General features: G+C 42.5%; 4 protein-coding genes across 6 annotated transcripts in view; all 4 read left to right on the forward strand.

Moving 5' to 3' along the window:
• sema4c (semaphorin 4C) overlaps positions 1-20,757 on the forward strand; it is a 64,905-nt gene extending 44,148 nt beyond the window's left edge. The window contains exons 7-16 of the mRNA XM_022758484.1: positions 67-186; positions 2,615-2,766; positions 5,672-5,847; positions 8,110-8,254; positions 8,830-9,043; positions 12,086-12,201; positions 14,219-14,376; positions 14,897-14,988; positions 15,237-17,784; positions 19,558-20,757. Coding sequence (XP_022614205.1) covers positions 67-186; positions 2,615-2,766; positions 5,672-5,847; positions 8,110-8,254; positions 8,830-9,043; positions 12,086-12,201; positions 14,219-14,376; positions 14,897-14,988; positions 15,237-16,132 — 2,069 coding nt within the window. The 3' untranslated portion in view covers positions 16,133-17,784; positions 19,558-20,757. The remainder of the gene's footprint in view (positions 1-66; positions 187-2,614; positions 2,767-5,671; positions 5,848-8,109; positions 8,255-8,829; positions 9,044-12,085; positions 12,202-14,218; positions 14,377-14,896; positions 14,989-15,236; positions 17,785-19,557) is intronic.
• A 5,971-nt stretch (positions 20,758-26,728) lies between these two features.
• cdca2 (cell division cycle associated 2) lies at positions 26,729-42,675 on the forward strand. Of its 3 annotated transcripts, none has more exons than XM_022755027.1 (15): positions 26,729-26,794; positions 27,338-27,530; positions 27,873-28,009; positions 30,342-30,507; positions 30,891-31,045; positions 31,498-31,638; positions 34,296-34,425; positions 35,555-35,883; positions 36,844-36,895; positions 37,000-37,074; positions 37,646-37,776; positions 38,013-38,078; positions 38,335-38,406; positions 40,658-40,832; positions 40,974-42,675. In XM_022755027.1, exons 2-15 carry the CDS (start codon positions 27,338-27,340, stop codon positions 41,903-41,905), a joined length of 2,754 nt encoding a protein of 917 aa, XP_022610748.1. In that variant the 5' UTR covers positions 26,729-26,794; the 3' UTR covers positions 41,906-42,675. The 3 variants fall into 3 exon arrangements, with proteins under 3 accessions (XP_022610748.1, XP_022610755.1, XP_022610762.1); XM_022755034.1 differs by having other exon boundaries at positions 38,016-38,078; XM_022755041.1 differs by lacking the exons at positions 26,729-26,794; positions 27,338-27,530; positions 27,873-28,009 and adding an exon at positions 29,936-30,036.
• A 15,550-nt stretch (positions 42,676-58,225) lies between these two features.
• Positions 58,226-87,514, forward strand: kat6a (lysine acetyltransferase 6A). The gene is made up of 17 exons (XM_022752377.1): positions 58,226-58,346; positions 59,796-61,284; positions 71,417-71,525; positions 72,631-72,746; positions 73,328-73,409; positions 73,618-73,732; positions 73,973-74,289; positions 75,343-75,455; positions 77,203-77,318; positions 78,110-78,251; positions 79,050-79,211; positions 79,681-79,774; positions 79,916-80,147; positions 81,888-82,086; positions 82,180-82,884; positions 83,031-83,292; positions 83,389-87,514. Exons 2-17 carry the CDS (start codon positions 60,589-60,591, stop codon positions 86,778-86,780), a joined length of 6,852 nt encoding a protein of 2,283 aa, XP_022608098.1. The 5' UTR covers positions 58,226-58,346; positions 59,796-60,588; the 3' UTR covers positions 86,781-87,514.
• A 4,635-nt stretch (positions 87,515-92,149) lies between these two features.
• LOC111231303 (AP-3 complex subunit mu-2) lies at positions 92,150-98,475 on the forward strand. Its single transcript, XM_022758359.1, has 9 exons — positions 92,150-92,243; positions 93,867-94,159; positions 94,264-94,435; positions 94,844-94,981; positions 95,109-95,194; positions 95,686-95,819; positions 96,061-96,268; positions 96,479-96,623; positions 97,590-98,475. Exons 2-9 carry the CDS (start codon positions 93,887-93,889, stop codon positions 97,688-97,690), a joined length of 1,257 nt encoding a protein of 418 aa, XP_022614080.1. The 5' UTR covers positions 92,150-92,243; positions 93,867-93,886; the 3' UTR covers positions 97,691-98,475.
• The last annotated feature ends 28,403 nt before the right edge of the window (positions 98,476-126,878 follow it).

Below are 126,878 nucleotides of genomic sequence, written 5' to 3' on the forward strand. Positions count from 1 at the left end.
CTGTAATTCTGCTTGCAAAAAAAAAAAAAAAAGTATGAAACTAAAGCTTGTGTTTTGTTGGTGCAGATAAGGAGCTATACTCAGCGACACTTAACAACTTCCTGGGTACAGAGCCAGTCATTCTGAGGAACCTAGGCCAACAGCAATACAGCATGAAGAGCGAATACCTGCCTGCCTGGCTCAATGGTGAGTGAAAGAAGAGGACAGACAGAAAGAAGTGGTGCAGGGAGAGAAGAAGAGGGGGAGGAATGGTGGGAGGTCCGAGGAGATATCAGTGTAGCTTACTAGCTTATAAGTTTATGAGCGTTGGCAGTCGTCAGCGAGTTGCTTGGCATGCTAATGCTTGTCTTGTACGTTAGCGCAGATAAATACACTGTTTATGCATTTCTTACATATTTTGCACTCTGGGTGTGTTTTTGGTTTTGGAAAAACTACCATACTACAGTCCAAAGATGCCCAGTATTGTGGTGGTCACTGTAGTGTGCTGGGATGGGGTTTAGCAACCTGTTAAAGTTTAACTAATAAAGTGCTGCAGGAATGAGTCCAAAACCTGAAAATTAATTAGCACTTTAGCACTTCCGGTTCCCTCACCCGAAGTCTATGGGTTTTTTGAATGGGATTTTGGTTTGATGACCGAAATGAGGTCTGTGGTTAACACAAGCTCAGGACATTTTCATGTTTTACTCCACAACATAAAATACGTCAGTAAATACCCCAGTCATGATTTATTTAAGCTTTTAGGTCTCTTAAAAAGGTTTGTTGCTTACAATTGTATAAATGAAACTACGGAAGGTTGTCGGGGATGTTAAACGTCATCACACCGAATACAAAAACCAAACTACTTACCAGTCCACCTTTACAGCCTTGTTTAGGCCTCGTTGTGTTTATACTCTGCACCAGCACTTTTGGAAACTATTAGGCTACTAACTTTGTAAGAGGAAAGGCTTTTGTAGAAGAGGTCAGAGCTAAATCAAACCACAAGATGGAAGTTTTGTGGCGGTGACATTGAAGTCATGCGACTGTGATGTAGTTTGTTTATCTATGCTAATGTTATTTACTTTGGGCAATTGTATCTAGGCTTTAAAATCATAAACGTGGTGTTCATTATTGAAGATTATCCTGCAGAACAAAAACTTGTAAGTATCTTAAACTTTTGTTTGTCACAGGGTTTATTTTCTGCAGTAAACCAAAAGTCAATGTAAAAATCCTATTGGCTTTTTGTCGAGGGAACCGGGGAGACGCTAGCTCCCTACGTCATACCTGCAGCACTCCATTCAGAAGAAAATTAAAATTGATGGTAAAATATCTATTCATTGATACTCGTATGGAATTTAGTTCAGGTTTAATTTTTTTCTTCTGCCAAGACACTGCAAAACTGACAAATGACATATGTATTCAAATAAAAGAAATCCCATTAGGCTTGATAACAGCCGCTTCTTTTTAACCGAATTTCATTAAGAAAAAATACGATCCAGAAACATGCAAAAGAACAAGAGAAAGAGAAATGAGTTGCAGGAAATGAAGCGCAGGACTCTGCTACAGTGAAGGATCGTTATCTTTTTGGGAGATGTAGGAGGGGAGGGGGAGTGAGCCCCTTCGAGAGAAATGAAGGGTAGAGAAGAGGATGAAGTTGCAGCAGGAAAAATGGGTGATGAAAGAACAGGCATTAGGATTGGTGATGAAAAGATAGAGAGAAAGGTGAGGAGAATGGAGGGGGAGGAAGGAGGAACATACAGATGAGGCTGGGGTTTGGGGGTTTGATGTGTAAGTTTTGTATTCATGCTGATACAGAGGTTTTATTAAAAACTAGACATGCAATGAAGCTAGCCTCACTTTAATTCAAGGTGCTTCTGACCAGTCTAAAAGCATTTAATTGGCCTGGGTTTGAGTGGAGAACTGTAGCATCCCGTGATGGTTTAAAATGCTGCTTCAGAGGCTTTTATATCGAAACGAACAGACCTTCTGAGGAAATAGTGTATCCTTGCAATTTAAAAAAAAAAAAAAAAAAAACTTTTGCATAAATATGGTGGAATTTAAAGCCCCTAGCCGCCTCAGTCCAAAAATGTCTGTATCTGCCGTTTAAAAAAAATATCGCTCACAATCTAATGAGGACTGGATATAGAGAAAATCAGAGACAGACGGGAGGGAGGACGTGAGAGGAAGTGAGAAACACAAAATGGACCGCTAATAGGGAGCACTGGAGAGACAGAGAGCGAGAACTGACTGGAGGAGAGATGAGGCGAAAGAGAGAGTGATGATAGAAAATAGACAGAGAGGTGAGAAGAGGTGGCAGGGAATGAGATGGAGGTGTCAAGCTTGTGTGTCTAGATTTGTGTGTGCGTGTGTGCGCGTGTGTGTGTGTGTGCGTGTGTGTGTGTGTGTGTGTGTGCGCGTGTGTGTGTGTGTGTGTGGGGTCCGGAATGCACCTTCAGGCTGCAGCTATCTATTTGTTCATTATTCACATACTGTATGTCTTCACTATTGTTTGTAAATACGCTTTCTGAAACCATACTCTTCTGTGTGTGTGTGTGTGTGTGTGTGTGTGTGTGTGTGTGTGTGTGTGTGTGTGTGTGTGTGTGTGTGTGTGTGTGTGTGTGTGCGTGTGTGTGCGCAGAGCCGGACTTTGTGGGTTCAGCCCTGGTGAGGGAGAGCAGCGGCAGCAAGGAGGGGGACGACGACAAGATTTACTTCTTCTTCAGTGAGCGAGCGTTGGAGCTGGACTGTGACACAGAGCTCACTGTGGCCAGAGTGGCCCGCGTCTGCAAGGTACCACTTCAGTTTATTATCAGAGCTGATCTCTGAGCAGATTCAATTAGGAACCTCCTAAAACTGCTTTATCCTCTCTCTCTGTGAGGAGTGTCGCTGGGAGTTTATTAATGACAAAAACTAGAGAAAAGCACAAGTAACTCAAACAGTAATCAATCTGCAGGTGACTATTTAAAAGAGTGCAGGGACAGATTTGTGAGCACAAAGTTTTGACTGCAGAATCATAGTTTCATGCACACTTGGCTTGGAATCAGCTGTTTTCTGTTTCCTCCAGCTGTTTTGGCAGCTGTTTCTGAGCACTTAATAATGTGAGACAGCACTCGCTAACAGTTTTGGGCTTACAGACTTCAACAGGAGTTTCCCAGATAGATAAGCAACTGATAGAGTTGTTTTACGGCTATATATGAAGAGTAAATATATGTATATCCGTAAATCTGATGAGGCACACTGGGAATAGCCTGATGTCACTTACTTATGAAGCAAAGTTAACAGGATGTTGCTTTATTTTCAGGTCAGATCCAGTGTCACTCGCTCTATTTTTAGTGACTTTCATGCAAACTGCCAAAACAGAGAGAACAGAGCTTTCTTCAGAGCTAAATGGAAGCACTGTTGTTCACATGAACTTGAGCACAGGATTTCTCTAGAGGGCTGAAATTTCTTAGGAACCTCCAGTTTTCACTTGCAGACTGAAAACCACTCACATTTTGTCATCACTGAACTTCCAGGCTGAACGCATCCATCTGATCCTCAAGCAAATTTGAAGTAACCTGCATTTTCTTTTCATCTGCCACAGCAGCGCGAGGTGATGGTGGTGGTGGAATCAGCTATTTTTGTTCTGGATATATCTATATCTATCTCTCTCTCTCTCTATATATATAGATATATATATATATATATATATATATATATATATATATCAGATTTCATCTGATGCCTATCTCACGCCCTGGTGGCTCACCTGTTAGAGCACATACCATTTAGGCTTAGTCCTTATTCCAGTGGTCTGGGTGTGAGACTGACCTGTGGCTCTTTGATTCATGCCATGCCCAACTTTCCTGTCTCTCACACTGTGACTATAATAAAAAGGCAAAAAAGTCTGAAATATAACTTTAAAAAAAGGGATTTTCAAATAAACTACTCAAACAAAAAACAGCATGCTTCAAAATACTGAGTTTATATTGATACCAGGCTGCAGAGAGAAAATCACTGCGCTGTACTTTAATTAAACCCACAACAACAACATGCCAGTTTGCTCACAATGTGTTATGCGAAGACAATTGCATTGACATGGATCTATTTGGTAATTAATGCATTAATTTGCTTAATGAATGGCCTCGTTAGGATAGCTGATTAGGATTGGTTACCACAGCGATTATGGCCAGACATCAGAGGTGTTTTTGTTGTTTGTGAGACTTTAGGGGCTTTCTTTTTAATTTTGTATGATTTCAGTGACCTTTTAGCAAACACAACAAAGGTTTAGTGTCATGTTGCAGTTACGCATGCAGCCGTGTAATCTCAATAACCTTTAAACCGAGCAAAATAGATACAGATTGTTAACGATCTGAGGAGATGTGTGGAATTAAAGTGCACAATATATGCACTGTTTTATAGGAAGTGCCCTTTAATGTCTGCACTGTGATGAACAATAAAGCTCTTTGAATCAAATTAGAAACAGATGCTCACACATGATGTGTACTGGAGCAATGAATAATAGAGGGCATCCTGCTGATATTGCAGCACATTGTCTATAACTCAAGAATTTAATATGAGCATTTCCATTTTTTAATTCCACTTTTACAGCTTCTGCAATCACTGGGGATAATAAGAATGAGACATATCTGCCAAATGGGCCACTTTTCAGTCAATCATTTTTCTTTTTCTCTTGTACAGTTGAATATTATTATTATTATTATCCTGAATTTCAGTGGTACCCTTAAACTTCTCAGGGTCCCAACAGCAGGGGGCGGATGGTCCCGATGCTGGGCTCAACATTGTGACGACTGTCAGCCATTGGCCTAACCCTAATTTATGTAGAATACAGTGTATACAATGGATGTAAATGGTTGTTTATGAGGTGACAGTGAAGCTAATGAAAGGCGGACATTCAGCATAAAGAGACGCAGAATAAAAGGTTTAAAAGTAGTGTGTCTCTGTCCTCTTCAAGCCTGTTGCACGCTAATAAGCACACCCAGTAGTGATGTCACAGCGTACCAACCAAACCCAAGAGTACGCATCTACATCACTGCGGCACAGTGAGAAGTTAAAGCGCCACAGGCCGAGGACGAGCAAGATTCTCATCTGCTGTGAAGCTGCTCTTTAAATACGCCACATTATTGCAAAGGACATGTTGGACAAATGGTGCAGAGAGCAGAGCAGAGTGATGCAGCACAGGTTAACTGCAGACCCCTTCCAGGCATGTTTTAAAATATTAACAATAATAAAAAAAATTATAAGCTTTAATTAATAATGTGTCTGATATTCCTCCGCAAAAACGTGTCATTACCCCTACAAAAAAAAATTCTTCAACTTACATCAGGTCTTCTGTCTCTTTGAAAAAGCTAGAATCTATGAATATGCAAACTTTTTTTTTATTTCACAAGTTTAAGTGATGGACAAAAGATGTGTCCTGCTTCACTGAAGGTCCATTCTCAGTGAATGCAAACAACAGGTTTCAAGTTTCCACATCACACTTGTGTAAGTTGCACATTGGGCCATGACAGGCTTCTAAACTAGTTAGGAGATTTAAGATTTCCCTCCCTCTAGAGTGAATGAATATATGAAAACAGCCTCAACAGCTTTAAAATCCAAGTACAGTAACAATGAACTAAACATATTTTGGAGTGGAACTTTTATGAATCTAAAATCCATTTCAGCCACTGATAAGACCTCATATGTCCTGTCTCAGGGGGATCTGGGTGGTACCAGGACCCTGCAGAAGAAGTGGACCACCTTCCAGAAGGCTCGGCTGGAGTGCTCCCTCCCCGAGCGTTACGTCTCCTTCAACAACCTGAGGGCCATCTTCACGCTGCCCGGGCAGGACTGGCGGAGCACCACCTTCTACGGCATCTTCCATGCCCAGTGGTGAGTCAGAGCAGACACTGTAACGGAGATTGTAGATGAAACTCAATTTCAGCAAATGCGATTTAATTACTACATGTGCCATCTGCTGTCAGGGCGAGACTCTACACCACTGTGCCAACATGTCAGATACTGGACTTTTTATTAAAATCATGGTATCTGATATTATGGCTCTAATTATGCACTTTGTGTGATTAGGTATTTACTGTGTAATTGGGCCTTTAATAAAATAGCCCTTTAACTGACACTAATGTGAGTTATTTGGAGTGGGTACAACTCAAGTGTGCTTGAACATGTTTTATTGGTGTTATTACTGATTTCTTGTCTCATGTTGTTGTTTGAGATGACAGTGAAACCATTTTCTGAACAGATTCATTCATAATCCATGAAGAGGAAAACACTTCATTGGATGCTTTTTAAAAAACTTTCCATAGAAAATAGTTGGTTAAATTAGTCCTTTTGACTCACGATGTTTGACTTGTTGTTCTGAGCACAATTTATGTTACTTTCACTTGTTATGCCTTTCAGTTTGAGTCTTACTGTTACTCAAATTGACTACTTTATTTCTTCCTGGGAGCACAAATTCATCCGAACAATGGCTATTTCAGGACCCGTCTACGGTGAATTACTTCTCTTCAGCACTTGTGAGGCTGATCAGGGAAAACAAACTCTGCTGTGTCCACTGGCCGTTTTTATCTTGATAAAATCAGTGTAGAGGGATAAAATAAACTTTTCATTTAAAGTTATAATGGAGAGAACAAATCTGAAGGGGAAGCATGATAATGAAACTACTAATTAGAAGCGCTGACTGCAGTAACTTAGTTTTAATAAGGGGCTGTGGCATTATTAGTGGAGTAAAGATTGGCATTTGTTGGACCACTACAGAACATGTGTTAATGAGTTACTTATCAACAAAGAAGAAGGAGCGAGGGCAGGAGGTTTTCTTTGGGAGGAAAGTTGGAGGCAGACTCTGTCTCCGGGCAGTGCCCTTTGATGTGCGTCTTTTGTGCTCTTCAATAAGATATCATATCGCAAAGTGAACCCGCTTTGAACTTCAGGCTTTGTTTCTTCATTCAGAGCTCCTACAGCTGCTGGAAAAAAAAGAGCCTAAGCCTGTGTGACTCGCTGGGGATTCCTTAAAGCCCCCTGGCTTTGATAGAGATAACATTAAGATAATTGGACATTATGTAAATGATGACTCAGAGTTCAAGCCATAATCTGACTGAGCAGGGCTGGCTTTTTAACTTGCTAAGACTTCAATGCTGTCCTTTGGTTCTGACGTTCACCTTATAAAACCCATGGCACTGCTACACATTAACAGTGCTGATCCCAGACTGGAAAAGCTCTCCCCTCACAGGACAAATCAGATTATATGAATTAATGGACACAGCCTCCTTTTTCCTGTTTATAGCCTTCAAAGAAACTGACATTTCATAGCAGCAGCACAGTCCGCCTTTAAAGCTGAATTGGAGCAGTGTACCTCAGTGAAAAACCGCATTAACACTGTAATTGTGGGAGTTTGTTTGCTACTTCCTGTCTACTAGGCATCCTGCTGAAGAGCCAGCCCATCTTATTCATAACTTTATGTCTTTGTATCAGTATGTGAGTGATTTAGTTTGAGAGATACATTTTAAAAAAACATGTTTTCATTCCAGTGAATCAGCACGGAAATCAAATCTGTTTGTGAGATGAGGAGTAAAAGTATGATTTGATGTGTCTCGGTTATGTGTCCTGTATACACAATTTTATTTCCACTTGGAGTCTGAAATTGGGATGTAAAAAAAAATAAAAATTTGAAAAAAAAAAAGTTAAGGTCCCATACCCCTGACCTTACCTTTAAATGAAATGTGTTTGCTCAATCACAGCACCAACTGATTGATTTCACTGGCCTATGAAATCCAGTGCATTAAATTTGTACATCACTTTGCTTCGCTGCAGAAAGAGTGGAGACGTGTCAACACATCTAATCACTGCATTTCACTAGATAAAGGACAATTTAGGCTTTAGGGTTAATATTTATTTATTGCCCCGTGATTACTACAAATATTGTTTCGAAGCACACAGACCTGACAGACAGTGGGAGGCTATTGTAAACAGTTTTAGTTCATATTCCCTGCTTTTAACATGCAACAGATCATTTCATTCTTCCGTACTGTTTATCTTACATTTTTCCATCTTAGTGTGGCTGCTGTTGAATGTGGCAGGTAATCTGTCTCAGTTTTTATTTCCACATCACTAATTCCCCACTTTGCCGCCACGTTTCAGGGGTGACGTGGATGTGTCGGCTGTGTGCCAGTACCTGATTGGTGATGTGAAGGAGGTGTTTGAAAGATCCTACAAGGAGTACAGGGAGGCGTCTCAGAGGTGGGGACGCTACAGCGGTCCTGTCCCCGTCCCACGGCCTGGATCGGTAAGAAACTGGGAACCCTGCGCTGGCACGTGAGATGTGAAATTTGATAATGCAGATATTTCCAAACACCTTCAGGGAGCAAGAAATTGGCTAATGGTTACTTTTTCATAATGTAATGCCCTGATTTTTTTATGCACCTGCTTATTTTATTTATTTTAACTGCTTTATAAAAGGAGGGATGGGTGGGTGGATAGATAAGAGCGAGAGGGAGAGAAGTATCGTGGCATAGGGTAGGGTTGGAAGTGAAAAGCAGCAAAAGCTGGCACGACACAAAAAAGCTAAGGATGTAATGAACCAGGACGAAAGGAAAGGAAGCGGAGGAAGGGATGTAATGGCAGGCGGAGGTGAGCGCAAGATCGAGAGAAAGATGGAGAAGAAGAGAGGAGGAGGGCAGTCATCTCCAAGCCAACTAACCATGCCAGCCTGTGCCAGCTGCAGCTAAAAAGTTTCCTCCTCTTCCTCTTTCTCCCTCCTGACCTCTCTCTCCCTTCCTTTCGTCCTTCCCTCGGTTCCTTCCCTCGCTCCATTTCCCCCCCCCCCCCCCGTCTCTCCATCCTCCTCTGTCTGTGCTGCAGTGTATAACTAACTCAGACAGGGAGAACGGCTACAACAGCTCTCTGCAGCTGCCTGACGCCACGCTCAACTTTGCCAAGAAGCACCCGCTGATGGAGGACAAAGCTCTGGCTCGCCCCCTGCTGCTCACCAAGGGCGTCAACTTCACCAGGCTGGCAGTGGATCGGGTCAGCGCCCTGGACCAGCGGGCGTACAACATGCTCTTCATCGGCACAGGTACAAATTACACGAGGGCCCCTGTTCCTGGCATTAACAACTGGTGATTGAAAAATGGTGATTGAAAAATATCAGCTTTCCATCAGCCAGGAAAAATCAAGCAGTGAATGTTCATCAACAGTCTGACTCCAACCTCTTCATACTAATTCACACGTTCACCGAGAGACTTCATACCACCACTGTCTGCCCTCTGATCGTATTAGTTCAGCTTTTTCAGGCCTTTCGTAGTTTTTCAGTCATCGAAGTTCAAGTTTCTTGCTCTTTTCAGACCTCCTCAAACTTTTACATTGGCGTGTTCTGCGTGCAGTCATGTCACATACTCTTCCTCTTCAGCTCTTGAGCTTACTGACACTTCAACCATTTACAGTGCACAGTTTAAGATACTGCGTTCACAGTGTTTGCACGTGCAAATGTTATCCAAAAAAAAGGTTGCCTTTTCTAGTTACATATCAAGTTGTTTGAGACAAAGCCTTTATGTCACAGTCTCTAGCATGCTTTGCAGGGGTTGTGGTGTTGGATTGCATTACACAGTATAAGGTGTTCCTGTTCCACCTCCTGTAGTATGGTGCTCCCTCAATGTGGCAGTGAAAAACACATTCTAGGTGCACAGTGGCCTTTCTTCTTATTTGGCTGTTCCCCAACTGTGGCTGAGTGTGTGTTTGTGTGTGTGTGTGTGTGGGTTGCGGGGAGCTGCATGTGTTGAAGAGATGAGAGCTTACAGGCCATGGCAGCAGGCAGGTACAGGTACTAGGTACTGGCATTAGGTATGGTGGCACAGAACAACATGCCATCTGGCCGCGCTTCAGCTGGGTTTCAATTAAGGGCTTGATTTGCATGCTGAGATCCATCTTCATGCATCAAATGAAACACTACGTATGTGCGACTTAATTAATATCTCCAGTCAGGAGCCATTGGGCCCGCATGCAGGTGTCCTGTTCTGGCGCGGACCTGGAATCGGCTGGCCCTCCCAGAACCTTAATCCTGAATGACACAGAACTGACAGTGGATTTCAGGGAATGTGAATTTGAATGCAGCCAATCTCATGAATGGAGAGAGACTCAGCTACTTACCATTCAGACCACTGCAGCAGCAGAGTGACTGTGGCAACTGACAGTGTGACAACAGCGGACTCGGGGCTTCACTGCTGGCAAGCAGGGAGGCCAAGCAAGACACACACACACACACACACACACACAGACACACAGAGGGGTAACACACTCACAAATTGATACACACACACAGATACACGCACTCACACTCCCTGAGCCAAGTGCAGTCATCCCCGCTTGTCGTGCTTCACAGCACAAACTCAACAGGGCCCCTGGCAGACGCGCGCTCATCGTGCCAATTGGGCTGCGGGCTTGATTAGCTATTAGCTGCAGCATAGCGACAGCTGATGTGAAAAGAGAGAGAAGGGGAGCGCTTGCCGAGACTGTTTTTCTGAAAAACCAGGCTACAGGATTGAGGGATTAGCTGACACTGGTCCCTGAAGCCGCAAGAGGCGAGTGTGATGATATGCCTACTGCTCGCTATGCCGTATTTGTGTCTGTGTGTTTGTGTGTGTTTTTTCTCTTCTCCTTCTCTCAAGCCTCCTGTTGGCGAAAGGGTTGCTTTTCATTTTATCCGTGACAGTCTCTTAATCGAGAGGACCACACGAGGAAGCACATGTCAGCACATAACACTATACATAGATACACGCGTCATGGTCTCCCCACCAGCTGTGCCTGGAACACCTTTCATCACAGGAGTTCTAGACTTGTTCACAATGTCGTACATGAAAGGAACACAGGATCTCCTCAGTCTCTGATAGTTTTACTTTTAAACAAGGTCTTAAAAGGCCACTAACAGAATCTCGACTCATTTTAAATTCACCTTTAAGTAGTTTCTGTCTGCAGCTGTAAGTTCTGTCAGAGGAGGTTGTTTTCTTTTTCATTTTCTGTCTTTCTCAGGTGCACAGTAGCATGAAATTTTAGTGCAGCCTGTGTTAAAGTTTCACAAATTGAAGTTGATGAAAGTTGCAGACGACTTGATGGCACTGTAGCTGTGTGCATTTGTTATGATGTATGTGACCGCACACTTAACATTTTCTGCAGAGAGCGCTTTCCTCTTGTCTTTAATAGACCTTCTTGCCGTTTCAATGCCGGCTGTCTGTCACGACTTACTGGAGCACCAAAATACCATTAATGTTATTAGTTTCGCCTGCGTTTTTTCCCTGTTGTGACAAGTCAAAAATAAGCATTAAACCTTAAAAAAGCCATCGCCTCGGGTTAGTTATAGACTGGCTAATAGGCATCGCAAGGTACAACATGAACCAGCAGCAGCTGCGGAGCACAGTCAGTATTTTTTGGCAATCACCACAGTGAGGAAAGTGTTTGTGAGCATACACGATGAGTTTATGCTTTAATATTTAAATAAATTGTTATGGCATCAAAGGAGTGTGTTTGTATATCATAATAACTCATCATTAATATTTAAATGAGCTCCTCTGCAGTCACAGGTGTGAGTTGGTGAATATTTTCATCAATATTTAAGTAAAATCCTGTGCAGTCACAGGTGTTTGTTTACAGGTCATTAATATTCATATTGACTGGTGTGCTGTCATACGTGTATGGGTAAATTTATCATAGCATATCATTGTTATTCAAATGAGCTAGAGTGCAGTCACAGGTGTGTATGTGTGTGTATGTGTGTGTGTGTGTGTGTGTGTGTGTGTGTGTGTGTGTGTGTGTGTGTGTGTGTGTGTGTGTTTGTAGATAGTTTCTCATCTATATATGGTATATAAATGAACTGCTCGGCTGTCAAAGGTGTGTGTGTTTTCTGGGTAGTTTGTACTGGGACTCGGCCGAGTGTTGAAGCTATTTGTTTGAAAATATATGTTTTTATGCATGCCATGAAAAATTGCCCTGAAGGGATGAGGGAAGTGAAGTGGAATTGAAAGTTTGACTGAACACAACAGATGTGAAGTGAACTGAATCCTCTTTCCTCTTTCCTCTTTCCTCTTTCCTCTTTCCTCTTTCCTCTTTCCTCTTCTCTGTGCTGCAGCGGAGGGCTGGCTGCAGAGAGTGGTGATCCTCAACTCTGAGGCCCATGTGATAGAGGAGATCCAGCTGTTTGAGACGGCCCAGCCAGTGGACAGCCTGACCATCTCCCACTCCAAGGTAAGGAAACAAGGATAAGAGGTCTCTCAGTTGTTTCCAGGAATTTGTCCCCAAAGATTTACACACTGAAATCAACATACCAGTCTTGGGTTGCACTATGTGTTAAAGCAGGTGTATAATGTCTTGTGTGGCCCTGGAGGGGCTCTGTCAAGTCAAGAAAATTATCTCTGTCACACAGGTTATCTACACTACAAATCCTCAATGGAAAGACTGCATTACATTGACTGACTGGGAGCATGTGGTTTTAAAGATGTTACCACACAGATTCACAGTTTAAATAAAGGACACATTCCAGCATCGTAGGAGCTGAACTAGTAGAGAAAAAACATCAGGATGTCTCAACCTCTGCTGCATCAGTTTTGATAAGGAAGAACCCATTAAATTGTTGGTACAGATCCAGTTAAAGGGGCAAATCCAGATACATTGTATCACTTTCCTTAACATCAACAATTTCATCGGTTTCTCAGGAAATACTGTTTGGATCTTGATGTAGAAAATCAGACATATTAATGGTGTTGAGATCTATTAAATTGTACAGTTTGGTGCAGATCCAGAAAATATCAGGATCTGGTGGAAGGTAATGCTGACTACTTCCTTTTTCGTTTTCTTTTTCTATTATACACAGACGTGAAGGATTGTTTGGTGGATCTTGCAAGTCCCTCAACTTTATGGAAATGTTAAATGAAAGGAAAATGAAAGGATATGCTTGAAAAGAACTAGTCTGTGTCATCAAACCACATCAGAAGGAAAAAGTGTTTATAGGCGTTCCACAGCAGGACAGGAGTGAAAAGCTGGGTATCATAGAGAGGGGAGAGATGTGATTATTGTTCTGTATGGGGACAAACTTTCAGTAGTCTTTCCTAGAAGGGATTCAATTTTGTTGAACACAGAAAATTGACAGAAAATTGTTTAAAAGCATGAAAAAGAGAGTTTTTGAGAGCAATTCAAACCCTGAAAAACTAGTCACAGGGTAAAGTGGGCGTGGTTGTTGAATTGTTACTTTTATAAAGTAACAGAAGTTGTTGGATGTCACAGCATAGTCAGAAAAGTTTGTGTATGTGTGTGCGTGTGCGTGTGCGTGTGCGTGTGTGTGTGTGTGTGTGTGTGTGTGTGTGTGTGTGTGTGTGTGTGTGTGTGTGTGAGGGGTGTTCAGATATTGAGGGATGGCAAAACTTAATGCTTTTCTCGGGGGAAAACGTTGCACAAACTTCCTTTGTTGTGTTGCAAACCTCCTGTCTGACCAGCACATCTGGCAACGTCTGTTCTTCATTTGATCGTATTCCTCAGAGGACGTCTTGGACGTCCATTAGCCGACCTTTCTCTTGTCTCACCTGTTCATTGGTATTCAGGGATAACAGTGATACTTTGTCTCTGTTGATCTGTTAATGCCCTTTTTTTGCCGGACTGCTAACACAGATCCATTGACAGGCAGAACGCACAGTGCCACTGACCTGACGCCACTCAGCAGATGTTTTTATCAACACCGCCCCTTTTTCAGATCAAATGTCACCTCGTGGATCCAAAGCCATCTTCACAATAACAGTAATTACAATCCTTCAGTGCGGTGGGGAATTGAACCTCTGCCCCTGTTGTTTTCTCAATCTCCCGGCCCTGTCGTCAGCTGAGCCTGCGTGCTGACACCGGCCGTGTCCCCGTGGCTCTACGATGGCATGTCCACCGATCGATGCAGTTTTGACTGGGTGTTCCCAGCCCGAAAGCCCACTGCTTATCTCATTAATGCTGGCTTAGCTGCGACCAGACATTTTATAACAGCTTTTGCAAAAAGAGCGCAACCCAGATTGGATTGGAAGAGGGTCAAGGGAGTGAATGTTATTGTAATTGAGAGTGATTATCCCATTATCTCCTCTAACCCCAAACTGAGTCCCTCACTCCCTCTCTCTGTTTATCTTTCTTCTTGTTTTTCATCTCTCTGGTTTCTGTCTCTGGATGGATGGCTGGATCTGCTCTTTGTCTTCTCCCTCTCACTTCTTCTTCGTCTCTCTCTCTTTCTCCGTAGAAGTACTTGTACATTGGCTCTCGTTCAGAAGTTCTCCAGCTGCCCTTGGCTAACTGCAGCCGCTATCAGTCTCAGCCAGACTGCCTGCTTGCCCGGGACCCCTACTGCGCTTGGGACAGCGAGGGTCGGGCCTGCGTCCGCATCGACCTCCACCGCGGGTGAGACGAGAACCCATGTGCACCCATGCATTCATACTATAGACTATACTATACGAGACTCACACCAGGCTTGGTATTGATATTTTAAAGGAAGATGCTGATTGCAAATATTTATCAGGCCTTTGGAACAGTATTTAAATATTATGTGTCCTTTAAATAGACACCCATGCTAATGCTTTGATTGGATACATATAAGCAGCTCCATACAATAAGCTCCTCCTTACTCCTTGCTCCTCGCATGCTATGATTTCTCCGGTCAGCCTTGAGAAACAAATGTAACCATACTGACACATTGTGCTGAGGGAGAAAGCATCTGCATATGAGGGGAGGATGATATTTACCAGATCTTTTATACTAAAAGGCTGAAATATCTGTCTAATTGAGTGCATTTCAGGGTTATCTGTAGCTAAAATGTTTACATTTAAAAAACTGTCTAGATGTGTTTTTGATGTGTTTTCTATAGATTCGGGTTAGAAACATTATTAATCTTCTGCTCTGCTTTCTGGCCTCTCCTCTCCAGGTCCACCTCCTCCCTGTCACAGGACCTCATGCTGGAAAGGTTCAGCCGAGGAAAAGCCAAGTTCGATAAGCCTGTCTCCATCCCGAGCCCTGGTGAGTACGGGGCCACACCTCAGTAGTGGCCCCATGTGGGAATTGGCTGTCAGTGCAAAAGCAAGTCATTGGGACATAAAGAGAGAGGACTTGAGCTGGACTCAGTGAATATATTTGGATTGAGCTGAATAAATTGAATTAAGCAGAAGAGAATTGGCTGCTGTGGAATATGAATTGGGATTAATGTGGCTGATATTTAACCCCTGGTCCTGTCCACTCTTCCCTCCACCTCTCCTCTCTCTCTGCAGAGCACTCCCGTCTGAGGAACGTAACGGTGGTCGTGGGGTCTGACATGGTGCTGCCTTGCCAGCTGGTCTCCAACCTGGCTCAGCCCTGCTGGGTTCTCAATGACCGTGAGCTCCAGCTGGGAGACCCCGAGGCCGGAGGGCCACGCTTTGATCGGACCCTCAAAGCCCTCGTCATCCCCGAAGCAGGCCAGATGCAAGCCGGCCGCTACATCTGCTACTCTGAGGAGCAGGGGGTCAAGTTTCAGACGGAGCGCTACCAGGTGGCCGTGGTAGCCAGCGCTCCGGTCTTCATGGAGGCCCGGGCTCCAGACAGCAGCATGGGGCTGTTCTGGGTGCTGGTCATCACCCTCGGGGCGGCGTGCCTGCTGCTCCTTGTAGCAGCTCTCTACCTGCGCAGGAGGCTGAAGCTGGCGCTCGGAAAGGGAGCCGACATGAAGCCTCTTGAGAGCACCCTGGTGTACCCCATCACTCTGCCCAAGGAGCCACCCACCTTCGTGCCCAGCAAGATGCCCAGCGACGAGGACCGCTTCTGGGAAACAGGCGCCAACTACTACTACTCAGACGGATCACTTAAGATCGTTCCCGGCCATGCCCTGGGGCCCACTAGCGTCAGCAGCACGGCGTCGCCCAGCGCCATTCCCGGCCAGCCCATCCACTCCCCCAGCCGTCTCAGCCTTACCAACATCCGAGGCTCCGGTAGCAACGGCTACATCCGCCTCAACCTGAGCACAGCAGGGGAGGAGAGGGCTAGCGGTGCTGGCGCTGGGGGCGGCGGGCTGGGTGGCCTAGGCATGAGCGGGAACGACTACTCCAGTCCCTTCAAGGAAGAGCTGAGACGCACTCTGCAGCAGAGAAGCGTGCTGCCCGACGCCAACCCCGAGGAGTCGTCCGTCTAGGCCTGTCCTCCTCCGTCTCCATTCCCTGAGTTGGAAAAACAAAAACAACCAACCTACCTCCCTCCTCGTGAGGATGCCTGCTCTCTCTCTCTCTTTCAGTGACAAGCTGTCATTCCCCATGTTGTCTCTCTCTCGCTCTGCCAATGCCTGTTTGGCTCACTGTAGACATTTATAGCACACAGCATGTTAAATATACACACTCATACACCGCGTTCGCCAACATGCGCTCCTGTAATTATTGTGTTCTGGGCAACGTCGCCACTTGTGTAAATTGTGTATTTAATAAGGCTGAACGCAGAGAACACCTCAAGTATGGAAATCAAACACAGAGCGTTTACTGAAGGGCACGTTTCTTTTTACGTTGAGTGGAACAAGCGGGGCTTTTAGCCCCTGTGCTGAAACCATTTGATGAACAGCAAGTGCAACGTACCGGACATATTGAACTGATTCTCTGTCCCTCTTTTCCTTTGAGACTTTTTTCAGCTTACTGCACTTAAAAAAACTGGAAGCGCGTCTTCCGTTTTTGTATTTGTGAGCCATGAGTGTGAGAGCGGTATAAAAAAGACTAATTAATCTCAAAGCAAGACGACAATCACGTCCCTTTAGCAGGAGCTCTCTGGGACAGAGAGGGGAGGAGAGAGAGCGAGAGACAAAGAGAGAGGAAATTAAATGGAAAATGAAGTGAATTGAAGTGAAAGGCGCAATGGGGTTTTCGAATGAAGGACAATCTCTCAAGACTTTCTCTGCTCAATTTGTATTTTTTTCCCCCCACATTGTATTTACCCACGGAGAAAGTCCTCAATCCCTTCCACTTTAATTTGTTGTGATGGTTGGTTTGTTAAGACTTTTCCCGTTGTTCTTTTCTTGACGTTGTTTTTCTATGTCTTACGGACTACAGCAGTGTTCAAGCGGTTGTCAAGTGACTCACGGCTCACCTCTGTGAATGACAATGTGAGGGCGAGCAAGCCTACACGGCTCGTTCAGCCCTGCACGGTGACCTTCAAACGCACGTTCGAGTCCAGTATACTACAAGTGCACTCCACATTACATTAACACGGTGTAGAACAGATATGTGTTTCGGTTGGGCTCTGTTGGACGTTTGCTCATCTCCTTAGAAAACAAAAGGCTGTTTGCATTCAGCTCTTTGCAGCAGAACAATAATTGCACACTTAATTCCAAATTGAAGTTGACATGAAGACATTAGGCATGGAGAATGTAGTTGAACCCTCACTGTTGCGACCGCTTTGGATGTCTCAATAAGTGCTTTATATCTTATGTGTTTGGTGAGGGCGGTAACTTGCACTGCCAAGACAGAAACTACCCCTCCCACGCACACACACACACACACACACACACACACACACACACACATTCACACACGCTCGCAGTCCTTTGAATGCCGACCATCCTGGACTAGAGTGTGTTTGTGACGCACCCTTAAACCCCCATGAAACCCCTCCCTCTTACCGATGCCCAGAGACTGACCCAGGGCTACTGTGGACTCATACAGAGGAAGAGCACTGTAAAACACACCAACACAAAAAGAACATACCCACAATGTTGATGGATGAATGGACAGACAGACAGACTGATTGCTGCTGTGCTGAAAAACTACTGGCTGCAGGCGGGAAGCAGCCATGAACCAGTGACAGGTATTGTTCCACTTTATTGAGTTCATGCAGATTTAAGCAAAATCCTAACCTCTGGTGATTTCCTATTTAGCTTTTTGCCTCAGTATAGTGTTAAGAATTATTTTGTTTATTTATCTGGCTGTCCCTTTGCTGACCTTATCTTTAAAAGGAATAATTCAGCATTTTGGGAAATACAATTATTTGCTTTCTTGCTGAGATTTAGATGAATATAAAGCTGCAGCAGTGGTTCAGTTAGCTTTACTTGGCATAAAAACTGAAAGCAGGGAAAAACAAGCTCATTAAATAACACTTCATATTTTGATTGTTTAATCCAAACAAGAACCAAAGTGTGAAAAAGACGGTCAAGTTACGGACTCCAGGAAGTCACTGTTCCCAGCCAAGAAATTGTCCAACACATATCAAACTGCATTTTATTGTTTTTGTACGGGTTAAAGAAACGAGACATAACGTGTACATTTACACATTTGGGCAGAGGCTTTTATCCAAAGCAACTTGCAAGTGAAGGGCAGCACTAAAGCTTCAGTACAGTAGGAGACATTGAAGAAAGTACCGAGTACTAAATCTGTTCAATAAAACAAAGTGCAAGGAGATCAGGTAAAGAAGTGCAGCACAAGTGCGCGGTAAGTGCTGATTAGGGTGTTAGAGGTGTTAGGAGAGAAGGTGCTCTCAAAAGAGATGAGTCTTCAAGAGATTCTTAAAGATGGAGAGGGACGCCTCTGCTGCAGAGTGAGCCGGGATCGCTGTTTCCAGCTTTTATGCTAACCTAAGCTAACCTGGCTCCAGCTCTATATTTAGCAAACAGACATGAAAGTGTTATCAGTCTTCTCATCTAACGCTCAGCAAGAAAGCGAATCAGCGTGTGAGACAAAACAAATCATCATTGATCTGTTGGTAATACCTTCTGCTGAGTGATGTGAAGAGAATAGCCATATAATAAGATAACTAATCATGTAATAAAAATATAAAGCGATGCAATTACAGTGTAGTGCCTTTAAACTCAATATGACTAATTTAGCCTGGTTAATTCTGGAAATTTCAAATCAGTATGTATTAAGCTGAATGCAGCATCCTATCATCTACTGCTTGCACCTCATATGAGAGGAGGGAAGGTTGTCCCTGGTGGTAACAGGCCGATGCTACTGGTGTGGCTCTCGGTCTGTCTTAAATATGTAAACAAATATTTGATGGACATGAAATTTGGTTCAGATATACATGTTCCTCTCAGCATGAATTATAGCAGTTTTGGTGATCCTCCTGACTTTTTATGTAGCGCCACCAACAGGTCAAAATGTCTCATCAAACGTTGTCCTTGTGCACTATTGTGTCTTGAAGGGCAGGTGCATCACAAAATCTGCCTTCATGGCAAAAGATAAGAAAAGTGCCGGCACACTGCCTGAACATTTTTAAAAATGAAAATGATTCAATCTTTCACAGATTTCATTCCAATTTCATTCCAGTCTCCTACTCAAAACTGGCAGATATACTGTAGCTTACTACATAGCATTAGTTTCATAATTGCAAAAGTCTCATATACCCTTATATATCTTTATATTATGTTTTTATTATTCACCTACAATGATATAGCACAAACAGACGAAAGTGCCCCATGGTGATTATGTCCTACAAAGTACAGCCTAGTTTCTGATCTAATTTCAAGAAAATGTTAAATCCAGGTAAAACTACATATGGAAGTCATATTGTGCCTAACTTTGTGGCTGTTTGCTGTTACTAACTTTACACTGTTTTGTCCTCTTTCTATGCTTCGTCCATCAGTGGTGGCTTTTGTTTTTTGGGACGTGTCTGTTGGGACCAGAGGAGCACAGCAAGAAGGAAGGAGAGGACAGAATGCTTTGTTTTGCCTCACTGTGTACAGATCGCTGAGAGAGATGTAGAATATCAAATATGATCCCAACGTTGAAGAGGTACTCAGCCATCAGCACTCCATCCTAGTGTTGCATGATCCTCTGCAAGTGGACTGTACATCTTTGATATGATCATCCCTGTACAAGTGCATCATTTTGATCGATTGTTTTTGGACTTTTACAGACACTAATATTGTGGAAAACTAATGCTCTCTTTGGAAAAAAAAAAACACAACTAAATATGTCTGATTTTATGGTTCAAGGATTGTACAGGAATTCATGGCTGCATTTCAACATGTTTACTTTTTCTGTGCCTCTTCACCTTTTGAATAAGCCAAAGTAGACTGCAGTTGCTTTTGTTCTTTTTGAAAATACTTAAATTAATTTCATTTGATTCCAGATCGATATTTAAATCTCAGCAGTCCGTCCTCTTTCCGACACTGAGCTGATGTCTGCAGCGTTTCTGCATATTTAATCTGCAGCTAAATTTTTCCCTCAAGCAAAACGCAGAAAAGGCTCGATGCTGATGGACTTCCTGTTTGCTTCCTGTTTACATGTCAGTCGTGATCTGCTGGATCCAATTCTTTATGCCCTCACTTTATCAAAGGCTGAACGATGTACCAAAACATTACCCATTATTTAATTTGTCAGCTCCTGAAAAACCAAATAAGTAGCTGCTGATCGGGACTAAAATCTGCCCTCTTTGTAGTATTAATTTCCCTGAAGCAGAATGCTAAAAACACATTAGCTCTTTACACTGGTACTTGGTTATGTCTTAATATATTTCCCTTTTACAATCAGGCTTTAACTTTAATATAACATGTTGCAAAAACTAAAAAGATAAAGAAAAACACATCTCAAACTTGAAAAAAAATGCATGTGTGATGCACTTTATGTGCATTTTCCTCGTACACATTTGTTTGCTTGTAATATTTTCTCTCACACGAGGCTTAAAGTTCTGCTGTTTTTCTCACATTAATATTTGTATTATTCTATTATCACCCCAATTTTATTTTGGCCCCATTTTTGCTCGTCTGTAATTGATCTTTTATGTTTGTTTTTAAAATATGTTAAGTAACTTATTTCACTTGTACAAACATGTTGATATTTATTATCATTGTACATATGTCCTTATTTTTTATAAGTGTATATATACACAAATAAAAATAGAGATATACTCCAGGTGTGTGAGTTCGTTTGTTAAAGAAGTCTAGGTCACAGGAAGTGCTCAGACTATGATAACAGTTATAATAATGTTTTCTGTGGCTCTGAGAAAATAACCCAGATTGTGTTATAGCTATCAGATGTATCTCTGCCAGAGCTGTCAGAGCGAGTCTTTACCAAGACACAGAGGCTCTAACTAAAAGAAGATGGAAATTGGGAAATGTAGGATTTGTGTTTTTGGAGCTTGCCTCATATACAGGACCTAAAGTCAGCACATCTCTGTTGATTCAATTTTGATTTCTTTTCTCAGTCTCCAAACTTTATGGGCGTTCAGCACACAGCTCCTCTCGCACATATTTACAAAGTAGCATTCAGGTAAACATTACAAAGTGTTTAAGACGTATTATAATTTTAGTCAATTATTCCTAAACATGTTGTGTTTGGGACAAAATTATGTACAGTATATCCACATATTTGTGTTTGAAGTAAATAAGCACACACATACAGTTTACAGATTAGTGTGAGGCTTATCGTATTAGTGTGTGAGAATAAACTACCAGCTACAACACGCTGACACATCTCTGACATAACCTCCATCAGCTGTAACAATTATCACCAACTGCTGAAAGGGACATTTGCAGAAAAACTAGTTAGCAGGTGACCAGAGATGTGCTGCTGGATAAAGGACTGAATAAAATGGCCCAGCTTCTGCCAGTCAGAGAGGTGCTGGTACAAATACAAAGTTGAAAGAATATACTGAAAAAAGAGAAGACAGAGCAGAAAACTGGGGATTTCACACAATCCCCATGTATGGTTTAAAACATACATAACAATATTCAGTATCACTTCACAATAAGAGCACCCTTCTAAAGGATTTATGAATGGTGTATAACTAGTTTATTAATTAGCTTGTTAACACTTATTAATCATTTATAAGCTGTTATAACACATTAGACGAAAATGGCAACAGCGACCTGTTGCTTGACCAAACAGTGAGCCACATTTCTCTGTACTGCGAAGCCTCATATCTCTTTAGTTACTGGGCTTTCTTTGTTTTCTCCATCATCAGCATTTGTATCTGCTGCCTCATCACGTTTGTTAAGTTACTAACAATTAACCACCATCACCATATTAATGGTCAAAAAGTTTCATTTGGCAGATCAAATTATAGCAGATCAAATGATCATATGAAATGACCAGATTCATCTTCTGAGGCCTTGACAGTATTTTTTACATGCTACCAGCAGCCGTCCTCATTATAATCACAGCTGTTGATCAGCTTGTTCTGCACAGTGGAGATTAACATGGAGATGCTTTTTGCTGGTGGGTCTCTTCTTTAGGACTTTAGCATTCCAGGTAGAACACAGGTGGTAACCTTCCTTTACTTGGTGAACTGCTCACCCAGTCTTTGTCCCAATGTTCACGTATCTGTGATCCCCTCCATCCATCTTCACATTCTTCTTCTCATTTTTACAAACATTTATTTATCAGTTATAAACATTTACAACTGGTAAAAGGAGCCTTATTGTAAAGTGTATAACATTTCAGCATTTATTAACGAATTAATATTGTTATTACTGGCAACATTAATAAATGATTATGTGTTTTACACTTTAGAGTAAGACTCCTTTTACCAGTTATGAATGGTAGTAAATCATTAGTAAGATTAATGAGGAGTAAGCATTAACTTGATCTTTCCAAATAGTGAGCCTGCATCAATGTATGAAAACTGTGTTATAACTTGTTTATAATTGTTTATTTATGATTTATAAAGGGTTAACAACTGAATGAATAGCCTAATTATAAACCATTTATAAATCCTGTAGGGTAGTCTCATTGTAAAGTGGTATCCAATATTCACTCTTATGATAATAGATACTGTTGAATGACATTTAAAATATCTTGCTCCATTTATTGCTGGTCATTACCCTTTAAATGATGAATAGGAGAGTTATCTGATATATCTGCCTGGTAACAGTGACAAATTGAGGGAATTGAACCATAATGGAAAACATACAAGTTGAAAGGGCAGAAATCATAGCATTTTAGGAATGCTAGTAGATGATTAACTAGTGTGTACGGGTGTATTCTAACAAAAACATGTAGATAAGTCTTATGGTTCATTATTTGCACACATATAACATTACAAATATATTATTTTTTTATCCACTTCATAAAAAAGAAAAACGATATGCAATGTATTTGTAATCTTTTATGTGAGTGAATAAAATCAAAATGGTTTGCAAAACTCCATGTATCATGGTGTTGCTGATTTAGTGTTTTTGTCAAAATAAGACGTCCTGTTTTTTAAATAGCATCTCGTCTCATTTTGGGTAGGAGCTCTGACACATACACTGTTACTTCACCTGTGAATGTCTGGAGCTGTTTCATTTCCCCAGCCTGTGCTGCACAACAATAACAATAACAACAACAGTCAAGCTTCTTGCACAGCCTTGCCTGGTGTCAGCAGAAGAAGCCACATGCCTCATGTGGTCGACAGTCCCAGCTGTGGCGGGAGGCTCATGGTTGCATCTGATCTCAGTGTACTCGGCTGTGCCGCAGACTCCCAAACCTCACAAAAGGAGGAGACGTGTGTTTGTTTGAGATTGTGTGTGTGTGTGTGTGTGTGTAAGTAGGGTTTACAGAGCTTTTCAAGAGTATAACACAGTTCATCCACCGGTTGGGGCTTGTTGATTTTTAGTCCCAAAGAGCGGGCTGAAAGTGATGTGAAACCATTTTAAACCATATGATAATATTGGAATTTATGGTTGAAAACATTTTTAGTTGCTTTTCTTAAAGTGCCATTCATTCACTCTGCTTCACATTGGTGGCTGTTTGGCTTTTAACCAACTGAACAAAGCCTCCCCTCTCCTTTTTTATTTACCACATCTTCACCATTAAAAATCAAATAGAATAGCAACTGAATGGACACAAACTTCTAAGGCTCCCAGCTGTTGTGGCCCAAAATCCATATCTCTGTTATGTGTGTTGAAAGCAGTTTGTCACACTCTACAACCTCCAACAAGAAAATGCTGATAGCTACCTGTCTGGCTGACAGATTGGGGGAGTGTTCCCTTTGAGCATCAGGTCAGCTATGAACCAACAGACTGAGAGACGGTTGCAGTCAAGCTCCAGCTGTTTGGTTTCAAGACAGCCGACGGCAGATGGGGCCCTACAGTCGAGGGAGCAAGTTCCAGTCCAGCTGGACCACTGGCAGAAAATAAATAAATAAAAAGTTGTTTTTAGATTTTACCCCAAAACATCAAAAGGATTGATGTTGCTTTCTTTTTTCTAACATGCATCTGGACTATGGATCAGTGTTTGCAATTTAATTCAATTTGATTGCCAGTGTTTGGTCACTGAGCCTGGACCTGGTCAGGATCGGCCTCTGCTTTCTGTTTCTGACAGTTAGGAGGTATTCTGCTAATTCATAATCTCTGTTTAGGGACACATAACAGTCCAATCCATTTTGCAGTGTTTCAATAGGTTCCTCTACATTGTGTTATAACGTGGTTTACTCTGATGGCTGTTTGGAAAGCGGTGTTGGCATAAGGGACTCTTTTCTGGGCTCAGCTCTTGGGTTTGGAGGGCTTTGGAATGGAGAGTGTCTGGAGGGCTGGATTTAAGGTGCTTAAAAAATGTGAGTGCTTCCTTTGAATGTTAATCGTCAGTGGGTATCTGCCTGGTTCTGCTCGACAGGCGTTTGTTGGTGTTTTTCTTTGTAAGTGTAAAATGTAGCTGCAGAATATTGCATGTAGAGACTCTGTTGTGTGTTTATCCCAGCGGGTGTAGCTGTGATGACTGAGTGGACCTCATACATCACTACCATACAGAGCAATGAGCAGGAAAACACTCTCAAATATTTAAGCCAGATATTAATTGGAATGTGGAAGTTATAACATTTTTTTAATTGCCATGCTTAAATTTCCTGATTCTGTTATGGTTAAACCAAGGTAGGTGAAACTCATACTGTGTTCAATGATTTGATTATTTATGATAAACTTGTATTTGTTTTCCTGTGTTTTTGAGAAATCCTGATATTAGTTTTCTTCATATTTACTGCAGGGCCCAGTTATGACAGCGTTTTTCTACTAAGTCCAGCTGTTGCTGTCGTCATGGTTCAGTAGGAGACCGTAGAACAAGGTCATCAGCATAAAGCAGAGACTTCACCTCTCTGTGTAGGAGTGAGAGCAGCACACTGCTCCAGCTGAGCAGCAAGTTCATTACACGTTAGATATTGTTGGACTTTAATTGCAACCATGACGAACACAGCTCCTCTGGGTCAAGAATTCATATATTTTGCCCCTATTCCACATTGCAGTCTGTAATAGAGTCCTCCATGTCCTTCATTTTTCTGTTTGAAAAACATGTTTGTTTATTAAAGTGTGAAGGTTATAGACATGGTCGGTAGTGCAGGACTTTGGGAGGAATCCAATTTGATTTTACTCAGGATGGAGTGTTGGTCAAGGAAATCTAATGTTCTTTTATTTAGTATACTACAGAATAATTTACCAAGACAGCTGCTGACAGAGATGCCACAGAAGTTACTCAGGTCTGATTTGCCCCCACTCTTATAAATCTAGAAAATGAGCCCTTTACACCAGTTGTCAGGAAAACATCCAAGCAATACTGAGCAACTTTGTCTCTGCAGCCCCCCAGAGACCCTCTGCGTCTCTGGGGTGGTGCATTTGAGCATTTAATTTTTAATGCTGTCTGGACTGCGGGCTTTTTCTTGGGCAGACAGATTTAATCTGTTTGGTTAACTCTTCCCAAGTAACTGGAAAATCAAGGGAGGGTTTAGTATTTAATGTCTGTCTTTGATTGTTTCTTTTAATGTTTGGAATTTTTCTTTTAAAATATATTGATCTGAATCAATTTGACATATTTTTTAAGTTATTTTTTTGACTCTGAAATATCATATTGATATCATCAGTGGCTTTGTTTGTCATGTATTGATATGTCATTCATCAGATCAGGTGAGTTTTAGGCCATGATTAATTTGTCTCCACTGTGCGGGCCCATCTGTAAGCAGACTTTGATTTATACAGTTTACTTGGCTCCTTTTTGTGTCACTCATTTGACCTGGCAGTTTAAAGAACACATTTATTTGGTCTGAAAAGGGGGATTGTCTGACAGTGAATCATATGTATACTATATAATATTGAAGGATCCATGTCAGCAATTGCATAGTCCGCTACACTAGATCCAAGAGCTGAGGAGTATGTGAATCTCCATAAAAAGAGTCCCCTCTGAACTTAATATTAACTATGTATAGGCCTAAGGCCCCAGAGATGTATTACCTCATTGACACTTTGTTTTATTTCTGAGTAAAGGTTGTTTCGATGGATGATAGTTGGAGTGGTAAACAGGGGAGACTGACCAAACACATTGTTGTCTTGTGGGTCAATGGAAACGGGTGTGTAGCTTGGTTGAACAAGTGCACAGGTTGTGGGGATAAATTCCCGGTGTCTTTCAGCTCAGAGACAGCAGGGGGAGGGGCTAACTATCTGTCTGTCCTGCTTTGACTGTGGGAGGCCACGCGGATTCTTATCTGGTATTTCTATTGGCCAATTCATATTAATCGAGTTCCGGCCCCTTTCAAGCCCTTAAAATACGGAAGTTAGTTCCCTCTAACGATACAGTTTCTCACTTATTATCGATTTTTTTTACAACGGGCGTTGATGTTTTTTAATATTTTTCACCTATAACCAAGGCTACATTGTATATAGCATGGTTTGAAGTTGTACGAGTGTTTACGAATGTGGCAGAGTTTTTTCGCGGAGGGATCCATACGCCGCTGGCTCTGGCGTGGAGCGTGATTTGAATCGTCCTCTGCTGCTCCTTTCTTATCGTTTTTATTTTGTAAGAACATGTATTGCGGCATGGATGACCTTTTTATGACATTATAGTCTGTATATGTTTTTACATATATATATATATTTTTTAACAGTAGAAGCCCCCGTCATTTTCCTTAAATTTACAAGGTAAGTGTTTAACTTGCTGTCACTCGTCAACAGTACTGTTGCTGCTGTGTGCTAACGTCCCGTATGAAGGAACAAGCGTTAAACAATTAGCTTTAGTTTTCCTATTCCTAGCTAGTCAGCGATAGTAACGCCTGTGACAGTCTCTGTGTCTGTAGCTGTGCTCGACCCATTCAGTTCGTTATGCATATTCAACAAATGCATTTGTTATAAACCACATGCGGGACGTTTTGAGTTAACTCACCGTGTTTTCATATGTAAACGAAGGTGTTAAGCTAATTATATTAGCATCCAACTAAAGTCAATACAACATCAACACTCTGGCATGAAGTTTTGTTCATACAAAATGTTCATTCATATTGTTATTCGCTGAACTAGCCTACAAGCTTGACTCGTGTTAGAACAGTAGGCCATATTATGGGAATACAAGTGTCTGACCGGTCCTCTGTTGTCATCCATCTTAAGTTTCACCTAGTAACTGTTGTTTACAATGGAAATGTTCTTGTGGTGCAGCTGCTCTTGAATTATATGATCTACTCTATGCAGATGGCTACCGTAGAGTTGAACACCACTGGCACTGAGCGAGACCAAAAGGAGAAAATGTTGTCCCCCTCTGAAGAGGACTCCCCTGCTGTTTTAAATGGCAACTCAGCCCCCCTGAATTTCTCAGAGCTCACACCTTGTCAGTTTGGCATCTCTGTCCAGAGTTTTACCGCAGTAGGATCATCAAACCGCAGAGGTGAGGGAATTGGCTCTTATTTGGTGCTAAACAGCATATACTATCAGACAGAGTTGTTTGCTTTGTATTGATTCTGCTGTGCGCAGTCACCACTGGAAGAGACAATTAGAAAAGCTATAGAAATACTTGATGGGTTTGTTATAATCTGTAATATAAGGATTCAAACCATTCAAGAAGAAATATGAGCGTATTAAACCACACTACAGCCACAACTACAACTAAAACAGAAACAGATGTACTCTTCAGCATGACTGATTCATAAAATGAGAGTATGTTTATATTCCCTGTATATTGCAACAGTTAAGTGTTAGTGAAGTCATATTCTTCTCCCTCTTGCTCTAGATAAGTCTCGTCTAGCACAAATAAAGGCGAGGCGGCGGTCGAGCATCGGTGTCCGGGGCTCCCCAGAGACAAACTCTCTCATCCGCTTCATGGCACAACAGAGAATGAAGACTCCACCAACTAACCTAACTCCAGAGGTGAGATGTTACTCAGGATACAGTTGAGCAAATCTTGCACCCATGTCGCATCATTTCAGAGTATGAGGCCATGTTCAGGTTAGTGTGGCTTTTGGTCAGCCCTGTGTGATCAATATTAAAGCTGAGTTATATTTCTGATACTGTCTGTGACTGCGCAGCATACTTTGTCAGACACACACAAGGACTGTCACTGCCTCAACTACATACAATTCTTAATGCATACTGATCTTGCTTTCAACAAAACTTTTTCTTGATTCAGCCCCTTGAATCCAGCACCAAATACACGCACTTTATTTATGCATAGGTACACTGTAAGATATTGATATTTTTAAAGTCTATTTAACCTAACAATTATTAAATAAATATTTACTGTGAAACATGCACTGGTGTCCTCTCTGTTTGCAATTATATCATGTATAAAAATAGTAATTGGTTTTTGTAAACAAAACCCTGTTAAAACATGTACTACATCATGTCAGCTTCAGTAAATTTATTATCATAGCCTGACCTGAGGGGAGTGAGGCTATAATATCTGACTTGTCTCACACACAGTTGCTTATGTAAGATTACTGGTATTGTGTCCAGATATAGCACTGAGCTGTGTGCAGCCATGATCAGAGTCTGTGAAGCACACTCAAGAAGTGTATATATCGAGACTTGCTGTCTGCATCAACATTAGCCTAATACAGTAAAAGAACAGACAAGAAGAGAAGTGATGGGCCTCTTGCTGTGACTGTTAACTAAAGCAATATTATGTACAGGGGATTGCTGTGACACTGAAAATCCAAGTTTGGCAGCCCACAATACACATTCTCACTGAATAATGTAATGTGAAAAAAAAATATTTCTACTTCAAGGATATGAAATTAAAAAAAAAAAATTAACTGAAGATTTCTCCACCAACACACAGGCTGTTCTGAAGTGGTCAGAACTTGTACAATTATATCTTCTCAAATGAATATTTTTATATTTCCACATGTCAATGAGTGTCGCAGAATGTTTAGCTTAATTAACCTATGTTATACACTATATGTTGTTATAAAGAAATAACTTGAATCTATACGCAGGGCATTACTCAGCCTCACTCATGTACAGCAGTATGTACGCACACATTTAAAACTATGTAATGAAATCCAGAGAAAACAACAGACCCCTCGCTTAGTAATATCAAACAATACAAAGTAGAGCTAGACCAGTTAATTTTTAAATTATATAATTAGAGGACAATGGGTTTACCTGAGAAATTATAATTGTACATGTCACTTTTCAAGTTCACTTTTCTCTTGGAGAATTCTTCAGTTAAATAAAATTTTTGTCAAATGATCCTTGTTGAAGTAGAAATATCATAGTTTAATACAATACACTAGTCAGTATTACTCAATGAAAAGACTGTGCATTACTTTAAAGCAAGCGGAGCCTCCCTGGTGGCGTCTCTGTCATTAAAACTCAGTGTGAGGGAATAAACAGGATGAAACAAATATTTTGCCCACCCCAAAACAAGCCTTGACCAGATCAATGTGAAGAGAAAGGTCAAACTACGTGACATTGTAATAATGCTTGTTTCTTCTTTTTGGTAGGCCAGTATACAGAGTGCTACATTAGTCAAAATGACTAGAAACAAAAGCATGAACAAGCTTTTCAGCATCTTGTTGGCTCAGTAGAGGTTTTATCTTTGCAATGTTGCACAAATGATAAAATATGTTTTGGCCGAATAATTAAAATGGGCCGTAAAATCGAGATCAGAATGTAAAATGACACCAAGGTTTCTTACTTGTGTTAATGTCTGTGAGGCCAGATGTCCCAGTTTAGCAAGAACAAGGTCTCTTATTTTTTGGGCCAACTAGGAGGATCTCAGTCTTATCTTCATTTAGCCATATGATGATGACAGAGCTGTGCATATTTGGAACATAGTGAGTCTATCGTGGACAGCACAGAAGGGTATTATGCTGCAGAAGTGGTTTAAGAAGTTTCTGTGGACTTTTTGTCCTTTCTTCCACCGTGAAAACCAATTCTCCAGTCTGCAGGTGGTGAGTCTGATACTAAAGAGATACATTTTCAGTCATATTTCACTTGAAGGAAAGATTTCTTTTATTCTTGTGTGAATGGTAATGACAGAATATTCTCAAGGTGCTTTACTAACCATAATATTCCTGGATTTTGTGTGTGTGTGTGTGTGTGTGTGTGTGTGTGTGTGTGTGTGTGTGAGATATATGTGCTGCCTCTCAGTAATACTACTGTAATTTCATAAGTGTATGACTTGTCAAGCTGTATCACTGAGCATATATGTTGTTTTTTTTTTGTTTTGTTTTTTTTTTGCTGTCTCAACTCTCAGTGTGTCAGAAGTAGCCCCTTCCCTCCCCGGGTCACTTCCACACTGAGGCAGAAGATGGCCTCCTTCCAGAGCCTGATGGATATGGAGGAGAGTGAGGTCTGTGATCCGATGCCAAGGCAGGACAGAAACATTGGAGGATGCATCAAGACAAGAGATTATCTGTCTGGTGAGGCTGCCTCATTGCCACAGGATTAATAGTTTCATCTCTTGAAGAGGATCTATGCCAGTAGGATTTCTTTATGATGTCTGGAGGCACCGTTCAAAGCAGTGGATTAATGCGTAGCACAGTTTAGGCCCGACTCTGACAACAGTCATTTCTTTTAAGCTTGGTCAGCCTCCTAAATGAGCCAGTTTCTGAGCTGTTTGTTGCTGGAATGAGACTGTATCTCCATTCCTTTGATCAAGTTTGTTTTAAGCTTTTTCCAGCTATTTATGTTTATTTGATGTGTGATATTTTATTTCTATTTGGCTTAGGTGTCCCCAAGTCCCTTTTGTTTTTGAATGTTTATCTAACGTTCCTTTTTAATAGGTATTCTTTTTTCCTCTTAGATGAGAGCAGCATTGATGGAGGCAAGGAAAACCACCCTCCAATGATGATGCCCACACCCAAAAAGAGGAGGTGTCTGGGCCCCCTGGAAGCCTGCGAGGTGCAGATTAGAGAGGCCAGCACTCCTATCCTCCACTTCAGTTTGAAGGAGCAGGAGGTACACTAACTCTGACCATGTACTGACTTGACTGCTGTAAATAATTTAACTAAAAGGTTTTACTTCTCTGTACTTGGCTACCGTTGAATCCACCGATTATTTTTAACTCTTCTATTAATGGTAGATGTCAGTGCTAGACAGGTCTTTTCGACTACAAGCATCAAAGAAGAGAAAAACAGCACTCTCAAACCAAGTTTGATTTTAAGTCCTGGGTATTGAGATTTATTTATTTACAAATGCATGTTTTTTGTCTTTGGTTTTATGAACTTGGAGCTTTTGCGTGCATTTTGTGAAGAGCAATATCAGGTTTTAAATATTCTGTATCACTGAAAACACTAAAGCAGCAATTTAACAAATTCATTATATTCTGTGCCCATGAGAGAAGTGTTCTTGCTGTTGTGGTGCAGTGCATCAGAATGAAAGCAGCGGGAATTCCTTTATCATGTCCACAGGAGGCTGACGAACCAGTGACACAGGTTTTGACACAAGAACCACTGCCATCCAAAGAGACTGTGGAAGAGGCCCAAGCTGTGCTTATTTCCCCAGCCCTACATGATGACTTTGAGGGCTGTTCCCCCACTAAGAAACAACAGGTTTGGTCTTAATACAGACACACACGCACACACACAAATGGGGTGTAGAGAAAATGGGAGAAAGAGAAAATGGGAAAAAAAAACACACAGCTAAAACCAGTTAAGAGTTGTTGTGTAATTGACAGCACAACCAGACTCAGTAAGAATTCAAGCAGAAAACTGCCAAAGTGTAGTGATATTTGCAACGTTAACTAATGAAGCTCACAGTTTTCTGAATGAATTGTGTGCCGCCAAGCGGAGCCAAACTATGACCATCTCCTCCTTTAACCAAGAGCTGTCTTGCCTGAAAGTACTCAACATGTGTGGTCATGCTAGCAACAGGGAGTGTCATTTCTAAAAATGTTACTAGATTTAGTTCAGGGCACTCTGTGATTGTTGTGGTTTTTTTGCCCTGCTACATTAATGCTCTTGCTTTCATCTAAGATATAACAGCCTGAGCCATCTGATCTGCTTTTGTTTGACCATATTGGAGCTGTATTTGTGCATTAAGAGAACATTTCCTGTGATTGGTATATTTTGAAAACACATTTTCCACCAGAGGACCACTGGTAAGCATTTATTTTGAAGCAGCTGTAGGACAAGTGGTTTATTTGTCAGAGGTCAGCACTGATTGCTGTGTGGGAAAAACTGGTCGGCAAAGCAAAATGTTTCACTTTAAAACAGGTGCACCTCCACTGAGTGAACTGGGAATCTGATAAAGTGACACGAATGTATGAACTGAGAAAGCAGCACTCTAGGCTAGGCCATAGTACTGAGGATGTGTGTTTTTGCACTATCTCGCTTGATAAGAGTAACATTTTCAGCTCCTCTTTTGTCAGCAGATCTGTTTTAAAGGAACAGCTCGACATTTTGGGAAACACACTTCTTCAAAACGGGGACATGACTCGCCTGGCTCTGTCTAAAGTTATAAAATTCAGCCTACCTGCACCTCTGAAGCTGATTAATCAACACATTTTATCTTTTTTGTTTAATCCATACACAAACAGAGCTATGGAACTTGCGGTTTTACAAGGAGTTATGTCTTAGAACTTTTTCTTGACTCATCACAGTAATTTCCTTGAGTCTCTGCAGATTGCTTGGTAACCTCAAGGTGATGCCAAAACATGAAGGAGTCACTGCACCTGGCAAAGATATAGTTCATGGGTGTGGGATTGCTGCTCTCATCTAACTCTCAACAAGAAAGTGAATAAGTGTATTTTCCAAAATGTTGAATCTTACCTTTTAAATAAACCTTAGCAAGGAAGAAATGCAACGAAAACATCTATAGTGAGCTTCATTAGATGAATGGACTAAATCATTTCACAGACAGTATACTTTCTCCAATACTGCCTAAACTACTGGAGCACAAGGGGTTATGCACTAATCCGATACCAAATAATATATTGATAAACTTGATAGTTTCACACCCAAATAAAACAGCAATTTTCCCAGAAATCAAGCGTAACAGTAGCTGTTGGACGAGGTCACTAATAGGTGGACCGTCCAGACCCAGTTTGGTGTCCTATCCGGATCCAGAACTATAACCTATAAATTGAGAATTTATTACATTTTGAGTGCATGCGCGCGCGCACACACACACGCACGCACGCACGCGCGCGCGCACACACACACACACACACAGTGAGACAAGATGAGAGACAGTTGGTTGTTTATTATAAAAATGGCAGAGAGTGTTAACATGGAGTTAATGGAGTTAACAAAAAATAAGAAAAAGGGAAACTCAAGATAGACTTTTTTCACTACTATTTTTTTTTTTTTAATTAAGCACTTTATTTTTCAAAAGCTCTCTGTTATGTACTTATCACTAATTACAGTGCTTGTTTTCCTTGTAATGAGAAAAGAACATTTAATTATTATTAGAGTACAGTGTTAAGACAACTAGTGTAAGAATTGTTGTTTTATTAATGTTCCTACACACACACACACACACACACACACACACACACACACACAAACACAAATACTCACACACAGTGAAGTAATGTTGAGTATGGAGGGACGGTCACTAATGGTGGTTACATACTGTGGCTCCAAAAACTTTGTACAAGTTTGAAGAGATCCTCGGTGTATGACATCTTGCAGTAGTAGGCTGTGAAATTTTTAAAATTCTTTTTGCATATGTTGTCAAGTAAGAAAAGACCCACGATGAACACTGTAAGTGAACGATTTGATTACTGCAAGCAAATGATTTAAACAGTATTTTTACAGGAATGACTCTGTCTCAAGCTTTTTGATTCATGTAAGCAGTTGGTCAGTGTGTTGATCACTATGTGCGACACCGCTCATAGTGATCACAGTTACAGTGCATTCATACATTCATGGGCATTCATGTTTTTGTTCATGTTTTACAAAGGGTTTAACCTGAGCCATATAACAATGACAGCAGTGTTATCACATCCATACAGGGTTAGATGTATACAGCTGTTTAAATGTTTTTTTACACATTGGTATCAGGCCGACACTCGGTATCGGCCAGTACGCAAGTTCAGGTATCGGAATCGGTATCGCTAACGGAAAAAAATGGTATCGGAACAAAAAATAGATGCTGGTATCAGATATATTTCAGTGACACTTCCTCTGCGTAACAACCTGTTTTTTGAAGCTCCTCAACCTACAGTCCAACAGAATGTGGGAGCTAATGAATTCTCTGTCAACAGGATGGTGCCTTTGAACTACAAAGCCCCAGCCAACCGCCACCTGATGATCCTGCAGTAGCTTCTCCAGCTCACCCTGCCTCCCCCGTCTACATCCCCTCTGTCCCTTCTCTGCTGGAGACGAAGCCTACAGGTAAACACACACTGTTCTCTGTGGCCGTGTTAGAGTAACTGGACTTTTATCTGCTTTAGCTTTTGAGGCTAGGCTAGATGCTGTGTATCCAGGCTCCGTACCGGGAGAGTGTCCAAGTTGTATTTGTAGAGAGGAAATTCACCAACAACCTTTTGAGTTTTCCATGTTGGAGAACACCTTATGTCTTTTTAGGTAGTGTCAATGCAATGTTTTTGTGATCTTTCAATATCTTTCTGCTAATACAGCATAGAAATATGGTTTAGAACTGTAGGCTCTTCACTTTCCAATCCTCTTTCTTGTGAGATCGTATGCAACTCAGCCCATCAGTCCATCAACTCTCTGTGGAACTCAGGAAATCCTTAGGACCTCCCTGTTACCTTAGAAACACTGCAGTTTTTATTCAGTCGACTGGAGAGGCTTGAAAAATGGAGCAAACGTTTATAGCTACTGAAGTTGTTGCAGCAGTTTTACAAAGCAGCGATGGGAATGTGTTGTAATGCTCATTTTTCGTTTGCACGCATCACATCATGTTTGATATGGAATAGGAAGTAATTATTCAGTCCAATTTTATCTCAGTCCCTCTAACATATGGTGAAAGTAAAGTGACAATAAAAGAGTTATATGACCAAGATTAATTTTATGCATTTATCGTACATTTCATCTTTTAGGAAGACTTTGGTAAACCCATTTCAAACACCAAAACAGTTCATCCACCAGAGATTTGAAGAATTTCAAAAATCTGTCTTTGACTTTTCAGCCTTTGGGCCAAATTATGTCTTTACACAGTGCTCTAGGAAATTTGAATGAAACCCTCAGGTATTAAGTTATATGCCGGTGCCTTTTAAAAGGTGAATTTAAGAAATTATGTAAAAAATAAACCAAGAAATGACTTGTGTCTTTTACTATTTTCTTGTCTAATTGGCATGAAAATACCTTAAAACCTTAGATCTATGTTGATTTAACTTTCATAACTTTTGTGAGATGTTTGGGAGTTTTACTAATTATTAATGAAACACCAAGCACCATGTCTACAGTCTTAAGAGTTTATAGTATAGAAACTCTACTTTGTGCCTCTACATAAATGAATAAATGGCTTAGTTGTGCAATCAAGGTTTTCTTTTCTGTGCAGGGGAGGATGACTCCACTGGAATGTCCTCAGTTAAGAAGAAAAAGAGGGTGCGCTTTGGAGGTCCGCTCTCTCCTGAGTTCTTTGATAAGAACCTGCCCCCCAGCACCCCACTACAGAAGGGGGGCACACCGGCTCGAGCACCCACACCAGGTCAGGGCTTACAGCTGCGCTCATTGCTCAAGACGCCACAGAGGAGTGAATCCCAGACCCCGCAAGCTCAGCCAGACCTCAGCAGCCCCACCATGTTTGGTGCCTCCCCAACACTTGCAATGCCTCGCCGCTGCAGAATGCAGCTTGTGGGAGAGGACAGTGAGGAGACGGTTGGAAAGGTAGACAAGACGCCGGGATTGTTTTGATTGAACATTAAAAAAAATAATGGATACTAGGGCTGTCCCAAACGATTATTCTTTAAACGATTAATCTAGCGATTATTTTTTCGATTATTCGACTAATCTAACGATTATTTTTTTATTAACCTAACAGTAATTTTATTGCAATTATTTTCCATTTATTCATTTAATATAACAATTTGCCCTGTCCAACACACACAATTGAAGATGCACTTTGCAGAGTCTGCAGACTACCGCACTGTAGGTGTCAAGATTAAAGTATTCCCAAACTTTGGAGGACCGTGTGCGAGCCTTTTTTGCCGCGTGTTGCTCCACACGCTCCGTCGTACTGCTGGTAGACGCCGCCATGTTGTTCAAATAGATTACACAGACGCAAATCATTCACGTAGTCAATGACTTCAATTACGTCACCGCGTTGTCCCAGCCCTTGCGCTGCGCTTGTATCCGGGTAAACCAAAGACGATGGATATAAACGGTCCCATTAGAAAGTTCCGGGTTTGTTCTATGAACATTTACCCTGTGTGGTTTTACACGACGCGTCGACACTAAAATTCCACGTCAAATAATTTTTATAATCGACAACGTCGATTACATCGGATAATCGTCCCAGCCCTAATGGATACAACATTGAACGTTTACACAGAGATAACCTGGACAGTCAGGCAGCACACAGCCACAAACATCCAGGAAACTACAGCAAATTAGATGTTTGTTAGTAGTCCTGACACATGTATCTATGTTTTGTGGTTTTTGTTTAGCCAATGCAGTTTTTTCTCTTAGTATACTTGTAAGTTATTGAATATACAGTATCTATAAGTTGTATTGTTGATAATTATACGTGACTGAGAAGAACCAGGATATGAGCCACTATCTTTAGATTTCACATGTTGAATTCATCATCACTAAGCAACATTGTTTTTCTTTATTTTCTGGTCCTAGATTGTTTTCCCCTCAATGGAGGAGATTGACTCTGCAGTGACAAGTGGTGCAGGTTGGTTATTACAGTTTCACCATGAGAGTTACAGTTTATTGTCTCCCATAAAATGTAATTAAACTCTGTATGATAACAGCTCTTCCTGCATGTTCAAATTTCAGAATATATGTGGGACTCCCAGCCGTTGAACTTAAACACTGCTTTCCATGAGGAGGCTATTTCTCTGAGAGAAACAGGTGAAATGCCTTCTTGATGTTTTTTTCTTTTCATTGTCACTTAACTTCATCCCTTCGCCCCTTCTCTGTCTCGTCCTGTCTCCTGACAAATCCAGGAGTGTTGAGTTATAAGGCTTATCAGTAATGACATTCAAATTTGTAGCATTGTTACAGCCAAGCTCTTAGACTGCAACAAAAAATGGGAGACACAGGTATACAAAGTAACAAACTAATTTATTTACAACAAAATGATCAAAACAAACACAAAATGGAACTGGGAGTATCTGTAAAGTCAGTCATGTAGAGAGTGGCTTAACTTGCAACTAAGCAGAGGGGACATCACACCGTGTAGCTCAAACAGCTCAGGTTTCTCATCTAGAGGTCAGCGTAAGGAAAAAAGCCCGTTGCCAGTCAGCAAGTGTAGAAACGGGGATAGTGGTGGTTAAAATGATAAATACGGTAAACCACATTTTGCAAGAATCAAGGGAGTACCATACTTTTATCATTTTGATTCAGTTACACTTAGTTTAATAGTTTAATAATGTTACCTACAGGTTAAGTCACAAACTGTTAATCCTGTATTTTTCCTCAGAGTCTGAGATTAAACCCAGCACAACCTCCATCATGGACGTCCTGGATGAGCCTGCCTCCTTGCCTGAAAATGAAAAGCAACCTGAAGCTCCAGCCCCAGTTCCAGCCAGATCCAGCAACCGAAGGAAAAAGGTCTGCCCTCATTTTTTTTTTTTTAAACTATTTTCATGGATAGGTCAATGGTCAATGTGGTCATTTAAGATATACTGTATATATTAAGATATATTTTTAGCGACACGCAGCTTACCATTTCTGCTGTTACCGTACTGCTGTTAATATTTCCAAAGTAATTATTTCTATTCTCTATAGAACCTCATACTGTGAAATTTCCATTTTATGCACCAAAAACTTCTAAACTTCTGTCTTAGCAGCAAGAACCAGAGCATGAATCTACCGGTGAGGCTCCAGCTCGCTCCAGCAGTCGAAAGAGAAAGGTCTGCTCTTACCACAAACTGCTCTCAGCTTGATCTCACTTGCAGAAATATCATTTTACCAGACAAGGATTGTCTTTCTCAATAATTTAAGGGTCATAACATGCTCCTATCTAATCTACTGTTTAATTCCACTGGATCTGAACTTAATCAAATCTGAGGATATCCACTTTGTGTGTGTGTGTGCGTGAGTGTGTGAGAGTGTGGCACAGACATCCTCTATGTAACATATCCTTATGCCAACTCTTTGCTCCCCCAGCAACCAGAGGAGAATGAACCTGCGAAGAGGTCGACACGCTCTGCTGCCAAGTCGGCCGCCGGGAAGATGAAGGTGAGTTGGCGGAGTCTGCTCGTTTGATTTCTCTTTACACCACTTCACCCGGGGATCTGTAGACCTGTCTTTCTGGGAGGCAGTCGGGGGCTGATGGCTGCACATTCTGACTACAACTTACTTTGTCTGAGTTAAGGAAAGGATCTATGTGTATGTACGTTTACATGTTCCTACACCACTGCAGATTTATCTTATTTTTCACATGGTCATAATGAAATATTAAAGTAAATCATAACAATGTGCCACGTGGTGCATGGGTCGGGAGCCTGCTGTTTTATTATGACCCATGTAGTCATGTTAAAGGACAAGGCTGCTGATATGTTCTATTTAGTGTTTTTGTTATTGTCATGAAATCCTGTGAAAAGGCCCAAACCAAAGTGTGTGTCCATCTGAGTGGCTCTCAGGCCTGAGCCATTCATTCCTACTGAAGATGTAAACATCATTAAAAAAAAAAAAAAAAATTTAAAAAGCCATGAAACAGTTGGGACTAATTAGACTTGGAGAGGACATCAGTAGTGTGTCAATGTGGCCAGGACACATTTGTGTTCACACTGCTAAAAGAATGTGGCCTGAGTGATCAGATCTCAAATATGTCCTCAATGTGTGTGTTCACACCTCTACTTAGAGCTGACAACTTGTGATCAGATCACCTGAGACAGATGTTAATACCAGGTCAGAACAGGGCCAGTAACTCTGACAGAGGTAAATGGTGAATTCCTAGATTTTTATTTTTTTTATTTTTTTATTTTCAGTGGCTGATTTGATGCACTAGTGAGTGTTTACAGCTCCACAATGGAGCATGTAGGATTAACTCTACGATTCATGGACATCATGTTCATCATCATAATGAACATGGGTACTTTAGTTGCGTCATAATGAAGGAACATGTCTCTCAGTACGATGGTGTGGCTCACCAATGTGTTTGTAGTAGTTTTTCAACACTGAAGCTCCATGGCACAGAGGAATAAGATGAATCAGGTTTTGGATGCACACACAGTACATTCACTCCTGGTTTTACTGTTTTTATGAAATTTGTTGACAATAATAACACTAGAGAATATCACCAGACTTGGGTTTTGAAGCCCATTTGGACAAGATTAATATGAGGTAGTTCGTGGTTGACAGTACATTCCCCAATGCATCAAACCAGTTATTTGAAGGCAGTCTGCAGTCTTGATAGCTGTTGCTATCTTGACTGTGGCTCACATTACAACAGTCAATTTACTGGGCTTGTAGTGTCTGCCTCTTCTAACAGCTTTTGTGGTTTTTCTTTTTTTCTTCGTACATTCAGGTGCTCCATCAGGGCTGTGTATCAGTCTAAATGGATACCTATCCATCAGATTAACCAAACACATTTGGTTTGGTTGCAGAGCTGATGAAATTTAATTAAAGCAAAGGTGTCATTCAGATGAGACTTAAATTATTAGAGGACAAACCAAAAAGGAGAAATTTCCCAATAGCCTGTGCAGTATAAAGTCACCTTGGCTCCCATAGAGAAGTAAATCCCTTAAATGAAATAGTTTTATTTACTGTTGTGTTGTTTATGTGATATCATAAATATATTGTTATTAATAATTTATTCAGCAATCCCTGACCTCTGACAACAGCACTTCTCCAATTACCCACCAAAACTCTCACTATAAATAATAGAGCCCAATATATTAGGGAGTAAATATATATATATATATATATATATATATAAACGGTTGTGAAAAAGATATGTAATGAAAGCAGGATATTTTACAATTTAACAATAAATTTTATTGTCCAAAATGACATCAGAGCACTAAAATGGTAAACTTCACTGGGAATTAAATAAAATGACTATAAATAAAAAACATAACAACAAATATGTATATTTTATATATATATATATATATATATATATATATTTAACTTAAATGAAAACAAAGGATCAAATATACATAAAATGCCGCCTATATAACTTGACTTGACCCGAGTATTTCCACTGCATTATTGCTTCTTAATAAAGTTTTTCATATCGGCGCATGTCGGAGAATACATACACCGATACCGATATATCTGTGATAGGCCAATAAATTGGTCGGGCTCTAAGAACTAACATTGTTTACTCATTTGTTGACGATGATAAGAATCAGTTCAGTATAATCTCATTCACTGATAACCAGTGTACTGTTGATTAGCTGTACACTCCATCATATCACCAGCTAATAAAACATTTTCAGTAGAAAGAGTAGAGACGTGCTCATGATGCAGATTGTTTCCACAGGTGACCTCCACAGCTGCACGTCGGTGGAACAGGGACGTGGACCGCTCCCTGTATGGCTCTAGGGAATACGCCTCCAAGAACCCCACCCTGAGTCCCATCACCGAGAAACTGTCCTTCATCAGTCAGTCTCCAGCAGCACAGCAGACTCCCTCCATGAGCTGCACAGAACATGAAGGCAATAACAAACTTTGTTTCTTTGCTGTTGGGAGGGAAACATGTTGTAATCCCTGTATTTCTTCTCCTATATACAGTTTTCCATAATTTGCAACACTTCAAAAACTATGGTCATCAGTGTGTCTCTCATTTCTTCCAACAGCCACAAATCCAGAGACCCAGATGAACCCTGAAATGGATAACGACACTCAAATGACAGGTGACCTCACTGTGACACACGCCTTGGAAAATCCTTTAGAAAATTCAGTCACATGTCCCAACTCCAGTACAGAAAGCACCACAGGGAGAGGCAGGAGGCTGTCAGGGCAGAGGGTCAGAGGGAGAAGACTGAAAAGGAAGGTCAGTGTTGGCGACTGTGACCTGCTCAGAGAGGAGCCTCAGGACCAGACTGAAGGAAAGACAGAGGAGCACTGTGAAGACCAAACCACTACAAAGCTTGAGGCATCAAGAGAAACCCAGCTGAACCACACTGTACCTGAACAGGGAGGTGTTGCCATTGAACTTAATGCCAGTACACCAAGCACAGACTCAGACAGGAAATCAGAATGTCATGCTGGTCTGAATGTCTGCCCATCTCCAGGAGAAGAACTCGACTACACTTTGAATCTGCCAGCAGAGGTAACAAAAAGGAAAGCCAAACAGAGCAGGAGGAGCTCTGTAAACAGCCCAGCCCTACAGGAGCAGGGGGACCAGGTGGAGGAGCATCAAAAGAGCCATGAGGTGGAGCAAAACGGACAGGGAGACCAAGCAATGAGCGATCATGAAAACAAGAGCAGGTCGAGCTCAGACAGCCAGGGAGAGGAGGGAGTAGCTCATTTGGACCTGGCCCCCTGGCAAGCTGACTTTAATTTTGAAGATGTGTTCAAACCTGTCGCCACTAGAGGGCAGCGCTCTGTACGCCGCAGTCTGAGGAACCAGAGCAACAGCAACAGCAGTGCAGGTCTTGCCTGGCTGCCTCGGACCTCTCCTGACTCTGTCAAAGAGGCCCGCAGGAGGACCCGGGGCCGGCGGCTCAGTGCTGCTCCACCCGTCCAACCTTCAGTCTCTGAGGAGACACAAGACGATGCTTCATGAGACTGTAAATTGATCAGATGGGAGACTGTGTTTATTTGAATGAACTGAGATTAAAGGGAGATAAGTGATGCGTTCATCACTCTGTCATACATGCCTAACCAGCCTGTTTTCTTAAAATTAAATGGAATGATTTTTCAACGAAGGAGCTGATTGCTTAACATTATCTAAAACCTTAATGCTTTTGTTCTGCCTGAATTATTAGAGCTGACCGATAATTTCTTGCCAGATTCCACGAGGTAACCAAGTTAGTCAATACACACTGAGAGCCCAGTCGTGTCTGTTGACCACCTCCTAATCAATATCCAACCACTCAGCTGGTAATCACAGTGCATCTTCAGTCTCCCTCTCCAAAGTCACTGGATCGAGCATCTCCAAATCAATATCTACTCTTTGTGGATGGATGGGGATGGCTGGGGGAGGGGAGAGTGAATCTGCCTCACACACAGAAATCAACTTAATAGGCTCAAATAATTCTCTTTATTTGTGGCAGCTGGAGTTTGTTTTGTTTTTTTCTTCTTCCAGTGACCATTGATACTGTTGACATACAGAAAGATGTCAGAAGACGTCCCTGTCTCATTGTGGTATCTGAACTTTTAATGGATGGTCTTAATACCCTGCTGATAATTAATAGTGATAGCCATACATTGCATCAAGTTAAATATGAGTTGATGTTCTCAATGGGTTTCCAGAAATGTGTACCTTGCTAGACTGATAAAATAAATACTTTGGTTGCGTTCCATCACACCAAGCTGTGTTCATTTAAACAGATGATTAAGACTCATTGGATAAGAATTCATCCAGATAATAAAACAGCCGCTATCTCCACAAATGTGATGTTCCAGCTGTGTGGTCGCTTCAGTTCCAGTTACAGCAGCTTTCCTTTCACATTAACCAGAACCTTTGGCCATAACTGAGTGAATCGCTGCATAAATTACTATCCTGATCTACATTTTGAACACAGCCAAATGTCTGGAAGTAAATTGACCTCTAACCTCAGATTCCACCAGTTACAGATTCAAATCAGCCCCTCTTTACTGGCTCCATCCATCTGTCGGGAAGGAACGAAGAGAGCAGTAACAAATTGAGTTTCAGATTCAGTTCACATAGGAAAATTGGCTTCCAGAATGATGCATGGCCGTAATCTATCCATCACTGGGTAATTGACTCCCTCCTTTTACATCAAGTCAGAGTTAACTTGGCTGAAGGACACCAGAGGTTTGTGACTCCTAGTGTGTGTGTGCGCCAAGGTCTCTTCTTTATTCCCATGGAAGAGGGATGGACAGAATCACAAAGCCAGTAATGCAGTGCTGTGCAGACGCAGTGGGGCCACGCTGCCATCTGGTGGCGGCTGTCGGGAGTTGCACATAGCTAGTTATTCAGCTGTCAACTTAATCAATTATGAGGAGATAAAAGAAGTCACAAGAACTGATGTTATCTCACGCGGAAGAGGGAATAATTTAGAAGCACATTCATTTGTGTGAAAAGCATTTCTTGTGTGCTACTGCTGAGCCCTTAAGGCTTGTGTGTTTCTTCCCACTGCATCATGTTATGCTGCTCGTCCTATGACTGTGCTCTTCCCTTGTCTGATTTTAAAACTTAATTGGGAACATCTTAAGTGCGCAGCCAAACTACTGCACCTCTATAGAAGTGGGTGTGGGGTGTTTTTTCTGAGTGTGAGTGGGCGGGAGAGTGTGTGTGTGTGTGTGTGTGTGTGTGTGTGTGTGTGTGTGTGTGTGTGTGTGTGACGAGAGAGGGGTGTGAAGCCGAGTCCCCTGTCCCTGGCAGACGGGCATACTGAAGACGGCTTAACACAAGAACAATGGGGTCCTTTGACCAAAACGACGCCCCCAAGACATGTGGCCTCCTATCACCGTGGCAACCCCCCATGGGATAGGGAGCGGGCTGACAGCTGGAGAGGAGGACTTACAAAAATGGAGTCCATTTCTTTCCACTGAAGCTCCCTGACTCTATATCTTTTCCCTCTTCTCCCTGTCTTCCTCTACTCCAGGCCCTTATGAATGTGGGTAACATCTCATTTTACAGCTTCGTGTGATTGACTTTATGGACTCGACTCACGACCTACAATTCCTCCACACACAAAAAAAACAGTCAAAGAGACAACAACAAATCAGGTCTTTATGGGTTGTGGTGGCTGTCAGTAATAAGAGAGCATTGATCTCATTGACAAATATAGGGCTGAGCCACAAGATTTCACACTCACTGTACACTTGATTTTACGCCTCATTTTAAAACAGATGAGCACTTTCTGTACAGACACAAAGAGGCATAATGAGTTATTTGTACTTCCAGATTTAGAGACTTTCGTCTTTCAATTAGTTAATTAGTAGCTGAATGGTATTAAGTTGTCCCGCTGCCTCAGTCCTTTCTGTGCTCTGTGCTGTGAGCCCTCTATTATTGATGCTGAGAGGCGCACTCTGTAAGCCCTGCACAGCTCTCCTATGGAGCTGAAGACAGCAGGAGGAGGGCAACAAAACAAAGGCAGGACAACAACAAGAGACCCTCTAGCTTCTCTGTTTGGTTTGCTGTGCCACCGTGTCTGCATGCTACAGCTACAGCTTTTCTGTGGGTGTCTCATCACTGCAACTAACAATTATTTTCTTCACAGATTAATCTGCAGATTATTTTGTCACTTAATTGATTCAATTCCAAGGTGATGTCTTCAAACCAACAGTTCAATATAGCTGCTGACTAATTTTCTGTAGATCGATTAATTGATTACTGGACAGGTTGTTGCAGCTCTCATTATCACAGAGTCATTTGTAACGGTTGTTGTTTTTCTTTCTTTAATCTTTTCTTGCTTATACCAAAAAAATAAATCCATGATTTCAATGATCAAGATTGCCAGTGCAGGTGAGTTTTCAGACGGTAAACATCTTCATTGAGAGTTATTCAACCTTGTAGCAGCAATATTTATTAAATTTTTGTTTTTCTGTACATTGTATTTTGGATATAGTCATTCTATACACAAAACTCAAGCTTTTTGGATTTGGCTTAATAGATATTTTCATTTAGCCTTCAATGCTGCAGACCTCCAATACAATACCTCCAACACTGCTGTAAAGAGCTTTGAATAAATGTATAGTGAACTGCTTTTTACAAGACGTGCTACAGTATGTGTGGTATTTAACATTAATACATTTATAAACCATGGTGTAGTGGTTAACACTGTTAACACCTCGCAGCAAGAAGGTTCTGGGTTTGAACCCTGCTTCGGTGTGGAGTTAGTATGTTCTCCAAATACAGGAACTTTCTCCTGTGATAAACTGGCGACCTGTCCAGGGTTTAACCCCACCCTCACCCTGTGTCAGCTGGGATTAACTCCTGTGACCCTCACAGGATGGATGGACATTTATATACTATCAATAAGCAAGATTATTGTCAGTCTTTATCCCTGTTACCTTGCCTTAGTTGAACCTGCATTTAGGGAATTATAAAGTCTGCCTCACATGTGTTTGGGAGTATAAAGTTGTATAAAGCCTTTTGTGGCTCCAGAGGGAGCTGTGTCTGATAAATTGCCTCAGCACTGGTTCGGGCTGAAGACTTCCAAGTTTGCAAATGAAAAGAATCTGGAGGTGTGGAGTTAGTAAGAAGTGAGTTCACCAGACCTCTGCAGCCCACTCCTCGTCTCTAGATAGAAAACACCTCTGACCAAATGACAGTCATCAGACAGACAGGCATTGTAGGTAACACTGGAGGCAGGTTTTGACAAAGAAGAATGTGTTAGATAAAAAAAAGTCAAGATGTTTGGCTCTGCTGCATTAATTTTGATCCTTCTCCCCTCTGTTAAGGCACAGTCATGCAGGTGAATGAAATCGCTCTGATAAAATCATATTGCTCAGATTAAAGGAAGAACCAACAAGTTTTAGTAAAGTGCTCTTCCACTTTGAGCCTGCAGAACAGCTTCAGTGCTGCTTGGCATATGTTCTACAAAACATCTGGAAATCTACTGAAGGGATTAACACAATTTTCTTCCGAAATATATTCTTAGTCTTGGAGGAATTATTTAATTGAGCTATAAATAAAGAGAATAAGAGAACTCTTACTGTGAAGCCACTTTGTGTTTTTACAAAGCGCTGTCACTGTCTCCATGTTTCTGCTTTATCTGTAAACACATGAAGAGGCCAGAGGAGGAAAAGGAGACAACTAGCAACATCCTGTTTGTGTCAGGAAGCAACAGGATTTATGGTAAATTGGATTTTTTTTTTTTACACTAAGACTAACAACACTGCAGCTATGTGGAGGATCCTAATTATCTTGACCACAGTCTTAATTGTATACGAAAATGATGTGCGTACTGTATGAATGTAATATGATTAATTGGACAATGATATATTAAATCTTTAAAAGGGTTGTATTTCATTTGAAAAGGGAAATTTCAACAGACATTCACTAATAGGTACATTATAAAAAAACAAGGATTATATTCAAATGTAAGAATAATCACATCCCATACTTAAAGATACAGTCAGAGTGAAACTAGAGGCCAAAGGGCAAACGCCTGTCAGTGGAACAGAGGACACAGACATCTGCCCAGTAACATACCTGAGCAAATCTCCACCACTCCTGGGCATGTCCGAACCTGAGTTACTCCTCACGGATACAATGTGGAAAACTTGGTCTTCACATGAGGAAAAGCTTGGATGTTAACTCTTCCAACATATTTACTCATCCTGAAACAAACGATTAGATTAATGTCTCTGTTTGAGCAACATCTCATATTTGTAGGAAACTTGGACTTTATTAAAATAGTCTGATGGTGAGCTAAAGTAGGAGGACAGCAGATGTTTCACTCAAGAAATCAACTTTACAGAAAATAACCATGAATCTAATGATCTATTATCTAATTTTCTACAATAAAAAAGAAAAACATGAAAAGAATCAATCTTCTGAGCTATTGAAAAGGAGGCTCTATCTAGGATTAAATGCATCATGTTCCCAACTGATTTTTTTTCTCTTAATAACAATTAAATTGTAGGCTATGTGATCAGAATTGATTTTGTGTTTTTCATCACCAGTTTTATTATTAAAGCTCAATATAATTATTATCCTTTTTATATCCACAGAGAGAGACTGAAAGTGTATAAAACATAATGAGAAAGTGGTGCATCAGAGACGTCCTGTGGGGTTTGAATTCATGTTCATATGAGTTTCCTCCACATTCCTGAATCATGTATTCCCTCTGGGCGTGGATATGAGCTATCCGTTTATCTGTGTGTTGTGTAACTGTGTTGTGGACCAGTGACCAGCTGTCCAGGGTGTTCTCTCCCCGCTGCCTGTTGCATGCTGGGAAATGTTCCAGGCCCACTCCCTTTAGAAGTAGGTATGAGGAAAAAGAAACATAAAAAAGAACAAACTTGTGCACTGCAGACTTCCACCATAAATGCTCAGATGTATCAACATCTTGTCTACTTGAGACACACTAGACCTTGGCGGCAGAGTCAGCTGAGCCAACATCATCAACACTGTGTGTCCAGGGAAAACAGGCCGTGTGGAAGACAAGAACAGTTTCTTGAAGAAGTCCCTGAGGAAGCTCTATCTTCAACTCTGTGTTCTACTCTGTGAGCATCGAGCTGAAGGCCACTGAAGGAAGCTACTACTTGTTCTGCAAAGGGCCCTCAGAGATTTGGTTTAAGAACTGCAACAAACTCGGTCCTGGTGAAGAAAAAAAAAAAAAAAAAGTTACACCCATAAACAAGGAATCTTTACATTTAAAAAAAAAACATTTATTTTGTAATTTACAGGAACAGAATAAATAGATAAACATGCTGAATATCTTTTAGACACTCTAACAGCTAAAAAAGGGATTTCGTCAGTCTGTCAGTTTTCCTGCAGCTTGTTCACATTCCTGGCTGAATATCTCAACTGTTGGATGGATTGCCATGAAATTTTTAGTATTCAGAGTCCCCAGAGGATGAAAACTACTGACTTTGGTCCCCTGACGTTTCCTGTAGCACCACCATGAGTGAAATGTCTTGACAGTTACTGGATTGATTATCATGAAATTACAGACAATCTCGTTTCCCTCAGGATGATTTGTAATAGCATAAGTGATCCCCTGACTTTTCATCTGGTCCAACCTGTGGGTCAAACGTTTTTGTCCACTGCTTTGGTTTATGATCAAATACTTGCAAAATGACTTCCCCATGAGCCTCAGCTCTTAGTCACTTATTAGTATATATTAGCATGTGAAAACATGTCATGTCATACCATCTAAAAATCTATCATATAGACATTTTTGATATGTCTATATACAAATTTTACCATTATTTCATATATGTTATAAACTTATATATTTATATATCTAGAGGATGTACAGTATATATGTGATAATAATAATATATCCTCTTATAGGTGATATATATGGCAACATCTTGATAAAGGCACATATATGTCATATGTTGCATTTCTGTATGGGATATAAATGATACATTTTTAATGTAACATTACAAGTACAGGAAAAGCCAACATCAAGAGTCTCAATTCATTCTTTAAATTTATTAATATTTAAAGCATTTTTGTTGATGAAAATGCCGTAGTAAATTTTAGTTCCAGGAACTCGTCCTGAAAGCAGAGAACAGAATTAGTAACACTATATCGTCCCGACCGCAGTGGAAACAGATGCAGAACGTGCGACTATGGTCACATATTGGGTCATGTTTTGCTAAGTTTCTGTAGTGGAAAGGCTTTAGTTACAGTATGTGGAGGTCCACCACAAGCTCTCCTATAGGTGCTCAGTTGAGTTGCAGGTGGCTCCACAGACCAAAGCATATGATTCACACCATTTTCATTCTCATCAAACCATGAGTGCCTGTGTCCTTGTGTAGAAGTATCTGCATTCATGATGTTCCTTCTCTCATTTTTTTCCTTTCCTTTTTCCTCCAGTTTCCTTCTTTACTTGATCTCCTTGCACTTATTAAGTAGATGCAGTACTTACACCAAGGTCTCCTACTGCACCTAAGCTTTAGTGATGTCTCTCACTTGTTAAGTTGCTTTGGATAAAAGTATCCGCCGAATGACTAAATGTAAATGATAATGTATATGGTACAGTGTAACAGTTCAGTGTCTTTCTCCTGAGATGTTTTAGCACAAGAACAGACAAACTTTTACACGTACTAATGTTTAAATGGGACAGAATCCTATGATAAAATAATTAGTGAACAAATGCAAAATGCAACGAACATCAGAAACACTTAACTTACCAAGTATAATCAAAGTATTCTGAATTCCTAAAATCCATGCACAATTTCTTGGCAGAGTCTCGGATGTTGCAATGAAAAGCCAGTTATGCTACAAGCATGACTGTTTAACTATTTGCACTTAACTCTGTATGTCTTTTGTGTATTAATCTACTCACTAGAGCCCTCTCAGAGCCAAAGTGACCTGATCAAGATCTGCAGTGGCTGGCCGGCTCCTCAGTGAGAAATGGGCCAGGCTGACATGTGTCAGCCATGATAAATGAGCAGGTGTTTGGGTTGGTGTTAAGTAAATGGAGTCATTATTGATGACCTCAGTGCTCCCTGTGTGTTGCCAGTATCAATGATGACTTCCAGGCCCCCGCTTTAGTAAAAGGGGATGTTGTGATTCTGTGGGTCAGGGAAGGACTCACTGCCTCAGGGCCAGACTGGAGTGTCTGCTATTGCAGGGTTAAGTTGAATTACTTGGACTGATGACCTCAAAGAGGGAAGTTCACTGGCACTGGAGCTCTGTGGCAGCCTCTGTGTGGACTGCCTGTGACTTGCTGTTGTCATGAAGATTAGAGCTTAAAGTTACATTCATATTTTTTTTACATAACTGTAGGGACAGCAGTGTCAGTGAGTTGTTCCTCAAGTTTGGTCAAGTTTGGGTTGCTGTTAAATATGATAGAGATATATATGGTTCGGTGATTCCCTGACTTTATTTAGATTATACAGTTATGTGGTATGTGCCTTAACCACTAGACTACATGAGCATCCTGACATTTGTGGTTTGAGTGAAATGATGATCATGATAAACATTATACTTTCTGCGTTGTCATTGTTAGCATGGTGACATTCGCACAGGGTTCAAAGCCCTGCTGTGTCTGAAGGGGCTGTGTCTAACCTGGTTGAAAGCACAGCCTCACTGAGCCAGTAGCATGAAGACTCTTTGTCTTGCTAAACTCTAACCCTAAAATCGTGGCTCTAGGAATGGATCGGTCGGTTGGTCCACCACTTTGGTCCAGACTGAAATATCTTAACAACTATTTAATGGATTGCTGCAGAACTTGAACTTGATGAATTGTAATAGCTTTGGTGATTCCTCGACTTTTCACATAGCACCACCATTAGCATTGGCGCTGATGATTGCTTATAGCTGAAATGCATTTGTGTATTCACTTGTCCCATGTTAAATAATAAGACTATTTAACTGTGGGTGCTGTTATTTTATTCATCTTGTCGAGTCAGCTACGACCGTGCACCCGATCGCTCAGGATTTAGAGCTGTGCACACTGCCACTGTTTTCGAGACTCTTGGTCTTGTTGACCCGGTGGTGCTGCTAGAGCTAACGGAAAAGTCAGGAGATTCCCAAGATACTATTCAAGACGTTTCACCTAAGAACATCATGATGAAGCTGGAGGAAAGCAGAGATCACCAAAGGCAGTACGATGTATCTGCTGGGGACCATAAATGTCTTCACAACATTTCTTGAAAAAGTCGTGGACAGACAACTGACTGACAATATCACCAAATGTCATGATAAAAAAATATGTATAAATATTTGTAATTAGTTCAAAAATACTGACATGTAGTGTATATTGGTCCGGTGTGCAGGTAGACTGTGTAATTTTCCTGTGTATGAAAATTCAAAATGTGCATATGCCAGAGTTTGAAGACAAACTACACAAGGCAAAGAACCATCAGTATAATTAAAAATCTATTAAAATGTTCCCCCTTTGAGATTTACGTCAGACTATAAAGTGGTTAATATGTAACCCATACATAAATAGGCAGAAAATCTGATTTGACAAGTGTTTACCCAATACTCCGCCCCTGTAGATGCTTGTTTCCAGGCAGGAAATGTGTATGAGGGAAGCCTGGATGGATGAGACATGATATAATCATCACTCTCAGTAGCAGTTTCTGTTGTCTTTCTCCATATGAAAAACACAGCAAGCCCTCTGTCACTGTCACCTGGGCTAGATACTGTTATCCAAATGGACTGAGGGTATTCATCACCTTCAGTATGATATATATATAAGCATGTCACATTGTTACATGTCTCTCAGGATAATCTGTGATTTTAATTTACATCAATATCATTACATAACATGCTCCATCTGTTGCCTCTTGCTAGCACAGGGGAAGACAAACATGCATATCTTTACACAGACAAGAATCTAATTATTCAATTAAGAACCATATTGAATGAATAACTGATTCACCACAGTTTACATAATAACAACACTGATCATTACTGCCTCTGTAATGCAATTTAGGACGACCGTGGAGGGCTCATCACTCATGGGAATGTACACTTTTTTGCCCCCATTACCCTGCAGTAATCTGAAAGTGGTATCATTAATATAAATGACTGTGACCTGAATGGCTTTTAATATATATTGCATGGCTCATATTGATGAAATCAAGGAATCACACATCATTTGTGATCACTCGCCCATTAACCAACATATCCTTTTCGACATAAATCTTACTCCTGACTCTTAATGGAATTGATTAAGGAGGTCTTCATGTTCTGATGTGAGAAAATCTTGTTGTGTAAGTAAGTGAGCACTTGGTAAAAAAAAAAAAAAAGAAAAAAAAAAAGGTGGGGGTAACATGGAGGTGGGGAGGGTGGGGGAGAATTAGACAAAGCCTGCTGAGCTCCAGAGGTTAAGCCACCCCCCACCCCACCCCAACACCATGCCCACAGGAATGTGTGCGTGTGTGTGAGAGTCCTGCAGGCTGCATTGTTGTCTGTGGTGCATCCTGCTCTGCAAACACTGCAGATCGCTATACTCCAAAGCCTGGACTTGGGAAGGAGCCTGTAATGTGGGAGGTCTGGATACCAAACAGCCAAACAAGGCATCATGTGATATAGTTGCTGTTTGTTGTGTGAAAGCAAAAAATCCTCTGTAGTGCAGTTGTTTAGTCACAGATGAACTTTTTCACTCTTCGGAAAAAATGCTTTGATGCTACTTAACCAGGGTGAACACAAGAAACAACCGGAACAAATAGTGACTAAAAGGCATGGCCATGGCTATCACTGTCTTTTAATTATCCTCCTTCCCATCTTATCGCCTCCACTTTCATTGTATCGAGCACAGTATTTTGAGCGTGTGTACACTGCCTGCTTTCTTCTTCACTGTCTGAACTTGTCTGGTTTCTTGGTGGTTTTCTACCTATAGTTACTGCCGTTAGTACCTTGGAGTATAACCAGAAGAATAAAGCTGCTATACACAGTATTGGTGAATAATAAAGCAAAGAAACAGGTCATGTTACAAGAGATGTGATCAGGACTAAAAAAAGTAGGGATGTATTGGAGGCAAAAATAAAGAGAGTGAACCTGAAACCCTACAATCCAAAATAAAAAAGATTGCTTACTCAGCTTTTTACTACTTAAAGGTAAAGTTTAACATCTGGGAAATACATTTATTCACTTTCTTGCCAGGAATAAGACGAGAAAATCAATATTTGTCTCATGTTTGTCTTGCATTAAATACGAAAGATGCAGTTAAGTTAATTTGGGATCAAAACTGGAAACAGTCTAAGGGAAACAAAATCACCTTCCAGCGTCTCTAAAGATCACTGATTAACATGTTGTATCTGTTTGTTTAATCTGTTCAAAAAAACAATCTATAATTAATTCAGGTCCTCTTGTCATCAGTAACAGGGTGCTGCAGGGGTCTAGTTTTGGTCCATTTCTATGAGAATCATTTAAAATCATTTAGAAGATTTCAATAATTTCAATTTTTGAAAATCAAAGAAATTTTTACATAATTTATGTTTTGCACAGAAATTAATTTGCAGAAAAGCTGTTTCAGTGGGAAATGGTTATTCAATGACATTGGACAAAAAGGATGAAAACTAGAAAAGAAGAAAAAGTGGGCGTTCCTGTACCCCACAGCCAATCATAACAGACTCTACTGAAGGGGTCACGGCTTGAGATGCTATAGACCTTATTGATTTCTATACATATTACATATGAATAACATTCATTGTCAGTTTTTATGCAGATGATACGATTTTATATACCCCGGCGCTGACTCCTCAGTCTGTCTTGATGCTGTTATCTCTAACTGACTATCAGACTTGTTTTAGTGACACCTCCACATCCACCTGTGTCTCTCACTATTCTGCCATTACAGCTTTTAATGGTGACCTTCCCACTTTTGCCGAGCCAGTCAAACACATGGGGATTTGGCTGGACAGCAGAAAGTCATTCAACTTCCTCTTCAACATTTGAAGCAAAACTTAAAATCAAAAGTGCTTTCTGTTAGAGGAATAGTTCAACATTTTTGGAAATACGTTTAAATGCTCTCCTGCTAAGAGTTACATACACAAGATAGACACCACTCTCATATCTGTACAGTAAATATGAAGCTGGAAACAGCAGTTAGCTTAGTTTAGCATAAAGACTGGAAACAGCTGGTCTGGCTCTGTCCAAAGGTACAAAAATCTACTATTTGATGTTTTTCATTACTCCTGTCATAATTTTGATATATTGCATTTTGTTGCTTGATTCTTGTTGATGTGTTCTTGCATCCCTCACTGACTATGAGTATTTCTTGTTTTCAGGTCTCTTAAATCTTGATATCAGTGAAACCACCTGATTAAATAGTAACCATATGACTCCTGCCTCTAAAGTAAGTAAATTAGGAAATAGATGTGTCAGGGGGGTTTTCCTGCTTCAGCACTATCTATTACAGTGACTTTCCCTCCTCTGCTGTGCTTAATGCTGTTAAAGTCAGAGCTATTTGTGCATGTTAATGGCTTTGTCAGAGGGCCCTGCTTGAAATGTACGTACACTTGCAACGAATGTTAACCACAACAGGACAATTGATTTGTCAAACAGAGTAGTTCTTCACTTTTCCCTCCCTGTCTCTCCACCGCTTATATCTGGCATACAAGTGTACTCTGCGGCCCTCTTAAGCACTTCTGGGTTCAAGTGAAGGAGATGGTGTTTTCAGGGAGATTCCAGACGGCAGGAGTTGGAGGGAGCACGAGAGGTGTCTGGCTTGACTTTCAGCTCAGCGCCCACAAGCTGCACTTCACCTTCCAGCTGCTCTCTGTCCCTTTGGATTCAAGGCAGGGGAGGGAGCAGGGGCCACGGGGAGGGAGGGTGGGAGGAGGGTGGGAGGAGGGGTTTGGGTGGTGGTGGTGGTGGTGGTGAGGGTTATTGGACGGGTGGGGGCACGCTCTTGGGTGGACAGGCCCTGGAAATTTCCGTTGTATGTTTCAGCTTTTTTCAGGATGGGAGGGGTTTGGAGTTTGAGTTTTGGTTGGGGGGGCGGTGGTTGGGTTGGGGTTTGGGGACTTGGCAACAAGCCAGCCACAGCAGGAAGCTTGCTAGTTTCACACGGACAAAAAAAGCAGCCTTGGACAGTGCCTGGCTATCTGAGCGCAGCACTCCAGTTATCACCCGGAAAAACAGGAACTCAGAAATGTGGTCTGCACGGGTGGTGGCACAGATTGACTGCAGCACACTCACAGCTGCACTCAATATTCATATCTATTTATTTTATGTTGACAAAGTAAAAGGCACCAGCTAGAGAGGATGCATTTTTCTTTTCAGCTGAGTCACTTCCAGACTTCCTTCTGATCATGTCTGATTCTTCAGGTCTCCTCAATTCACCCTAAGTACACCTGACTTCTCCTCTATACAGAAGTAGTCAAAGCTACCACGGTTTCAATATGAGTTTATATCAAATTAGTCATGAGTCAAGTGCTCATGTTTACTTGGAAACATCGCCTTTGCTGGACTCAATATGTAAACATCCTCACTTACTGAACCTAAACAGGCAATCAATCAGATCCTATTTTAAGCACATTTCACAATAGGGGATCTGACATGTAACCACAGAAGGATTTTGAATAAAAACAACAGCAAAACCCTTTTAAAGGATGTGTGGAAACCAGCCAACTCACAATTAAAAATCTGGTAACAAAAAGCAACAACAACAAAAGAAAGCATGGTAATTGTAGCATGAAAAGTTTTTCTAGACTGAGAGGGATGCAGTAAGTTTATTTGGCTTGGCATCGGTCCAGCTTATAAACCGGAGGCAGGAAAAAGTGGAGCAGAGCAAGAGCCAGCAGGCCCGACAGCAGGCCTGGAGAGCAGGAGGAGCTGCTGCGCATCAGGTGGACGGGATGTGTGTATTTATGTCTGTGTGTCAGGGAGGGGAGGGTAGCAGGGGGCAGGTGGACACTGGTGCAGCTTGTTGGGGGCTCAGGGCCCCTAGCAGGTGGATGCACAGAGAACAGAAATTAGAAAAGAGGGATTAAGGGGATGAAAGGAAGCTAAGGATTACTTGTCTCCTTTTCTCCATTCAAGATAGAATACAAGCCAAGGGGTCTCATACCAAAACATCCATGTGTGGGTTAGGGGTAATTTATTACATGATGCTAATTGTTCACTTTTTCACTCATCCTGAGGATCAGAAACTAGAGAAACTATGTTTTAAAATAGGAGTTGATATGTTTTCTTTGTGGAGTGTGGCAGTGGGAATTGAAAAGGTCCACAAACCAAAAAGGTTGGATTTTAAACATAAATGCATGTTTTATAGATGCAAATACCTACAATTGTCATTATCAATTAATCTATCATTTATTTCTTAGATGAGTCAATCAATTGTTTTGTATGTCAATAAATAGTGAAAAATCACTATTTTTTGGGGTCAAAGGTGACTTCTTCAAAATTGCTTGCTTATCTGAGCAAGAGTTTAAAGACATTTAATTTCAAAAGAGAAAAGCAAGAAATTGTCACATTTGAAAAGCTGCACCCAGAGAAGTGTTAACATTTTTCGCTTAATAAATTTTCTTATAAAGTTGACATTTTGGGAAATATGCTTATTCACTTTCTTGCCAAGAGTTAGATAAGAAGATTGATACCACTCACATATCTATCCATTTATTATTGAGCTGGAGCCAGCAGCTGCATAAAGACTGGAAAAGGGGGAAATAGCTTATTGGCTCTGTTTGAATTTAACAAAGTCTACTGGCACCTCTAAAGCTGACTAATAAACATGTAATTTCCTTTTGTATAGAAAATAAGGGTATTTGGATAATGGTTTCCCATTTCTATTGATCAATTTATCAGTTAATCACTGCTCGAGTAAGTTTTTCTTATTTGATATACTTTTAGACAGAGTAAATTACTTTTATATTGCGCACAACTGAGTGTGCTTGTTAGCCCATAATCATTTGTTACTTTTTAAAGTGGAGTTAACTCCACTAAAGATTTATGTAAATTAAATTAGGTGAATTTTATGTCCTCATTCCTCCAGTTACTATAGATTACTGTAGAAGTTGAAAGCACTCATTTGGAATAAGTAAAACTCTTCAAATTGACCCTCTTCCTCCATTTATCTGACTGAAAATCAATATGATCTTATCAAAATTACAGCAGAACGACTCCCCAAGGCTCCACCCACACGCCCCACCTCGATTAGTTTGTTTCTGTTGTTGTGTATTGGTGAACACGGACTCTGCTGTGGATCATAGCACACGACATTATTTATTCATGGCCGGGAAGGATAGATGTGGTGCAAGCTTCTCCTGAGTATTGTCCATCTGTTAGCTGGCCTACTGTACTCACTAATGTAATATGTGAGTCCTCAGGAGGCGTACTAATAGCCGTTCATGTGTTAACGCTTCACACTATTTATCTGTGTAATAACACTACCATTAATTAAAATTAGTGCCTTGTCGTTGGGATGTGATTTATCTGTCCCTGAAGAAGTGCAAGATAAACAGCAAGTAAAGTGTGACCTTACCAGTTTTATTTGATCACCACTGTGCAGTTCAACATCTCATAAGACACCTCTAACATGGGAAAACCTCAGGTCTAATTGCTCCCTATAAGACACTCTATAATCTGTCTCTGAGGACTGCTGTTCACGTCATTTTACACAAAGCTGCAGATAATTTAATTTCCACCCAGGGAGCTTTCAGCATTAGCCTGTAATAGAAAAGGAAGATTGCTGCCAGATTTCCAACACAAGCGCCTCTGTATCACTATGATCATGAAATTGTAGCAACAGAATCAGTTTTCCTATATTGATTGTTTGTCTTATGAATAATAAAAAGACTGTATTTAACTTGTTCAAACTTCCCAAAGGCAGATTCATAAATATGTGATACTTAATCCCTGTACAGAAGTCTGTGTTTTTTGAGCCATGATTAATAGTCTCTCACTTTTAATGTTGTAGTTTTTAATCTATAATACATTGGGACTTAAAGTATCCATTACTTGCGTATATTCAGTGCAAATTATTTTTAAATTGAGAACACTGCAGTTTAAAATGCACTGAGAGTGACACCTTTACATTATGTTGCTTCCATCTGTCACCAGATGTTGTAATTTATGATGCTCCAAGAGCTGTAAAAACCCCTCCTTCCTACAAACATAAATTATAAGGAAAAGGTGTTAGACTCCGCTGTCATTTAATGAAATGTAACAAAGTGGGTCTGCTGCAGATAGTTTACATAATCATTTTCTATGGTGGAAAGATAATACTCTGTTTCACAGTTGGACGAGCAGAGCATCAGTGGACTACTCTGCATAGACAGATAATAACATGCTTTATCATGTACTGTAATACTCCGGATAGCTACACACTGCAACATCTGATCATCTCTGGGGACTGGATCTGTGTGGCTTGCTTCCCATCTTCAGCTTAAAAAAACACACAGCTGCTACAATAGACTGCAGTGTGGAGGGGTGTCTCACTTTGATCTTTAAATACCCTCTAACGTTAAGGCATGCTCATTGGCTTTGATTTTTTTTTTCTTTTTTTTTTTTTTTTACAACTGTTGGGCAAAATGCAGACGCTCCCTTGAATCTCCCTCTATTTAGCTGTAGTGCAGCAGAGAATGCGAGAGCACATATCCTCCCTTTTTATTTTTTTTCCTCCAACACCACCACCATCTGTCCCTTTCTTCCATTTCATGTCCTCAAGCAATATCCACACCCCTCTCATAGCAACAGCACGCCACCGCCGCCCCCCGCGCCTTGCAGTGAATTTTTCTTCCCCTGGATCTTCGCCTCGCACCATGCAGACGGTCCCTTGGCCCTGCCTGACGGTTCAGTGTTCCCCCCTCCCCCACCAGCCGTGCTCCTGTTTCACTCAAAGATGGCGTCGGCTCTAGAGCCCCTGGTCTCTGGCTGCATTTTTAGGCTTGTTGTTGTCTCCGTTTCGCACGGTTTTGGCACCTTCTCCTCGGTGGCTCGACACGAAATTCCGGTGAGTAGCAGCGGAAGCCGGATGGGGGGATATGAGATTTTTTACACGGTCCGCTTTACTCGAGCTTCCCTCGGAAACCAGAACCGGACCAGCTCGGGCTTTCTGGGGAACCGCGAGAGGTAGAGGAAGAGAGGGGTACGGAGGGATGATGATCGCGGAGGTGGGTGGGGGGCACGGAGGGGGGAGCCGAGGCCTAGCTACTCCGCTCTAGCGGCCTTGTCTTCCCCGTACCGCAGGCTGTAGCGTTACGTGGGAGGGCGGTTGGTCGAGGGAGGAAGTCAGCGAGGTGGGGACCGCTGGTAGAGGCGCCTCTGAGCGGACAGAGACTCCTCACCCATACCAAAGCCTGAGAGGGACGCCGCAGAACATGTAATACTGCGGAATCTGCGGCTATCATATCTTCATTTTTGCACTTGCCCGCTAGCCGAGATGGCCGTCTGCAAGTTGCATTGTGCCTTTTGCAAGGCCGCGATCTCACGTTAATATCTGAATGTCATTCAGATTGATATTATTCGCTGTGTTTGCTGCGGTGTGGTGGGTTGTATTGTCTGAAATATTGGGCTAAGGGGAAAATGTTGTCTATTTGTGCAGGAGCGCTGGCTAACCACTCGTTTCATGCTGTTTACGTTTCGGGTTAGCGAGTAACGTTAGTAACATAATCGTAACGTTAGCGCGTTGGCTAGCTTCTAACGTTAGCTTGCTAAACAACAGCAGTTAGCGGGAAGGCTTGTTGTCAGACACTTAGCTGCTTCATATCATATCATTGAGGGTAAACAGCATCGCAGGAACCAGTTTGTCAATGCGGCAATTAACTTGGCTTTGATTTTTAGCTAGCGTCTCGGCTAATGTTTGCTAACAGTCTGTGTTTTGACTGCATCATGTTTACGTTAGCAACCAAACTAGCCCAATAGTTAACTTCCTAGTGCAGTTTTTTAGGATTGTGTTGTTTACCCCCTCTTACACATCATCATTGATATCATTCAATGTTATATCTGTGCGTTTTCTAGTAGTTAGCAACGGTTGTAGTCATGCTTGTTTGTTGACAGTATTTGTGTGATACTGGCTGTGGTTAGGCAGTGATATGGATGTAATAAGAGAAACGCATGGTTTTATACAAAACTGATGAGCAAGCTGTTAAGAGGTAAAATGTACTGGTAGAGTGTTTGCTCATAATGTCTAATTTTGTTAGTGTGTGGCTAAACCACATGGTGCTTTCTGAAAGCAAGCATGGCTTTATTTATGTATCTATGTGAGGGCACTGTAACTGTGTTGTTTAAAAGTCTGTACTCTCTTTAAGGATTTCTGAATCTCACTGTAACTCAACATCCTTTAAAGACTTAACTTTGTTGCTGTCATTTTTCCTATTCATTCAAAAAAAAGTGATTCACTTTTTTTCTGCAGGGTTTTGCTAACCTCTTTCTCTGTGTTTTGTTTTCTTTTTCTCTGCAGGGTTTGTCAGCTACTGAAGTGCAGTAGGCATGAAGGTGATCAGCCCTAGCTGCTCCCTGGGGTGAGATATCTGTTCCGTCCCAGAGCTGAGAATCCCGAGCTGAGAATCCCAGACTGAGAGAACAAGTGAAGACAAGGGAGCGTGGATGCAGAGAAAATCCTCATCTTGTGGAATGTCATTATCCACATAAAACATATTTACTGTATTGCCCTCACCTTTATGATTGAAACACCAATTTCATGTGTTGAAGACCATGATCATCTTTCACAACTCGCATTGAGAACTGGCTAGTTTGCCAGCAACAGGAAACTGACTGAACAGGCTGTCTTATCCATGTATTGGTACTTTGTGATAGGCAAGGTGGAAAACACTTTATATTTCTGAAAGCCCCTCTTCAAGATCTACTCTGCCCTACCTTGTGTGCTGTGGGAGTTTAAGTAGCTAGTAGACTTGTTACTTCCTCCACTCCCCCTGCTTCTTGCCAGGGACCGTCACCTGGCTGGGAGTGGGTGGTGGGTGGGTGGACCTGATTTTACTGGGTGGAGGTTTGGCTCAAGGGGTTTGTGCTATGGTTAGCTGCTACCTTCCGTGCTGCTCATACTCAGCTTCTGAGGGACTCTCTGTGCGACCCCAGGATAAGGGATAGTCGGCAGGCAGAGGGCAAAGAGGAAGTGGAGGAGGAGGCGGCGCTACGGCGCAGGCCAGGTATTTCCTTGGCTTACAGTCCCTATTTTTTGTGTGCGGTCATTGCGGTAAGGCCTCAGGGCCCCCGCACCCACCCAGACCGCAGCCATGGTGAAACTGGCGAACCCAATGTACACCCAATGGATCCTAGAGGCCATCAAGAAGGTGAAGAAGCAGAAGCAGCGACCATCAGAGGAGCGCATTTGCAATGCAGTTTCCATGTCTCATGGTCTGGACCGCAAAACGGTTCTGGAGCAGTTAGAACTCAGTGTCAAGGATGGTACAATCCTTAAGGTCACCAACAAAGGTCTAAACTCCTACAAGGACCCTGATAACCCTGGGCGCTTGGCTCTGCCCAAACCCAAAGGTGGTGGCAGCTCTGGAGGAGGCGGGGGAGGAGGAGGAGGAGGAGGAGGTGGTGGTGGAGGCAGCAGTAGCAGTGGTGGCGGTAGCTCTCACTCCCATTCGGGGAAGAAACCGGGACTTGACTGGAACAAGCTGATCAAGCGGGCACTGGAGGGGCTCCATGAGCCTGGCGGCTCCAGCTTAAAGAACATTGAGCGCTTTCTCAAGTGCCAGGCTGATGTGGCGGCCTACTTGTCGGGCAGCGGCTCCATGGGGCCTGGCCTCTTCCACCAGCAGCTGAGGGTGGCCCTAAAGAGGGCAGTCGCCCATGGACGTGTGGTTAAGCAGGGTCCACTGTTCCAGCTGATCAGCCGCAGCAGCTCCCAGGATGATGGGACCGGGACGGTGTCTCTGGAGTCGCTGCCACCTGTTCGGTTGCTGCCCCATGAGAAGGACAAGGTAATGTCTCTGCATACGTGCACCAAACACAAATGTGAAATTATGTGCATACACCTGATATGATATGTTGAATTGTAAACATCTGATCACATTTATTATGGGCATTATTGGTGTTTCACATGGATGTGATACTTGCCATTTGGATGTTGCTGATCACTGTTGATGGAAAAACTTTAGTATAAAAGCAGTACACATGTAAAAAGACAAAAGGGATGTAACGTACTTTGGTCTTTTGGCATCAGATGTGTCTGATAAGATCACGGATATCCTGTTGAAATAACAGCTGTGGTTGAGTTGTAATTGTGACAACAAATCTGAGGTGCTCTCAAGTTAAAACATTCTGGCATAACAGAGAGAACGTGAGTGTGATTTGTGAAAAATAGAAAACTCTTCTACTGACACAATAGTTGCTGCACATCAAGAATTGTCATTTCCTATAGTACAGTAAGGTCTTTGAATGTATGACTGTCAGTTGTAAGTTTTCATCCACCATATGGTGTAGCAATTTACAGTTATTTTGAGGTGGCTCAGAAGGACTTGGCAACAGTTGTTAGATCAGGCACATACCAGTGTGAGCATCTTTCCACAAACTGGAGTTTGTATCTTTGTGTTTGAAATGTTGTCAATGTGTGTTTGCAAGATGAGGGTTATCAGGTCAGAATACATGTTAGACAGACATCACTGAACCCAGCCGGTCAGCATTACATTGCTTCAGTGGGTGCCCTGTGAGTGACAGAATCCCAGGTGTGTGTTTGTGTCTGCTGTGGTCCAGGCTAGCAATACCAGAGTGATGCTGGGTGGGCGGCTGGTGGGCCAGTTTTCAGCAGCGGAGGAGGAGTAGGAGGTCAAGGGAGAGAGTCACATGGCTCCCAGCCTCCTGCAGGGAGTGTGGACCAGCTGCAGGGCTGCTCCCTGTCAGGAGCTGTCAGGAGATGGGAGGAAGAAAGAAAGAAAGGAAGAAAGAGAGGGAAGGGGAGGAGCACAGACAGGCGAGGGAGAGGTGGTCTGTAGTGCTGCCAGAGGAAGAGGCCTGGATGACGCAAGCCTCAGGCCTCTGTAACCAGAAAGACTGAGAGAGGCAGAAACATAGAGGGAGAAGAGAGTGAGCGAGACAGAAAGAGTTAGAGAGAGAGAGAGGGAGAGGCAGACATGCAGGCGACAGAGGAGAGCGGGAACACACCCACTTTTGTAACCTGATCAGAGAGAGCAGCCGCCTGCTAACCTCTGCTTGTAAGGGCCAGGGACATGTACACACACACACACACACACACACACACACACACACACTCTACTACTGCATACAAAGAAAGACAGACATAAACACAAACTCAATGCATTCTGACTCGATCGCAAACACAATGGTTCACATGTCATGTCTTCATATTCCTTCAGGCATGTAAACATGCATTTTAACAACCATCATGTAAATAAACCTGTAACAACTACGCACAACTATCTGCCATGTTGTGGCCCATCATCCGGTCATGTGTCAGCCACGTTATCACACAGCCAGTCGGACGCTACACTGCTCCTAAACACTGTTTTGACTGGCCCCCGTGTGGGTGTGTAAGTGTCTGTGCAGCCACAGAAGCCTCTGGTAAGGATGACCATACACGTACACACACACACACACACACACACACACACACACACACACACACACACACACACACATCCACACACAGTAGGATTAGCCTAGAGAGCAGGCTCTAGTCACATGGGGTCTGCCTAGCACAGTGACCTGCTTGGCTGCAGATGGTCCACCTCTTAAGACAAACAGAGATCAACCACTTCCTCCTCTGTGACTCAGCTACTGATCAGCTTGCTTCTCCAACTGAACCACATAAAAAAATACTGAGAAATAATGCATACCTCAGTGTGAAAGCGTTGCTTCTACTTGGGTCAATTACTGTGTTATATTATTTTATAACACACCAGGGAGCTCTTATCACATCTGTACATTCAAAGTAATTATTGGTGGAAGTGAATTTTAGCACCAGCGTTTCTCCTGTAAATGCCTCCCTGTTGGATCAGTGAAATCTCTCATCAGTCTGAGATCATGTATGAAATGTTTGGACATGAAGAGGGGAGTTTTGTTGTTTGTTTGTGTGGCTCCTCTTCGGGCTAGTTAGGTCATGAAGACTCTGCTGCAGCAATGAAAAGTTGACATTTGTATCTGGCATTCACACAAGCCCGTTGTTGCCTTGATATATCTCTCCAGAGGAATTGGCCTTATTGCTGCTCAGTCATGTGTTCCACGTTTGACTCTTGGTGTGTTCTTGATGTATTTATTAGTTTGTGCAAGTGGCACGTGTCGAGAGAAACTGTGTGAGACAAGTGTTGCATGATCACTCTCCACGACTCTTCCACTGGTGCATCATTGCCATATTGCTCTGCTTGATTGCTAACGGTTTCAATTTCCCAAGGAAAGGGGGAGGTGTATGAGTGAAGGCTGACGGGGGAGGAAAATCAAAACAAACGGATAAGCACTGGCTTTGACCCCATTTGCAGGGAGATTTGTGTACTCAACACGCTGATGTTTGTGTCAGGGCACTCCATTCAAACAAGATCCCAGACCCTATTTCTGTCTCTGTGTCCCCCCTCTCACCCTAATAGGGTGCCATTGCCAGGTCATGAAGGGGGAGGTGAATGGGGGGGCGAAGTCAACCAGGGGTCATGGATATAGATGGCAAACCTCATTGCCTCCCTGAGCACCCGTTAGCAGTATGAGGCTACAGCCATTAGGTGGGATGGGCTTGACGCTGAGCCTTTGTGTGTATATCCGTCTCGGTGTATAGTTGTGTGTGTGTGTGTGTTTTTGTGTGTGTGTGTGTGTGTGTGTGTGTGTGATGATCATCCTGTCATAATAGGCAAGAGCAATCTCCCTGCCCCGCGGTTGCCCTCTCCTCAACAGCTGGAGCGGGGTGAACCAGAGTTCCCGATGTCGACGTGCAGTGTCATGGCGAGGACGTGTGAAAAGTGACTCGTGGTCAAAATACACACACACACACAGCCTCATTCCCACTCTCACATACACTGTGCTGTTGTGATTTCCCTCCAAAATGTCCCACTGACCCCTTAACAGGTTTGGCTAATGTTAGCATCCTGCACCTAATGGTTCCTTTGCTGGTAGTGGTTGTAGAGCCGCTACATTAGGCATCGCTTATTATGAACCATAATGGAGAAATTTATCCAGTGTAATTCATTCATCCTTGCTCGTATTCCATCGACCCCCACCTGTCTCTCCAACATCACACACATTACGTGTCTGCTTGTGTTTTCTCAAGGTGAAGACATCATGTATCGTCACTCAGAGGACCGTGAATACAAAATGCCCCCAGACATCGATTATATGCCTTGGGTGCAACCTGCCTCTTCATCTGTTTTTCTATCCACCTCTCCCTCTTCTCCCCCATCCCCCGTTGCTCCTACATCATGTTATGTAGCCACAGGAGAGGATTTTGTGTCTTTGCTAGATGGATGGAAATATTGCCAGGGTTATAGCGCTACACCACAGGAATGCTGGGAAAATGACCGAGTTGGGTGCCATGAAATGGTCTCCCTTGACTCGTATTGTCAACTTTTCTTGAATTTCAGTTTTCGGACTGATCTATTTTTCAACGAGGAGTTGAAACTTGTAGAAATCGTTAATTTCTGCCAGCCATTTCTGTGACAGGCGTCTATTGTTTGCATTTTGCCAGAGCCCTGGCCTCAGTTGACCCATTATTAGTGCCTAAAGTTAAAAAAGGCTGGCTCCACTCTCTGACACCAGCTTTAACCTCAAGCTGTGCTGCTACCACAGACTCGGTTCTTATTTGACATTTAGCAGTACACACCAGCGGAGAAATGGAAAAACTGATGAACAATTATTTATTTAAAGGGTAAATTCAAACCAATCATAATAGACCTGCAACAGTTAGTTGATGGACTGAAAATTATCTATTTTGATAATCAATCACTTATCAATTAATCTGCAGATTATTTGAAAATAGTCAGTAGTTCAACTCTTAACAAAACAGTTTCTCACTCGCCGTTCTTTCCATGCAGATACATTTGTTTAATGTGCCAATGCTTTGTGTTATTGCTTCTAATATTTCTGCTGCCACTCAAACGAATGGATCAGAATAAAAAAATGGCAAAGTGTTTTTCCAGAAAGTGTCCCAGTTACTCAAGATAATCCACAGACCTCACTGTCAACATTTGATTTAGACTACTTCTTTTGTATAAAAAAATGTCAGTGTCAACGAAACTGTCTGCAGTAATGCATGTGTCTGTCTTGTTAGATGTTAAACACATATTGGATAGTGTTTTATAAACTACCAGTGTGAAGCCTTAGCATTGGTCCTCATGTGTCCATCAGTGACTTTGACCTATCAGGAGCACAAGAACAACCAGGAACAGGCCGAGCTGCCCACGAGTCTATAGAAACAGCATTAGCAGTGGCGTCAGCGCCCAGGGGGAGCAGTTACCTCGAGCTCACCAGTGACTGTGATGTGAATGGCATTTGGCACGGGAAGCGTAGCGGTGTGAGGCCTTGCGTATGGCTAACCTCACCACCCCACAAATAGAGCCAATGTGTTGAGCAGCTGTGGAAGTGACGGCTGGAGCCCGGCCAGCCCTGCTCCGTTTGATGCAGTGATTTAGCTTTGTGCTCCCTGGCTAACCTCGATTTTAATGGAGGGTGATGCTTGGCTGAAGGGAGGACATGCTGGCACAAGACAGGGTCCTCCTCAGCTCTGTAGATATCACATGAAAATTTAGATAAGTTTATTTCAGTGTCACATATACTCATCTGTCTGTTAACTGTTGTCGATTGAATGTCCACGCATGAATGTTTGTGTTCTCTTCCATGAAAGTGGAACAATGGTGTGTCAAGGTGGGACTCGTGACTGCTAGCTCTTAGTGCGTGTAATGACTTTTGGAACGAGTGCGTGTGTGTTTGCGTGTTGTCTCTGCTTGCACGGCGTGTCCTGTAACAGTGATCAATGAGTTTGTGTTCGAGGTGGGGGTGGCCATAAGGGAAGTGCGGTGGGGGGGTGCTGAGATCGGGCTCCCATGTTAATGAGATCCTTGACTTGAGACAAGACAAGGACAACAGTAACGCTTTTCCCTCTTTCTCTTTTCTCCCATTGCCTTTTATCCTTTCTCCCCTCCTCCTCCTCCATTTCTGCTTCTCCTTTTGTCCTTCCTCCTTTGTTCTCTCCTTCCTGTCTCACTCTCCTGTCTTCTGTCTTTGGATAACAGAAGTCAGTATGTAAAGGGGAAACCAGGCTACCATTAGTTGTTTTCTATAACCTATTATCTTGCTGTACGAGGTCTGAGACAAAGCTACATGTTGCCTCGAGTATTAATTTCAACTCTTTTAAAACAAAATGAAGAACTGGGCAAACAAGGCTACAGGACATGTGTGACAATGTTGTGTTTAAGTGATCCATAAAGCGTGGGTGTGTCAGCTAGGTCATACAAGAGTACCCTCACCTGTCCAATTGTGTGTAGGCGTGTATTCATAAAGGAGCCTGTAACTTGTAAGACATGTTTTAATCGGCTTCAGGTGGCACGCCAAGTCCAACCAGTTAACGCATCCAGTTCTCACGCGGTGTGTCTCTGTGGCTCGGAAACGCATTTTGTTCCTGAATCCTCCTTATGTTGTATAAAAAAAAAAAAAAAGAGGAGCTCATGCCAAAACATGAAGACACAGGCTTAAAATAGACACGCACACATCCACACACACACATTTCAAGTCCAATGTCGGCCATGATGCTTAACTCAAACAGTCCGTCGATGTGAGAAATTTCTAGAGTGCTGCTGTAGTGTAAGTGCAGCCCTGGCAGCCAGCTCTGGCTGAGGTAGAAAAGGCTGAAACAAGGAGGAAAACCAGCTCTCAGGAGGAATCTGAGGATTGTGTTTCACTGTTCCAATATCCCTGTCATGGAGGAGGATTAGCTTTTTCATTTTTTAGTATCTGTTGGGGATTAATTTACAGTGGCAGTCAGTAACTGAAGCTCTATACAAGGTGTCTGCGTGTGTGAAATGCAACGCTCACTTGCTTCGTCGCTCGCTCACTCTGGGCTCGTGTTTACTCGAGCGCTCTCAGGGCGAGCGGGAGCAGTTGACCTCCTCCAGCGAAGAAGGGGTTAAGCGTCAGGAATGATTGAGGTGTTGGTCGCACGCAGGCTGCTCAGAGGACTGCTGCTGCAGATTTTCTCTCTTTCTTTACGCTTTCCATTTCCTTCGCTCTCTTGCCCTCTGGATTCTTATTTTTGTCCGTGCTCTGCCTTTTTCATACTCCTCTCCTCCTCTTTTCTTTCTGTCTTGTTGCTGACTTACATTTCTCTTTACTGCCTTGGTTTGTTTTGTAGTCCAATATAGCTATTTTTATCGTGCATTCACCATTATTAATTATTTTGACCTGTGAAAATGTGAAATGGCTTCAGAAATAGAAAGCGAGCTGGTAGAGTTCTGTCTTCCTCTCGGGAGGCTGCATGTCTCCTTATCTTCCTCTCTCTTCACCACTCATTCTCTGCAACCTTCCTCTCTCTGTTTACCTCTTTTTTCCCTCACTCCATACCTTTTGTTTCTCTTTCTCTGTCTTTCCCTGTGCTGTGTTATGTGGGTGGGTGAGGTGTAGCAGGGGGCTGCTGGAATCAGCCTGAGTCAGAAGGAAATGAACCCAATAAATCAAGCTCTTGTCCCTGTCTCCTCCCTGCCAGGACCTGGTGCCTACCCAGCTATCTGCAGCTATGTGCATTTACACTGCTGTCCTGCAGGAAACCTCGTAACCCCCAACTTCAGTGAATGTCATGATGTTGTTTTCCAGCTAAATAAAGGATTAGATGGTCTGTTGTTGGTTGGGAGAGATGTTTTGACCTTGGTTGTTAAAATTTTTTCATTTTTTTCATGGTTTCCAGGTTCCATCACTATCTACAACGTACAGATTATATATTGTATCTCAGTGATTCCATCGCCGTTACCAGGGATGTGCTATATAGTATAAACTCTTCCTCTTTAGAGTCCTCTTCATTTTAATTTTTCAGTCTGTTAATTCAGAGTAAGTTGTCATAGAAGTTATTTAAGTCTCTGCTAAAAATAACATCAAGTTTTACATTAGTGGTATCTGCCTTTCAAATATGTAATTTTCTGCTGAGTTACTTTGCTCACCGACGGTTTGCTAACTCAAGCTTCAGTCTCATAAACAAGTTTGAACGTTCGCATCAACATCTGCCTGACTGTGGCAGTCTCAGCACACATGAATTCATGATTTGTGAAAATAGCACATGCTGCTGCTCTGTTATGTCACTTCATAATAACTGTAAGCACATCCTTTAAGTGTGAATAATGAATGAATAATGTTTACACACAAATACCTGATCCTATGTGGTAAAGGGATACATAATACAAAAGATGCTTTATTATGAAGTTTCACAGTATGAAAAGATTTGGCTTATCTGCCCCAGGCTTTTAAACCTTTTGTCATGTTGAATAAATAGTGGAATAATTAGGCTTCTTTGACACTAATTAGCAATAATTACTCATTATTTATTTATCCATTTATTATTTATTATTCATCCACTTATGGTAAGTTTTAAGTAGAGCTGTGACACTGCTCAAGTTCTGATAAGTTTCAGGAGGACTGTAAATGAACAGCAATTTTCAAGTCCTGCCACAAGTTCTGATTTGGGCTGAGGTCTGGATTCGGACTCGTCCTCTTCAGGACATTGTTGTTTTAAAATTTTGTTCATGTTTGGACTCCTCTCCCACTCATACTTTGTCCACACTGCTACGTTTTCATTTTAAAACGCATCTCTTTTGCTACATTTTCGCTTCGCTTCTTACGTTTCCACACTACTCTGGTGTTTGAAAACTGACACTTGAAATTGCTGCTGGCCCCGTTTTAGTTTGAAAATGTGGGGTTGCGTTGTCATCTGGGCGGGCGAAAACAGAGACCTTTGGTAACGACACATACACCCACGGCCGCTCCCTGATTTGGTCTTAGCAGCCTCCACTACTAGTGGAGAAATTAACATGGATAATGAAATACATATGTTACTGACCTTGTTATTTTTGCTAGCAGCTGTTGAGGAGTTAAATTCTGCATTTCAGCGCTGCAGCTGTCTTTGTTCCTTGTTCGTAGTGTTTTTTGCAACTAATCAATTGCAGAGTAGACAATCTGCACTGGCTCGCGCATGCTCAGTGTACGTGATTGCCCAGGTATGGGTTTCTGTTTCAGGTGTGTTCTGGACGGAGATCGTTTTCATTTGAAATCAGCATTTTGTGTGGACGTAGTATCAGTCTCGCTTGCAAATATTGTTGCAGTCCTGTTAGCTCCTGCCGTCAGTGGCATGCTGCAGAGAAGCATCCTTACAGCACAGTGCTAATATGCAGTGTTTGTGTCGACATGCAGTGTGTGGTTCATACAAAACAGAGTTTAATAAGACAGCCAAAAATCTCCTCTTTGGTGTCATCGGATCATAGAAGCTTCTTTGTCCCGGTTCTCCCACATGCGTGCTGGTAAACACCAGTCCAGGTGTCATGTGAGTTGTTTTCAATAGTGCCTTTCTCTTTGCCACTCTGCCATAAAGCTCAGATGTGGAAGCAGCCGAGACGCTGTCGTACGCACAGTGTCTCCCATCTCAGCCGTGGAGACCTGTAGCTCCTCCAGTGTCCATCACTTGTGTTCTTCTCACACAGACACACATGTATGCAATGCCACATTTATACACAGTTTCATTTTCCAGATGAACATACTGTATTGAGGAGACATTCAGTGCATTAGAAATCGTCTAGTAGTCTTCTCTTGAGCTGTACTTTTCATTAAAGTGTTCTCCATCCTCATGACATTTGCTTTCAATGATGATTGACATTGGCTGAACCTTCCAGATACAGTGTATTTAACCTAGAAGTATTTGGCATCACCTTGATTGCACACAGATGTTCTTCATTCAACACAGCATGTGGCCTCTAAAAACAACTGGCTGCACAAGTGGTAAACATATAAGCAGCTGGTTACCTAGAGTATTTTGCATTTTTAAATGTGTTTGCATTCATTTGTAAAGATTTTGTTTTGTTTTTTTATTCGATCACTGTCAGAAATCCCTAATTACACCCACTGATTTTCACTATTGTTAAAGGATAAAAATTTGAAAAGGGCAAAATAAAGGTTTTACAGGCACTTTAAATCACTGTGCAGCTCTATTATAGAGCAAGTTCTCCTGGCATTTGTTGCCGCAAAATTCATTAGTATACAGGACATTTATGTGAGTTGTAAATATACCAACCAAAGAATAAAGATTTTTATGGCTAGAGTGACAGCAAAACAAATTTGACTTACTTATATCTGCTGGATGGTGCTCAGCAGTAAACAAAATGTGTTTGCTGAAAATTACTTGTGGTTTACTCTGTGGTAGCAGCAAGGCACCGCTCCCCTCAGGGCTTCCAGGCTCCAGAAACTTTCAAGGAGAGTCACCCTGTGGCCCCTCCTCTCCCGTGTTTGTGTCTGTGTGAAGTGCACCTGCAGTGCTTCAGGGATGTGATTTTTCAGCTTTATTGTTCGCACAAGTCCTATTGGATGTGTAACAACATGTAAAGTGTTATCCAGCCTTTTGTTTTCCTGGACACAAATCTGTCTGAGGTTTGTGCATTTCAGATAATGTGTTTGTTTCGTGTCCGAGCACACACCTGCTGACACGGTTTGTGTTTTTTGGGGACGCACTAAAAGATTTATGCAGCCCCAGAACTATATGTCTGATGGCACGTTTCAGAGTTGGTGTCAGATCAGGACATGTTGCAGTGAGTTACAGCTTTTGATCAAACAGCTCAGGAGTCATCAAGAGACACTGGCACACGATGGCAGCCTCTAGCCTGACATGTCACATAAATTATACAAGCTCACTCATTAAAGTAAATCTCACGCTCTTCATTACCCTAAACTCAGTGTTCACAGATCCACATGCTCCATGGTGTCATTGTAGTGTTCAGCCCGCTTTTAGCTTGTTAATACACACAGCAACAGTCCACCACTGTGGCAGGACACACAAGGCCACTTTGTTGTCTTCATTTGTACAATGAAGCTGTTAAGTTGACTGACAGTCTCAATTTGCATCCCCCTTTCCCTTCTGCTCTGTCCCTCTGCCAGCCGGTGGCAGAGCCCATCCCCATCTGCAGCTTCTGTTTGGGCACCAAGGAGCAGAATCGCGACAAGAAGCCGGAGGAGCTCATCTCCTGCGCTGACTGTGGCAACAGTGGTGAGTGTTCATTTGTGACCCATAACACCTGGACGTCTTCAAAAACATCCTGGCACCAGTTCAGTCTTTGACTTGGTTACACATTTCTAGAAGAAGATCCACAATCAGCTGCCTGCAAAACATACAGTAATTGGATGAAATAAATGCAGTTATGTATTTTTATTTTTTAATAAATAAAAGCACAGTACTAAGCAAGCATTTAGACTGTGGCTATAATGACCAAGTGTAGTATTCGGAAGCTGCACATTTGAACTATTTACAGTGCACACACTTAACACACTGAACTTAAACCCTTTTAATTGCTTTTATCTCCGTTCTTGAAGGACATTTCAAATAAATTAATTTCTTACTCTTCAAGTGACATTTGAACTGCTTTTATCCCTCACTCTAAAAATCTAGCTAATTTCAGTGGTTACATGACAACTTACATTTCCACTGCCTTCATTACAGCTGACATTTTACAACAGCTTTTACTTCAACTTCACTTACACTTAAATCTACACTTCAACCTTTCAATGCTAACAACTTCAGCTTCTTGTAGAACTTGACATGTACTTTAATTTCAGGTATCGTTTTAACTCTTTTAGCCATTTACTTTTTAATGCCACTTTAACTTTCCTTTCCTGATTTCATTCACAGCTGCATAAACTGATACCTGAGAAATATGAGCACAGTGACTGAACACACGCATACTGCTTTTCAATAAAATTGAGATATGATGGATTCCGTATAAAATCTTGTTTTCTCAACCAGGAGTTATAGTGTTCTTGCTAACACGGGCTAACGCTGACATTGCTTAGTGAAAGCAGAGGACAGATTGTGTTCGCTTCTTTCCTCAGCGGGGTTCTGTCCCAGACAAGGCCGTCTTGTTTGCTGCTCTTCAAACAGAGCAAACGCACAGCTCTGACAGATTGTCATTTATGTTTGAACACTCTCTTTGCAGCCAGGTTTGATTCAGTGAGGGCTTTAATTCCAAAAGGAGCTTTCTTTTTTTTCCTCTTACAATGATGCAAGTGGGTCACAGCTGTCAGTCAGCAGCGACGAAAAAAAAAAGGTCTGTGACGTTGACGCACTTGTTTGTGTATGCCTGTCTATCTACCTGCAGGCCACCCGTCCTGTCTCAAGTTCTCCCCAGAGCTCACAGCGCGTGTCAAGGCTCTGTGGTGGCAGTGCATTGAATGCAAGACTTGCAGCAGCTGTCAGGATCAAGGGAAGAATGCGGTGAGTGGATGAGCGAATATGGCGGACTGGCAGCCGAACAGTGTCTGTGAACACTCTCTTTTCTGCTTAAGTGCCAGATAGAGATGCTAATAGACATATCTGTGGTCCTGGGATTGAGCTATTTTAGTCAGGCTCTCTTACTTGTTAAGTTACAAGTCATTGTTATTCAAATGTTTGTAGGAAGTGAAGTTTAACTGTGAGACAAAATGCACAGTATATTATCAAGATGCACAATGATAAAATACATCTTTTGAAACGAAGCAGTTGCTTGAATCAGTGTGATTCATTTAATTGGCTAATTCCTAGTAGTAAAATATAAAGTGTTTTAATGTGTTTTTGTGTATCAATATGTGGGAATCATCAAAGTGTGTAAAGAGAATAAGCTCTGGAGCTTTGATCAGTGGCACTAATTTGTGTTTTTGGCCATTGATCACACTGACCGACCTGTAGTTGATTTAATACAGGTACAATTTCGCTCCAGTATTTAGTTCTAGATCTTGTTCTAACACATCACTATTGAATCAGGTCCCTGATAATCATCTTTGATAATCATCAGCACTGTGTGTGTCTGTTCCGTGCAGGACAACATGTTGTTCTGTGACTCCTGTGACCGGGGCTTCCACATGGAGTGCTGCGACCCTCCCCTCACGCGGATGCCGAAAGGTAAATGAACGGGACTGCTCCTTAAACTCATAACCCACCACTTAATGCCCTCTAAACAGGACCCTATAAATTCAGCTGAAAGGGAACACACAACTCATACATTACTACTCTATGACCATTAGATTCAGAGTAGCACCTGCACTGAAGCCTATCTTGTCTAATTCACCTCAGTGTATGTGAACCTGTGCTTTTTCTCTTCCTCTCACAGGCATGTGGATTTGTCAAATCTGCCAACCCAGGAAAAAGGGAAAGACGCTTTTACACGAAAAGGCAGCACAAATCAAACGGCGCTACAATGCACCACTGGGACGGCCCAAGAACAGGTAAAGAACTGCCTTCAACTAATGCCGTTTTCATCAATGTCAGCCCAGTAGAGAGCCGCAGAAAGACACCATGTATCTAAGCTATGACTCTCCAGAATGACTTTTCTTTGATCGTTATTTCTCCTTTCTGCCCAGTTTATCAGTCTATATCTATAAAAACCTGATGATGGGTTCAGTTCTTGTGCAGTGTGCACATATCCTGACACACAGTCATAACCAGACTCCTCACTTCCTCTGCAGGCCGGGGCGGCCCTTCAAGAAGCTTGGCAGGCGTGGTCGGCGGAAGCGCTCGGCATCAGCCAACTCCTCCTCCAGCTCCTCCTGCGAGGGTTATCCCGGTGACGACCGGCTGCTTTTTTCGATGCAGGAGGACGACGACCTGTCGCAGAGCAGCCTGCGCTTCAACAACAAGACCAAGGGGCTCATCGACGCCCTCACAAAGTTCTTCACGCCGTCACCCGAGGGCCGCAAGGCACGACAAGAAGTGGTGGACTACTCACAGCAGTGCCGCATCCGTAAGAAAGCCAGTCGCAAGGGAGAAGGAGATGACAGGGGGGGTAAGGGTTAGCTACATTCTGCTTATACATAGCACCTCATTACTGCTTGAGGATCAATTTCAGTTTGCAGATAAACAGCTCTGTTCAATGCCAGATTGGATTTAGATTTTCACTGGTCCAGCAGATTAAGCACCATGAGTTTTTCCTTAAAAATTAGTATTTTATCACCACACAAACTATAAGATCTTAGAGAAGAGAGCTTAGGATATGTTAAAGTAAACTGACTCAAATTCATGTTTTTGATTCATGGATATCACCTCACATAACATGAAAATTTGACCTAAAGTCTCAGTCAATTTCACCACTTAATTTGGCAATAGTTGAACTTTAATGAGACATCAGCATCATATCATTAAAAAAGAATTCTGTACCTTCATGCAGCTTTTTAGAATAAATTTATCAGACTCAGTTTAGGTGTTGTTAGATGGTTTGATAACAAACAGGCTCAGCACTACCAGCTATCATTGTGATGCATAGACTGCAGTGCTTCAGGGCTCTTTGTCCTATTTTAAAAATGATCCAGCCCTGATGTAACTTATTGAGAAACTGTAGCTGAAGGGTAAAAACGGTGCAGAATTGATTTGTCATTTTCTGCCTGAGGAAATTGTTGCTTATGCAGTAAAAGAAATCGCTGTGTAATTTGAAGTGGCCACCTGCAGTTTTATTTCCACTGAAGTTTCTGGGGCCAAAAACACTGAAGTCACAAGCGTCACACCAAATCAGAGAATTAATGTGACAGAGCAGACACATCAGGAGCATTCACTTCAACTTCCACCAGCACCCAGATCTATGTATGACACAGTTTGAAACCACTTTATCATTAAGAATACATGACTGTGGATATATGGCTCACCCACATGCCGGTCTTTTGAAAGAAAATGGGGGGTATACATATATATGCATATCAGGTTTTATTTTAAGGGTTTCATTGCTGTCTGCACTCTGTGGCAGTAGCACCACTGTAAAATTCAATCAGCAGACATCTTTGCGTCCTGTCTTCCAAGCCTCTCACTAGATTTGCATTCATTTGGACACCTGTTTTTCAACCCCCAGACAATCAGGAAGGCAGCGACTGGCGCGACGACGATGACAAACTCCCTGGCCACGAGAACCTGACGGAAAAAGACATTGAACTGTTCAGACACATCCAGGAGCTGGCACTGCAGGTACACACACAGATAGAAAAAATATTAAATGTCTTTAAAATTTGGTAAATAGACAGATATGGGACAATGGGAGGGAAGGAGGTGAAGAGGAGCCAAGTTGTAGAGAGAGCCAGCATCAGCAGGGGAACTTGGGAGAGGCCTGTGAGTCTACGACTGAGGCTGGAGTCATCGGACGTGATATTATGGAGACGTAGAGTGTGAAAAGGAGGAGCTGAATTTCTTTGATGTTGAAAATGTGGTCAGAAAGAGCAGAGTCAACAGCAGCCGAGTTGTAAAAGCTGGTCACTGGCTCAGATGAGGGCTGTGGGATGTAGGCACGTTTGTGGGTGGAAAAGTCAATGAGCTGTGAGAGACTGATTGTATCTCAGCACTGAAAGAAATTAATTTGCCATGGAGCAGCTGCCAGATTCAGCATGTATATTAAAATCATCCATTACCGTAGATACAGGGCGTATGGGGCAGACCTGGGTGATGAGTGTAGGATTCATTGAGGATCTAAGGTTTGGCTTTAAAGGACCAGTAACTGCAAATAATAAGTGGTGATTGAACAACATTGTAGTAGGGATGGCATTTTCAGTAATTTCAAAAATTTCGAGTACTCTCATTACCTTATGAACAAGTACTCGATTACTTACAGGGTAGGTATGTCACTAGACCCCATAGTTTGATAGCAAGTCAGTGCCGAAATTCTGCCAGGACTTGTTTTTCTACATGACCCTACTGTAAATGTGATTTTTCCAGGTCTGATGAGGGCAGTGTAATAACCCCACATGCGTCCTGGTCTGACACCAAACTGGAAGAGAAGAAGGCACAATAAACAATAACATTAACATGTAGAATGGCAGCGGCAGGTGCAGCAACGCGTTGAGACAGGTTTATGGAGATATTTTGCATTTGATACAGATCAGCAGGGACAAGTTATAGACAAACAAAAGCCAGTATGCAAAGAGTGTCACAGCATTTCAAATGAAAGGAGGAAACACCAAAAAGTTATCTATCCTTGTTTGGAAGGGCAGGGCTGGTCGGTGTAACCGTAGATTAGAGCGTATTAGGCCTCTGCCAAGTCTCAGTTCGACACATAAAGTTAGTGTTGGTGTTTGATAGAGTGAACTCTGAACAGGGCCGCTGTAATGACAGTGTCCTGCACAGACAGGTTAGCCAGTAGTTACAGAGAGGAAGCATAAATTAGCCACATTAATGCCCCGTTTGATGGCGTAACTGCAGCAGATTGACCAGAGAGTGGGTGTTTGGCCAGTGTCACGGGAGTCGTAATAAAACACCATCCCGACTGTAACATCCACACCAGTGTTTAAGTGTTTGATGCATGCAGAGTAGTAAGAGTTAATGATGTGTGAAAAGGGCTGATGTGATTATTGAGGCTGAGTAGCAGTGGTGTGGAGTACATGATCATCATAAACGGCAGGCAGGGATGTCCAAACCAGTCTGATAAAATTCTCCAGCAATGTGTTATGACAGCTTCACTTATAACTCTATAGTCCTGTTAGCAGGTAGCCTGGTCTCTCTGAGTGATGGGACTTTGTTGCTTCTGCACATTTCCCTGTGATGCTGATATGTTTATGTGCCTGTCTTCTCCCTACCTGTCACCCTGCAGTCTTAAGATCCTCAGCCGGTAAAGGCTCATCTGCCTGCTCAATGATCTGCTAATCCCTCCTGTAGTAAACCTGGATTTGACCTTCCATGTCTCTCCCTCCCTCTCTCCCTTCATCTTTGTTGTTGACCCAAACAGAAAGTGGGGGTGACGGGTCCACCGGACCCTCAGATGCGCTGTCCGTCAGTTATCGAGTTCGGCAAGTTTGAAATCCAGACGTGGTATTCATCTCCCTACCCCCAGGAGTACAGCAGGTAAGCTAATGCACCATAATGAAGCACAGCAGCATAATGTACTTAGCTCACAGTCCTGCTCTGTAGGCGCAGAAATTACCACCACTGTAATGGAGCTCAATTATAAGGTTGTTTACAGTACCACTTACTTTGGTTGGTACTCAGCCAGAGCCAGGGAGGCAGTTAGGTTCAGCTTCTCTGAGGGTGGAGTGATTTTTTTTTTTTTTTTTTCACGTATGTAACTGTTGAATAAAATCTGCCAAACTATTCTTACAAATATGCTCTTTCTAAGCCCTGCAGAACAGAAATATCAATCTTAACCCTTAAAATGTTCAAATCCTGTTAGTTTCACATATGTCTCAGACATTGCAGCCTGCTGTGATATTTGCAGCTTTCAAAACAAGCTGTGAAAATAGTTTTAATTAATTTATCTTCCAAGTATTTTCTCAATGAATTATTCAATCATTCAGTCCATAAAATATTAGAAATTAGTAAAAACGGCAGTTACAATTTCCCAAAGCCCAAGTTCACTTGTTCCTTTTGTTGGTTTTGTCTGGGCAACAGGCCAAAGTCAAACATATTCACTACAACTTATCACAGACCTCTAAGAAAACAAGCAAATATTCATGTCGGAGAGGCTGGAAACAGAGAATTAGAATTAACAAAGAATTAATCATTTGACACAAATAATTGCTGATACAATCAACTAATGAATTAATCAGCTGTTCATTTCATCTCAAGTTGTGACTTTTTTACAACCATCCCTCATTTTTCCTTGTGTCATTGTTCCCCCCTTCCTTGTCCCTGTGCAGACTACCCAAGCTCTACCTGTGTGAGTTCTGCCTGCGCTACATGAAGAGTCGCAGCATCCTCTACCAGCACATGAAGAAGTGTAACTGGTTCCACCCCCCTGCCAACGAGATCTACAGGAAGGATGAAGTCTCTGTATTTGAGGTGAGGAAAGATGGACCAAATGATGACAGATAATTTAATCTGAGTGAGGGATGGTGGATGACACTGTAACAGAGAGAGATAGGCCTCCATTAAATTGAACCACGGTGCTGCTGCAGCCAAACCTTTTACTAAATGCTCTCACCTCCTCTCACCACCTGACTCTAGGTGCAATAACTCTTTTACTAAGACCCACTAATTGCTATTTAAGACTAGGAGCATCAGTGTGATCACAGGTTAATCATATGCGTGTCACACCGGTGCGTTGCCACCATTTTTATGAATAAACAGAATGGTTATCAGTCATGTTCCTTATAGTGTTTAATTGACATCTCTGCTTACTACAGTGAGATATTCTTTCATCAGTGTTATTAATAGAATAATTCATAATTACAGATCTACAGTTGAGCTATTCTTCTGGGTCTCGTAGCGCAGCAGCAGATTTAGTGGATTCGCTGCCTGCAGGCCACTGCCACTGCAGCTCCTTCCTTCCCCGCTCTGCAGTCCATCCCCGCTCGGAGGAGAGCAGAGATAACTGGCGAGCTGCCAATGTGAACCTCCCTCCTCTCTCTCTCTCTACAGCTCTTTGTTTCTCTCCTCTGCCCTCTCTATCTGCCAGGGTCTCAAGAGACTCAGCTGAGATCATTGCTTGACACTAACTTCTAGTCCATTCACTTTTACTTTGCTCCCCAGCTCTCTAACAGCAGCTTAAAGATGTACTTGTGGACTGTTCCTGGGAGTGAACATTACTGATACGGATGATGCTGACACTGATGTATTTCTTCACTTTTCCCACAATAGGTCGATGGGAATGTGAGCACAATCTACTGTCAGAACCTGTGTCTGCTGGCCAAACTGTTCCTGGACCACAAGACCCTCTACTATGATGTGGAGCCCTTTCTTTTCTATGTCCTGACCCAGAACGACAGCAAAGGTTGCCACCTCGTCGGCTACTTCTCCAAGGTATGGCCACGATGTTCCCAACATCATCCCTGTGCTGGATCCGCCTTCTCACAGCCTCTGAGCCAGTTTTGTATTTTCAGTCTCCACTCCACTGTGGTTCCTTCATTTTCAAGGCATACATAGCTCTGTAAAATATAATCACCCTGCACAAACTTAACTGAAACAACTAATTGAACAAAAATGCATTGGCGTCACCCACAGTGACACATTCCTCCAAACATACAAATGCTCACGTTGTCTCTCAGATAAACACTGGGTGCTGTGAGCTCTGTTTCCCCTCTGTGGAGTTTGCATTTGTATGTGCTCCCATTAACATGGTGCCAAAATACTGCCGTTAGTGAGCGGACGCAGTACCATCATCACACAGCTGTACATGTTACACGACTCTGTAACGTGGTTCCATGTGTGATTTTTTTTTTTTTTGTTTTTTTCTAATGGTGGGATGTCTGTGTGTTTCTCTTCTCTCCAGGAGAAGCACTGTCAACAGAAATACAACGTATCGTGCATCATGATTCTTCCACAGTACCAGCGCAAGGGCTACGGACGCTTTCTCATCGACTTCAGTAAGGGCTGCAGCCAATAACTGGAGCTAACTTCCTCTTTTTGACAGACAAGATTAATAAATACAAAAGTAGAAATAATATTGTGTTGTATATCTGTGATGTCTAATATGGTGTTGTTGGTTTATTCTTGCCTCCCTGCAGGCTACTTATTGTCAAAGCGTGAGGGCCAGCCAGGATCTCCAGAGAAGCCTCTGTCGGACCTAGGTCGGCTGTCCTACATGGCCTACTGGCGCAGTGTGGTTCTGGAGTGTCTCCATGAGGTCCGCGACCGGCAGATCACCATACGGCAGCTTAGCAAACTGACAGGGATCTGCCCGCAGGACATCACCACCACACTGCACAGCCTCAACATGCTGGAGCAGCGAGGAGACAGGTCAGAGACAGGACCCGGCACACAATCCGAAACACTCCAAATTATTCAATCATATAAATCAGTCAAAGGCGCACTCCAGTGGTTGACACTATATTCCCATGTAAATGGAAGTTCCTCTCATTCTCAGTGAGTTGTACCTGTTGTATTATTTCCATCATTAGCACACTATATAACTTACTACACTGCAGTGAGAGGAGGAAGGAGGATCTGGTTGCCAGACAGCACTCCATCACATCATGTTGCAGACTCTTGTAGTGTAACCCAAACGAAACAGAATATGCCACGTTACACACTTGATGTAAACAAAGCTACTCTTTAAAGTGGACTTTAGAGGGATCATTGTTCACACTGTCCCTATGATAATATGTGGGTGCAATCTGATTGCTGCTTGAATTCATTAATTCACCTGAAACCCTGGAAACTTAATAAAATTATTAATTACAATGAAATTAATGAATGAATGAAATTGCTGTATCTCAGCAACCAAAACATCTTTACATCCTGAAGTGGCCCCCCACTGTAACACACTGCAGGCAACGCTGACACACAACTGAGCCATTTGACACTTCTCATTTTCCACCCAAATTTCAGCAAGGATAGTTGGATTGAAAGGGAAGAATGATGGGCAGCTGGCTAATTAGTCTAATAAGTGTAATTACCACAGTTTCAGTTAATGTCAGTGACTGATGTTCTGTCATTGCCTGTATTGACTTATGAGACTGGGTTTTGGGTCACAATGTGAACAAAGATGAGATCAGTTTAGTTTGTTTGTTTATTTATTTGATAGGGACAATGCAATTTAACATAGTTTCAATACAGGGTATGAAATTTAGTGAAAGTTTATAGCTATTGCTAATTCTCTACTCCTGTCCCTAGTTGGGTTTTTACATGTGTAATAGAATTAAAACAGTCACAAAAACAACACAAAACAGACAACACAATAGATAGACCCTGCAATTTGTGAAAAATATATAGATGTACAGTCTAAAAAGAGACAACAACAGCAAAACTAGCTACAAGTAGTTAAACAAAAACAATTAAAAATTGGTAGAATTGCCTAGAAAATGGTACAGCCATGGTTAGTTTTCAGCCAACACCTTTGTACTAGCACCTTTGTTGTGAAGGAATCTGTCTGGAGTGAATTTGATTTTAGTCGGTAATGTGTTCCAGAGTTGACGACCCTTTATGGCGAGAGCTGATTGTCCAAATTTAGATCTTTGATGTGATATTTTACAGTTGTCATTCACCACACTCCTAGTTACTCTGTTACTGTCCTGTCTTTGGATATATCTGGAGAGAGACTCTGGGGCTAAACTCTTGATACATTTATAAACTAATGTGAGGAAGCAAAGATGAATAAAGCTCTCAAAACTAAGCAGATTGTATCTTTTCAGTATGTGACAGTGCAGCCATCGGACAGGCTTTTTGTCCATTATTTTCAATGCCTGATTGTATGAGGATGTGAGGGGTCTGACTGTAGATGGCGACGCTTGAGCCCATACTGTGATACAAAATGAAAAATGTGAAAAAAATCGTAGAGCGCATAAATTATAGTATCTCCATGCACACAATCATACGCACAATACCTCACATGGATGTTACAAGCTAATGTAAACACATGGATGCACACACACATACACTGACAAACACAATCATATCTAATGTATCTACACTTGCCTGTAGAGAATCATTCATACAGAGTTGTAATGCTCTTGTTTCTGTCTGCTGGGTTTTTCTCAGACTCGTTCTGGTGCGACGGGAGAAGCTGGTGACGACGCACATGGCTCGTCTGAAGGCCCGCCCACGGCAGCTGGAGGTCGACCCAGAGTGTCTCCGCTGGACTCCCGTCATTGTAACCAACACCGTGGTCTCTGACGCTGACGGAGATGATGATGATGACGAGGAGGATGAAGAACCAGAGAAAGACAACCACAAGGAGGTAAATGCAATGACTATATGTTTTAAGTGGAGATAACGGATTGATCTTTACTGTAGATTCTTATTGATTTTGATTTATTTTATCTGTGAATAGATTAAACCAAGTCACAAGGTCCCGCCCTTGTCCTGGCACATGCACCAAGGGAAGAAGAGGGATGAAGAGGAGGACGACGATGAGGAGGACGAGGAAGAGGAAAGGAAGGGCTTCTTGGGGTTTCCCATCAGCCAAAGCTCTCCAACTTCCCCTCCCATCCGCTGTCCACTCCCTGTCCAGGAACCACCACGGCCCCCACCCCCGACAAATGGAGAACGCAGGCCACGGGGGCGCCCACCCAAAAACTGGCCTTGGGGCAAGGTGAAGGACAGCACGCGGGTGGTACGGCCACCTAAGATCCGCCCTGTGGAGGATGAGGACGATGAAGATGAGGAGAGAGTAGATGGAGGAAAAACCACAGGCGCTCCCAGCAGCCTCCCCTCTCTTTTCTCTTTGGACAGACAAGCAGAGTCCACACCCTTTCACTCGCTGGACATGGCCCGGCACCCCTCCATAACCCCCACACGGAGAGGGCGGCCCCCGAGGAAAAAGAGAGGCCCCAAGCCCAGAATGACTGAAGGGCCTGGAGAGGGGCTGGCACAGCTTCCTCTGGCTCCCAGGTTAAATGAGCCTCCGCCTGTTAGGAAGGGCTGCTTCAGTGAAAGCAGTGAAGAAGAGGAAGATGACGACGACGAGGATGATGAAGACAGGAGGGCGTGCTCTCCGCCCATCCTCACCAAGCCTGCCATGGGGCTCAAATGCAAGGTAAGAATCAGTGTTCAGATTGATCGATACTGAATGATTTTAAAATCTCAGAATTAAAATTCATTTAAGATCCTGTAGGTCTGTAGTTGTCATTTTTAGACTAAATTCAAAGGCACACCTAATTCTCCACCCACGTTTTTACCCAGAAGCCCCTGAGGAAACGCCGCTTTCGCCAGCGTAGCCACCCTCACAGCAGCGTGGTGACGGAGACGATTTCTGAGACCACAGAGGTGTTGGATGAGCCCTTTGTAGACTCAGACTCAGAGAGGCCTATGCCCAGGTTGGAGGAGGAGACGCCCCTGGGCCACCTGCTGCGCCGTTACCCTCCAGCCCGCTCTGCTCTGAGGTTGTCAGACCCAGCACCCAAAAGGGGGCGGCACTCCAACCTCTCAGATTCAGAGGAAGATGGTGAGCAGAGCTCAGATGCAGGATTTAGTGATTATTGGTTATTTATGCTCATGTGTGTGTGTGTTTATCTAACACTTATCTTTTACCTCCTCTCAGAGCTAACGCCTGTGCTGAAGCCTGTGGCTGCTCTGCCAGCAACTCCATCAAAGACCCTCGCAGCCAACCCTGAGGTCCCAGTTAAGAAGAAGAAAGGCTGGCCCAAAGGAAAGAGCCGTAAACCACTGCACTGGAAGAAACGGGGACCTGGTAAACCACCTAGCAGTGGGCCCGGCCAGCGAATGGCTGCAGACAGTCAGGCCCAGGGTGGGGATCCTCCACCCCCCAAAATCAAGATGAAGCCTGGCCGCAAGCCCCGCAGCTGGTACCTGCAGCGGGCCCAGGAGGAGGCAGAGAGGCAGGAGCAGGAGAGACAAAGGCTGCTGGAGCAGCAGCTGGACAAAGACCCTCAGCTGCTCCAGAAAGACGATCGTAACAGCAAGCGAGTCTGCAGAACCAACACTGACAGGGACAGCAAACTGAAAGACTCTGACGAAGAAGATGATTATCTCCCGAAGCCTGTTGAGCAGAAGGTGCCCAAGAGGCGAGGGAGACCGCCCAAGAACCGCGCTCTGTGCCAGCCACCACAGCCTGCTCCCAAACCACCTCCCACCTCTGAGCCAGAGGAGGAAGAGGAAGAGGATGAGGAGGAGGAAACTGAAAGAGCCTGGGAGGAGGACAAACCCAGCCGTCCACCGTCCCGTCCCCTGCTTTCCCCTTCATCCTCCTCTTGCACCTCAGGGCCACGGGCCCCGCAGTCCCGGCCTCAGGACACAGACATGGGTGATAGGGAAGATGACGATGACGATGACGAGAGGGAGGAAGAGGACTGTGGCAGTATGGGCAGCGGAGGCGGCAGTATCAACAGGAGAACAGCGGTCACGCCAGGTTCAGGAAGCAGGCGCAGCGAAGACCATGATGCAGACGATGAAGGTGACGGACACTTAGAAGACAAGAGCAGCAGCAGCAACAACAGCAGCAAGAAGAGAAAAAGTCAGGACTCTGAAGATGAAGATGACGATGAAGACGAGGAGGAGGAGCCTGCCTCCCGTGCGAGCTCTCCTCCAGTGAAAGAAGAACCCCAAGGCGGAGAGGCTTTTTTAGACATGGAGAACAGCGTGGCCCGGGACTATGTCAGCAAGCAGGAGGAGGAAGAAGAGGAGGAGGAGGAGGCTGAGGAGGAGGTGCAGGAGGCCAAATGTCGGCCCTCCTCTGCCGATGCGCAGCAGGAGGAGAGACGGCGCAGAGAGCAGGAGGAGTCTGCTGCTGCAGCCGCCGCAGTGGAAACTGTTACAGCCATGTCTGTTCCCCCCGAGCCCATGGAGCTCCAGCCTCTGCACCCGGATGACAAGGACGTCACGCTGTTGATGGAACCCCAGCACACACATCCACACTCCCACCCTCACCAGCATTCTGACTTCAAAGAGGAGCTGAGCCACCACCACCCACACCACCCCCATCACCACTCCAATGAGCTGGACCTGGAGACTATGCAGGCCGTTCAGTCCCTGACACAGGGGGAAGCCCAGGACGAAGAGACTGAACCCCAGCCACACCACGGGGCTTACCAGGACTGTGAGGAGACCCTAGCTGCCTGCCGGACCCTGCAGAGTTACAGCCACACTGGGGAGGCAGAGGAGGAGGCGCTGGCCTTAGTGGAGGAGTGTGGGGCTTCCCAGCACAGCAGCCCCCTCCCCAATCCTCCAGTGCCGCCCCTACCAAGTCAATCGGTGCGCTCGGTCAACAGTCCAGGGTTGCCCTCAGGAATCATGGACACAACGTCAGCAGGGCAGAGGGGAGGGACGCCTGGCCCCCCTGGAGCAGGGGGCAATGGTGGCGGTGCTGGAGCGGGGTACACCCAGATCACACCGGAGCATCCCAGTTCTCTGTCTGCCCCCTCCCAGCAGAACATGGAGACGTCGCCCATGATGGATGTACCATCTGTGTCAGACCACTCGCAGCAGGTGGTGGACAGCGGCTTCAGTGACCTGGGCAGCATAGAGAGCACGACGGAGAACTACGATAACCCCAGCAGCTATGACTCCACCATGGGCGGAGGGGGCAACGGAACAGGGAACGGGGGGAACGGAGGGGGAATGTCAGCTGCTGTAGTTGCAGGAGCTTCCACAGCGTCCTCATCATCAGCCTCCTCTTCCTCCAGCTCAGCCACCCCGTCCTCTTCCCAGTCCAACAGCTGCTCCTTCGTGCCAGCCCCCAGCCTCACATCTTCCACAGGAACTGGAGGGTCCCAGCTAGCGATGGGCAGCTGCAGTCTCATTCAGCAGACAGGACCAGGGCCCAACAGTGGGCCAGGTGCCAGTAATGTAGGCAGCGGGGTGCCCCAGCCCCCGCCGCCCCCACCACCGTCCAACACCCCCAGCTGTGGCATTAAGTCTCCTCAGAGCTGTGGTGTAATTGAAAGACCCCCCAGCACCAACCAGCAGCAGCAACAGCAGCAGTCCCAAAAAAAGGTTCCTCAGCAGCCCCCCCAGCAGCAAGCCCCCAACCCTCAGCCTCCACCCTCAGCACCACCACCGCCACCGCAGCAGCAACAGCAAGCCCTGTCCCAGTGTAGCATGGGCAATGGTTTTGCCTCCACACCCATGATCATGGAGATCCCAGAGAGTGGAGGTGGAGGAGGGGGCCGGACCATCTATGAGCGCATGGGTCAGGATTTTGGCACAGGGGGCTACCCCCAGCCCTCCGCCACATTCAGCCTGGCCAAACTCCAGCAGCTCACCAACACCATCATGGACCCACATGCCATGCCCTACTCTCACTCAGCCTCTGTCACCTCCTATGCCACCAGTGTCTCTCTCTCCAATCCCGGGCTGGCCCCCTCACCCCACACTCCCCTCCCTCAGGGCCAGCCCACTATGACCCCGCCTCCTAACCTGAGCTCTGGCTCCATGAACCTAGGTTCCCTGCAGCTGCAGTGCAACATGCCCACCACCAACATTGGCCTGGGACCCCCGCCACATACGCAGAGGCTCCAGGGCCAGATGGCGACAGTCAAAGGCCATATCTCCATCCGGTCCAAAGCCACTCAGCAGCTGGCCCCGGCCCCACACCAGCAGCAGCTCTACGGCCGCAGCTCAGGGGCCGTGACCATGCAGGGTGCGCCGCGCACCCTGGCCGTGCAGCGCGGTATGATGCCAAACCTCATGCCCACGCCGGCACCGTACAATTCCATGAACATGACGCCCCTCAATGCCATGTCAGCCGGCTACCGAATGCCCCAGCCCATGATGAACAGCGGTTACCACGGCAATCCCCCTTACATGAATCAGCCAGCTCAGTACCCCATGCAGATGCAGATGGGCATGATGGGAGGGCAGGGTTACCCACAGCAGCCTATGCAGCCCAATCACCACGGCAACATGATGTACACCGGCCCCTCCCATCACAGCTATGCCGGTGTCCCAAAACAGTCGCCGTACATGAGCAGATGAGCAGCCGAGAACTGAGCAAGGCGACATGAGGCTAGAGGTGATACTCGCTGTACTCTAAATGTCCATTACCCCTGTTCACCCTCTCAGTGCCTCGGCCGGCACCAGGGTGTGTAGGTGATGGAGACAGAGAGGGTCTTTGGGGTTCCTGTTTTTCTAGTTGTCATTTTGTCCCTTTTTATTTGGGCTCGTGTCCCCTCTCCTCCCAGCTGGCTGTGTATGGGAGCAAGTCGGTAGGATTCAGGGTGGGGGCTGTGTATATGGACCATGGTGCTTCAGGCCAGGCCTACACAGTCCTCCAATGTGGTTTCACACAGACCCAGCAGGAGTCTCCTCCTCCTCATGTGCAGGAGGAGAGAAGGGGAGGACAAGAACAACGAGAAAGATACACAAGAGAAAGACAGTACAGGAGTACCTTGCTTTGTCAGACTGCAAATGAAAACTGAATATATTCAACCATGCACACAATCTTTTAATTGATATAGGAAGCCTTACCTTGAAAAAAGAGACAGTGAAACATATTAGGCGGACTCTTGTTTTGTTTTGTTACATAATGTTGAATCTTATTTTTGTTGTTGTTGTTTTTGTTGATTGTTTTTTGAAATACTTGTGTGCAGTCCGACCTCTTATATGCTTTGGTCTTTATATGTGTGGCATTCTGAAAAAGTGATACACCCTCTTGCTCTCTCAGAAATACCCAAACATCTCTGTGGTCACTTGGTCAGACAGCTTTTCACCTGGTTCCAGAAAAGCATAGGAGCGGGGCCTCCGGTGTTTGAGGTGTTGAGCTGTTTCCAGAGTCTCTGTCTTCCCGGATGGACGGTGTCGTACCAAAAACACAGCAAAGACACAGAAGAGACGAGCGCATTACTGTCTATTATATGTCCATAAATGAAACAAGTAGCGTTATTTTCCAGTTTGCCGCCTCTCTGACACGTTTAGATGTAAATATTCTGGTACTTCCCAATATCCAGCGTGCACACACAAACACACAAATACACACACTGGCTAGCTTTTGCCAATTGGTGGCTGGCTCAGGAAACATTCAGCTGTTCCACACTCCACTGACAGACGGTGTACAATGTCAGCCTTTTTTAGCAGTTTAGGGAATGCAGAACAAATGGTGGGATTTCCATTTAACTGCTTCAAAGAAAGTCAGTTAACTATAGCTGACTTCCCCTCCTTAAGTGTTAGTGACCCAAAGAGGTCAAGGAGTCTGCTTTTGAATGGTGTATTCTGTTAAAACTGTTTTGTTTTTGTTTTTGTTTTTTTTTTGTTTTGTTTTTTTTTTTGTTTCTGCAAAACTCTGCACTCCCATTGGCTGGAAATATGGCAGTAGACGGTTAGCCTTTGTAAAAGGTGTGCCTGAATGCCTGATCTAGCGCATGGTTTGGCCCTCACGTAGAGGCACACTCATATGAAAGCAGGGTTGGAAGTGAGTAAGTGTTTGAGGTCCTGTTGGCTATGGCGTTCAACTGGCAGGGGTTAAACGGTTGACCTTGTTGCTCCATGTACCAGTATTCAAAGTCAAAAGAGGAGTTTTCATTTTCTTACAGACCTGACAGTGCATACTTTGTGTGTATTGTTCCGTTCTGTACTTATGTTTTGTTTTGTTTCTTTCTGAATTTTATCAGACTGGGCAGCTTTCTTTTATGACACAAGCTGACTCTTTTTGACTTTAGAAAACCTATTGTAGAGAAAATGTTTTTTCTATAATATAAAAGGAAATTCTGACATTGATATTGGTACTGTCATTTTTTTCACTTCTGTTTCAGGAAAAAAAACAATACATATTTTTTAGCTCGCCTCTTGGGTAATAATTACTAAGAAATTCAAAATTTAAAAAAATTACCACTCACTTTTAGTGACTTTAAGATGCCTTTAACCTCTCCATTCCATCTCATCTCTAGAGTTTTTCTATCTTTGTGTAGTATATTAATGCTATTTTAAACAAAAGGACTACAAATATCTAAAGGTCACTTGGCATTCTTTTCTTTTTTTTACTTCTTGTGTGTGTATAGGATGACTTCCTTACATTTAAGAGGCATGTAAAAATGAGCTCAGTATATTTCTGTCTGTTTATATCGCTTCCCTTTTTGTATCCTTTGTAATTGTACATGTTGCGTTGTATGCTAAGAGATGGCGCAAAATAAAGAGAGGAGTGACAGCTGGGCACACAGTGAAGGTTGATTTGCGCCCAGCAGCCTCGACTCTCTACTCTGTCCCTGTATGTATTTCCATTTATTCGTTTTTTTTTCTTTCTTAGCAAGTACTTTCAAAGAACTCTGTACATTTTAACATAAAATGAAAATAAATTATGTTGAGCCATTCATGTTTCCCTTGAGCTTTTTATATATTCATCTGATTCAGTTCGTATGAATTGTTGTTGTCACAGATAATCAAATCTCTTCTATAAACCTACAAATTTGAATTTGGAATGGTCCCATATTTTACCCTTTTACAGTGTTTTGTTTGAAGTGTTGATCCATAAGAAGATGTTTGTGTTTTTAAGAACCAAAAACCATCTCAGTGTAGTTTTACATCTCCTCTCTCAGGCTTTTCTCTGGAGCTCTAGAAACAACAGGTCAGTGAGAAAATCAGATGAGAGGAAGCTCTGAGCCTCTCTTCTGATTGGCTGACTGTTTTCTGAGTGATCGGATAAAAATATAGCAGATTTCAGGTAAACACTCACAGAAACCAAATCCTACAAGGTTGGATGGTGGTTTATAATCAAAAAGGAACATGGAAATCTACCTTTTATACAATATGGGAACTTCAGCAGACATGACAGTGATGGTAAATCTCTGCAAAAAACTGCTAAAACTGTTCCAACTTAGAAATGAAATAGTGAAATAGTAAGACTGAGAAAATTATTTTTCTCTTTAAATACTATTTTCCACATTCTTGTTCCAGTTGAAACTTTTGTAGGTAGTCAGAATTCATATGAAAAATGCTTTGTTCTAAATCATGCAATAGTGACATGGCTTCTACCTGAGCTCTGGTTATGGCAGGGTTTACGGTGTCATTTATTTTCATATATGATTTTCATTTCATGTAGCAGATAGATGAAAAGAGAGACCAGATTTCGATTTAAGAAATTTAGTTTCTTAAAACTTCACACTACTGGGAATTAAGTGATCATTTTTACCTCATAGTAGTAAGCCAATACTGATGATGGACTCCTGGCATTAGTTCAGTCACTTATGGAATTGCTTTGACCACTTGTTGCCACTAGATGTCCCTGTAAAACACAAACATGTCATATCAAAAAGCCTTGATGTGAAAACATCATCTCCTCACCCACTTCTATCTTCAACAAAATTCACATACATAGATTATACATCTTTTATTTATATTATAAGGAATAAGTTATATTCCTCTGAATTTTCCTGAGTGGTGAATGACAGGGTCTCACTTCCAAAGTAATACATGTAAGTCTAACCCCACAGGAATCACATTTGTCAGACCCACATAATGTAAGCCTCAGAACATGTTTGGTTTCCAAACGTAGCATAATCACCAGTCAGTGGCTTACACTAACATATTACAATTTTTGTTTATAATAACTTTTAGTACTGCTGAATAAGAGAGATACCTGCATGCGTAATGTCAGTGAAAAGATGTAATGTTATAACTGTGCTGCTGCTTTTATCTTTGTCTGTCCACAGAGAATGAGGATTTGGAGGGGGTGAGTGCTGACTGCTTGAGTGCATGTAAAAATGACATCTTTGTTTCACTCTTTGTTTTCACAATCACCACCAGTCAGCAGAGATTCAGCTTTTTCTTTATGATCATAACAGATGGATAAATTATCTCTGATGTCTTGAATACAATATAGCGCTGACTCATAACAGAAGTTATCTCAGCTCTTAATGATAATAATAATAAGAAGAAACTTTATTTGTAGAGCATCTTTCATACAAGAAATGCAGCTCAAAGTGCTTTACAACAAAGAAATTACTTCAAATGAAAAAGACATAAAATAAACAAAAAAATCTTTAAAAAAAAACATTGATGTATGGAAAATAATATGAATGAGATGGAAAATAAAACCCACCAATGATAAGATGATAATAATAATGATGAGATAAATTGAATGATAATGACATTTAAAAAAAATACAGATAAGAATAAAGAAAAAAAAATATGTAGAATGCATAAAATAATTAATAAACTTTATTAAACTTATTTTTCCGTATGAGTGTACTCTCCTCTGTTAAACGGCACTTAGGCTCTAAGAAAAAACAGCACTACAGTACCTCTTTATAATATCTTAGTTTAGTAATTGTTCTAACATCCGTGTTCTTCTGTTAACATTTACCATGAGGTTTTAATTGACGATTTTATGTGTACAATTCCTCATGTGTTCATTGTTTGCATGTGTGTGTAAACTTTGTCTTCAGGGTGTGGGCTGCACCTGTAAAGAAAGCAGAACTGAATATGACAAAGACTGTGAACTCTCAGACATGAATACAATTCATTCACTGTGCACCCAGTTCTCATTCCTCCATGTACTCTGTGCAGCGTTTCTACTAGTTAATGCTGCTTTGCTGCTTTTGAATCATATCAGGTGAGACATGATCAAAGATTATGAACACAACAGATTGTGGTAAAGAGGATAAAAGTGTTAATTGTCAGTTTTCCATTTGGAATGTGTTCCCATAAATAGTAGATTCAATATATTCCACATAGGGCACTTTAAAGAAAATAACTGTGGTGTGTACATTACTGTATGTTTGAAATATTATAACTTTGTTTCAACAGGGAAACGTTTTAGAAGGTTAATAGGGTCCTGTGTATCTCACATTTATGCACTGTGTATTTATTTGTCATCTCGATGACATGAATTGATCTTGATCTTTGATTTTAGTATGCATAAATAAGTATCACCCAGTCATCAGCATTCTCTTTATGGATGTCAGAATTTATTCTGTCCAATTTTCATCTCTTCCTTCACAATTTCACTTTGTGTTGTGGTAAAATACAAAAGTATTTTTTTCTATTTCCATAACATAATAATAAATACAATGAAGTGTATGTTGCAGACTGACTGAAAAAGCATTTTAGACTCTAAACTCTGCAGTATTCCCTCGTGCACCTGTCTCTGTTAAATTGAATGGAGAGAGACTCCACAAGATGAAATCTGATACTGAAACAAAATGTCAGACCAGCTCCATCTTGAAGCCAATCAGCGGGTAGCTTTACTGGTATTTACTGTAGCTTTTCCTTCACGGTCCAATCACAGCCAAGTCACAAGTCTTCAGCTTCCGTATTATTGACCAATGATCCCATTAAGTAGGCGGGATTTTAGAGTCTACTCGGCTTCTGATTGGTTCGCTGTATTCCGCTATGCTTCGCGCATCAGGATCTGCTCCACCAAACGGGAAGCAACGACGGCAGCTTGATCTTTCATTGGGAAGAAAAGAAGGTGAAAGGCGAGACGAAAACGTTAAGAAATTGTCTTCGGTAAGTCGGGTTACAATTTATGAATGGCTCGAGCAGTAAATGGTAAATTTTCAGCCAGAGCAGCGTGGTTATTTTAATGTATTTCTATCCTCTGTACCGGGTGACGGAGCTTTTCCTCTGTCATGAGACTGAGGCAGGAGGAGGGACTGATGTAGCATCTTGTGTGGAGATGGAGGCCTTCAACCACTGTGCGATAGACAACTAATTACAGTTAAATGTCATAACGGTTATAATTACATGTGGCTGCACTTTGTTCAGGTTTTTGTAGCGTTGAGTTATATCCAGTCTGAACCTGATATCTTTGTCGCATATTTAATGAATATTCCGGTGTCATATTTCCTCAGCCACCATCAGTTTACTTACGAACACGTAATACTATTGAATGAAATAAAACCCTGTTCACTTGGCTGTTTCCCTTTTTGCCTGAGAGAGCGGTAAACAAAACTCCACTTACAGGATTTAAAATTTATTGTTGACACTTTTAAATTGACCCATTACACTTCAATTATAGGAGTTAGTGAGCCATTCATTCGTGCGGTGCTGTGAAGAAAGTTTGTGTACTCTGTGAGTTTAGCTAATAAAGTTACGATGTAAATTATATATATATATGGATCCAAAAATGTGAAAACAATATTTTGTTATTCAACACATTAAAAAACAAGAGTGTACTGATATTGTGTTACGTTGTGTAGTTACAGTGACACACAGACCAACAGTATTCTCTGCTGCTGAAGGAAGCACATTGTATGACCAGTGTCTGTGCTTTGTCCAGAGCATAAAACTTGCTGAAATGTGTCATGTGAGAGGAGGAAGGGCTGTCTTTTCAGTTGTGGGCATGGTATACTGTTTTTTTCTTACTTCCCTTCTTCTTTCTTTCTTTTTTATTGTTCCTGTTCAAAGACTTTATTATTTAAATGTTCAATCTCACTGAAATGACTAAATAACTCTATAAATACATACAAATCATTTGCATATATGTAATAAAATACCTAAGCATAAGTTAAATTCTTTGTATGTGATACTGTAATCCTTTCAACACATTGTGTTAAAGAAGGCTACAGTCAAGTCAAGTCAAGTCCATTTTTATAGCCCAAATCACAGCAGAAGTTGTCTCAAGGCACTTTTCAAACACAGCAGCTCTAGACCGTACATACAGACATTGATTACAGAGACCCAACAATTCCCACCATGAGCAAGCACTTGGCGACAGGTGGCAAGAAAAAGCTTCCTTTTAAGCGGCAGAAACCTCGAGCAGAGCCACACTCAGAGTGGGCAGAGAGAGAGAGACATGATAATACTGACAGTGACAATGGTGATGATAATAGTGACAGTAACAGCAACAGTAATAATAATGACGATGATTATAATAATAATAATAGAAATAATAATTATAATAATTGTAGCAGCAGGTCATATAATAGGCAATTTGTAATTTCAACATGACTCAATATTTTGTATTATGTGGACTTTATAATATTGCATCACTCATCGAATGTCACCGAGACATACAATAAGTATAAACCAGTGACCTTTATTTATGTGTCGCATTATTCTTAGAGTTCACTGAAACTACTCAACCTTTTCCTATTTTAAATGCTTTGGTTTTCTCTTTTATATCATTAGCCTCTCAGCCTCCAGCCAAAATGATCCACAGCCTGTTCCTAGTAAACGCCTCAGGGGACATTTTCCTGGAGAAGCACTGGAAGAGCGTGGTCAGCCGTTCAGTGTGCGACTACTTCTTTGAGGCGCAGGAGCGTGCCACTGAGCCGGAGAACGTCCCACCAGTGATCCCCACACCGCACCACTACCTTATCAGTGTGCTCAGGCATCGCATCTACTTTGTGGCAGTCATCCAGAGCGAGGTGCCGCCGCTCTTCGTCATTGAGTTTCTGCACAGAGTTGTCGACACATTCCAGGTTCTTGCTCACTTGGTTTTTTGTTTTCAATCCACTGATAGTTTAGTTAATGACCGATATCTGACTTTAAATACCGATATCCTAACTGTTTTCTGTGATCTCAGGACTATTTCGGAGTGTGTACAGAAGCTGCCATCAAGGACAATGTGGTAGTGGTCTATGAACTACTGGAGGAGATGCTGGACAACGGCTTTCCACTGGCCACAGAGTCGAACATCCTCAAAGAACTCATTAAGCCCCCCACCATCCTCCGCACAATGGTCAACACCATCACAGGTACAATCCATTTACATGTTAACCACAGTCCGTAGCAAAATGAGTCAGACACTCCCAATGTTTAGATCAAAATGCAGATGTGAGATACAACGTGTTGGCATGTCGGTTTGTGGCGAACATACGCTCACCCACCTGATACTTGCCACGCCCTCAGTTATGCAGAACTTCAAGCCTTAATAAAAATTTAAACGAGTGAGTTATATAAGGAACTACAGTTTTTGGCACTTCCCATGTTAACTTCATTTTTCAGCCCCAGAGGTTGCTGCTTGGAAAAAACTTTTACTTGAATGGGAGAGTTTTGGACCCCACTGTACATCATTATTAACCTGAGGAGTCTGTGTCAGTCATCATTATATTGTTATAAAACAATATAACATGAGATTTCTGTGAACACTGTGTGTTTTCCAGGCAGCACCAACGTGGGTGAACAGCTCCCTACAGGCCAGCTGTCAGTGGTGCCATGGCGACGCACTGGGGTGAAATACACCAACAACGAAGCTTATTTTGATGTGGTGGAGGAGATCGATGCTATCATTGATAAATCAGGTATGGCTCTGCACTTATTACATAGACATACATCTTACTCCACAAATAACAATGTCAACCTTTAGAATGAGTTTTAGTCAAGTCCTTGTCTGTAAAGCAATGTTATACTTTGTTGTTTTCTCCTCAGGCTCCACCATTACGGCAGAAATCCAGGGAGTTATTGATGCCTGTGTAAAACTGACAGGAATGCCTGACCTCACCCTATCGTTTATGGTGACTTCACAACTCTTTTTTTAAACCTCTTGTGGATTCAACAAGCTAGCTCTTAGTGGATTTACACTATCAGACCAATACAGAAAGAAGTAAATACATGAGTACATGACACAGAGTTCAGCTGTCACAGAGACCAGCTGGTGCTCTGCCTCAGCTTAGTCCCTGCATCTGTGAATTATTAAAGAAAGTGCTTCAGGTTTATGAGAACTGAGAAATGCAAAACAGTGAGTTCAACAGCAGAAGCCATGTCTTTGGACCCCACATAAATGTTATATATATATACTGTTATATATATATATATATATATAAAAGACCTGATTAAAATGCTTTTCACCCTCTGCTCATATATCACTATGTATCACTTGAAGTATATTTGAAAACAAGATTTTTTTTCTATCAAGCTGTTGTTAAAGCCAAAATTACTTAAACAGCTACAGGTAAACATATTTTGTTTTACTTGCCACCCAATGATATCTGTCTCCTTCTCCCAGAATCCTCGGCTGCTGGACGATGTCAGTTTCCACCCGTGTGTTCGGTTCAAGCGCTGGGAAGCCGAGCGGATCCTCTCTTTCATTCCCCCTGATGGAAACTTCCGGTTGCTCTCCTACCACGTCAGCTCTCAGAAGTCAGTGTTTTGTCTTTTTATGACACATTATGGCAAAGACACATAAAACTGAAACACCCCTCTAACTAATTCAGCATGTTATCCATGTGTTATTTATCAAATAGTTGCCAATATACTATTCTGTATGAAGGATTTTCTGTTAAGTGGTGCACTCACGTTAGAACACAACCATAAAAACATATTTTTCCACTGGCTCATGTGACTCTGGCACCTGTTGTTTGTTGGCCTGCTTCTTCTTTAGCCTGGTGGCGATCCCAGTTTACGTCAAGCACAACATCACCTTCCGTGAGGGAAGCTCCCAGGGACGTTTTGACTTGACCCTTGGCCCCAAACAGACAATGGGCAAGGCTGTGGAGTCGGTGTTAGTGAGCAGCCAGCTGCCCCGGGGAGTCCTCAACGCCAACCTCAACCCCTCCCAGGGAACATACACCTTTGACCCAGTCACAAAGGTACTTAGAAATTGTGTCCAAGGCTGTTAATACACCTAAAGTAGGGGAATGTACATGAACGTGGCTGGAGGTCAGGTCTCAAAGTCTCAAAAAGTCTTAAATTACACCAAAAACAAAGATGCCACTATTTGATTTCGTTCTTCGTTATCATTGTGTAGGAAAAGGAGTGACTTCATCTTACTTCATCTTGATATCTTTTGTTTTGTCCAGTTGTTGACATGGGATGTTGGTAAGATCAACCCACAGAAGCTTCCCAGTCTGAAAGGTACAATGAGCCTGCAGGCGGGGGCCTCCAAACCTGACGAGAACCCCACCATCAACATCCAATTCAAGATCCAACAGATGGCCATCTCAGGTAAACACGCACACACACCATCTTAACAGCCTATCCACATGCAGTCGTGATTGTGTCTCTGTATGAATTTTGTAGGAATAGTTTTTCATTGTTGACATTCTCCATCAAAGTCAAACAGCACCTTATTTACCTTCCTGCTAAACTCTCACACATTCTATTATTAACTAATGAATATCATTATTTTCACTGCTTTTACTCTCAGTAACACTGAGAATAATTAGATTTCACTAACTCGAGAGGTTTTTGTCACATATCCTGCTCAGCTGATAAGCACCTGACTGTCCCATTCTCTGAACACAGTGACATAATGGCCACTAGATGGTGCCAAATGCAGTAAATACACCCCATCCTCTCTGACACATGATATCAGAGAGTACTCTGTAAGCAGGTTTTAAGATATTCTCTAGTCTTGGAAAGCCCAGAATCCTCTAGGACAAAATATTACATCTGCTACATGACAGCCTCTCTCTCAAATTGTAAATGTATTTCCTAATCCAGGTAGCATGAAATTATGTATTGTAAAAGCTGAAATGTTGGTTCACTTTATACAAATTGAGCACAAACATATATCATCCCCTGCTACCATCTTTGTTTGGATTAGATAAAAGAGGCGAAACTTGGGAACCTTTTTTATTATCTAGGTAGTTAAAAGAGTCTTTAATGATTCTGGAAGTGTCTTCAGAACAGCTGTAAGAGTTAAGCGACCATCTGGGTTTTTCAAGTTTCACCAGGCATATACCTTTTGAGAAAATCAGATGCTTTGTGCTGACAGGAATGTAATGGTAACGTATGAGAGGCACAAACTGGGGCTAAGTTGTGATCAGAGCTGAGAAATCTGTCTGGAAGATCCATAAATTCATCAGCATGCCCACTCTGAGCCACCCAACATCCTCAAACATTCATGCTGGACAGTTATGATGGTTGATCATTTTTAGAGTATTGATAAATTACTGTGTCCTCCAACAGGGCTAAAGGTGAACCGACTGGACATGTATGGTGAGAAGTATAAACCTTTCAAAGGCATCAAGTACATGACAAAGGCTGGCAAGTTCCAGGTCCGGACATAAAGACTACTGCTCTGTGACTACTGGACCAAACCACAATGAGACTGAGGGGTGATGTGATGGGGGAAGGGGAGTTGGTACATTCCCTATGTATATGCATTTCAGGATTTACCTACACAAACTGGAGGCTCCTTGTAGCAGTTGAAAATGGACCATTTCTCTGTTGAGTTAAAAGCATCAAACGTCCAGTCGACAGGTTACAGCTTTGAGTGAATCTGCAGAGTTTGAACCAATAAATCATTTCCATCTCTATCCAACCTGAACCAAGTTATATAACTCCTGATTTAACACCATTTTCACTGATAATTTTAATCCTGAGCCCAAATCAAACCCAAGCAGTTTACTAGTTTATGTCAATTCAGGCTCCATCAAGTTCAGACATAAAGTTCAAGCTCTGACAAACAAATAAACAACAGGCCACAATCTGATGCTGTACTGTTTTAGTACTGTATGACGCTACATCCAAACTACTACATTTTGGTTTTAAAACGCATAATTTTTGCTACATTTACGCCTGATGTCCACACTGCTCTGGAGTTTTTGAAAATACAAAAATGGAGACTTTTGGAAACACTTTGCATTGTAGTGTAGACGGGTAGAAACGGAGACCTTTGGAAATGGTGACGAAGACACCCATGGTCGCTCCCTGTTTGGGTCTCAATGGATACAACTACCAGTGGTAAATGCACCATGGATAACACATTACAAGCATCACTGACCTTGTTGTCTTTGCTAGCAGCGGTTGTGCAGTTAAATTCTGCATTTTATAATGCTACAACTGTCTTTGCTGTTCCTCGTTCATAGTATTTTCTGCAACTGCGCAACTGCAGAGTAGACGATCTGCTTCCTGTTTACACCGGCACGTGCATGCCCGGTGTGCGTGAATGGTGATGAGATATGTGTTGTCAGGTGTGATAGCATGGAGATTATTTCTGATACGGAGCTAAAACGGTCGTCTGGATGGAGATCATATTCGTTTAAAATGCCGTTTAAAAAAAAAATGTAGTAGTGTGGACGTAGCCTCAGCTTTAAAAGTGATCTGTCCTCCTTTTTTCCACAAAGTATTTCATTGTCTGTCATGTTTGTCTGGATAAATTTGTGTCTGACTATTATTAAATAGAATGTTAAATAAATTGCCCCCTTTTTTTCTTCTAAATCTTATAGGACAGAACTGCTTTAATGATAATCTGTGTTCCAAAGGCTCCCCATCGTGAACTCCTAGTGAAAATGACTAATATAATATATTCTCATACTCCCGTCTACTTCCTTCTCCAGCATTCATCTGTTAACTGTTTGTTCTGCTCTTGTGCTCCTGGTATCCTTGTTGCAATAATTCGATGATTTGTGTCGGCAGCACTGGAGTCAACACACTGATGTATGAGAATATGATACTGGAACCGTCCTCAATCACGCACTTTCACATCTGCTGGTACAAACATTTCATTTTAATGCAAGCGAGATGGATGTAGAGTGACTGAAGCTGTTCAAGCTATTTATTATCATGACGATTTCATATACATACATGTTTGCATGTTTTATTCAACTTAAATTATTATTTATTAAACAAACCAAAGGATTTGTTTAAGTAATATTTTGTGTTCAATGCTTCCCATTCCTGCATTCTGTCATTAAATCCATTAAAGCTTTAACTCTACAGAAGCTTGTTATTTAATATTAATATCATATCATGGCCAAACAGGATGGGTTTTCAACATATAGAAACATGAAAATGATTTTTGACCCTGTCAATTTGACGCTGTGATCCAAATTATCCAAAAATGATTTTCTCAGTGCATCACAACACTTACAGTCAGAGAAACTGTACAACATGTAACTTGTGAATATCACCATGCCAACTGGGCTGATCTGGTTAGACCAGTACGAGAGTTGGTGTGATATGTACATGCCTCTGGGTCTTGACATCATATTCACGCCTCTTATTTCACAGGCATAGAGGTGCATGGTTGCAAACACAGTGTGGTGTGAACAGCTCAAAATGAAAAGAATATATGAAACTATGTACCCGATAACTCAGAAGTAATGTTGAAGGTTTGCATTTTGTGTTTATGGACTTTTACTTGTGTGTTTGTTAAAACAGCCTCCAATGGAGTGTTATACTGGTGTAAAAATAAAGATTTGATGTGTTATAGCACTGATTATAATTTGTTTGTGTTTCCTGTTAAAGGATCCTTTGGAAATTATTACTTCTGTTAATTTCAATGTTTAAATAGATGTTGAAGATACATTTTTGATTCATTATATAGCTTTTAATTTTTATTTTGTAGTGTTTTTACACATAGGTGAATGTATTCATGTGTATATCTTGATATGTAATTTATTAGTACTTTATTACATGGAGTGATGGTGAGATGCTTTACTGCAGATGAAACAAATGTTCTCATGTCAAAGAACCACAAACAGATGCACAGTGGAATACAATCATCGGTTAGGTGACGTTGTGGTCACCTCCATCTGAAAATTTTGATTTTACACAGCATTATAAAACAGTCTGTGTTGTCAGTGAAACCACAGAAGTTGTTTCTATTTCACTCTGGCCCTTTCACTTTATATGCAGCAAACTGCAGAAGGTGCAGTTCTAAGCTGAACCAGCAGCAAATGTTATGATGCATAGACTCCTGGGAGTTCCTGCATCCAATTACATTTACCAGTATAACTTCCAAAGCTGCTAATATGCAGGAATTTGGGAGTAAAGTGGAGAAAAAGCTGATGATTGACAAGATATTGTTATGTGCCAACTTTGGAAGGCAGACTGCTTATGAATATTCTGATACCAAATTATGTCATCTACTTCAGCTTTTCCAAGAAACTCACACACCATTATATGAATATAAAATAATCTATGTTGTAATAAAGCAGAGGTAGCTATTATGGAGTGTGCACACCTAACCTTTTGTTAAGTTTTATATCTTGCATCACCACCAGTTGAGGATGGTCTGGATCTTGAGACTGATGTTCAGCAGCTGAGACACCTAAACTCTGTCAGCTGGGGCCGCTGCTGCTCATGTGAACAGAACAAGCCAAATATGTCCAGGAGGATGATAGAAGGGCTTCAGACCTTAAAAAGTCCTGATCCTCAGCCCCTTAATGACGTCACAACATCTGGTTTAAAACCCACTCATGACATCAGCCTACTTAAGCCCCACTCTTTGGCATCAGAGCTACCAATTAAAATGCCATTATGCAGTCATTAAAAAACATTTCAGATCATCTAGTGAGCTGAGAGGCACCACTTCAACTTCAGATCATGAGGGCCAGTTTTAACCCCTTCATCCTCACTGTGTGACGTCACCTCTCCCCCTTTGCTCCGGCTGGCAGGACTCCACTCCATAATTTACTGATGACTTTAACCCTTCACTAGGTTTTCCGCTCTCTTTCTTTCTCTCTCTCTCTCTCGTTTTCACGTCCTGCACCATCGACCAGACACAGCAGCTTTAAGTCAGAGTTATGTCATTGGGTCATTAAGCTAAAACTTTTTCCTCCCACTCCTGTTTTGTGCACGACTATTTTTTAAGTGGAATAGTCTTCAAGTAAAGTTTTTTTTTTTAATAATTATTATTATGCTGTCCAAGGACTTTTATTAGATTTTTATATTTTCATTTTGCAAACGCCATTAAAAACTCTTAAAGGAAGTGAGGAGGAATATCGAGGCGTTTAAAGAGCTATTCGGGTAGGTTCTCCATTCATAGTAACTACTATAAATGTTTTGTGCACATGTGGATACAGTGGTGTGTAACAAGCGAAGTCCCGCTTTTATGTGTTTGCACAACTGTGAGAAACAAAAGTTTCTGAGCTGCATTATTCTGTTCTGTATGAAACAGCAGTTGAAGGTTATGTGAAGATATGATATTTGATTGATTTATTTCCCTAATGCTTTTATAAAACTAAAATTAATTGAGACTATTATTGCTGGCCGTAATCACTGAAGGTATTTATCTGTGCAACAAGGTCTTAGACTCATAGTAACTATTACATGTTTTGTGCACATGTGGATACAGCGGTGGGTGCACAATTGTGACTAACAAAAGTTTCTGAGCTATATATAAGGTTATATATGAAACAGGTGAAAGTTGTGTGAATACATTGTGTTTGATTTATTCCAATAATGCTTTTACTAAAATAAAATATTGAGACTTTTATTGCTGCTCTAATCACAATTTATTCATTTATCTGTGCAACAAAGTTTTAGACTCGTGGATGTAAATCACACCCGGTGAAAGTGCTGTTTTTTGTCACCCAAACCAATTAGCACAGTGACCCAACTCACACCCCTAAATGAGTTTTGTGTATCCTACTGTTGATAACGAGCACTATCTTAATGTACATCTACGGATGCCTGTTATCCTTTATCTGATAGCTTTAATTGGTGTGGGTTGGCCGGACTCCCCACAGTGATGTTAAGTAGTTTCCTGTCGGGATCCACGTGGACACACAGTTACAGTGACAACAGTAGCGGAGAAGAGCGCGTTCACTTTCTGACAGAACTGATGCCTCGCGACATATGTGCTTATTTTAACACGTGCTTAGTGTTCATGTTGGCAGAGCGCGTGCCGCTGCTGTAGTTTAGTTTAACACTTGTTTATCATGATATAGGCATTTATATGTAGGTCAGCTAATCCCAAACCACCTTATTAAGATTCTCATTGGTTATCTACTATCACAGTTTTGCAGTTAGCCAAGTGGTGGAAAGAGAAACAATGTCATTATATTTGCTCTATCCGTTGAGGACGTTGGCCTTTTACCCAACAGTTACCATTGCCTTAAATCTACACTGTCACAGAGGTCTATTTTCCATTACACCAAACACTTCAAGCTAAAAAAGCTACACCATGGACAAACATTTGGTAAGGTTTTGTTCTGAACTCCCTAAGAAGTTTGGTAACTTATTTTATATTTTTATGTACAAAAATAATTAGTCTTGAGCTAGCAGTGCTGTTTTGCTAATGCTAAACGTTAAAATTCAGGATAAGCGCTGGCTAGTTAGCAAAGCTGCTTAACAAGTTAAAATTTTTCAATTTTAGGCTACTTTTAAATGATAAAAGTTTAAATGGCGTAACTACTTTATTTATTACATAAATAAAGTACATATATATATATATATATATATATTTATGTACAGTGTACAGTGTACAGTGTTTTGTTACCGAACAAGTCTCTTAGTATTAATCTTGACAAAGCAAAATGCCAGTCAATTTTTGATTTGCCCTGCCATAGCTACAAGTTTTACAAACCATATTAAATCCATTGTAAAGTGCAAGTCCACTGGGTAATGTTCAACTACAATAAAGTACCCCATGGTACACTGAATTTTGGTGGCTTTAACCCTCCACTGCATTGCTGTTAATATATAAAAAGAGCATGGCTGTGAAACCAGGCAGTAGCAAAGAAACATTGGGTTTTCTCAGCACAATCCACTTCATTGACGGTTGACTGGAGCGTGCAACCACAAGACAAAGAGGACTGTCCCTGTCATCAACTTATCACCCCCCTTCTTTTATTTAGGATGACACAAGCACCCCCACCCCCTCACCTCGTCCGTATCAGGCCTGCCATTAAACATAGTCTCCTCTCAAACTACTCATGTGAGCCTGTATGGCTATGAGCCAGCTGGATGCACAGCACTGACAGCTGTGTTTGGAAACCAGACAGTATCCAGACAGCAATCAGGGGTGTCAGACTGAACACTAACATAGGGAAAATCATCTAATATCATTTAATGACGGACAGTCAGTTTTATCATCTATATAACAACATTTCCAGTGATTTGGAGCAGTGTCTCATACCTGACAAGATAATGTTTGGTCTAGTCAAATTACTAACTGTAGTTTAAATTATTACCTACCAATCACTGCATGCTTTGTATAAGAAACGTTAATGTCTTCATTATACTTTGCAACAATGTTTGCTTTGTCCTTGTTTCTTAATTGAGCTCATTAGGCTCACCATATTAAACTTGCACCTTCATTTAACAATGCATATGCTCACAAAAATTGTTGAGCGATATAAACATTCAGAGTCCCCTCTGTAAATCTCGAAAAGGAAATGGGTATAGATATTATTCTTTTAGCAAATGTTTAGTCTTACCCCTCTTTATCTTTGCTGTCTCTGTCCCCTTCCAGACTGTGCCCAGGCTGGGCAGACGCTACTTTGACTCCCCGCGCTCCAGCTACGCTGCTCAGATTGTGGTGGACCTCCAACCATCCCTTAGGGTAGTTGGGAAAGATGGACTCCATAAAGGAAGTTGCCACCTGGATTCTCCAGGGCCACCCGGATGAGCACGAGCACAGAATAACAATTAAGTTTACCCCTTGAGGGGTCAGACCAAAAGACAAGATGAACATAAAGCTAACATTTTTGGCAACAGCCCAGAGAGTTAAGGCTTTCTCCAGCAGGCTTAATATCTAGATAAACAAAGTCAATAGCAAAGACTTATCCAAGACAAGCTATCTACCTGCTAAACTGTTGTTAGGACCAGACAAACCTATTCATCGTACATTTGGATGGTATCTGGTGTTGATTTTAAACTCTATTTTTTAAACATAACTGTTTAACTGTGTTTTTTAATCTCCCTTATTAAGAGACTGAATAGGCATAAAGCAGGACAGTCACCATGCCCAGGCCGAGGGCTGGGCCTGGTCCGCCACCTGAGGACATTTATGAATTCTCTATGGATGCAGATGAGGCTCAGTCTCTCCTCTTGTACAGGAAATCCATAGAGAAGACATCTCCTCTGAGCAAATATATCGTGACTGAACACCAGCAAGCTGGGCTCTTCTCTCTTTCTCCCTTTGATGCCTCCCTGGATGCTGCTGTTGACCTCCAGAAGAAACGGAGAAAGAAATGCGGCGCCTGCACTCCCTGTCTCCGCAAAGAAAACTGTGGTACCTGCGCAAACTGTCTGAACCGCAAGACGGGCAAGCAGATCTGCAAGATGCGCAAATGTGAACAGCTGAAGAAGAGACGGAGTGAGTGGGAGGTGAGTTTTACTTTCTGTCCACCTAAAACACACTTGTGTTATTAGGTTACACACTCACATCAGGGGTTTTCTCTGTAGAAGCGTTCTGTTTTTAGACAAAGTAAGTTCTGGTTGTGGCATTGGAGATCCATCCATCCATCCATCCATCCATCCATCCATCCATCCATCCATCCATACATACATACATACATACATACATACATACATACACGCAGTATTTTCATTACAGACATCATAAATATCTTTTTGTCCATCCACACAAATGGCTTTAAGCTTAACAGCCCCTGGTGCTACTGTTTGTGTTCTGTCAGATCTAGACCTGCTTGTCCTTAGCAAATGACAGACACTATAATGTGGACACATGTTGCACTTAAATTCCCAAATGGTAATTGATACATTTAGATCCACAGTGTAATATTTTATTCTTCTCATGACAACTCCACTTCTGTCTCAGCTTCTGCTTGTGAACATTAATCACTGTTTAACAGAGCCAGAACTGATGGAAGTCATGTTCCTGCTAACCCAGATATATTTACAGAGAACACCTAATACAATGACACAATGTTGTATGTTTTACATATATGATTAAACAACGACTATAGCTATTAAAACAAATAGTATATTAGAATATCCAATTATAAAGCACGGTTGAAAGTGCTCAATTACTATTTCAAGCAGCTAGTGCTTTGTGTACTTTGCCTTTAGTTGTCAGAAAAACAGAGGGACACACCCACTTATATTCATCTTAAATGTAGTTAATTAATGTGAGTGTATGATTTTGTGTGTTTGCTGAGGATGCAGATGTGTATCTTAAACTAAAGCCAATTGTTTCACATCCTACTTAAATATTCCAAACCAGTAAAAGTTTTAGTCTGTTTTAACAGTGTGTGTGGACTGTGCGTGTGTGTGTTTGCGTGGCTGAGACTTTGACGGCTACCAAACAGCAGCAGTGGAGAATTCCTGCAGTTGCCTGTGCTTTGTCCTCTGACCTCTGAGGCTTCGAATGAGAGTGGGGGTTAACCTTAGGCCATTTTGTATTTGTGTGTGTGTGTGGATGTGAGAAGAAAGAGAAGGAGTGCATGTTTTGAAAGTGTTCACTTGTGTGTTAATGGAAGTGTGTATGTGTGCGTTTGTACTTGCATCAGAGTCTTAAACAGGATGAGATGGGGGATGGGCTGTGAGGTCAAGGAGGAGGATGGGAAGATGCAGTAAATGGTCAGCACTACTGGAGAAGGAGGAGCAGGAAAAACCAGAATGGGCTGCTAAAGCATGACTTCATAACTACTGTGAAGATACTGTTTGCACAACTAGAACAATAGACAAACAATACCTCCCCACCACCCAGTGTGTCTACAGTTGTAGATCAGAGGTGTACATGCCTTTGTAGATAAGGACATGTAAGTGTTGAAGAGCACAAAGCTGAAGTCTAGAGGAAAGTGCTCAAGGTTTATTTAGCCACAAATAGGTAATCAGGGTTTCCATCAGTGCACTCCAGGCCTGTCCTGTCCTGTCTGGTAAGAGCTTTCTAAAGTGGCAGCAGCAGCACATGGGGGTGTCCTGGAAAGGAAGCACAATTTACAGTAACACAATTCAGTATTAAATCAACAAAAACAAATTGTCTTACTGGTTACTGTCTATTTATGCTTTTTGCAAAGCATAAATAGACATCTGCATACCTGTTAGACTTGTGTGATAGAAAAGCTGTTGACGTTCGTAATCATAACAAGAATCATTAAGCATATTCACAAGCTGTTACTAACAATGGGCATTACAGTTTAACATTTCAGGAACGTGCCGTGTGAGTTCAGCAGCTGAGAGAGAAACAGTCTTGTTGAAAGAGGTTTCCTAATTGTAGCCATTGTCTTTTTCAAAGCTCTCTCGTTGCTGAGGGGTAAAAGAAATTTACAGTCTCCTTATTTCAAAACCCCTGACCTCTAAGGGAACTCTTCCCCTATTCAGCCAAACCTTTTCCCGCTCTCCTCTTAGTTCTTGGTCCAGTATCTACAGTATCTATTATGAACACTTTAAGGACACAGGAATATTGTTGTTGCCATTGTCTGGATAGCTCTGACCTCATACCAGCGATGCTTGTTCAGATTTAGTTTACGGCAAACCCCCCCTAAACTTGCTCTGTACTATAGATGCTGTGCATCATAGTGACTCTAAATAATTATTTTTTATCATAACTTAACCTACAATTTTTAATGGACAATATAGGGATGGATTTTCCACTGTTGCTTTCAGGCTGCTCTGTGTGTAGATACACAAGTAAAATGAAATGTTACATGAGAAGAAAGGAACTAATTTTATGTCACCTAGATCCATTTAGCCATGCAGTCACATAGTTAGCAGTCCAGTAATAATCATTTTGAATAATGAGTTATGAGAAAAGTAGCCTTTTCTTATTGGTAATAAATCCCAACAGTCCATAATGCATTGCTGCCAAGGTTACTCAGCTCACACTGAGCTGTTCCTAAAAGCAGGACATTAGTGCTGTTATGTTGTCCCACTATTATAATGCAGGTTCTCACAGATCACAACCAGGCTTCTTCCTGCCTTTAACACTGTTGATACTGATAATCAATCAGACATTCAATATTGTTACAGAATGATAACAACCTACAGCTTCATTCCAAACTACTATGACTAGTGCTCAAAGTCTTCAATTGATCAACTGTCTCTACAGTTTTAAGTTTCTAAGTGTCCGTCCGTCCGTCCATCCATCCATCCATCCATCCATCCATCCATCCATCAATATCCCTCCCCCACAATCTCTCCTGTTCCTTTTGACCTCTGTATGGATGCAGCAGCTGAGTCCCTTATTGCCTGGCAACCACATCCTCCATCTTCTCCTGTGACAACTGCTCTGCAGCAGCTTTTAACCTCTGGCTGTTAAAAATCTAACAATCTACTGAAGGTGCAATAGATTGAATGTGACCCTCAAATATGTGTTTTACCTATGAGCCTTTGCATTCACATTACCTTTTCTTATTTAACAGACTGGTTGAGATTCCATACTGTGAGTAAATTTGTGTGTCCATGTGTGTAAAATAGAGAGTAGGTTTGTGCACTGCTTTTGTCAGTATAAACACCAGACAGACTAGCTTAATCAATACCATTAATTACACCAATTAGTCTAATTGCAGGCAAACTAACCCAGCACCCTCATCTTCCTCCATCCATCCTCCTGCAGCCAAATGCAAATTTTTACAGCATGCTATCGGAATGGCTGTAAAGAGCCTCCCTCCTCTGTGTCTGTGAGTAGAGTATGTGTGTTTGACTGTGACAGTTTGTTACAAGTTTGCAGGTCTTGGGAGACCCCTAATCTCTTGTTAAATGTGAGTGGGTAACAGCAACAGATGGGACATGTGTGAATGAGATGAAATTAAATGAAGGCGTGTGTACACCAGGATTATGACGCTGGCTGCAAGTAGACAGGATTTGCATCTGCGTGTGATTTTGTTCTGTCAGTAATTGGCAGGTGTGTTGGAGACCGAAGAGGTCTGAGGCTTTGATCAAATGAAAGATGTGCTAGATTATGTTTCTTCCTCTTAACACTGTAGATATTTCTAACACCCCTCCCTTGACAGGCCCTATTTGGAAATTATATCAGCGTGAGATAAATACATAGCAGAGGAAGTATTATTTCCTCTTCTATCACTGTCATTATTTATAGTTCTACTACAACCGCTGCTTTTTCTATCGCTATAGCTTTTACTTACTAATTTTACCACCAGTTTAAATATCATAACCACAGTTACTCCTATTATCACTGCTGCCTTCACTAAAACGCTTGTACCATGACAATAGTAGTAGTACGATCACTGCCTTAAGTACTGCAACTACCCCGTCCACCTGTATCGACGCACACTGAAGCCAAGCAGCCGCTATCTCTGTCCAGCTACCACAAACACGCCTCTGCTCACACATAAACACACACATTCACACACATTCATACACACACGTGGTCCATCTGACGTCAGCAGAGGGGATTTCCCATGCCACATGAAAGCGTCAGACAGACACTAGAAATGCTGTGTCACTGTGCGGCTGCCTCACCTCCCTACGCCACACTTCAGCTCCCTCTCTCCTTTCGTTACCCTCTCTGTGTCTCTGTGTCTCTCTCTGCCTCTCACTTTCTGTCTTTTTCGCCTCGACCCGCTGTGTCTTCGCCAGCCTGCCTGAACTTTCGCTGACTTTGTTTTGTCCTTTCGGAGGTTTCTAATTCAGCAACCGCTTTTGCTCTTGTACGTTTTGGTTTGGTTTTTTTTGCTTTCTTTCGCACGCTTCGCTTCACTATTTGTTTTTTTTTGTTAAACTTTCCGTTTGAGAGAAGCTGATCAGTGACAGCTTTTTTTTTTGAGGGTTTCGTTAAAAAAGATAAAATGCATTTTGCAGTGGTATCTGGTTGCTGATTTGGACAGTAACATTTCCCCTCTGGCTCTTGTGGTCATGTTCAGCAGTCAGGCAAGAACATGCGCTCATGTCTGCTTTACAAAGGTACAAGCTGGAGATGATCTTTCACTCTCAGAATGTAAACACTATGAACACAGGCTTCCAAAACACGCTTGGTATGTTCATTCTCATAGAGACCGAGTAAAAAGGAAACCTGTGTCCCCAGCAGCTTTGTCCTTTAAGTAAAAGGTTGAGGTTTGCATGTGTTTGCTTTTGATGACTGGTTTGCACACGTGATCACAATCACAGCTGATGATTTTTTGATGTTGTGACAACTTATGTGGCTTTAATGTGTATCGGTGGTACAGTGTATCTCCACTTGCTTTGAGTCAGCATGTTTCACTCTGCTTTGTAATTGTGCATTTTGCTTGTCAGAAGGGGGGTTGTGTGGCTATTTGAGAGGGTCTCTGTATGTGTGCGTGTGCGTGTGCGTGTGTGTGTGTGTGTGTGTGTGTGTGTGTGTGTGTGTGTGTGTGTGTGTGTGTGTGAGTGCTGTGCAGTCCAGTCCAGTTATTGCAGGCAGCCCTGACACAGATGGTGCTCAGCGATACCACATACCAGAGGCATTGTTTAGGGAAGGCGAGTTCGAGGAGATAATTGACAGGCATAGAGAGGACCCATCCCCCCCAACACACACACACACACACACACACACACACACACACACACACCTCCTGTCCACCTTCACTCTGTCTCTTTATGTAAGCCTCTTTTTCTCTTTTTATGGTCCTGCACACACGCTCGCAAACAAACTCACAGTCTTTCCCTTTTTGTATTTCAACCCCCTCTTTCAACTCTCTCTCTCTCTCTCTCTCTCTCTCTCTCTCTCTCACTCACTGCCCTCACTTGCTCTCCTTCAATTCCACCCTAGCAGCAGAGCCCAGCCTGGCCTCTGATTGGTGGACGGACTGCCTTTGTGTGCTATCTCTAGCGTGACGTCTCTCCAGCAAGCTCTGTGTGTGTTTTTGTGTGTGTGTGTACATTTGTTCATGAGTGTATATGTTTGAAGAGACAGAGGAGGGGGAGGGGGTGGTTGAAGGGGCATTCGCATACATGTATGCTGAAGGAGAAGAGAAAAAAAAACTGAACGAGTGGGAGGAAGGAGTGATAGTGATCACAGAGAAAAAAAAATCCCTCTTGTGTGTGTGCATATGTGAGTGTGTGTGCGGTAGACCTATTGGCATACTAGCAGGGGAGAGAGAGAGCGAGAGAGGGAGGGAGGGGGTAGAGCAAGAGAGTAAGCGACAGAGAGAGAGAGAACGTGCGTACGAGGGCTCATGTAAAACCAGATTAAAAACACAAGATGGCTTCCTGAATGGGCTGCTGGAACACAGACGAGAGAGAGAGACCGAGTAAGAAGAGTGGAGAGATAGAGAGAAAGAGAGAGAGAGAGAGAGAGAGAGAAGAAAGGGATAGAGGGACAGAGGTGAAGACGAGAGGGAGCTGGACTCTTCTGATGGGGATTCGGCCAGCGGACGGAGGAGTACAAACCAAGGCAGCTCAGAGGCTTGGAGGGTAAATATTCATCACTCCAGACTATTTTAAGATTGATAGGTGGGTCAGTGGGTTGCGGGAGACGCGGTGGTGGAGAGAGATATGCGGAACTGGAACAGCTCGAAGACAAAACACATCATTTAACATTGAGACAGCCAGGGCCATGTAGACAAGGGGTACATGCTGTGCCAAATAAGAAAATGCTATTGCTTTACAATTATCAGCTCTGCTTTGATGAACCACTTCAATCTATTACATCCTACTCTCAGCTAACGTAACCACCGACACTTGTGCATGTTTTGCCAAGTTGCCCTTTAAAAAAAACTGGGTTATGCCGACTTGTCTAATGCATATATTAGGGAGGCTGCGCCAGGTCGGGATACAGACATTACATAATTCTATAATTGAAATTGAATCCTTGCTTTGCTGTCTCTCATTCTCTGTCCCAGCAGTAGAGGGAAGTGCCGGCTCACTGTTTGAGCACAAATCAAAGAAAAGAGATTTGCATGCACAGCTGCTTTTTTGATGGTTGCTGAGGATGACAGGAATGATAAGAGGATCGCATGTAGACTGGCATGCACGTTTTACCTGCTCGTCCCACTGTCCTTAATGACGAGTTTTTTGAACAGGCCCTTGTCGCATTATTCTATTGATTGTTATTCTCTCCCCCTCCCATCTTTCTCTGTCTCCTTCTCACTCCCCCCTCTCTTGTTCTGTTGAATGCTTGTAAAGGTGGAATAATTTGAAGACAACAGTTGAGGCTGTTTGGGAAACCCTAAACTGGCAGCTGAGGTAAGAGAGGGCATTGGGTTTGTGTTTCCGCGCCGTTGTGTGTGTGCGTGTGCATCTCTTTCATCTGTGTGTGATCTCTGTCCATGTTGCTATGACTCTCAGCTGTTGGTTCATCAGTGCAGTGAGGCTCTTGGGGGGTGTAAACGTGGTGGTTAGTCAACAGCCGATCAGGTCCGCTACTTTTTCTATGTGCTTTTATTCGCACAAATGTGATTATTATTTTAATGTGTGTATATGTGTTTGTATTTCTGTGAATGGGTTTAACCATTGTTTCCTGTCACGTCTGTCCAGACTATACACCTCAGACTATTTGCTGCTCTCTCCAGCAAAGACGTGAGCTTATTATATTAGCCCTTATATGATCGCAGAATGGAATAAAGGTGCTTTAGTCACCTTTAGGCATCAGTCTTCCGCATCCAAGTTGCCCTGTATCGGAAGCTGACTATATTAAATCAGTTACTTCGGCTTTATCTCCAAGCTGCGGATAGCTGAGCGCCTCAGTGATGAAGTGGCGGCGTCCTCAGTTTAAAGCGTCCCACGCTGCCCACTGATTGGTGCCAGAGCCAGGCATGTGTAGATGCAAGAGACCAGGAAGAGGAGGAGGGAGGAGGAGGAGGAGGAGGAACCCTATGCGCTGGCTCAGGAGCCAGGGGGCCGTCCTTCTTCTCCTAGGTTCTGGAGTCAAATGAGGTAAAGGGAGTAAAAGTTAGTGGGTCACGCATGCGTACGTGTTTGATTGTCGGGCGTAGTAACCTGTGGCGTGTGGCCGCTGAGTGCTGCTGTTCTACAGCTTGCCGAGTCGGGGCACGCTTGTGTGTTTATATGGAAAGGAAGTTTGAGGCGGCGAAGTTTCATAGAGAAAGCATTATATGAATTGTAATGTTATAAGAATCTTGTGATGTCTTCCCCAAGTGGAAGAAAGAAAGCTTTGATTTGACTTACCGTCAGATACATTGTGAAACGTTTCAGTAATTTAAAATGTGGAAGTGACAAGTCATGACTTGAAGACATTTATGATACATGATACCAGATACAATCTACTACAGTCATTATACTTATAGGAAATATAGGTTAGTCAATCAGTTTCAAATGTCATGAATGGGTTTAGCTCAGTTCTACTGACACACTCAGGCTTACCTCCAAGCCTGCTCTAATCCCCAGCCATGTGGAGACAGTCTCTTTATCCACAAGGTATATATGACCATCTGGGTCACAGGGAGGAAAAAATCATTGAACTGTCCATTTGTGAGAGAAGCTGTTGACTGTGTTTATCAAGTTTGTTTTCCTTTGTGGCTGTCCTAAGCTCCTGTTTGTAGAGGGTCCTGGTTGCTGTGTGTCCTTGGTGGAGATCTGTTTCCTTGTCAGTCGTTTCCCGGGTTACACAAAGACAAGCACGGTCTACACCCAGCAAGCTGAGGACATTATTTTGACATTTTAAATAAGCAGTTATACGGTATCATTAAGTATTTCCAGGACCCACGCAACAGCTCCGAAGATGTTGGAACATAAAAACACTGTGTGACAATAGATGTTGTTAAAAATGAGTCCAGCAGCAGTGTTTGCTAGTTTTCTTTGCTGGTCAGGAAACAAAACTTAATTAAGAGGTACCTCAGCAGGTTACAAGACACACAGACTGTAACTTGCGTGATTTTTTTTTCCACACCCATACACAGGATTTCCTCTTCATGTGTGAGGTGTGCTTCACACAGCACACTGGTGGGGAAGAATCAAAAGTGGAGTAGAAACACTTGAACCACTGAGTGCGTGACAGCAGATGGAACGTTAGTTAATCGTGTGTTCAGCCTCGCGTGGAATCCCCAGCCTCACTCGCAAAGGGTTAACACTGACCTAGTTTCCGTGGCAACACTGAATGTCTGATGACATCACTGCTTTAATTTTAGCTCAAGTCCGGCATCCAAGGTTGGTCACATGACCAGCAAGTCGGCACCACATACACATGTGTATGTGTGTGTGTGTGTGTGTGTGTGTGTGTGTGTGTGTGTGCGTGTGTGTGTGTGTGTGTGTGTGTGTGGTTGGGTAGTAAGTGGTTTGATATATAGTACAGACTCAGGAAGTGGAGGGTTTGACATCACCTCTTCCATTCAGTGCTGGCTTTCGATGTATTTACTGCTCCGTGAGGTTTCCACTCAGTCAGAGAAGAACTGCAGCTCTGCTAACCATGTGTCGGGACACTAACATACTGACAACAATTAGTCAGAGTTTTAGTTCTCAAGATGATCTTGAAGTCATGTGGTCTTCAACTCTTTGTCTTTTGAAAATGAGTGAGGGGCAGATCTCAGTCTCTTGTGTTTCTCCTTGTTTAAGGATAATGGAATATATTGAAAGGTATTGCAAGATGTCTGACAGAGCTGTGCAAGTGTTGACACAATGAAACAACATACAATATAATCAATAAATCAAACAAAACTTGTTTGTATAGCACTTTTCAAACAGGCTAGTGCAGTTCAAAGTGCTTCATAGAAGCCAAGACAAAAGGAGAAATCAAATAAGAAAGCTGACAATGAGATAGATTAAAGTAGATTTTAAAAGCTATAATAACATTAACAAAAAAACATTAACAAAACATACAAGAATATGAATAATAATATAACATAAAAATAGAATAGAATACAATAATAGTAGCACATTATACATTATGTCTCTGTGTTGTCTTGCCACTACTAAAAATATAAACATAGATTAATTATGTGTCCTGAAAAGCATTAATTTGTTGTGATCTTCAGTCTAATAATACTGATTATATGAAGTCAGTTTAAGATGAATCATTGTCTGCAAGTAAAAAGGTGACTAAATACATTTCCCCATTAACTGTCCTCTACAACCCTGCATGCAAACCCAGGAAGAGCCAGCTGCTACCAGGCGCTGAACAACTGTTTTAACAACAGTGAATCATGTGTAGTGCAAGTGATTGCCACTCAGGCTTCCTTTTAAAGTTGTAAAAGAACTATTTATCAAAGGCACCTCAATGACTTGAAAACAACATACATAAATCCTCATGGGATTCCACGTGACACTCTAATGCACAGTAGTCACCAACAACTGCCTCACTTACATGCAATCATTAATATATAGGGACTTGATGAGCTCTGTAGTGTTGTCATGTTTCATTTCATTTTCATTTAATTAATGACAATTAGCAGATGTTCATCTCTGCACTGTCTGTCCTGCTACACTGCTATAGTTCTGCACGTACCACTGAACATGGCTGGAGCTTACATCGATTCTCAGCCTGGATCGATAACCTGCATGGTACAATGAGTTGTGGTTGGTGGCTTGTTGGCATCGTTGGTGGTATCTGTGTTTGATGTCGGAGGGAGGTTGTCAGCCGCCTGGTGCCGCAGTTAATAAAAAATGAATGGAAAGAGAAGGGGGAGGAGCCTTCAGCTGTTGCTGGAGCTCTTTAACTCTCACCTCTCTGGCGGCTCCTCTGCTGCTTCCACTGGGCACGCGGTTTATTCAGTCCTGAATCCCACTGCAGCCAGACGCTGCCAGGTTTTATGTAACACAGCACCACAGCTGTTGGAGTTTTCACCACACACTATTGAAACACGCACATGAAAATATTGATTTCTGAAGCATATTTATGTGAATTCAGGGGAGGCTCCAAAAAATGTGGAGGACTGGACTGATTATAATGTAAAAGCAGAAATATATGGCATGTATTCGCTTTTCACATTAAAAGGACAAAACATCATCTGTCCATCATATTCTACCTGACTTTCATTTGAATGATTAAAAATACATTTTGACCTTGACAGTCAATCCAGATGATTTAATGTATACAAAGCACTACATGACTTCACAGTGCACAATGGAGGTTTTCTGTTTTGCCACATTGAGTACTGGCCCTTTAAGCCCGGCTACGCCTGACTTGAACATATGGGAAGCTAATCTTAGCCCAAGTCCTGAGAGAGACAAGGCTGGCAACCAGCCACTGTGCAGGGCTGGGGAAGGTTTCTCTTGCTTTCTCTTTATCTGTTTTTCTCTCTCAAGTCTGAGCAATTTATGATTTAACCCCAAAATATCATCACCTGAAACTCACCATGTGATCGTTCAAGCTGTGACGTGTTTCACCTACACAAAATTGCTGTAGTGTTTGAAACAACTCTGTTCTGTCAATGATTACATCATTGTCCAATCAGATTTGACTGCTCAGCTCTTTTCAATGACTTGGCACACAGTAACCTGGCAGGTAGTAGTACACAGTGTTCTTTTATTGTTTTTTAACTCGCCTATTTCCCATCCATTTCCCTTGTGTCTGTTGCCCACTCTCTTTGTCTCAGACCCAACATTTTCTAACATATTCTGTAGATTGATTACATTCCTCTCCTTCTTTTCATGTCCCAAACCTCAAGCACAAAGAGTCGCCTCTCAAAAACACCCCCCCCTTCCCCTCCTTGTTATTTTTTAGTGGCTCCACCCTGCCCAACAGCCCCCCACCCATCACTACCTTTCCTTTTTTTTCTCTTCTCCCTCCCAAACCACTCCTCCCTTTCTCTTTGTGAGGAGCAGTGAGGGGGGGAGTGGTAGAGAGGGATAGGCCTTCCCCAGCTGGGCTGTTCGTGCTGACTTGCACGTGCCGAATGTCAGGAGGTATGACTCAGACTGGATACCCTACACTCATTACTACGATCCACACCCAAACACACCCTGAACCAAACACCATCCTGCCTGGGAAGTGTGTGTGTGTTAGTCTCTCTGTTACTCATTATAGAGACAGATGGAAAGATAAGGTACATACAGGTAATATCCTGTACAAAAAAGGCACTGTCTGTAAATTTACTATGAAATTAGTGATATTCAAAATAAAGCTCTCTTGTGCCTGGTTTGTTCATAAAAAGACCAAACCAGGCTAAAAATAATAAACCAATCATAATACTGAGAGATTTCAGTGAGATATTTGCCTAATCTGTTCATCGAGGCACAAACACTTTGTGTTGCTCCTACTCTGTTAAATCCAATGTGCTCAGTGCAGCCCTGCAGCCTCTTGTCCCGCCCACCATTAAACCCGATGACCCTCAGTGAACAATCCAATACTGTATGCATGCTAGCATGTATGTGTGTGGAGAGAAAAATCATTAGTGTGCCTCTGTATTTGCAGGATTCTTTGGTGTTTTTGCCTGTGTGTGCATGTGATGAGAAACAGGCATGTGTGTTACAGCGGTGGTGGTGGTGGTGGGGGGAGGGGGGGGGCAGGAAGAGAGAAAGAAAGTGAAAGATAAAGAGACAGAGAGCGAAAAGAGATGGAGAGGGGGACGGAGAGCGTTAGCGTGTCAGATCAGATGACCTTGATGCCATTAGACTGCAGGGTAAGGGGGTGGGGGGGTGGGAGCAGTGGTGGAGAGAGGTGGAGTCAGCTGACAGGAAGAGATGGGAGGAGGGGAAAGGACCCTCATGTCATGACTGTGATGCTCATGTGAGTTGTTTAATGGCTGCTGGAGAAAGTGTTTTTTTTTTTAACCCTAAATGACACAAACCTTCTCACTAATTAAAGGTGATGAAGGAGCAGAGATAGTGAAATAACATCAGTTCACCCACTAAGCCCTTGAAACTGAACAGTTTGTTCTTCACCGGCTTTTGTGTTTCACAACCATGTGTGTGTGTGTGCACACAACAGCAGAAACGTAAATCACAAATCACATACAACACACTACAACACACCACACAGCAACACTCACACACATCTACACACACACACGACACCAACACACACACACACAACACACACCTACTACACCACAACCACAACACATTACCACAGTGTTGTAGTGTAGTGTGTGTAGCCTACACACACACACACACACACACACACACACACACACACAGACACACACACATACACAGACCTCCCACTACGGATGTGCTGGTAAAAAAAATTAAAAAGCTTGTTTCAGTGTGTGAGGGTTTTATGTCAGGACTTTGTTGAGAAGAAAAGACAAAGATGACTCAGGCTTAGTCATATGCAAGCCAACCCAACACACACTGCTGAGAATGGACTTTTGTTGTCAGTCATCCCTCCTACAACCAAGACCTTTCCTCTGTGCTGCTGAGAAACAGTGAGCAAGAGACAGAGAAGTGAGAGAGATGGAGAGAGAGAGAGAAATGGAGAGAGATAGAGAGAGAGATGAGGGCGTGAAACAACTCATTTGGATGATAATTTGACTACACTGTGAGATGAAGTGATCGATGTGAGAATTGGAGTCTCTGTTGTATCGTCTTCTCTCTTTCTCTCAATGCCCGGTTACAGCAGGTTCACTGTAAGTGTCATGTTTTCCATTTCATTTTCCCTGAAAGGTTTAACATACTTGTATTGTTCTTGTAATTTCTTCAGGTCTCTGTGTCTTGTGAGAAAACAGATGAAGTAGAAGTTAACTAGGACATGGCTACAGACTGTATGCCCTCCAGTTATAGTGTAACCTATCACGTTCTGTTATCTAGTTGAGAAGTAACTCATTGTGTTCAGGAGTTGATTTCAGGACAGCTCTCTTGGGCAAACCTGAATGACAGCATCGTGCTGTTGCTTCTTTAATCACACAGAAACATTTTAAAGCCAAAAACACACTTAATATACTTTTCTGTTTTTAATTATCTATATTAACTATTCATCAAAGAATGTGTATTTCAATCAAGAGTAGTCTTACTGTATTTTAGTTTTATCTACCTACGTACAGTAAAGTGTGTCACATGTGTTGTTTAGCATCTGCGTCATGTGTCGGAAACAGCTGAATATGTTACCGTGGAGGTTCCCTTTTCTGTGTTGACGTTCTGGTCAAATTGTACTTCTTTGTTTTACTCAGCTGTGTACGTGGACAGGGGGCAAGCTCACTCCGAGATCACGTTTTCACAACGAGACTGAGTGAGTTAATGTATTGTGTTGAAGTATGGTACTCTTCTCTAGGTCACAAGTTCAGCTTTTGTTTCTGTTCTGTTCACTTTAAAAGCTGTGAACGTGTTATAGCCATGTTGTGTCATTCATTTGTTACACTGTTTATATTAGATCTAGCTGTGATGTCTGCCGGTCTGCAAAGATCTCTTTTAGCCCAATGACCATATTAGCTTTGAAAAATTATTTATTTTGGCAAGTGTCGTGTCGCCGGTTTTACTTCAAGAACTCCTTCAACTGAAAGGTTTAACTTTTCTGACAACAAAGGACAGAGAAAGTCTGTTCAGTTCAGTCTTTGAAATGAGGAACTGTGCTTGGAGAGCATGTGATTCAGGGGTTAAGTCGAGGCTCAAGCTAGAAATGCAGTGTCACTGCAGCCGGGGGAGAGCATGAGCGCGAGTCAGTCGGGTGAATGAAAGAGCAAGTTTTCGAGTGTCCGTTGGTGTGTGGTGTTGGTGATAGTAGAGAGTGGGCATGTGTCAGATAATACATGTGCCCACCCAGCGGTGGAGGCAAGCATCCTGGTGGGAGCCACTGATGATGATGACGATGCAGCTACGTCATCGCCACATGTGTTTCCTACCTCTCTTGCTCACTGCTCTCACTCTCGCTCATTGGCACTCCCCGGTCATGTGACCTAATGCTCTACTTCTCCTCTCCTTCCCTTAGACAGCTTAGGCTGCGCTGTGTTTCTCTTTGGAATTGACACTCATCTGTGTGTGTATATATGAATATGTGTGGCAACAGAGAGACAGACAGTGGACAATTTGCAGGGCCAGAGAGCGGGTGCGTCAGAAAGTGTTGGAACGGTAATGCAATGAGCTATGCTAGGAGGAGAAAAGGCTCAGGAAACAAAACAGAGAGGCACATCGAGAGAGGGAGGCAGAGGCAGATTGAGAAAGCCAGAGAAAATGAGACATCAAGAGAGACCAAGAGAAACAGGGAGAGCCAAAGTAAGAGAAGCAGGGAAAGGTTACTGAAGTTAATCCAGCCATAGCGCAGTGTAGCCGGCACATTGCTCAGTAATATAACAGAAAAATACTACGCAGGAGCTGACAGCGATCTGCATGGGGGAGACAGCCATGTTTCTCTCCCCCCCCTCCTTCCTCCTCTTCCTGGTTAAATCTGCTTCAAAACTCCAGCAATGTTGGATAGAAGAGAGGAGACGCCACAAGGCCGGTCAATCCAGCAAGTGGGCGAGAGGAAACATCCAGCGATCATGACGACGTTGATGATGATAATGGCAGTGACGCCAAGGCAGAACAACGGTGAGGAGGGAACAAGAGGACGTTATCATAGGAGAGGACAGAGATCTTACATCCTTAGCGAACTGTAGTGGGTTGATTACTTGTGGTTGCTGTCTTCGTTTGGCAACAACCCGTTTGCCTTCTTTCTGTTTGTACCCTTTTCCTCCTCCTTCATCATCTTCCCTCCCGTTACAGAATCAGTCAAATGAATAACTGAGCGACTCTGTCTTGCTTTTAACTGTTATCTCCACAGACTTCCCTCTCGTTGCCATCCCTCTCCTTGGCGTCTTCCTCCATTCCCTTCTCTTCATCCTGCCACTCTTGCTTGCTCATGTCGAAGTGTCATCCGCTGTTCTCTCTCCAGTGCAATAGTTGTCTAGTTGCTCTTTTACCTGTGTTGCAATCACATCTCCATCAGTCCTCCATTTGCTTCTCCCTCGTAGGTGAGTGAGTTGACATTATAGAGTTTCATTGAATGGTTGTATATCAAGTGACCCTCAGCTTCCTCCAGTCAGGATCTCCTTTGGATCTTTGAGGAAGGGCCAGCAAAACCGCCAGCAAGCAAGCTCCCTCTCCATCTACCAATCTTTCTCTTTCCTTTGCATGCAGCCTTACTAGTGGAGCTATTACAGCCCCAGGTGTGAGATTGAAGCTTCTTGTTTCATGCGATGAATGGGCAACCGATGTGAATTTGGATGAGGAAGAAAATGGATATTGAGGAACCATTATCGGTGGCTTCTCCTTTGGCCCAGGGCTGCGCTGAATCTAAACGCTCAAACATGGAACAAAATCTCTGTAAGGAAAAAGCAGATGCCGTTTGCAGAAGGAATAAATAAGCAACGTAACGTTGCTTGTCCTTTTTTCTTTTTCCCGTTGATGCCGTTGTGAGTTGAGATTGTATGTTCGCTTGGCAGCCGCTGGTTCGCCTCTGCACTCAAAAGCAGACAAAATCTGTCATAGCTGAAATTGCCAATATTTGGCATTTGGCTTTTGTGAATAAACAGAACAGTGACACTGCATTTTTAGATGATGTTACGTATAACATCATCTAATGTTGTAGAGCAAATAGTGTTGAAGGGTGGGGATAGAGACAGAGAGAGGTTTTCCTATAACCATTCCCCCCTGCTGCACTGTGCTGTTTCCTAGGCTGCCGCTACTAGTGACTATCCCTCACAGCCCTCTCTGTTTCTGCTCACTGCACACTCCTCCATTCCATCGTACGTGCCCGCTGTGGCTCAGATAATGGCCTCTCGCTCTGCACACACTGAAGAGAGAGAGGAGAGGAGATGGAGGGAGAGGCTGCGTGAGAGGGAGGGGAATGGAGGGAGGGAGGGGGAGAGAGAGAGAGAGAGAGAGGGGAAGGTGGGGGCTGCGAAGAGAAGCCGACTGCATGTGTAGCCGAGAGAAAGAAAGAGGATATTGAAAAAAGGAAGGGAGGAGCAGACAGAGATAATGAGAAAGGAAAAAGGAGAGAACAGAAAGCATCGGCCATAAGAAGAGGCAAGAGAATGAGAAACGTGTGTGCTGTGCTGGGGGGAGGTGTGTTGTGTGTGTGTGGCTGGCAGTGTGTGCGTGTGTGAATGCATGCATGTGTATTTCGGCACTCGCTCTGTCTGTGCACTGCACAGACTGGAAGAAATAAAAAGGAACAACCCAACAAGGCTGGACTGCTTGTAGGCTGCTGTGTGCCGGCAAGCAAGTCTCATGCTCCTCTCTGTCTCCTCTTCTGCTTTCTGCTCTTCGACCGGCAGCTCCGTCTGGACGTCTAGGATCACGTAAGTATGCGTCGCAGGTCCTCGAGCCCTCAGCCGGCTTCATATTGTCAGTGTCTCTGCTTCATGTTCCTGCTCAGCACGGCAGCAAAGGAAGGGGTGGGGGGAGAGGGAGGAGGACAAGAGGGAGGATGGGGAGTGTTGTGTATCAAGGATTTAGGTTCAGCTGTCTATTCGCGAGCTGAACTTAACCCCCTCACCACCACCAGCAATATCTTTACACACTTTATGTCCTCCTCCAGTTTTTTTTTTTTTTGCAGTGTCAGTGTTCAATAGCACTTGCTTTGCTCCCACACAGAGCTGTAAAGGCTTATCTTGTTTAAAGGGCTCCCAGACGCAAGTGCCTGGTCTAGCGGGTTCTGCAAGATCTGATATAATAAGTTGTGTTGATGTTTTTTGATACACTTGTTTTGTCAAGCTTGTACAAAATGCGTGTGTTTGTGTGTGAAATAGAGTGACACAGTTAGAGAGTCAGGGATAGAGTCCTTGCGAGAGAGTAAGCTCTGTCGCGGTGTAAATATTTGTCAAAGCACGTGGTCTGTCCTAGGTGTTATGCGCTGCAGGTGTGAGTGTAGCATTTCCTGCCTGGACTGGTGTATAGAGTCATGAACAAACCAGTCAAGGTTAATCAAAGCTCAGATTATATGAGGATTCAAAGAAATGTTATTTTGTATGTGTGGTGTAGTATTTGTTATCTGCACCGGAAAAATCAATTTGCTCTAAATGTTGAGCATGAGGTGCTTTAAACCCATGTGACTTTAGCCTGTGGTTGTGTTTTGTATAGCTAACTGTGAGAAAAAAGAGGAAAAGAGAGTGGCTGTGTGACTGACAGTGCATGATTGTGGGATGTTTGGTTGTGCAGTGTTGCAGTCACTGTTTCAACACTGCAGTTCTCATAACTGCCGTGCACAGCTAGCTACCCCCTCCACCCCCCCTTCCTCTTTCCCGTCTGATGCCGCTGATAGTGCAGACATGGGGCCTCTCACGTATTGCATGCCGGCTGTTCGCTTCCACCCCCGACCCCAAGCCCACACCACCTCTCATCAATACTACCGCCACCCCCTGGGACTCCCATCAGACACCCGGCGCAGAAGGTGGATTCAAAAGAGCCGAGCACACTGCCTGTCCAGTAATTACCCACTTCAAAGGCTCATTTCAATGATATTCAAATGTCGGGGAAGCTGGACGTCAGGCTCAGTTCTACTGTCACACACTGATGGATCTACAAACAGGAGCCATCTTCTTTCTTTTTTCCTGGCTGGAGATGATGGGATACTGGGTGGTTCACATCTATCTGAATCAGGAACTAGTTCACGTTTATGCTGGGGTGTGAGACGGTCAGCTGGCTTGACTTTAGTGTGAGTTGTGTGTATGTGTAAGGAATTATTTATATCTCCATCACATTGTTACAGTGCAGTATTTGTTATGTCTCCTGGCAGGGAAGGATCATGCTTGATGCAGGGAAGTTTCATTCACAGTTAACACTATCTGCAGAGTGTGAAGCTCACAGCAGGTGCTTGTTCAGGGTGTCTTTTCTGTTTATAGTAAACACAAAGGTAGAAGACTTTGACACCAAAAAGGTTATTAGTACAGCGTTGGCTTCTACAGAAAATATATTCATATCGAGTTTTGTGTTTTCCTCATACAATAGCAATTAGACATGTTGGAATACGCTGTTCAGCCACAACATGAACTCTGTCAATGATTTCTCAGTCTGCCCTTGGATTATCTTTGTTTGCTGTTCTTCTCTCAGACTCATTTAATTTTAATATATGAGGAGCTAACCTGGGCTGAATACTGTTTATGACTAATAAAGAATAGAATTCAGGTGAACTGGAGCAACATATTTGGCTTTAACATATCAGATTAGTGTTCATTTAGACAAATGTAACAACATTACTTTGTTACTGTCCACACCTCTTTCACAGTTTCGTGGTTACACTCACCAAACTGGTGCTTCAAGCAGAGTTAAGTAAACAGAACTCTTCGAAAATGTAATTTGACACAGGGTCAGGTGATGTATTTCAGTGTGACTACGAATGTGACAACCGTCCCAGTTTTGACTGAGAGAGGAAGTGAGTTACATGTATATGGCTGCACTGATCAGCTCCTGATTGGTATCAGCACATTTCTGAGAAGGTCTGGAAACCTACTGAAATGGCTGATAATAAAGTGCATTGCATTTAACAGAAAAATGAAGGAATTCCTCACTTATTTGTGACTCCCAAACAGCGTGTTTACAAAGTACTTCTGCATTTTATATTTTCTGATGTTGTATGCTGGGATGCAATGACTGCAATGAATACTGCAGTTTAAAAATGACCATCTGTGTCCATTTATACCAGGTGCAGTTAGCTGTCCTGTTGTAGAGCAGGTGGTTTGGGGTGGGGAAGGTGAGCCTTTGTCAAATATCAGGAGCAAGGGGTTGCTGCTTTATACTTTATATTTGAGAGAAAGGACAAATATTTGTGTGGAAGCATTATTTGTAAAATATGAATTGTTTGTACAGCCACACGACTTGTATTGAAAGAAGCCCCTATTCAATACAGTACATGGGCCATACTCTTAAAAGAGCTCCATCGTTTCATCATCGAAAACAAAGAAATGTTTTGTCAATTTGTGTTTCTCAAGATTACACTTCATATAAAGTAAATTAAAATGAGGATTAGAGTCAAGTTCGCAAAGAGGCCAGAAAATCCCACAGGGTCTCTTATGATGGTGTAGTGTGTTTCTCCTTCCTCAAATGTTTCCAGAGAAGTTCAGTCAGGTTCAGGTCTTGTGCTGCAAAGTCAAGTCACACCTGAATATTTTCTTCAGTTACTCCCTTACTTCACCAGTTTCTCAACATAACATGACCTTTGGTAGCACTACGGTAGCTCATGCAGGAAAACAAGTGTTTTTTATAGTTATGTGTTTCATTTACCTTCAAGTCATATATGTCCACCACATCTCAAACACCAGACTTTCCATATAGATGTTCATACAGTTTAACTCTCTCCATCTCCCCAGGCTCCTCTTATATCAGCATGTGGTTGTAACTTTTGAATTTTTCTCTAATAATTGTTCGTGTTTATCAAATGTTGTGTGTCTCAGGCTCTGCTGGAGGATTTTCTCACATTGTTTCAGAGCGTCACGTGAACAGAGCCACACCACCAAACTTCATTTCATTCTTTTGCAATTAATGGTTAAACCCTCTATGTGAGGGTCCTGACCAAATAACTAATGACTAACACAAGTTCAAGTTCAAAGAAGATTTTCTTTCAGCCTTTTGAGGAAGAATTTTAGTTTTTCTAGCTCTACACTTTGTCAGCAGTTCACTTTAGTTGTCTTAGATGAGGTGCTGTCTTGTAGGCTAAAGATTATCTTAGCATTGCATACTGGTCTTCAAATATTCAGGTCATTTTAGGTTTGCCATTTAAGGTACTGTTTTGGTTGAAAGTTTCTTGGGTTTATAATAATCGCTCCAGTGAATGAGTTTCACTGCACGCTTTCAGTTTGCTGCTAAAATAATTTTTCAGATTAGCATCAACAAGCACATTACAAACAGTTTGAAAACATATTTCAGTAGACTTTCTCTTTCAAAGTTAAAACAGAAGCAATTGCAACAATAACTCCACAAAGACCATAAAAATTTAATCAGTATCTGATTTTGGCTGATGAAAGAAATTCACACTAAGCATATACATGTTATCAAATACAGTATACTTCTATTTCTAAAGAATATTTCTAAAATATCTAAACAGTTTAAGAACTAGTTCTAGATTTTAATAAATGATAGAAATGAACATTTCTTGGAATTGGACTGAGGTTTTTTCTACCTTGCAGCAATTCTGTGTATTGTATTTTGTTTTCCTCACCCCTCAGTGTGGATTTAATACCCCAACACAGATTCTCCCAAAACCATGGGGCACATGTTTTAACATCAACTGTCTGCTTTGCATAACCCCAACTGATCTGGAGAGGTGTCCATTTATAGATAACAGTCAAACTATGTCACATGACCTGTGACTTGCTTGACAAAACATGCTTGTTGTGAAATCACTCCATTTGAAGCCATAGTTAATTCATGTTTCCTTCAGCCCAACTGACCTGACCCTGCAGCACTGTATGTTCTGTATGTGTGAGAGGTGGGAGGGAAAGCCTGGAAAACAGCTGGGAAGAAGGGAATGGAGTCTGACTTTACATTGATGGTTGATGTCAAATTATTCTTGGAATACAGATGAATCATAATAATTAATTTTAGTAATTTACAGTGATTATTAAATACATATGGGCAACACTGGGTGGTCATGCCAAACATAGTGTATAGTGTGTTTTTTCATGTCAGTCCAGGATTCAATGTCTTCTTATAACCTCACTGACCTTTCTCCATATGTGTCTTTCAGACTGTTCGCGAAGTCACTTCAGTGGATGGCCCCAGAAGTGGAGGCCAGATGGAAATTGGGTCACATGACCGCCTCCAGGAAGGCGTGCTGAGCCTGGAACTGGCCAATGGGGTGAATCGCTACCATAACGATGATGAGGCATCTATGGAAACGGAGCAGCAGAGGGCAGGAAGCGTGCCTCCAAGGCAGTGCTGGGTGGCAGGACATGGCAAGGTCAGTGACACCCAACAACAGCAGCCATGTTGGAACAGCAGCAGTGGTGCGACCCCTGGTGAACCTGTCCACCATGCAAATGTGGAGGATGCCCACAATCTGGTGGCTTTTTCTGCTATTGCTGGCTCCTTGCCTCCTTCTTCCTCCTCTTCCTGCCTTCTCGTGCAGCCCAACACAGCCCAGCTATACGAGAGGTTCACCCAGGAGATGGGTGCTGAGGGGGCTCAAGCCAGACTCTCTAAAGGGGCTCCTGAGGGAAGCCGCCAACCTCCAGAAGATCTGAACACCCTACAGACAGCACTGAGCCAAGCCAGACATGGACACAAGCCCCCTAACTGCAACTGTGACGGGCCTGACTGTCCAGACTACCTTGAGTGGCTGGAGAAGAAGATTAAGTTGGCAACCAATGAGGATCAAGGTGCCAGCAAGATGGCTGAAGCTTCCCCACACCTACAGCCTCATCTACAGCAACCTCTTTTGCAGCATCACCCTCAGCCCTACCCCCAGGTGAATGGTGGTCACCGTATGCCTACTTCATACTCCCAGCAGCAACAGGGAACTCAAGGCCCTCACCCAGACCAAGTGCCCTGCTCCAAACCCCCAATTCCTTGCTCTCCCCAGGTGCTTTCCATAGCCAAGGAAAAGAACATCAGTCTTCAGACAGCCATTGCCATAGAAGCCCTGACTCAGCTATCTGGTACCAGTCCACAAGCTTCTGGCTCTCCAGGTCAAACCCCCTACAACAGTAACCTCCATCACCACCCACATCTCCAGAACCTCCCATCCCAGCCTCCCAATGGCTCTAGCTTGATCCCACCCTCTCCTGGCAGCCACTCATCTTCCTCACGCTCTCAGTCCGTCCCTCCAGGACTACACACCAGCCAGCAGGCCCCAGTGTCCTGTGAGCACCACAGGCCCCAGTCCCAGGGCCAGCC

Source organism: Seriola dumerili, unplaced genomic scaffold, assembly GCF_002260705.1.
Source record: "Seriola dumerili isolate Sdu_G_001 unplaced genomic scaffold, Sdu_1.0 BDQW01000017.1, whole genome shotgun sequence".
Taxonomy (NCBI): Eukaryota; Metazoa; Chordata; class Actinopteri; order Carangiformes; family Carangidae; genus Seriola; species Seriola dumerili.

Bases quoted from the DNA above. Each gene is read 5' to 3' on its own strand.
- cdca2 (XM_022755027.1), top strand. From the start codon at position 27,338: ATGGCTACCGTAGAGTTGAACACCACTGGCACTGAGCGAGACCAAAAG. The intron at 27,531-27,872 runs GTGAGGGAATTG...CTCTTGCTCTAG, and splicing joins AGGATCATCAAACCGCAGAG to ATAAGTCTCGTCTAGCACAA. The intron at 40,833-40,973 runs GCAATAACAAAC...TTCTTCCAACAG, and splicing joins GAGCTGCACAGAACATGAAG to CCACAAATCCAGAGACCCAG.
- kat6a (XM_022752377.1), top strand. From the start codon at position 60,589: ATGGTGAAACTGGCGAACCCAATGTACACCCAATGGATCCTAGAGGCC. The intron at 79,212-79,680 runs GTATGGCCACGA...TCTTCTCTCCAG, and splicing joins TCGTCGGCTACTTCTCCAAG to GAGAAGCACTGTCAACAGAA. The intron at 79,775-79,915 runs GTAAGGGCTGCA...GCCTCCCTGCAG, and splicing joins ACGCTTTCTCATCGACTTCA to GCTACTTATTGTCAAAGCGT.
- LOC111231303 (XM_022758359.1), top strand. From the start codon at position 93,887: ATGATCCACAGCCTGTTCCTAGTAAACGCCTCAGGGGACATTTTCCTG. The intron at 96,269-96,478 runs GTACTTAGAAAT...TGTTTTGTCCAG, and splicing joins CCTTTGACCCAGTCACAAAG to TTGTTGACATGGGATGTTGG. The intron at 96,624-97,589 runs GTAAACACGCAC...GTCCTCCAACAG, and splicing joins CCAACAGATGGCCATCTCAG to GGCTAAAGGTGAACCGACTG.